Source organism: Mytilus californianus, unplaced genomic scaffold (assembly GCF_021869535.1).
Source record: "Mytilus californianus isolate M0D057914Y unplaced genomic scaffold, xbMytCali1.0.p SCAF_1, whole genome shotgun sequence".
NCBI lineage: Eukaryota > Metazoa > Mollusca > Bivalvia > Mytilida > Mytilidae > Mytilus > Mytilus californianus.
Genome location: NW_026262581.1, coordinates 64,003,288 through 64,147,466, shown reverse-complemented (window position 1 = coordinate 64,147,466; position 144,179 = coordinate 64,003,288). Strand labels below are relative to the sequence as shown.

General features: G+C 31.4%; 4 protein-coding genes across 11 annotated transcripts; 2 read left to right on the top strand and 2 right to left on the bottom strand.

Moving 5' to 3' along the window:
• Nucleotides 1-7,804: 7,804 nt before the first annotated feature.
• LOC127706051 (DEP domain-containing protein 1B-like) lies at nucleotides 7,805-31,573 on the bottom strand. Of its 2 annotated transcripts, none has more exons than XM_052210463.1 (12): nucleotides 31,430-31,573; nucleotides 29,756-29,913; nucleotides 28,498-28,608; nucleotides 27,832-28,056; nucleotides 25,432-25,562; nucleotides 23,731-23,778; nucleotides 22,454-22,594; nucleotides 20,535-21,683; nucleotides 19,889-20,055; nucleotides 18,939-19,115; nucleotides 13,092-13,265; nucleotides 7,805-9,988 (listed from the first exon to the last, which is right to left on the bottom strand). In XM_052210463.1, exons 1-12 carry the CDS (start codon nucleotides 31,496-31,498, stop codon nucleotides 9,845-9,847), a joined length of 2,694 nt encoding a protein of 897 aa, XP_052066423.1. In that variant the 5' UTR covers nucleotides 31,499-31,573; the 3' UTR covers nucleotides 7,805-9,844. The 2 variants fall into 2 exon arrangements, with proteins under 2 accessions (XP_052066423.1, XP_052066431.1); XM_052210471.1 differs by having other exon boundaries at nucleotides 13,092-13,217.
• A 91-nt stretch (nucleotides 31,574-31,664) lies between these two features.
• Nucleotides 31,665-67,636, top strand: LOC127706094 (oxysterol-binding protein-related protein 9-like). 6 transcript variants are annotated; one of them, XM_052210568.1, is made up of 21 exons: nucleotides 31,665-31,804; nucleotides 36,702-36,752; nucleotides 38,335-38,413; nucleotides 41,237-41,313; nucleotides 42,268-42,363; nucleotides 42,926-43,003; nucleotides 44,087-44,137; nucleotides 45,053-45,137; nucleotides 49,082-49,147; nucleotides 52,553-52,664; nucleotides 53,339-53,427; nucleotides 54,164-54,193; nucleotides 55,103-55,265; nucleotides 56,303-56,471; nucleotides 56,975-57,056; nucleotides 58,118-58,292; nucleotides 59,061-59,157; nucleotides 61,338-61,460; nucleotides 62,507-62,598; nucleotides 65,183-65,318; nucleotides 65,942-67,636. In XM_052210568.1, exons 1-21 carry the CDS (start codon nucleotides 31,688-31,690, stop codon nucleotides 66,023-66,025), a joined length of 2,052 nt encoding a protein of 683 aa, XP_052066528.1. In that variant the 5' UTR covers nucleotides 31,665-31,687; the 3' UTR covers nucleotides 66,026-67,636. The 6 variants fall into 6 exon arrangements, with proteins under 6 accessions (XP_052066528.1, XP_052066520.1, XP_052066513.1 ...); XM_052210560.1 differs by having other exon boundaries at nucleotides 45,053-45,149; XM_052210553.1 differs by having other exon boundaries at nucleotides 45,053-45,149; nucleotides 49,064-49,147.
• Nucleotides 67,637-72,198: 4,562 nt separating this feature from the next.
• On the bottom strand, nucleotides 72,199-113,261 carry LOC127706006 (receptor-type tyrosine-protein phosphatase kappa-like). 2 transcript variants are annotated; one of them, XR_007984151.1, is made up of 27 exons: nucleotides 113,190-113,261; nucleotides 109,934-110,074; nucleotides 107,170-107,430; nucleotides 103,006-103,137; nucleotides 102,419-102,553; nucleotides 101,711-101,848; nucleotides 100,771-100,908; nucleotides 99,445-99,579; nucleotides 98,454-98,562; nucleotides 97,704-97,828; nucleotides 96,943-97,109; nucleotides 96,334-96,421; nucleotides 95,221-95,297; nucleotides 94,794-94,830; nucleotides 94,412-94,509; nucleotides 93,785-93,904; nucleotides 92,655-92,803; nucleotides 88,267-88,402; nucleotides 83,917-84,066; nucleotides 83,038-83,137; nucleotides 81,779-81,852; nucleotides 81,221-81,355; nucleotides 80,229-80,363; nucleotides 79,258-79,403; nucleotides 78,487-78,622; nucleotides 76,385-77,124; nucleotides 72,199-76,217 (listed from the first exon to the last, which is right to left on the bottom strand). XR_007984151.1 is itself a non-coding variant. In XM_052210405.1 (26 exons), the coding sequence occupies exons 1-26, from the start codon at nucleotides 113,245-113,247 to the stop codon at nucleotides 77,065-77,067; spliced, it is 3,180 nt and encodes a 1,059-aa protein (XP_052066365.1). In that variant the 5' UTR covers nucleotides 113,248-113,261; the 3' UTR covers nucleotides 72,199-77,064. The 2 variants fall into 2 exon arrangements, 1 of the variants encoding a protein (XP_052066365.1); XM_052210405.1 differs by having other exon boundaries at nucleotides 72,199-77,124.
• Nucleotides 113,262-118,228: 4,967 nt separating this feature from the next.
• On the top strand, nucleotides 118,229-134,596 carry LOC127706268 (inactive pancreatic lipase-related protein 1-like). Its single transcript, XM_052210773.1, has 8 exons — nucleotides 118,229-118,371; nucleotides 122,094-122,452; nucleotides 122,722-123,070; nucleotides 124,844-124,969; nucleotides 126,381-126,629; nucleotides 127,567-127,681; nucleotides 130,768-130,944; nucleotides 134,276-134,596. The coding sequence occupies exons 1-8, from the start codon at nucleotides 118,326-118,328 to the stop codon at nucleotides 134,352-134,354; spliced, it is 1,500 nt and encodes a 499-aa protein (XP_052066733.1). The 5' UTR covers nucleotides 118,229-118,325; the 3' UTR covers nucleotides 134,355-134,596.
• Nucleotides 134,597-144,179: the final 9,583 nt, after the last annotated feature.

Below are 144,179 nucleotides of genomic sequence, written 5' to 3'. Positions count from 1 at the left end.
ACACTGAGAACTGGGACTATTATACTAGTATAATAGTCCAAGCTGAGAATTAAAAATTACACACTGAAATAAAAAAAAAAACACTGATCGAGATCTGGAACTATTATAATAACTATAAAAGTCCAAGCTCAGATTAAACATCATACACGGAGACAAAGACATCTAATATATATAGAACCAATGTCAACATATATTTTATATCAATAGATATAAGAAGATTTGGTATGAGTGCCAATGAGACTACTCTCCATCCAAGTCACAATTTGTAAAAGTAAACCATTATAGGTCAAAGTACGGCCTTCAACACGGAGCCTTAATTAGCTGGCTATTTTATATCATCGGTCGATTTTGTTAATTTATGTTGAGTTCAAAAGAAATCTTTAAAAGCAATCAAAAATTTGTCAGTGAATTGTTTATGAAATCATCTTTCTAGATGTGTCACTCGGTGTTGTCTGTGAAATAAGAGAAGTAAGATCAAAAGGGAAAATATTACTTGATTGAGTTGTTAAGTGGTCTTCTTCCGAACACGAAAGAAAGCAACATTGATAATTTTTTATGTTCTCGCCAGCCAAAGTAAGAAAAAATATGATTACAATTGATTTAACACGATCCACAAAATTCGTATTAATTCGAAAATTAGGATAAAATTGCGAGATGACCTATACCTTTGGTGCAAAAAACTCATCGAAGATACCAGAGTTATAATTTTATACGCAGTACGCGCGTTGCGTTTACATAAGACTCTTAAGTGGGTCTCGAAATTAAAACAGTTGAGAGCCAAATCAAATACGAAATAGTAGAGCTTTAAAAACCCAAATTTCCGAAATGTTTTGCCAAATACGGCTAAGGAAAATTGACGCTTAGATAAAAAATAAAAAACATGGATTGGGGATATTGTTACAAGGTAACAATATGATGGCGAATGTTACCCCATCTTTAATGGGCTAGACTGTTAAGGTTTTTTATATTATAAAATATATGTGTTAATACATATGATCTATTGTTATAAATTAACTGTTTACAAAACTTTACATTTTTGAAATACTAATTAAGGCTTTTCTACCTTAGGAATAGATTACCTTAGCTGTATTTGGCAAAACTTTTAGGAATTTTGGTCCTCAATGCTCATCAACTTCGTACTTTAATTGGCCTTTTTAACTTTTTTTTATTCGAGCGTCATTGATGAGTCTTTTGTAGACGAAACGCGCGTCTGGCGCAAATACAAAATATCAATCCTGGTATCTATGATAAGTTTATTGATTTAGTTTTCCTGTTTATCTTTTTATTGTTTCTTCGTCATTTTGATAATAAATGAAAGTTTTCAATTCATACAGATGTTAATTTGTCATTCCTACATCTCATCAAATTGAGCAACCATGTGTTGGCAAATTGATATTGTTGTTTTAATATGAATTAATAATAAAGTGTGATATTAACGGTCAAATGTAAAAACAAAATATTAGTTGTAGTTTTAAAGAGTCCCTAGACTATCGGCTTTATGACCCATTTTACACTATAAAGCAAATGTAGCAAAATGAAATGAATTTCAAAACCCAAATCTCCGGATATTAGTATTTAATTAATATTAAAAGTACAGAGGATGGGCTATATAAATATGATAAATTAATGATATAGTAATGCAGTATTAGTTCTTCCAACGTATCATGTTAATATGAAGTGGCAGTTTAATCATGAAATGTTTGATTGCTTATGAAATCATGTACTTCACGCCTCAGTTTCACGCATACGCAATTTTTTACATATTGACTTTAACGAGTTCTTTTAAAAGAGGGGCGAAAGATATCAGAGGGACATTCAAACTCATAAATCGAAAATAAACTGACAACGCCATGGCTAAAAAACTTGTCACGAGTTGGTTGACCGTTACGGAATATCCGTTTCACAGATGATAGCAGATATGTTCCTAATGTCGTAACTACAATCCCGTCCCCTTTTCCCGAATGTGACCTACCAAATTAGACTTATTACCGGGTTTGTACTAACATGAGCAACACGACGGGTGCCACATGTGGAACAGGGTCTGCTTACCATTCTGGAGCACCTGAGATCACCCCCCGTTTTTGGTGGGGTTCGTGTTGCTCATCTTTAATTTTCTATGTTGTGTTTTGTGTGCTGTTGTTTGTGTGTTTGTATTTTTCTTTTTTGGCCATGAACTTGTCAGTTTATTTTCGACTTATGAGTTTGAATGTCCCTTTGGTATCTTTCGCCCCTCTTTTATCGTACTTACCATCTAAAAGTTATTTCCTTCAGCAATAGTATAGAAGCATGACTTCTCAATCCTTTACACTAGTATTTCTGATTCTAAGCGAAAATTGATTGAAAAATTAGTACATTTTTTTTCATAAAAAAATGACCAAAGTAGATAAAAATATATTGTTTTAGGATGGGGCAAAGTAGACTAAAAACACTTTGATTCAAACAAAACGTTCTCTGAAATTGACATCATCGTGATGCTTGAATTTGTAATTGACACAACATATTCGTTACGTTTTCAAGACGTGTTTCGACAGACAATCGGCATACCTATGATAGGAGCTAGCTGTGCTTATCTTATTCCTTTATTCTTATGAATATTACAAATGTGGAATGCTTGCAAATGAGAAAAATATCCCCAGAGACCAAATGGCGTAGATGTTTGCAACTTTATGTCATAGTAGGGCCTTCTATAACAATGAGCAAAACCCATACCGCATATCAAGCTATATAAGGTCTAGATATGACAAATTGTAAAACAATTCAAACAAGAATAAACCAACTATTTCATACAAATACTTGCATTTAATTTCCCGTTATGCTATAAAGATGATGTCCTTTCACGGAAAACATAGTTTGATGACTATGTTGATTGCATCTAATCAAATGAATTGGAAATAAAGCATACCACAGAGACAAATTTTCCCATTTCTCCCAGGTGATACAATATTCCAGGGCTTGTAATTCATGATTTCCTTGATATAGGATGAAGAGGTTGAAACAAGGGTCTAAATGTTAATGTTGTAATTCTTTCAAATGTTTTACGGACTTTATAATTTCTATGACCATATTATTGAATGTGTTACAGATAACCAAGGACATGTCCCATTTTTTGTAGCCACAATCCCGAACTTTTTCTCCGAAAGGATATTTCCGATGGCGAAATCGCGTGTTTACTTGTCATAAGCAGCACGATGCGTGCTTCTAGAAGAACAGGAAAAGATTACCTTTCCAGAGGACCTGAGTTCTACCCATTTTTTTTGTGAGGTAACCGTTTGTGATGCTCGATCTTTAGTTTTCTGTTTAGTGTATTGTAGACTCTTGTTTGTCTTTTCGTCGTATTCCATGTTGGTTATGTTGTGTTTTTATTGGCATTATGTTTTTTGAATGCACACTTGGTATCCCACATTATAGTAAAATATAAGTAAAATTGACTACTTACACTCTCTTAAATTAACCTTACACCTACCGGTTATTATATGATTGTAGGTCACATATAACCCGAGAGATGAACTTCGTATTATTTTTTGTAGTTGTGTTATATCGTCTCATTGACGTATACCGCACACCTCCTTTTATTTAAAGAAATGGTAAAACACTATACAAGTCAATGGAGAGTAGGATATGGGTCAGGGTAACCTTTTTGTTGGAGACAGCTTTGTAAAGGTAAATACTTGCACTAAAATTACATGATTGTAGATTACTAGTATCTTAAATCTGAACTTAACAAATGGTAAAAATTTAATTACTCAATGAAGCGTAATATATAATTCAAACTGACCTACTTATTATTACTCCCCAAGATGCATCTTTAAACCAAGTTGAATGAGTGTAGGTCATTAAGTTAGTATCTTAAATCTGAATTCAGACATACAACTTAATAAAAGTCTATGAAGATCAAAATATAGGTTAGACCGTTAGAGTGACATACTTATTGTTGGAGGTTATACTCTCAAAGATGCATCTTTACGCCAAATTATATGATTGTAAGACAAGTAAATATTTGACATCTCAGCTCAGATATAAACCTTAATCGAAGTCCATGAAGAGTAAATTATAGCTAAGAGTGACCTATTTATTTTTGGAGGCTGCTATAATCTCAAAGATGCATTCGCCCCTCTTTTACACCAAATTACATAATGGTAAGACAAGAAAAATTTGAGATCAGCTCAGGCATAACTTACAGTCAATGAAGTGTATAGTATACAAGTAGGTCAGTCATTTTTAACTTGTCATACTTTCCTAGATGCATTCTTCAATCAAGCTATATAATTATAGGTCAAATAGAATTTGAGAACAAAAATTTGCTGTAAGAAGTTTAAAGACTTATTCAAGCCATTAGACAATAAATCAAAATATAATTTTATATGTTTGATGTGTCTGAACCCCTAATCTGATTTAAACTCCATCAGGAATGTTTAAACCTCAAAATTTTAAAGCCAAGCATGTATAAGTTCTTAATAATGTGATGAGCTATATGACCAAAAAGGACCTATAAAAAAGTCAAATCCATCAATGGTCAATTTTGCTGAGGGAATTCGCACTTTAATTCCTTAATAATTTCTGCATTTGTCAATGGATCATTCAAGAGAGGTATGTTATGAATCATGTCAGGCCCAAGTCTGACGGTATCGACTGTGAAAGTCATATGTCCTTCATCTTATGGTAAATGGTCTAACATCTCTCTAAGATGCAACTGCCCACTAAATTATATTGTATGGTTATCTGTTTCTGAGAAATAGCTACAAACATGCACACCAACCTACAGGTTCTCCAACTGTCCCCAACAAAAACAAACATGTTGATGCAACCTAAAAATGCTTAGACAGTAGAGTGGGAGTCAGTAATGAAAGTTACAACAAACCTGACAACAGTTTTCCTCAAAATGAGATTAAAAGCTAGGTTGCAACCAAAAAAAGTATCATCTTTTAAAGAGAAATTTTAGAATGTAATCATAATTTGTACTAATTCTGTTAAATGTTAAATATACTTGACTATGTTTTCATATCTTAATCAACAACAACAAAATAGTTTTACTGTAGTATCTACAATTTAATTTGCTCTTTTTGGTCTACATTGTAATACATTAGCAGATTCTATTAACAATCAAATGCATAGTTGTTTGTATGGTTATGAATGCAATATTTCAATAGTCTATTTGCCAATTACAATTAAGATTATGGATTCTATTATTACATATTTTTGAAACAAGTTGTTTCCATTTGCCAATCGTAGACTGGTTCTAAATAAGAATAAAATGTTAACACAGAGATAAGTCTCGCCTTTTTGTTATTTTGATAATGCAAATGTTGAAATTAAAATAGCAATACTATAACATGTAAGTTATGCAAATATTCAAAGTCAATGAAGCATGACTGAAGGTAATGGGCTAAATAATCTCAACGAATAATAATGAACCCACAGTAAGTTGAAAGTGATATATAGGCATTTCAACCAATTTTCATTGAAAAATAAAACTGTTGATGCAGAGATATGTCTTGCCTTTATATATTTTGATGTTATACATTCAGAAATTATTGCAGTGTTTTTGTTAAGGCGAAACATATGACAATATCAGGATCACAATAATAAAAACTCACATTCATGATTTCAGTAATGTTTTTGTTAACAAAATAATTGCAATAGCATTAATTGTATCTGGCATAGAAGCCTACTGAATATACTGGTTGAATCAAAATTGACAATCATTATAATAATAAGAGTGATGTTGTGTTTAGCTTTGACAATTCAAAAATTAGTTGCCAAGGTTGTGGACTTAGTATACAACCCGAAATAATATTTACTGCTTATTCTTTAAAATGAAGAATGATAAATTAAAATCATACTAGATGTGAAAACAATATACCAAAAAAAAAAAGAAGATAAATTTCATTCATTAAGGAATAAACAGCAAGCATTTGTATCTTGAATTCCTATTACTTTCTCCCTAGGTTACCAATAGAATATTTTGATATAACACAACAACAAAAAAAAATGGTTTGATCTTTTACATGGGAAGAGTTTTATGGAATTTATTATAAAGACAAGTATATATGTAGGGAGAAACATAAGAAATTATAAATTCAAAAATAGATTATGTTATTTATTGATGCAAATTGCATTCCCATCCATTTGCATGAAATGTTAATAACAGTTTTGAAGAAAGAAAACAGAAAATGATTTGATTTTGATTTTTGATTTTAGGTGTTTTAACGCCACTTTTAAGCACCGCTTTTGGGCTATTTTGTGGCGGCCAGTTGTTATTGGTGGAGGAAGCCGGAGTGTCCCAAAAAAAACCATGACCTTTGATAGGAAAACTGACAATCCTAGTCAATAAAGATTGGAGTCGAGTGCACCCGCATGAGTGGGGTTTGAACTCACAACCTCAGTGTTGACTGGCTAGTGATTACAGTAGTAACTACTTAGACCACTCGGCCACCAAGGCCCCCAACAGAAAATGAAAATTGGTAAACATATTTATCCAGAAATAACTTGTTACTCAATGGCATGTACACAATTGTATAATTGGGCATTTAGTTTTTTTATGTACGGTTAAAAATAAATATTATACCAATTCAAAGACAAAACAAGAATATTTGTCCATAAGACACAAAGCTCTGCTCACACTAGAACATTTCTATGTTCTGTGAACCATAAAATCAGGGGCAAAACCCTAATTTGGCATACATTTTAAAAAGTTCATATCATAATGAAATTGTGTACTGTGTTTCATGTGGATTTGACCCTAATTTCCTGGTTAACTACCTCAAACCTAAACTTTTATCTGATACAGGACCGATGAAACGACTGACCAGAAAACATAATACTATCGTAGGTAGGGCATAATAATTGTTCAGTTAAATTAATTAACAACACTCTAAATGGAGTAGAGAATTCATACAGAATAAAAAAGGAAACATTTAAAAAAATACTCACTTAATTTTCAAAGGTAGGATATCTAAATCCAAATATTAAAATTAAGATGTTTATAGACCTGACAAATAAAGTAGTATATATATATAAGATATAAAGCATAAATATATGTATTGATATAAATGTTACCCACAAAAAAAAAGACATATAATTTGTTTTAAAGAGATATGTTACAATAAATAAAACACTAACACAAATTTACAATAACTACAATTCCGTGAATGCTGTTAATCATCACATATACACTTTAAATGCAACATGTTAAAAAATCACATTAAATGATTTAACTATAAGTAACTCCTTTTACAAAAATGTTCTATTACCCAGAGCTCCATATAAGAATTCACAAATTGGGGTTTTTACACACCATTTTTTTATGTAATTGGGTGATAAAGTTTTTTAATTGCATTATCAATTCCAATTCACCCCTCAAGCAAATATCAAATTGGGGTTTTCACCACCAAGCTCCTTAATGTATTTGGTTTTTTCATCAACACAATATTGAATATTTAGGCATGTTATAATCACATTATATCAACCCCAGATGTGTTTCCATCTTAAATGTGTTTCTTTCTTTGTATATGTGCTTAGCTGTTTTTTATATGGTTTATTCACTGACGAGCAATTGTACGTTTAATTTGTGTCCCGTTTTAAACTTTCTGTCAGTTTTGTATTTTCTCAAAACTTATGTAAACTGCAGCTGGTGTCACTAGTTGGACAGTAACTAATTGCCTTTCTAGATCCCATATGATCACCCTACAGTTTATAGTTGGGGTAGGTGTTGCTAAGTGTTTAGATTTTTATGTAATATATGTGAAATTTAGGTGCTGTAAGAAAGTTTTGCCAGTCCTTTCACCTATTTGCCAGATCTACTTTTTAATAAAAATAAAAAGTTGTTCCCAGATTTAAGATATACCCCAAAACCTTGAGATTTATAGGGTGGTTTAATGATGGAGACCACATTCAACTTAAATTTACAAATAATTCTGCAACATCAAGTAAATAAATGACAAAGTTATACTGCACTTGCCAATAAGACAACTATCTTTAGCATCCAGAACAATTAGACCAAAACAAAGAAAGTGTCAAGCTGCATAATTTGACGTAAAAAACGGATATGTGTATTCATTCATCAACTAAAATGAAAAAAATAATATATAAACTGTTTTTGTTTAATTCAATTTACATAAATCTGGGTTAAGTTGTCCCTTATCAGAACTTTTGGTTTCCGATGCTTTCCAACTACATTTCATGTCATAATTGATTTGGCCTTTTATTTTTTCCAACTGATTTCATTTTTGACGAAACCCCATGTTTATCGTTCTATAGCAATGTTCTCGTTAAGGTATGCAAACACGCTCGTCATTCAATGGACGCTTCCTAAAATCACTAGCTGAGTCTTGTTATCATCATAACTTTCCCTCAGCTATCAAAAAGAAGCCGAAAACATGCTTCTATTCAATATTTTTATCGGACATTTACTTTCGTTTTAATTCATTGTATGTTATGATAAATCCCGAGCAATTCGAAAAAATATGACAGCATGTCACACGCTAATTGGATAAACTCCAAGAAGATCGAAATGTTTTCATAAACACGTGTACCTTTTGAGCAACGGAAAATTCCAACAGGGACCCATTACAGCTACTTGATGCAGGGCTCTATTTTAAGAACGAAAGGACATTTCCAATTATAAATATTATAAAAATAGATTTACGCGATGACTGTAATCAGATAAGGGTAAATAACGCAAACGATAGCGAATAAAAGCGTTAAGAACTCATGGTTTTGGCATATAATTGGGTTTTCCTTTGAATTAATTGGGTTATTGAACCCCGCAATGGGCAGCTTATCTGGAGCTCTGATTACCTTATGAAAAACTTTAATTTTAAGAAAATGTCAAAAGTTAGATGCAAACTACAAAGGGAGACAACCAATTATCTGAATATCCAAATGAGGGACAGAGTATATTCATTTTCAAGGTTTGAATATTTTTACAGAAAACGATAACTTAACAATTCTAAAGACAAAATTTTGGGAACTTGTTTATTGGATAAGATGTCTTTGACAATTTGTACAACAAACACAACTATTTCCCTCTCTTTATAATAATAAGAAGATGTGGAATGATTGCCAATGAAACAACTCTGAACCAGAGACCAAATGATGTAGAAAGTTAGCATCTATAAGTCACTGTACGGCCTTCATCAATGAGCAAACCCTATACCACATAACAAGCTATAAAAGGCCCCAAAATGAAAAATGTAAAACAATTCAAATGAGAAAACTAACAACCTGATAGTTTTTGGTATTAAATTTTATAATTTTAAAGCATTATGGTCCAATTGAGAATGACAAAACAAACAGAATGTATTATTATTTGTTAAATGGAAAATGGATAATTATAACATGATTATCAAAAGTAAAGATTAACTGTTATAAAAAAATAAATTAATGCAATAAATATAATATGATCAATATCAAATTAACTTAAGCTTAAATTTTGATTATTGCTGGTAAAATTTAACTACAACAGAGGAATCACATTGATCAATTAAGGTGGTTAACATAGGTGAAGGGAGTAACTCTTCTTATAACAATAAATAAATGTTACTGCACCAGAGTAAATAACACTTTTCATTTCATTTCTGTTTCACTTGAATGCTTAATGAGCACTGATGAAACTGACTATAACAAACACATTATTAATTTACAGAGCTATCCCCTTAATCTCATAATATTGTCAGTTGATAAGGATATACAGTAATAATGCACAGATTCAATTCTGCATTGATAGTACCTGATTCATTACACTTATGTCAATTTAAAAATATTTTTGAAAACCCTGATTAAGGACTTCACATTTAAAACTAGCACCATATGTTTTAAGACAGCAGTTCCTGATCATTTACAAGGATTAAATTCTAAGTCCTCTAAGTTTTGTCATTAATGGTCTGATCAGCAGAGGTTGTTTTATCTTTGGCTTATCTTCTTTGACGTCTTTCTTCAGTTCAATTGTGGCAAACTTCTTGGCAAAAATATCAGGGTATGTCTTTTCAAACTGAAATTAAATTACAAGGTGGAGTGAAATTTATTACCTTGATATCTGTTTTCATGTTTATTTTGGTGAATTCCCTTTTGATTAATTTAAATTGAACATATATACTATATCTTAAAATTCTTCAGTATCTTTCAATTCTTGCTAAATTAAGAAAATAATTTTAAAAAATGCACCCCTGGTTGTAGTAAGCATACCCCCATTTGTAATTCAAAGTATCAAAAAAAAGTAAAATAACAAAAATATCAAACTCCAAGGATATTCAAAACGGAAAGCCCTTTATCAAATGGCAAAATCAAAAGATCAAACACTAACGAATGGAAAACAACTGTCATATGCCTTGTCATGACTTGGTACAGATAACTGGGTATCTGAGAGATCTCAAAAGTGCTAACACTTGACAATACAGCACTGCAAAGCTGCAGAGTATATAAAGTCATTCTGTTTCATACTTTCAGAGAAAAGTTTGATGAAAAATATAAGTTCAGTCAACATATTGAAAAATTCAAAAAGTACATGTATTGATCTGAAAACAGCTTACACTTTACAACTCATAACTGCCAAGCTGCTGATGAAATATTAACAACATGATTAAGTTATTCTGTTCAGTTATACCTGAGAAATGTGCAATCAAATTTTTTTAGATAATTAATATCATATTGAAAAATTTTAGGTATCCCCAAGCAGGAAGTATGTGTTTGACAGACCATAATAGTGCTCATATATTACAACTCATCACTATCAAGAACAACTATGAAGACATTCTGTTCAGTTATTCCTGAGAAAAATGTGCCAGAAATAATAATTGGAGGAACAGACGGAGGAACTCTAAGAGTTGGGGTACAAAATAATAATAATAAAAAATAATTGAAGATTGTTGACCTTTAATTTGATCATTTACAGAATTATGTACTGTTGTACATTGAAAAAAATTTAGGCTTTCCAAAATCAATATTTATTCTTTAATAAAAAGATTCATTCATGATCACACGTGCTTCCCGTGACACTATCACGACAATGCATAAAAAAACAAACCAAAAGCTTGATATAAGTCGTAATTTCAGTTGTAGCATATAAATATAATTATAAGAATTGAATGCTGCTTTTTCACAATTTCATAGGGTTGTAAAAGCGTTGATCTGTTTATATTACAATCTTCTTTGTACCTCTTATAATTTCATTAATTAACTGAGATTAAATATACTAGAAGGAGAATTTAGTGTTCGAAAACTTATTTAGCCCCAATTTATATTCATGTGCCAGTTCAAACCCAGGACCCTTATCAGTGGTTGTTTTTAGTTATATATTAACATAATATCTATGATTCTTTAAGACATTTGGAGTTGATGGCACAGATATTCTAGGTTAGGGTCAATTTAGAGCTTGATAATTGTATAGATACTTGTCTTATGTTAAAGACCATATTCATGTACTGATTGACCTCTGGGTTGTTATATTTGTGACATTGGGTCTGTCTCATTGACCTAAACCCAGATCTCCTCTTAATCCTAAAAATCTCTGCCATTAGTATAAGTATTTCACTGATGAACAGATCCCAAAATATCAATGGTTAAAACCATTAGACATAAATCAACTAAATGTAACAACAGCAGCACATTGACAGAGAGCGGAAGCAAGATCTTTAGTTATTGCCATTGCAATAAAACATGCTATTCTTTTTTCAGTCTTGTCTTACATGGCAGATGAAAATTGACCTATTAAGATTACTGTAAATTCAGAAATTATTGCTAGGTTTTTATTAATGCGAATAATGCAACTGGGTGAGTATCACAATAATAAGAACTTCCATTCTGATATCTGATGCATATATATGTATGCAGATTTTTCTGAAATCGAAACAATTAATCACATATTAATGTAATTCCTGAATTTACAGTACTTGGCTTTGATAATTGACTTATTACTTGACTTTGATATTTTACTTACTAAGCTTACTTGGCTTTGATAATTGACTTATTAGGTGAACTAAGTTTTGATAATTGACTTATTAATTGAACTTGGCTTTGATAATTGACTTATTAGGTGAACTAAGTTTTGATAATTGACTTATTAATTGAAATTGGCTTTGATAATTGACTTTAATAGTAAGTGAACTTGGCTTTGATAATTGACTTAGTAAGTGAACATGGCTTTGAAAATTGACTTATTACTTGACTTTGATATTTAACTCATTGTGGAGCCTGCGACTTTTGTTGCAAAAGCAAGACATAGTGATCCTACATTCCGTCGGCGGCAGCATCCACAAATATTCCCTCTGTGGTTAAAGTTTTTGAAATTTAAATAACTTTCTTAAACTATCCTGGATTTCTACCAAACTTGGACAGAAGCTTGTTTATGATCATAAGATAGTGTCCAGAGGTAAATTTTGTTAAAAAAAAAATCTGTTGTTTTTCCGTTTTCTACTTATAAATGGACTTAGTTTTTCTGCCATTTAACATTACATTCACTCTGTGGTTAAAGTTTTTAAAATTTTAATAACTTTCTTAAACTATCCTGGATTTCTACCAAACTTGGACAGAAGCTTGTTTATGATCAAAAGCTAGTATCTAGAAGGAAATTTTGTAAAAATATATTTCCTGTTTTTCCGTATATTACTTATAAATCGACTTAGTTTTTCTTTCAGTTAACATTACATACAGTCTGTAGTATAAAGTTTTTAAAACATTTTTACCAAACTTGGACAGAAGCTTCTTACAATCAAAAGATAGTATTCTATAGGAAAATTTTTAATAATTTTTTCCCCATTTTTGTTGAGCCTGTAACTAGCAGCAAAAGTAGGCAAGACACTGGGTTCCGTGGAACCCTTACAAATTTTTTTATACTTGGCTTTAATAATTGACTTATTAATATAACTTGGCTTTGATAATTGACTTATTAAGTTTACTTAACTTTCAGGACAAACACATAGAGATCCCAATCATCTTCCTGTCTTATTATAATCTCACCATTCTAAACTATAGTGCTTTAAAAATACTTACTGAATCTTCTTTTTTTTTAAATGTATTTGAAATACAGTATACTTTTCAAGAAACATGTATTTATATTAATAATATATTCTATCTTTTGATTGAAAGTTTTTTTTCACCTTTTTCAGTCTTTGCTTCCTCCTGGCAGCAGACATTGTTCTGTCATTGATAATTTCCTCTAATAATTCTTCTAAAGCCTTCTGGGAACTGCTCATTCTTTGTACTTCATAATCTTCTTTGCTCACCTGTTTGCAATAATTGAATGACGAAAATACGTCACGTGAGTACACAATCTGAAAATTAAGTGACTACAGTTGAAGGAAGCAAAGAAGCTGTGAAAACATGCATGCCACTTAAAGCAAGTCTCTTACTTATTCAGGTCCTCAAAAAAAAAATCAAGAAAAACAACATATTTTAATAAATACCATCCAATCAAAACTTTAAAAGTTTACATCCAAAGAGCAGCTCTATATACTAAAATACTGAACATCATATTTCCAAGAAATTTCTATTTGAAAAATACATGATAATCACCCCAACACACATCAATCCAATCAGTTAAAAATTGTTATATCAGAATGTTTTTTTCTTCTACCAACTGATTTCCATACAAAAAACTAGTTCTGCTGCTGGTAAATAAACTAGAGGCTCTAAAGAGCCTGTGTCGCTCACCTTGGTATATGTGCATATTAAACAAAGGACAAAGATGGATTCATGACAAAATTGTGTTTTGGTGATGGTGATGTGTTTGTAGATCTTACTTTACTGAATATTCTTGCTGCTTACAATTATCTCTATCTATAATGAACTTGGCCCAGTAGTTACAGTGGAAAATATTTTGTAAAAATTTACAAAAATTTACAAAATTTATGAAAAAATTGTAAAAAATTGACTATAAAGGGCAATAACTCCTTAAGGGGTCAATTGACCATTTTGGTCATGTTGACTTATTTGTAGATCTTACTTTGCTGTCGTTATTGCTGTTTACAGTTTATCTCTATCTATAATAATATTCAAGATAATAACCAAAAGCTGCAAAATTTTCTTAAAATTACCAATTCAGGGGCAGCAACCCAACAACGTGTTGCCTGATTGGTCTGAAAATTTCAGGGCAGATAGATCTTGACCTGATAATCAGTTTTACCCTATGTCAGATTTACTCTAAATGCTTTGGTTTCAGAGATATAAGCCAAAATCTACATTTTACCCCTATGTTCTATTTTTAGCCATGTCGGCCATCTTGGTTCACGGGCGGGGTCATTGGACACATTTTTAAAACTATATACCCTAATGATGATTGTGTAAAAGTTTGGTTAAATTTGTCTTAGTAGTTTCAGAGGAGAAGATTTTTGTAAGAGATTACAAAAATTTACGAAAAATGGTTAAAAATTGACTATAAAGGGCAATAACTCCTTAAGGGGTCAACTGACCATTTTGGTCAAGTTGACTTAATTGTAGATCTTACTTTGCTGAACATTATTGCTGTTTACAGTTTATCTCTATCTATAATAATATTCAAGATAATAACCAAAAACGACAAAATTTCATTAAAATTACCAATTCAGGGGGCAGCAACCAAACAACGATTTGCCTGATTGGTCTGAAAATTTCAGGGCAGATAGATCTTGACCTGATAAACAATTTTACCACATGTCAGATTTGCTCTAAATGCTTTGGTTTCAGAGATATGAGCCAAAAACTGCATTTTACCCTATGTACTATTTTTTAGCCATGTCGGCCATCTTGGTTCACGGGCGGGGTCATCGGACACATTTTTAAAACTATATACCCTAATGATGATTGTGGACAAGTTTGGTTAAATTTGTCTTAGTAGTTTCAGAGGAGAAGATTTTTGTAAAAGATTACAAAAATTTATGAAAAATGGTTAAAAATTGATTATAAAGGGCAATAACTCCTTAAGGGGTCAACTGACCATTTTGGTCATGTTGACTTAATTGTAGATCTTACTCTGCTGAACATTATTGCTGTTTACAGTTTATCTCTATCTATAATAATATTCAAGATAATAACCAAAAACGGCAAAATTTCCTTAAAATTACCAATTCAGGGGCAGCAACCCAACAACGGGTTGTCAGATTCATCTGAAAATTTCAGGGCAGATAGATCTTGACCTGATAAACAATTTTACCCCATGTCAGATTTGCTCTAAATGCTTTGGTTTCAGAGATATAAGCCAAAATCTACATTTTACCCCTATGTTCTATTTTTAGCCATGGCGGCCATCTTGGTTGGTTGACCGGATCACCGGACACATTTTTTAAACTAGATACCCCAATGATGATTGTGTTTAAGTTTGGGTGCATTTGGCCCAGTAGTTTCAGAGGAGAAGATTTTTGTAAAAGTTTACGGACGACGGACGACGGACGACGGACAACGGACGCAAAGTGATGAGAAAAGCTCACTTGACCTTTCAAGTCAGGTGAGCTAAAAATAGGTCGGAAGGTAAATTAAAAAAAATAATTGCTCAAAAATCTTTACCATTGCACAGGATAAAATAATTGATGAAAATGCACCGAGTAACTAAAAGCAATGCAAAATAGAAAAACATAAACAACAAGTGGCATAATAAACCCAATATAATATTAAATCAAGTGAAAATTTGGCACTACAAACAGATGCTCCCCCGAACCCCAAATTAATTCATAGCTTTGACCCTTTGACTCGAAAATCCATAGGCTTCTTCCCTTCCCCTACATATTTCATCAGTATAAGTTCATCTAATCAAGCAAGAGAAACTCCAGATACCATCGAGAAACTATTGTTAATTTTTCCTTCTATTTTTAGTAACAGTGACCTTATATGAAAAATGAATACGGACTTTAAACCCAATTCAAATCAATGAAGTTTAAAATATGTCAGAGTGACTACTTTTTTAATACAGGAGATTGATTAATCCTAAGTTACTTAGTAAGTTTGCATCTAGTTGTGAAATAGAAGGTCACTTGTAAGAATAAACCAAAATTCAAACTTAATTGAAATCAATGAAATGAAATAAATGTGGGTCAGACTGACCTACTTTTTATGGTTGGTCGGCTGTCATACATTCCTACTTTTAATGGGAGGCAATCACACTGCCATACTTTTAATGGTACACTGTCATAATTACCATGGTGCATCCTTACAGGTTACAATCAACCATTAAATATTATGGGCGCAGCCATTTTATGAAGATAACATGGTATTCAGAATTAAGAGTATGGCTAATCCTGATTGGTCGATATGTGCACCCGTTATTTTTTATTATTAGAGACTTCTTGCACTCTGCATTATACCAAAGGCAAAATAATATATTTTCCTTAGCCCTAACGAATCTGAGATGTCTTTTCTATGCTAGGATGAGACACATGTTTTTAAGTCCAGAATTGATAGGCAAGGGAGATAAGTACAATTTACGTTAAGAAAAGCCACGGGAACCTATATGTTTTGGACCAAAAAATACTGTCCGACTAATTTTTCTTTAATTGTAGGAAGGTTTCGTTAAAAAAATCAACTTTTTAAAGTCTGTATCTCGAAAAAGGCTATCATTGTTGCCTATGGGGAAATTAATTGTTTTTTGCAATCTACACAAAGTTACATGTATATAACTTAAGGTCAACTTGTATTGGAATGATCAGATTTCAACCAAAGTCAATGCGCATATAATATATGTCAATGAACCTATTTTTTAGGAAGCTGCAATACTTCCTAGGATGCAATTTATATGATTGCAGGTCTAAAAACTGATATGTGATCTAAAATTGAATAAATTTTCAAAAGCTTAATCAAAGCACTGAACCATGAAATATAAGTCATGTGACTTTCATCTTATGGCACATAGTTGTGACTGCACACCAAATTATATTGCTGTCTTGAGTATCATTCTATGAGAAAATGTTGGTGTTTTACCTATGTACATTGCAGGTACTTCCATAATCCCCCATTATTTGAAGCAAACTAAAAATGCTAAGCAAACCAAAATTGACTGATTCTTAAACCAGCAAGTCAGTTTATTGTCTTTTCAAATCGTATAACGATCTCTACAAGAAGTTCTACAGAATTTTTTATAAACTGATTATTGACAAGAATAGAGAGTTTGACTTTTCACCAATATAAGAGACTTGCTTTAAATTTCACCCAGAATCAGATAAATAATATGTTTCTTATACTTTACAAATGACTTTTAAACTATTGAACACACATTATAATTCAGAGATAATCTTGTTAATTTAAGGCTTGTCAAATAATAAAAGCACCACAAATTAGATAAATTAATAATTAGACAAAATATTTTCTAATGTTATCAAAAACATTTGTAGTTCTATTTATATATCTCATTCTGGATTTTTTCGTGGCATGCTCAAATGATAAATTCATAACAATTTTCTGAAATTCCTAAAAAAAATAACAACTGAAAATAAAATAAAAATATTCATTTACTAAGTGAACATTTCATTGTCTATTTGCAGTGAATAAACAAGCTTAAGCAGAAAAAAACATTGCCAAAACTAAGATCATCTGAGCATGCTTAGAAAAGAAGCGAAATTGCAAAATTGTGAACCTTTAAACATGCTTCTAGCAAAAAGCAAAACAAATTTAAGGAAAAAATAACATACAGGAAAAAAGAAGAATACTATGCTAATCATGCAAGGCTATACAAATTTCAACACTAAGACTAACAAAGTAGATTAATATATAAGCATTTTACAATATATATAAACAATATTTATTATTGTATAGTAACATAACCCAGTCTATTGCTATTAGACACAAGCATATTTTCATCATATATTGCAATACTGTTTTAAAATCATGACATCATATCAAGTACTTAACTTTATGCCATTCAAAGGTAAAAATTATGCTACTTACCTCATTGTTACATTTCAGTGTGAATCTTATAGAAGTTTAATACAGAAACTAGTAGCCTTATTAAGTTAAGAAAAATACCAGTGACATAAGCCTCAGACAAATTTTAGAAAAGAAATCTACACTAAGTGGTTGTGTGCAATCCTTTTTTAACTTTCCTAAAAACAATTATGTAAAAACATGCAACGTAAATTTTCCTGACATTTATGGCATCCTGTTTTAATAACAGATCTGACTCAGTACGGTAAAATTAATATTTACTTTGATACACTTCAAACTTACTTTACATAATGACTTTTTTCGTAAAAAGAAAATTTATAAAATATGAATCTTCGAAAAAGAACATTTCTTTCCCATGCTTCTCCTTCAACATAGTGAGGTTCAAGGGTTTTTGTTTGTTGTGTATTTAACTATTCAAAGCTTGCATTTTTTTTCAAGCCATGAAAAATTGAACTATATATTGAACTTTATTACATCTTTTCCTGTCACATAATGGGTATTATCTAGTAAATTCTGCAGTCAGAGAAAAAATAAAGTATCATTTTTCATGTTTTTCATTAATGAAAAATTTAATTAAAACTAAAATTAAAGAAATTCCCTGTGAATTATACAAAAGGAAAATTTACATGTACCTAAATTGGACAAAAACAGAATTTTTATGTACATTGGACAAAAGTAGAATTCAAATGTACATTGGACAAAAGGAGAATATATATGTAAATTGCACAAAAGGAGAATGTATATGTAAATTGACAAAAGGAGAAATCTGAATTTATGTGTACATTTGAGAAATCTGAATTTATGTGTACATTTGAGAAATCTGAATTTATGTGTACATTGGAGAAATTCAAAATCTGTCTGAAGCACTATGGTATTTTGAAAATTCTGAGAAAAAATATCAAGGAAATTTAATTCAACAGACATAATTCATGCAGTAAATTTGAGAGATGCTTTGAACTATCTTATTCACAAGACTTTATTTTTATCTAATACCAAGTGTATAGAAAGCATTATATAAAGTACATTGGTGTATTGACCGTGCTATATAACATTTGCAGATTATATGAGCTAGACATGTTGATAACAAATGAAGGCCTTACCTGTGTTTTTGTCATATTAGCTAATTTTTCTTCCACTGCTGATTTTAAATCTTTTGGCACTAACATAATGTCTACACCATGGTCTATCAAGAATGAGACAATTCTCATCACCAACAAGTCTTCCATGTCAGCCTCGTCCTGACAACTCAAAATTGATCGGTAAAATGTTTCTAGTAACTACAAGTACAATTAAAGGAATATGTAATGAATTGATTTTTAATTTCAAAATACTGTTAAATCATTTTCACAAGAAAAATAACCAAAATACAAATCATCACAAATATATAAACCTGGGAAATTCTCTTATATGAATGCAACAAAAAAGTCAGTAAATCGCAATAAAAATCGCTCTTTTGAATTGCTTAACATTTCATGATGCCTGAGACTTTTACAGCTCACTTAATGGTATGAGTTTTGCTCATTGTTAAAGGCAGTACAGTAGTCTGTTGTTGTAAACATCCTCATCCTTAGGTATCTGAAGGACACTTGTCACATTGGTATTCATACCACATTTCCTTTTCTATATTACTGTATAGAAAACATGAACTAAAAATCTAAACACTGTAATTATCTGATTAAGTTGTAAGATGATGATGATGGATGGCTGTTAATCGTCCAGCAGCAAATTTGTAAGAACAAGACATCTTAAAAGCATACAGCTTGCCAATTCAAAATGTAAAATCTAGAATTTAATTCATCATTTTTATTATATTCAACACATATCAGGCAGTCGCATTACTTATATAAGAAATCAATTTTTTCATAATTTTAGAAATTACAATTTTTAAATATTTGAAATAATCTCCCCTTCCTTTTTTTTTAAACAATCTTTAATCATTTTTATAATCCATGTACAGAAGGGCAAACAATTTATTTGTGAACTCCATAAAATTTGAAAAAAAGGTTTTTGACCAGTCCTTCCTATAGTTTATCATTAACAGTAAATTTACCAAGGTTCTTGTATTCTGTTCACTGTCTAACTGTAGTTTTGTATTATTAAACATCTTGTTCATCAGCTTCAGTAGTAGATGTAATTTTCTTCTATTTGGTGGCGGTACCAACAAGAAAACTAACTGTAAGGATTTTTTTATTCTCTCTATGATGTTCTCTACTTGACCTGAAAATTAAACTATAGTATACTAATTCTATCTATACATAAACAAAACTTCATTTCCCATATAAAGGATAAACCTTAAAAATATGTCTAACACAAGTTTGTAAACTCTACATATATAAGGTCTATTTTTTTGCTTTATAATATACGATCAACTACAAAATATCTTTTGAAAATTTAATTTATTTTTTGTGTGTGAAAATATGTCTAACAAAAGTTTGTAAACTTTACATAAGGCCTATTTTTTGTTTTATAATATATGATCAACTACAAAATATCTTTTGAAAATTCAATTTATTTCTTAACCAATTTATAAAAGATGTCAAGCTGAAAATGAAGCCTTGTAAAAATTCTAACTGTATTGATTTCAGCAACGTCTCTACCGGTATATGCTTTATTTTCATTTCCTAATTTCTTATATATATTTACTACAGATATCTGACTAAATTTTTCTGTAATAATCATGACAGTACAGTATATACCTGCATCACTACAAAATCGTCTGAGATTTGTTTTAGATTCACCATGCATCAAATCAGACAAACTCAAACTACGTCCAGTTAAAGATTCTCTGCTTGCCATCCGATTTAATTTGTCTGTACAACTGTTCAATGAACATTGACTTTGTAAATCTGACTGACTATTCCGACACTTATTGAGAGCTCCTTGACTGGGTCTTCTATCTAATGTCTGACTACCCACATTATCTAGAGACCGCCGACTTTTTGTTCTACCCAATGTTTGAGTATATGCCTGATGATTTAAACCATGCTGACATTCTTCATCCTCAAAAGACAATGCTCTCAGCATATGTAAAGCCTGACTTGAAATAGATCGGTTCAATAATTTACGTGATGCTCCATCAATGACTGGCTTGTAACCATCAGGAAACAGTGAATGATAGGCCGGTGGACTGATATATTCAGGTGCTGGACGATTAACCTCGGACTGACTAGATGAGTCACTGTAACTCCTTCTTGCAGGAAGATAATGCTTATTTTTTGTATATTGGTTTGTTTTATTACTTTCAGGCCTATTATTACAGTGTGCTGGATTGTTTTCTGAACAGCTTTGCCTTCTATTTTTATCTATAGCATTTCTACATGGCTCAGATTTTTTCTTGCGCATAGATCTCACATGTGCAAAGTTTATATCATAAGAATCATAACAATGTTCTGAATTTGATACATAACGTGGAACCTGCTGTGAAGTTTTAAAATGAGTTTCTATTGGTGTTCTTGACAATTCTTCTGGTCCATTGGTATACCCATATTCAGTCTGAACATCACCTTTATTCAAGTAAACTCTAGTTACTGTTCTATTTTCTGGTCCAAATGCTGTTTCATATTTTGCAGCTACTGGTACACTGAGGCTGGATGTACTTTTTCTTCGCTTTTCTTCAAAAACATGATCAGGATAAATGGGTGATAGCTCTAGTACAGATGTACTTGATACTCTAGGTAAACTATTACCAGACTTGACATCAGGAGTACTTCCAACACTTGTTAAATTCATTAATAGATTTTCAACAGATTCAAATGAAGATATACTTCTATGTGTAGGTGAATACATCTCATCAGGAATGTCTGATTCATTATCACAGTCTTCTTGTATTAATCCTTCTGCAGTGACTGAAATTATAGAAAATATACACTTTACCATCAAAATTAAAATAACGCTTATTTTTATGTGTCCAAAGTGCATTTCTGGATCTACCTTCATCAGGCAAGCTCAAAGCCATAAAATTGAAAGTTGATTGGAAAAAATAGAACCACACTAATTATAAGCTATACGATCAAATGATGAAATAACTTGATGACCAAAATGAATGCTCTTAAAACTTAAATTGCAGTAATTTAGTGTTTGCTGAAATTTTTCCTAAGCCATTGTACAAAATAGATACAGTTATGTTTAGATTGGGATATATAGAAAAATAGACCTCTTGTACTCCCATCCCTCCAAACATTTATTCATATTATCATTATTGAACAAAAATTTTAAAAAAAATACATATCTAGCATTTTTTAAGAAGCATGCGGTATAAATAAACAAAATACTGCCTTGGATGAGGATGGCTATTGTTCTACAAAAAAATCTCTCTTCTTTAATAGGTAATTCATAATACTGTAAATTCAGAAATTATTGCGTGCATTTATTATTGCGATTTTGTTATTTTAGACTAAAATGTAATTTTAATTTTTGGGATATTGAGAAAAATCCTGTTTAATTCATATAATAGATTTCAAAATGCGATTTTAAATTATTGCGATTATAAGCCTGTCGCATTTTTCGCAATAATAAGAACATCGCAATAATTTCTGAATTTACAGTATCAACATCATCCAAGATCAGTATGTTTACAGTTTTAGCATCAAATCCTAGATAAAAACTTCTATCTTACCAAATACATTGAGTATTACTTCATACATCTCGTAAGTCAACAGTGGTTCTGAAAGTCCACAGAAATAATCTCTAACAACACGAAATACATCTTTCTCAAATCCTGGGTAACTTGGTAAGTTATCATCTACTTTCTCAGGCCCTGAAACATATATGTAAGAGTTACTAACTCGTAATTCAAAGTATCTGAAAACAAATAGTGGGGGGTGTTATAAAAATATGATTTCTCGGATAACATAACTTTAAACCACAAAATTGAAAAATTAGTGTAAAAACATCTAACTAAATATTTTGCAAAAATAACATGTACCGTATAAAAAAGATAATTTTTTGGCTCAAAACCAAGAGAAAACATAGATGATTTAAGGTTATCCATGTTGACTAAAGGTCAAGTTTCAGACATGTCCCAATTGGTAAGAATACTGTTCTTTTTTCTGTTTTATGACCTGTCAGAAAAATGTACATATTGTATGAACTAAAAGGACATCTTTAAATCTATGAGCATGATGAGTGTCAAATCCCTCTGATGTAGACAGACAGTAAAGCAGAGGTTTCTGGCTAATTGTGCATTAAATATTTAACAAACAAAAATGATTTGCATATAATATACATTTAGAATTCAATAGATTCATGATCGTCGACATTGTTTTGACAAGAATCTAAACCGGAAGTTGATGTTGAAAAATGTATGTGATGTGTAGATCAATATTTTTGTTGACTGATAACTATTTTCAAAATTAAACGAATTTCATCCTAAAATATAATAATTCTGTTCAAACTAATTTATAAATATGTAATAGTCACAGATTTTTAAAAAATTTTACAAGTATTTGAAAAGCGTGAATATTTCCACGTGTTGAACATCATGTACATATCAATTGAAACAAAGAAGTAAATTTTGTTTGAGAATTTGAAATGAAATGATATAATATTTCATAACTGTTGCTACTATGCATAAAATAGATCGTAGAACAGTGTAGATATAAAATTTTACTGTTAAAAATAATTTCACTGGTCTTCAAAAGTTTTATTTCGTCATATTATATTTAGACACAAAAAATTACATGCATCCTGGACTCATCAAAATCTATTGGGACTCACCATTTCTAAAAGTGATGAGTCCCAGGAAAAATTCCTAGTGAGAACCCTGATTTTCCAGAATCCATGAATATTTACTTAATGGAAAATAAGATACCATATAAACTATTGATAAAGATTGTGCAACACACAAAAATAGAGTCAATACATTGTAATCATTGTTTATAATGATATACTTACAGTGAGCTAGACATTTCATTGCAGACAAGGCCCAATGTGGAAGCTGATCTACAATTTAAACAACAAAATTACAGACATGGTCATATAAATAAAAGAATTTCTTCCTAGGTTTTGCTTCACTGGATGTGCACCCTTTGAAATTTGGCAATAAACAAAGGGATGATAATTATTTGTAAAATAAACAAGAGTGCACACGCTTAAATGTCTCGCCTTCTTTACTTATCATTGATATTATGTTGATAGTCCTAAATATAAAGCTTTATTACAACTGTCACATAAACTTAACATTAACCAAGTAAACTAAACATTGACCAATGAACCATGAAAATGAGGTCAAGGTCAGATGAACCATGCTAGGCAGGCATGTACAGCTAACAATTCTTCCATACAACAAATATAGTTGACCTATAGTTTAAGAAAAACAGACCAAAACACAAAAACTTAACACTGAGCAATGAACCTTAAAAATGAGGTCAAGGTCAAATAAAACCTGCGTGACTGACATATAGATCATAAAATATTTCCATACACCAAATATAGTTGAACTATTGCATATAGTATCAGAAAAAAAGACCAAAACTCAAAAACTAAACTTTGACCACTGAACCATGAAAATGAGGTCAAGGTCAGGTGACACCTGCCAGCTAGACATGTACACCTTACAATCATTCCATACACCAAATATAATAGACCTATTGCATACAGTATAAGAAAAAACAGACCAAAACACAAAAACTTAACTATAACCACTGAACCATGAAAATGAGGTCAAAGTCAGATAACACCTGCCAGTTGGACATGTACACCTTAAAGTCCTTCCATACACCGAATATACTAGACCTATTGCTTATAGTATCTGAGATATGGACTTGACCACGAAAACTTAACCTTGTTCACTGATCCATGAAATGAGGTCGAGGTCAAGTGAAAACTGTCTGATGGGCATGAGGACCTTGCAAGGTATGCACATACCAAATATAGTTATCCTATTACTTATGATAAGAGAGAATTTACCATTACAAAAAATCTTAACTTTTTTTTCAAGTAGTCACTGAACCATGAAAATGAGGTCAAGGACATTGGACTTGTGACTGATGGAAACTTCGTAACATGAGGCATCCATATACAAAGTATGAAACATCCAGATCTTCCACCTTCTAAAATATAAAGCTTTTAAGAAATTAGCTAACGCCGCCAGATCACTATCCCTATGTCGAGCTTTCTGTGACAAAAGTCGCAGGCTCGACAAAAAAAATCTCATACAAATGACATAGTTAGAATGACTATATTTTCTAATATCTATTTTCTGAAATTTGTTACGTGGCTCACAAACCAATCTGTCCATCCACCTATTGTAATTATATATTTCAAAATTAATGAAGCATTCTTAGCATTGTGAGTCTGAATTCTATATCTGCACACTTCAATGACATTCTGACAATGTAAAGTACAGGCTTACATTACTTTAAAGAAAAACTTGTATGGCTATAAAACCCCATGAACTGCATGAGAGCTAATTTATCCTGTTGTAAATTCTTAATGAAATGTGAAATTTCATTTCCTGCATCATATTGAGGTCATTAATACAATACTTGTTTAAAATTGCAGCATATAAATGATATCCTGGAACATAAAATTAGTAAATATACATAAATGTAGAAAATATGTACTGTGTGTATATGTAATTGTAAAAAATCTCACCTTTAGGTTCAATATTAGTGACAATTCCACTTTTGTTGATGTATAAACAGTTGTGCATCACATGTTTGCCATTGACAAAATTACTGTCTAAAATTTCTGACATTTCTTCTATCCCCAGAACTTCCTGTAACCTGTAAAGTTATAGATAAAGTTTAGAAGTAAGGGCTATTGCAGGGGAAAATGTACGAGAGGGTTGGACATCACATGATGTTTTTCTGTGGGTAACACGGTCGAAAGCAAATACAATTCTGTTACAAATGAAAAAAAACAATTATGGGTGATGGATATAATAAAAAAAAGTTCACTTCCTTTTTTTTCACGGGACAGATGTAAATGAAATTAGAGGTAACAGGGTATCTTCTAATAGTTACACAAGGAAAGTGATATTGAAATATAAAAGAAACTATCAATGTTTTTGAACATTCACACCCATCTCTGTTTTTTATGAATTGTAGAAATTTCAGGATAAACTCACAGAAAATCAAAACTGATGTTTGAAGTGAAACATAGTCAATTGTGGAAATCAAGGGGGACAAACCATAATGTTCATTTTCATAACACCAAAAAATTACTGGTATTAAAAGGTGACCATGACAATTTTAATTTTAGTTGTTCCTCTTCTGGCCATTCTATATGCAATTCCTATATCCTTGCAACCTAATGGAAATCTAAAATAATACCCAAGATTTGATAAACTGTTGACACAGAGGTGTGTCTCGCTTGTTAACAGAAAATTCAGGAAAAAGACAATCTGATGGATATCAACATTGATAATTAATTTGAAGTCGCTGGACCATGACCTAGGGGGTCAGGGCCTCTATAAACCTTATAGAAAACATTGTTAATCTATCACAAATAGTTCCTATCAAACTAACTTGAGCAGAAAACTTAACATTGAAAATTGCTCATGAATTCAAAGTCACTGGACCATGTCCTGAGGAGCAGGACCTTGAAATAGTGGACAAACTGATATATAAAATAAGGAGATGTGGTATAATTGCCAATGAGACAACTATCCACCAAAGTTCAAATGAAGTAGATGTAAGCAATTATAGGAATGTACTTGTAGTATTAAATGCAACTTTATAGAAATTATCATTGATCTATCACAAGTAGTTCCTATCATACTGACTTAGCAGAAAACTTAACATTAAAAACTGTTTATCACAGAGATATGTCTCGCCTTTTTGTAATATTGATAATACAAATGTTGAAATTAAAATAGAAATACTTTAACATGTAAGTTATGCAAATATTCAAAGTCGATGAACCATGACTGAAGGTACATGCCTAACAATCTCCATGGAATGAGATGTGCCAATGCTAATACAACTGCATACCAAATACCATTGACTTATTATAAGTCGTTCCCTTTAAACAAACCTAAACACAAACATTAACTTGTAAACTATGTAAAAGTTTCTAAGTCAATGAACCATGATCAGGGGTGGGGCTATATAATCTCCATGGAAATGATACTTGCAAATGCCAATAAATTTGCATACCAAATATCATTGATTTAACATTAGCAGTTCATCTTAAACTGATCTAATCACAAACTAATACATGTAAACTAAGCAAAAGCTTCAAAGTAAATAGACCATGACTGAGGGGGTGGGGCCAAACATTCTCCATGGAAATGAAATGTGCTAATGTTTATACAACTGAACACCAATTAACATTGGCCTACCACTAATGGTTCCCCTTGAACTGACCTAATCACAAACTAATACATGCTAACTTAGCAAACTTTTCAAAGTCTATAGACCATGACTAAGGGGGCGGAGCCAAATAATCTCCATGGAAATGAGATATGCCAATGCTTATACAACTGCATACCAAATATCATTGACCTACCACTAGTGGTTCCCCATAAATTGACCTAATCACAAACTAATACATGTAAACTATGAAAAGTTTCAAAGTCAATAGACTTTGACTGAGGGGGTGGGGCCAAATAATCTCCATGGTAATGAGATGTGCCAATGCTAATACAACTGCAAATCAAATATCATTGACCTTCCACTAGTGGTTCACCATGAACTAGACCTTATCACAAACTAATACATTGTTGACGCTGCCGCCGGAAACAGCATACCTATGTCTCGCTTTTTGACTCCGTCAAGGCGAGACAAAAATTGCTAATCAATTCAAAATCATTTGACCATGACATTATATGTCACATAGGGGGCACTGCATCGTAATAGTCATCAAACTTATATATGTACTGATAGTAATGCAACATTACAAGAAATATCATTGATCTACCACAACCAGTTCCTATCAAACGAGACAAAAACTGTTTACATGTACATCATGTACATGGTCTACTGAATTCTTTGTTCTATTAATAGGAATGATAAGACATGTAATTATTGAATTCTGTGAATGTTAGACTACCTGTCAAGAGTCATATTTTTCCATGCATCTTCAACATCAGCAGCATTCAGTTGTTTGGCTACAAGATGGCATTCTGGTAGTACTTTAATTGGTGACATCTGTGCTGGTTTTTCATGATCAAGGTCCAGGGTTATTGGACCTTGGTCTTTATTGATCAAATCATGCCTGTTTGTGAGTGGTGTGCGAGCATGAACATTTTGTCGATGTGGTGATGCATGCACAAATCTACAAAACCAGATTCTAACATTAAAACATGCAAAGTCTTAAAAATAAAAGAAAACATATAATCATAACATTCTCAAGATATTTACCCATATCTTTTCATTTTCTCACATCAATTTCATTTGCTGAGCAGCATTAATTAAATATTTTTCACTATTAAAATGGTAGACTGCTTGGAAATAAAATCTGAAGTTAAAACTGTTATATGTATTTCTCAAACTACTCTAAAACACAAGAATACACATGTACAGAGAAGGGAATAATACATGTACATGGTTAATCTTATAATGCAAAATTTTATAACACAACTTATGAAATTTTATGAATTATTTGGCCAATGCTAATCATCGCTCCAAAACTATTTCATGAAAAATAAACTTCTTTTTATATTAACTCAGGACTTTTGCAAAAAAAAAACCTGGTAAACAACATAAGTCTGTTAACCTAAAGAGTCTGTTATTGTCGCAAACATCTGCTCTGTTGTGTTTTCCTCCTCTTATATCTTCAACAACTCTGGCTCTGTGTAGTTTCTGCAGTAACTGTATGGTCTGTGATCTAAAAACAACCCGTTCACAGATATATAATATATAATTATCCTATTCAATAACATGATTAACATGATTAATGCAATGTTGATTTTCATGATACTTATATACAGACATTATGTATTTAATTATGTAATTATTTGCTTATTTATTTCCCGAAGTAAGACAAGGATGGAACCCATTATATTCTGGTTGCCAGTTGGGATTCTATGAAATCGCTTTTATAACCCCAAAAAAGATGTTTGATATAAACATCTTAATTGCCCCTAGTCTACACAAATTGTTAAATTTAAATTAAGAAGAATTTGCCAGATTTATTGTTGATAACAAATTCCTTCTTGGACTCAATTTTAAGATGTTACACAGACAAGAACTGACAAAATTCCTGATTTTAAACTCAATTTGGATCCAGGATGTGCTCTTTGATTTCCTTCATCAGTGGAATAACAAAAGTTTCAGAAGAATGCACATTAACCCAAATGATTCAATGTTAGTATTTCAAACAACAAAACTAGATATGTCCAGGTGATACAAATGACCCTTCCTCTAAATTGATAAACCTACCATTTCTATCAATTCATAATTTCATATGAAGGGACCAATTTAATGCATTTTATAAATTAAAACAAACTTAACACATTAAATGTGAATCAAAAGTTAAGGAAAGAATTTATGCTTAAAATCTGTCACCATGGTGATAGATCAACCGGGTGGATGCATATGAGGCTCTGGATAAGCTTCATGAATAGAGAATAATGAACAAAAAGTGTAGAATAAAGGACAAAAAAATAAAGCATAGAGAAAAAGAAGGTAAAAAAATTAACAATAGAGAATAGTGAGGTGCTTAAATAAAAAGGATAGAGAATAATGGTGTAAAAAAAATAAAGACATGAAGGACCCCCAACCAGAGTGTTAAAGAGTAATACTATGAACTGTCACTAGACCATCTGTGACATAATACATAACACCATGATCATGATGATGTTTTGACAGTTCTTTGATCTGAAGTGTGCCATTTATAGTCAAATTACCTAGATTGGCTGGTAACAATCTGTTAATTGATTGTCCTATTACACTATAGGTACAAGACCAATTATCTGACACACATATTTAATTACCATAACAAGCAAATTCACAGTTCAGGTGTAAATACTCACCTGGTTACATCTGCCCCAAAATTTTTATTAGATTTTAGATAATCATGTAGCCAATCAACTGCCTCAGAAGATGAAAAGCAATTATCATAGGTCTTCATATATCTTCTGTGTCTTCCCAGAGGCATCCCATTTCTAAAGGTCAAAATTACTTCATTCCACTAAAAAGAAACATTAAGTGTTTAAATTACAAAAGAATATTACATTTAATTTGAACATAATGGGCACTTAAGTTTTTAAAATACATATTCAAAAAACAGGTTCTACAACTAACATGATTCAGGTAATTTACCTTTAAGGAAAAAATTCTTAAAATTAAACATGTTAAATAAAATGAAATAACTAAGATTTCTACCAAATGCAAATTCAAATAAAAAAATGGAATATATATGCAATAAACACAAACACCTGCTAAATATAGTTCCATTGTAGTGATGAAAACCAAGGTTGGTAAAATAAATAAGACAAAATTAAGAACCCCCCCCCCAAAAAAAACCTATGAAAATTAATGATTATACAAAAATATTTAAACTCTCAGGAGTGTAATCTAGGGTATGGAAAAGGATCCCAGTTTCTCCACCTGTAGTAGTAGACTTCCCTGCAAGGGGAACCTGCCTGGCTGTGTGTGGGCTTGTATAAACGAACATTGCAGTCAAATCTAGCCTGAATGACATCAAATATATCTGCCAGTGAAGGCAGTGGCACACTCTTATCACTTAAAAAAACCCAAACTCTTGCATTTTAACAATATTCTAAAGGGTCTCTAGTTTATGCAAGTCAAAGCAGTTATTTTTGTATGAAATCAATACATGTAGTTCAAGTGAAGCGATTCCATAAAGGAATTAAGGTCTGTTAGTAAGTCTACATGTATTTAGCTATAATGTACATGGATCTGTAATCTGTATAATAAGTACTGCCAGCCAAGACACACCTCCAAAATCTGGAGGGTGATATCCACCACCACATGCGAATTCATACAAATCATCAAAATGTTTTTTCACACTATTAAAAGTTCTATATCAACCATAATATCGTTGATAATTAAAATAAATATAAACAAGTTGTCAATTTCTAAAAACGTATCACCAGGGTCGTTTAAAATCTAAAACTAAATCATTTTATAATGATATAGAGACTGTCATATGCTGAGTCACGCCCACCCGTATCAATATTATAGTTTTCTTCTCCTTTTCTGTTGTTTTCTATTATTATAGCTCAGTAGTCTATAACTGGTTGTACGGAGTATATGAATCATGTATGTCCTTCAAAGGGGGTCTGATCCCAGACCCATTTATTGTTTTGTCAGATTACTGTATCCCGCTTATCATTGTAATAATAGCGCGTGTCCCGATCGACTTCGTTTCCCATTTTCATGCACAAAAATTTGACATCAACGTGTCACACTTACAAAAAATTAGCCAGTCCAGCGTCACAGTGTAAATTACAAATGACCGGAAATGTAATGGCTAATGCAAATATAAAACCAGCTACATGACAGTATTACATTCAAATCATAAAACAGGAAATAGAAGAATGGAAGAAAACTATATTAAAGCTTTATCATCATGAGTTTATAGTGGTGCTAAATCTAATGACATTTATGCAACAAAAAATTACACAGGACACCAATCCCCCCCTTTTTTCAAGTGTGATTTTAAATTATAGTCGTAAACTTACTAATTTCGTTGCTCTGTAAGGTCCTGTGTATGGAACTGATCTATCGGTAGGACTACTTCTTGAATCCATGTTACTGTGCGATCGTTCATAGTATCATCGCGTAAAATAAATAGAACAAGCACCTGTCAACAACAACATTTTAAAATCGCCACACAAATCTGATTGGTTAGATTCCGGACTCTACAATTTTCCTATGCATAAATGTGAAAAAGTCAAAGAGCTTCGAAAAGAAACACTTCCCACTTCCGGTCTAGAAAAATGGCTGGAAGTGGAGTAATCGAGGGTCCCTTAAGCAAATGGACAAATGTGATGAAAGGATGGCAGTATCGATGGTTTGTTTTGGACGAAGCTTCAGGTCTTCTATCATATTATACTGTAAGCTTAATCTGAAATCTGCAGAAATCATTTCGTAAATCTTCCATAGCAACTAGACAGTTAAATAACTTAAAAGTTAACTGGAGTTTTGTTGCTTTTTCCCAATTTCTAGTTTTCTGTGTAATAATTTCTTTGAGTACTAGGGCTGCTCTAGACGGTTTTCTTTGTGAGTAAAGTTATATCCTGCAATATTCTTCATTAGCTCTATTTTATAATACCTTAGTTAAAAATGCTTCAATCTTTTTTGCTCTTTCTTCATCAAAATAAGGCAGTGTCTGCGCGTCCCCGCATGTGGGTACGAATAGCCAAATTGCCGTTCGTAGGCTACGCGTACCATGGCATCGGATCGGGAATGAAACGTGAAATATATACGGAAATTATCGCAATTAGTGAATAAATTGATTAAAACTACTTAGAAGTTTCATAAATATTTATATATAGATAAGTGAACAGTTTTTCTCAGTTAATAAATATTCTTAAGACGGAAGAGAGTGATATACGTGTGGGGAAGACATTTCAAAGTAATCATGATAAGAACAATTTGTTCAAAACTATCAGTCGATTAATTTTATACAATTGTATAAAAGAAACTCGGAGTCAATTGCAGCCGCAGAGAAAAGAAGAACTGGAAACACAAAAATAAAAGAGGAATTAGAGTTTAACAGAATAAATTGTTCCTATATTCACGGAGGCAAAAAATTCTAAACAAGTTCGACAGGAAAAAGGCTGAATACATTATTTCTGATAAAACAAAGGCCGATGCCAATAATCTTTCTAGAAGCTTCGTTAATAAATAACAAAATATTTGACGAAAATGTAAACCTTCAGCGCATCAAAAAATATTTTACCTCTGAAGCGTGGAAGCAACTTAAAATTCGGATCAACTAAAGAAGAGAATCATGCGAATGGACATGTTTCAAATGTCAAAAAAACCTACACGATCAGGACTCTTTGGCCTGTGATTGTTGTTTGGACTGTCAACATTTGAAATATGTGCCAAAACAATCCTATTGAATATTTAAAATTTGTTCCAAATCTTAATTTACTTGCATGAATCTTTTAAAATTGGTTTAATTAGACGCCTTTATAACTTGCTTCTTTAATTTTTATATAGACACCCAAGCTTTAATTTTAGTCGTTAAAGATATTTTAAAATTTCAGTTTCTGTTTTACATTTTACTCAAAGATTAATTTTAAATCTCATATAGGTATTTTTCAAATTCAGTAAAATTCAAGTCTTTAAATTTGAAATTTACATTTTATAATGTTTACAGGTAGTCCTATAATATATGCCTTCGCATTATATATTCACTATTTAAAGTTTTCATGCTGATACTTTCATTTTTTTTAATGCGGGTGGCACATTGATAATAATAATTAAAAAAGGAAAAATAGCAAAATAAGTAAAAAGAAAACAGAAATAGAAAATTGAACTCGGGGGCATTATTTTCATTTTCAATCAGTGTGCATTTAATTTGCAATGTTTATTATGTATTATTAACTAATAAATACAATTTGAAAATATTATTTTTCATACTCTTCGCTCGTTCTACACGAAATCCCCATGCATATTATCGATAATTTCTGTATATATTTCACGTTTCATTCCCGATTCGATTGCATTTTATTATAAAACCGGATGTGGGTACGCGTAGCCTACGAATGGCAATTTGAATATTCGTACCCGCATGCGGGTACGCGCAGACTGCCTAAAAATAAATGCTTGTCGTTTGTTGGTGTGGTCCATAAGTGTTTCTCGTTTTTTATATAGATTAGACCATTGGTTTTCCTGTTTGAATTGTTTTACACTAGTCTTTTTGGGGCCCTTTATAGCTTGTTGTTCGGTGTGAGCCAAGGCTCTCGGTCTGTGTTGAAGGCCGTACTTTGACCTATAATTGTTTACTTTTTACATCGGATGACAGTGAGGGTATTCCAGTGTATTGTTGCCATAGACATTTCTACCCACGTGATATTCGTTTTTATCTGATAACCAAACGCAAAATAACATTCCTTATCGCTTGTTATATATCAATTTCATCAATAAATATTCATGAAAATAATTTTTAAGAACATAGATAAATGATATGAAAATGTTTTGTCGTGAGAAATATATATATCAATAACAAATCAAGAATACAGAAAATTTGTGTTAACGCATGCGGAAGAATATCTCAAGTAAGTTTTGCGGGAAAATATGAATGCCTACTCAACATGCTCAAATCCAATCTGTTAGAAAAATCAAATTATTACAGATGAGTGTCCACCATGTACTTGCACTGCACTATTATCAGAATAGTAGAATAGAATGATATAGAAATGGTTGAAAATTATATATACATGTAACTGTTATGTACAAATATTAATATAATATATAACAACAAACGGTGAAACCAGAATACATGTATACTGATTTGTATCACTACAATATAATAGTTATTATGGTGAGGTTGAATTCCATCATTTATTTATCATCAACGCACGAACTCGTCTTAGAAAAAAATATATCTATGTACCTTAACCTCACTTTCAGGTATAGAGATGTGATTTTTATACGACCGCAAACAAATTTTGAGGTTGTATATTGGTATATGACGTTGGCATCGTCGTCGTCGTCCGAAGACACATTAGTTTTCGCACTCTATCTTTAGTTTAAGTGAATGGATCTCTATGAAATTTTACCATAAGGTTCAATACCACAAAAGGAAGGTGGGGATTGATTTTGGGGGTTATGGTACCAACAGTTAAGGGATTAGGGGCCAGAAAGGGGCCAAAAATAAGCATTTTTGTAACTTCCAGACATAACTTGTGTGTTAGTGTATGGATCTCTCTGACATTGTACCACAAGGTTCCATATCACAAAGGGAATGCTAGGATTGATTTTGGGGGTAATTGCCTCTAAATTTTAGGAATTAGGGGCCAAAAAGGGGCTAAAAAACAAGCATTTTTCTAGTTTCATGACAATAACTTGTGTGTAAGTGTATGGATCTCTCTGACATTGTACCACAAGGTACCATATCACAAAGGGAATGCTGGGATTGATTTTGGGGGTAATTGCCTCTAAATTTTAGGAATTAGGGGCCAAAAAGGGGCAGAAAACAAGCATTTTTCTAGTTTCATGACAACAACTTGTGTGTAAGTGTATGGATCTTTATGAAATTGTACTACAAGGTTCCATATCACAAAGGGAAAGCTGGAATTGAGTTTGGGGGTGATTGCCCAAAACATTTAGGAATAAGGGGCCAAAAATAAGCATTTTTCTAGTTTCCAGACAATAACTTGTGTTCAAGTGTATGTATCTCTCTGAAATTGTACTGCAAGGTACCATACCACAAAGGGAAGGCTGGGATTGATTTTGGGGGTAATTGCCTCCAAATTTTAGGAATTAGGGGCCATAAAAGGGCAAAAAAACAAGCATTTTTCTAGTTTCAGGACAATAACTTGTGTGTAAGTGTATGGATCTTTATGAAATTGCACTGCAAGGTTCCATATCACAAAGGGAAAGCTGGGTTTGAGTTTGGGGGTAATTGCCTTAAACGTTTAGGAATTTGGGGCAAAAAAGGGGCCAAAAAAACAAGCATTTTTCTAGTTTCCAGACAATAACTTGTGTTCAAGTGTATGGATCGCTCTGAAATTGTACTGCAAGGTACCATACCACAAAGGGAAGGCTGGGATTGAGTTTGGGGGTGATGAATCATAAGGGGGTTCAAAAAATTGGGGGGATTTTTTTTTTCATTTTTTTTTCTTCTTTTTTTCTTTAAAATTTTCCATTTTAAATTGGTTATTTCTGATTTTTATATAAAAGCAAATAATAATGATATGGTTTGAATAGGTAAATTAAAAATTTTTAAGTTCTTAGACCACATTCATTCTGTGTCAGAAACCTATGCTGTGTCAAATATTTAATTACAATCCAAATTCAATGCTGTATCAAGCTTGAATGTTGTGTCTATACTTGCCCCAACTGTTCAGGGTTCGACCTCTGCGGTCGTATCAAGCTGCGCCCCAGCGGAGCATTTTATTTTTTTCTGAGACAAGTGCTTGTGACCATCCACAAGAACTTGCGGTCATCCGATGTTCAGTAATTCAGTACTTTGATTACACATTGTGACTTAGATGGATAGTTGTCTCATTGGCACTCATACCACATCTTCTTATTTATATCAACCTTTTTTACATGCTTTAAAGCATACCTATCATCTCACATATTAGTCACTTGCTGCATGATACTGATTGTTTATTAATAGGTTAACTAAGTACCAAAACCTGAAAGTAAATAGGCCCTTTCCTGGTTGTTGCAGCCATGTTGAATAGGGGCAGATTTTCATAATGGGGTGAAAATGCTTTGAAAAACATGGGATAACATGAAACAGAACAGTTACTTTGAAAAATGCATAGGTTTTCCTGTACTTTCTTACTATTTCCCCCTCATTTAAAAAAAAATCGGCCCTATTCAATATGGCTGCAATAACCATGAAGTGACTTATTAGCAGCTTTAGTTTTCCATAAAAAAATCACAGAATGAAAGTTTTTTAATCTTTTATACATGTACGTTAAGTATTCCAAAGAAATGTAAAAAGCGTGGAGAAAGGACTTAAAGTTCTGTATATATGCATGCATTGGTTCAATAGTTTCTTTAACATCATAATAACCAGAAACTCATTTCATATGACTTTAAATTTTCTTATAAAGGTTTGAATAATCATATCCCACCTTTTACTTCTACAAAGATTTTACTTTTTTCAAGTAATATTTTATTACAACCCCCTCAAATTCTTGAGCTTTAGTAAACAATATATGACTTAAACAATTTTTTAAATTCTGTCTTGTAGTTGCATGCTTAATTCATCATGTTCAAAATGATGTTCATTTTGTAATTTACATGTACATCTATTTACAGTCAAAAGAGAAAATGATGAGAGGCTCGAGAAGAGGATGCGTAAGACTAAAGGTAAGTTAACAGGTGCTTCTGTATTAGTTAGTAAACTCACTTTAGTAAATTTTGTTTTTGAGGGCATACAAATAAAATCATGTATCTTTGTTGGTCAGTTTCAACAATTTATGATGAAGTAAGAAGGTTGTTTTGTGTCATTTTAATTTCTGATTTTGGTCAGTTTCAACATTTTATGATGAATTCAGGAGGTTGTCTTTTTTTTTTTATCATTTTAATTTCTGATTTTATGACTATTTTAGTTTTAAAAAATGTGTAGCATTAAAACTTCATTTAAACCTTACTTAATTGATTCCACTAGGAGACAGATTTCTTGTAGAAGGGTCTGAGAAAATATAAAAAGTTTAATTTGGCCTAATGTTTTTAAAGTTTCTGGATTTCAACCATCAAAGGTGGTAGATTACAACACCTTCAAAAGGAGAAGCCATAGTTTCAAATAATTTCCCTTTAATTTGAAATCACCCTTGCACATAAAAGATAGTCAGACTACATCATGTACATGTAGCTAAATATTTTCCATAAAAGGGAGGCAGAGAGATAATTGAGTTTTTTTTTAACATTTTTACATGTTCATGTAGTTACACTCTATAAGAAGGACTTTTATTTGCAGTACATGCTCATTCATTGTTGTATATGGTAGATATCTCATTGGCAATCATACCACATCTCATTATTTCTACATACAGTAAATGAAATAATCACTAGATTTTCATCTAAGACAAATCATCGGTATTCTGTTCAACCATATTGCATATTTTAGAAAAAATTAAAACATATATATTTCATATATTTTGTGTTATAAGTAAACCCACAAAACGGGATGAAATGTAGTGTTGGTACATGTAGAAGGAAATGATGGGGAATGACTAGTGCCACTTGATGATAGAAGATTACTAGCACACTTCAATCTTACACATACAACTTCCTTAGTCATGGAATTTTTGTTTATAAATATGTATTACAATATTTATTTATTAAGACTTTTGTCCTAAAAAGAAAATATTTTATCACAGCCATACATTTTTTGAAATGTACATCTAATAAATATAACATTGTTTAAAATTACATGTATATGTATGATATACATGATATATATCTAAACAGATACATAAATGAAGTAAAAAGGAAAAGACATGTCTATTTATTATTTTTCATTTTTTGATTGTTTTGAATGCATTGTAAACTTCTCAACAAAATACAAATTTCTTTTAGGCTTATATGAACAATTTGTGCAAAACACATAAAAAAATACTCAGTCAACAAAAAAAAGTTCCTAAGAAAATAAATTGATCGTAAATGAAACCTCAGTATTAGAATATTAAAAGAATGTGTCTGTATGATATGTGTTACTTACTTTCTTATGCCCTTAGCCTCTCCAGGGAGCATAGGCCATTGACGAGCTTCCTCCATCTAACTTGATTTAGCGCTAGTTTTTCTAGTGTTCCAGTTGTATCCCTGCTGCTTCTTTCAAATCTGTGTCCCTGCACCAGGTGTTTCTTGTGTGATATGTGTGCAAACTTGTAATTGTAACTAGTCATTTACTGTTTTTCACAATTAACCAGTTTGATGTTTCTATTTTAAGGGTGCTATCATTGGTATAGATGATGAAGACGATAGTACATTTACACTATCTGTGGATCAAAAAACATTTCACTTTCAAGGTAAGTGACATCCATGTATATTGTCACTGTCTCTGACAGATATTATATATGACTTAATATTAGAGTAATAAGTTTGGCACAGAAAGTGGTGATTCAAATATACAGACTTAGAATACATATGGAATTTCATTGGCTTCCTCTAGTCTGTAACCATTATGTTATAGATAATGTACATTTTAAGGTTTTTCTTGTTGTTTAACACACCCAGGGGTGTCCAAATTTTTTCAAATGAAAGACAGAACGTATGGAGGTCTTTATTTGTGCAATCCTGACAGCCCAATGTGTATCATACCATAAGAAAAACCTTAAAATATGCATTATCTGACTTAAATCTATGGTGGGTTTCAGATCTATGGCAGATTCCTAATCTATGGTAAATATGACGTCATGCCATCCCAATCAATGGCAGATTATTTAGAGACCTAATCTATGGCAATTTTTTAGTTTCCTAATCTATGGCTTTTTTTAGTTTCATAATCTATGCGGATTTCTAGTTTTCAAATCTATAACATAATTTTCTACAAACGGCGAACCAGTCAGTACATATCTGACCAATTATTTCAAAGCTGCCTTAAACAAGTCGAAATGTTCAAAGGTAGCGAAAAGGCTGTTTTTAATTTAACGGCAGTATAAGAAAAATGGATTATAGGAGTACGACTAGGAAGCATATCCATAACCATTTGTGAAATGAACACAGACTTTTGGGGTGAAATGATGTGCCCGGAAGAATAAGCATTCCCTACTCTGTGCATGGTATCTGTTTAACCCTTCATTTAACCAAGTCCCTTGACAACCCAAAACGCAGTTTCACTTTTTACCTAAAATTTATTTGAGCGTTAATAAATCTTTTTTAACTGATGATGATTTAAGTCAAAGTCCTGTAATGAACAATAACTTGCCTCAAACATGTGGCTTTCTTAAACAAATGCTTATTTCTCCAACACTACAGTTATTCAACTTAAATATAGCTGAAAATAATGTAAATAGTTATTAGAAATCTATTACAGATTTTTTTTTAGCTACCAAATCTCAATAAAGCTTATTTGAAACAAAAGTACAGGTAGTCACTGTTATATAGCTGAAAAAATGCTATTGGTTATGTTACATGTAAAAGAAAATTAGAGACCATAGGGATAAAAAAATAACAAGAAAACAGCTTATCACAAAGAAAAATTATGAAAGAAAAACAAAAAGCAAACCAAAATACACAGTAAAACTCATGCAATTGAGGAAGAGGGCAAAACCAGAAAAACAAGAACAAGAAAACAAGGAGCGGAAACAAACATGAAACATAAACATTGAAGAAAACACCCAAAACATATTCATTTGTGTGAAATTGCCTGCACCAGCCATTTTCCTGCTACGAATGACTGGGTTTGTTTGCTAGTATTCTTATTTCGGCCGAATCCGATGATTACATCTCATTTACAGGGATTTCCGATAAAGTAAACTAGAATTCTGAAATATAATTTAATTTATGGATTAGGGTCCTTGAAAACTGGCCTTTTCTTTTCCTTCTATATAACAAAACCGTCATTGTTAACGGCGGCTTGGACGTTACATGACGTTATTTAATTGTGACAGAAAAATACGTAATATCAAAATCTGCCATAGATTTGGAGAAAACAAAAAACTGCCATAGATTTATGATTTGTTTGACGTTTGTGACGTCATATTTACCATAGATTAGGAATTTGCCATAGATCTGAAACCCACCATAGATTTGAGTCCTACATATATCTTCAAAAATTATTATTTTCTGTAAACTTGGCATTGTCCCTGTTTTTTCTTCTTCAAAAGAATGACCTATCATTCTGAAAAAAATGACTCCATATAGGTATATAAGGTAATTATAAACCTTGAGTAAAATGATAAAAGAAGGCCATTTTGATCTACTCATGTTTTCTTTTTACTGTGTATGTTCTTTATTTTGTGGTATTATAATATCCATGGTTTTTGAAAACTAAAATTTTTTATGTCAAAAGAAATTTGTATTTTCTATTTTAATATTACGTACAAATGAATCAATTTACTTAATGAGTATATTTTTTAAAACATTTAAAAGTCAAATGTAGATGATAATACACGGTAGTGATGTTCTGATGATCAAATATAATTGTAAATATGTTGGTTGAGGCATTTCAAAGTTATAAACCAATGAGCGGACAAAAAAAAGTTTGGACTATTGCTATGAGCCTTATATTACAATGCTTGATTGGTCAGTTATTCATCTTACAATTGTTTTACAACACTTTATTGGTCAATTATTCCACTTACAATTGTATTTCAAAGCTTGATTGGTCAGTTATTCCACTTACAATTGTATAAAAAAGCTTGATTTGTCAGTTATTCATTTGACAACTGGTTTACAATGCTTCATTGGTCAATTATTCCACTTACAATTGTATTACAAAGCTTGATTAGTCAGTTATTCCAATTACAATTGTATAACAAAGTGTCAGTTATTCTACTTACAATTATATAACAAAGTGTCAGTTATTCTACTTACAATTGTATTACAAAGCTTGATTGGTCAGTTATTCCACTTACAATTGTATAACAAAGCTTGATTTGTCAGTTATTCTACTTCCTATTGTATTATAAAGCTTAATTGGTCAGTTATTCCTCTTAAATTGTGTTACAAAGCTTGATTGGTCAGTTATTCCACTTACAGTTATATTAAGACCTCTTAGTATTTTATTACTGATATGCCCCCTTGGTATCTTAACCTTTTAATTGTGTGTTTAAACAATGAAATATCAAAGCATTTAAACTCCTACTGAAAAAAAATCTCTCTTAATAGTTTATCATAATTATTTGCAGCAAGAGATGGTGATGAAAGAGAAAAATGGATACAGGGATTAGAGAATGCAATACTGAGACACTCAGCTGATCATCAGGTTATTTTTAAACACATTACCATGATTACCTTACAGATGTTATATATGTCTTAATACAAGCCTGTGTAATAGTAGATGCTGCCCCTCATTTTTTGTGAAAAGACAGCCACATATTGTATTTGTTTCAAAGCTCCACTATGGGTAAAAATTATAAATTCTCTAATTGAGTAACAAAAATGTCAATAGTTTTAAACTGTAATATGGTAAAATATGTGCATAAGAAAGGACTTCATCACAACAGCCTTTCACACCTAAAAAAGATAAAAGGTGACAAATTAGAAAAAGAGCAGTAGTTAAACAAGTACAGAAAACAAAAACACTGTCTAAAATGAAATACATGATTTGGATCAATAGATATAAGAAGATGTGGTATGAGTACCAATGAGACAACTCTCCATCCAAGTTTGTAAAAAAGTAAACCATTATAGATCAGTACGGCCTTCAACACGAACCTTGGCTCACACAAACAGCAAGCTATAAAGGGCCCCAAAAATGTTCACTAGCACCACATATGATCAGATCAACAGGATATGTAGAACTGGTTTAAGGGCCCCAAATATGTTCACTAGCACCACATATGATCAGATCAACAGGATATGTAGAACTGGTTTTAAGGGCCCCAAATATGTTCACTAGCACCACATATGATCAGATCAACAGGATATGTAGAACTGGTTTTTCTTCACACAAGTTTGAGTTGTCTCTATATGATTGTTTCACTTTCAACCCCCTTGGGTCATTCTATTGAATCAAAATTTCATCACTGTCTCGTCGGTTTAGAAACAACAAGACTCGACTGCAATTTTTTCTTGAAAATTATTATTTTAGAAAATTATAGGACTAATAATTTGGTACAACTTAAACCATGTTTGTTTGTTTTATTAATTGTTATCAACCATGTTCTTTTTAAGTTAGATATTTATGATTGTAATTGTAAATGGTTTAATTTCTCAGGTAATGGGACTTAAGCCAGTTCCGACAGAAGCAGAATTTGAATTCAAACTTGCAGAAACAGATGCTTATTTACAGTTAATGATAGAACAAGTTAAGGTAAATAACAAAATAATGTGTCATATATATATGGTGAATGTACCTCAGTTGACTTCATTTGCTTGACAATTTTAAGTACAAGATAAGAGAACGCCCCTTTACTGCTACTTCCATATCTTGGAAGTTCATACAAAGGTTTTCTGTGATGAATGTTTCATTTGAAATGTAGCTTGAATGGTTATTCTTGCTATTCATCTATTGTCGTCACTCAGATTCTCTTTGTCAATTATTTCCCAACATATCACACAATCTTAACATTTTGACTATCACATGTCTCATTGAGGTATCTGTAAGAATACTTGGCAGTTAAAAATAGGCAGGAATTCAGCAATAAACAAGGTAAACTGCAATGATAGAATATGTGTAATGGCCTTAATGAATTCTGTAGACTCTCAAAAGCAATTTTATTCTGATTGCCATATTGTGTAGGTATTATATAAAAATGACAAAAATCATTATGTTAAAATAAAAAAGATTACTTTACTGCTGCTTTTTAGCATGTGTTATTTAAGGTAGACTTGCTATCTTTAAGTGAAATATATTTTTGGTGTTAATTTTTTAGTCTTTGGAGACAAGAATAGATGCATGTGAAGATGAATCAACACGAGAGAGATATAATGTCATAAAAGTCACAGCAGAGGTTAGTAACTAGTAAACAATGTCATCAAAGTCACAGCACAGGTTAGTTACTGGTAAACAATGTCATCAAAGTCACAGCAGAGGTTAGTAACTAGTTAACAATGTCATCAAAGTCACAGCAGAGGTTAGTTACTTGTAAACAATGTCATCAAAGTCACAGCAGATGTAAGTAACTAGTAAACAGTGTCATCAAAGTAACAGCACAGGTTAGTTACTGGTAAACAATGTCATCAAAGTCACAGCAGAGGTAAGTAACTAGTTAACAATGTCATCAAAGTCACAGCAGAGGTTAGTTACTAGTAAACAATGTCAAAGTCACAGAAGAGTGTAGTAGCTAGTTGAATATGAGACAGATACAGTGTCATCAAAGTCATTACTTCATTGATTTATATTAAGTCTATTCTTAAAAAGTTAGTGCCAACAATCCTATAACTATGCCATCAACGAGAGAGAACAACCTCGTTTCTCGAAAGTAGGTTAGTTTGTCCTATATTTTATGCTCAATTGTTAAGGGTTAATTTTTAAAACATCAAAATTTATTTATCAGATACTTCATCATAAGTTTTCGTTTTACTTAGCAAGGTTTAATAAACCAATTTTGGGAAGAATAGAATTTGGAACCATCTATAAATTGCCAATGTTTTATAGTTCTTAAATGTAATACTAAGGTTTTGTTGTGAGTGTATCTGTGTATGGTTGGTGTTGAAGATTTACTTGTTTATAAGTGTACTTTAGTCACATCATAAGCAGTTGGAACTCAATATTACATAAGTTAAAGAACTTGCCCTAGGACATCATAGTGGAACCTGTATTTAGTTAAGAGATAAGGGATAAACATCAATGGACCAGCAACACAACAATATACAAGCTAAAGAGGACATCCTTTGGGGGAACATGGCCTTCAATGATAGACTAGCTGTCCTCCCTCCCAGTATAATTCATTGTTTAAATGATTGTTTTATATATTTTTTTGTTGTAAGGAGGAGGGACACATTTTGGTTGACAATTTTAATTATGATATTTATTCATTTTATGATTACCTTCTTTTTGATTATTTATAAACTGTATTTTTTTTCTATTTAAGGCCATGATAGAAGCTATAAAGCATGCCATAGTAATGTTACAGATATCTAAGGTAATTTTATATGCTATAGTTAGATTACATATATTTAAGGAATGACTGTAATATTTTTTCTGTCTATGAAGAAATAACATCAAAAATGTGGTGCACACTGAATAACCCGCGTAGCAGGTTATTTTAAAGTGTGCACCACATTTTTTATGTTATTTCGAATAGACAGAAAAAATATTACAGTCATTTCTTATAATATAATTCTAAATTCCATTTTAAACCTGAGTAAACCATGAAAAAACGTTGATGACGTCACGGTCACATGACAAAATCATGTCTATGAGCTGATAAACAAAACAACGTCAGCCAATCAGAAGATGCGTTACATCCAAAATTAAATTATCTAAGGTTATACTTTCATATATCCATAGTCATGTTACAGAAATCAAAATTCAAGTTTTTGTTAAAAAGTCGGTATTGTTGATATACAAATATTAAAAAAATATTAATTAATTTTTATGCCCCACCTATGATAGTAGAGGGGCATTATGTTTTTCGGTCTGTGCGTCCGTTCGTCTGTCTGTCCCGCTTCAGGTTAAAGTTTTTGATCAAGGTAGTTTTTGATAAAGTTGAAGTCCAATCAACCTGAAACGTAGTACACATGTTCCCTATGATATGATCTCACTAATTTTAATGCCAAATTAGAGTTTTGACCCCAATTTCACAGTCTTCTGAACATAGAAAATGATAGTGGGAGTGGGGCATCCGTGTACTATGGACACATTCTTGTTTTACTTTGATATTTATTTGAATTATCATAAGATGATAAAAAAAAATTCTATAGATTTGCGAGTTTCAAAAAAAAAAAAAAAGAACAGTGTTGTTCTCAATTTAACATACATTGTAAACATTCATAATTATAATTTTTTCATGCTTTTAGAAAAGTTTTAGAGATGCTGATTTATATATGTATTACAGGAAAGCTTAAAAGGTCCTGTTATGAATGGATCCATGCATGAAAGTATACTTACAAATGATGCTGACTATGATTATTTTGGAACAGGTAAAACAGCAGGTGTGTAGTAAATTATAATCATTTCTTTTCTCACATTACTACATAATGTTTGATCAACTTTACTATGATTAGAACAAGGGGTTTTTAAAAAGATTTAGAAGCATTTTGAGTTCTTCAGTTGAATAATTCAGAAAAAGGAATAACCCAAATTATTGGACAGCAAGACAGATCACACGAACAACCATCATCTGACTGAAATATTCTGTATTTGCTTTTGAACTTTATTTATAAAACAGTTTTAATATTCAGCTTTGAGCTTTCCTGATGAAGGTCAATCCAGAAAAGCACTTCCGGCGCATGAAATTTATAACATGTTGTTTTCATTTTTGTCAAGCCTTAGACTTAAGTCGAAAAAGCGAGACATAGCGATCCTACATTCCGTCGTCATCGGCAGCGTCCACAAATATTCACTCTGTGGTTAAAGTTTTTGAAATTTTAATAACTTTCTTAAACTATCCTGGATTTCTACCAAACTTGGACAGAAGCTTGTTTATGATCATAAGATAGTATCCAGAAGTAAATTTTGTAAAAATAAAATTCCCATTTTTTCCGTATTTTACTTATAAATGGACTTAGTTTTTCTGCCTGGAAATATTACATTCACTCTGTGGTTAAAGTTTTTAAAATTTTAATAACTTTCTTAAACTATCCTGGGTTTGTACCAAACTTAGACAGAAGCTTGTTTATGATCATAAGATAGTATCCAGAAGTAAATTTTGTAAAAAAATAAATCCATTTTTTCCGTATTTTACTTTTAAATGGACTTAGATTTTCTGCCAGGAAACAACGCATTCACTCTGTGGTTAAAGTTTTTAAAATTTTAATAACTTTCTTATACTATTTTGGATTTGTACCAAACTTGGACAGAAGCTTGTTTATGATCAAATGCTAGTATCTAGAAGGAAATTTTGTTTTCTTCCAGTTAACATTACATTCAGTCTGCAGTTAAAGTTTTTAAACATTTATTAGATTCATAAACTATCCTGGATTTTTACCAAACTTGGACAGAAGCTTCTTTCAATCAAAAGATAGTATCAAGAGGAATATTTTTATTGATTTACTTCCTCATTTTTGTTGAGCCTGCGATTAACAGAAAAAGTAGGCGAGACACTGGGTTCCGTGGAACCCTTACGAATTTTTTAAGTACAAAGAGGAAAAGTTCAACTATTTTGAAAAATAAAACAAAAAATTTGGGCATAACAATAATCTTCTGCTTTGTTGGTAGGAATGATTCTGCCAAAGCAAATTTGTGCCTATTAGAATCAGTTGAAATTTGATCATTGCCTCTGACATTAGGAAATGTTGTAATACTGAAATTTTTCTTGTGTAACTAATGGCTTAATGAAGCCATTTACTTGTTATTTCAGCCACTTTGTATTTTTGCTTTGTTAGATATTGCTTGAATCATTAAGTCATTTGTTAATCGCGGAAGTTGTTCAATTTATTCTTGTGTAGGTCATTTAAGCTTTATACCCTTTGCTGAACATTTTCTGAGAAAAACAAAAAGAAAAGTGAATAACTAAGATCAGACTTTTTAGGGGGGAATTAGTCTAATCCTAGCTCACCCATAAAACCACTTTCTGAGCCGAGGGTACAGACAGGTCAGAAAATACAATGATTGAGTATCATCAAATCATTTACTTGTCATCTTTCAAACAAAAGAAAGGCCTAAAATTGAAATGACTGTGACAATGCTGACAGTAAAAAGAAAAAGAAAGATATTGGCTTTCATCAGGTGAAAAAAAAGTTCATTTAAAGAAAAAACAGACTATCCAAAAGAATGACAGTTTATTTTTAAAGAATCAGAATTTATTGTAATGTGAGAAATTATTGTAAAACAGCACCTGTAGAACATGTAGAAGACAATCAGAGAAATTCAGAAGAACTACAGTCAAACCTGCAATAAAAGTCACTTCTATTCCGTGAAAACCTATCTTGTCAGGTCACCCTCTTCTTCCTGTAGTAATACTTATCATTGTTGAACCTCAATTCAAAGGTCACTTCTCTTATAAGGTCAATTCTCTCTATTCCCAAGGGTGACCTTTATGTACAGGTTTGACTATAATATTGAGATGAATTTCTTTGATTGTCAGTACATTTCTAATAACTGTTGAGTGGGAATTTTTATACGCCCGTTTACGGGACGTATTATGGTATACCGTTGTCCGTCTGTCCGTCCGTCCGTCTGTCCGTCCGTCCGTCGTCAACATGTCGGACATTACTTCAAAAACGCTTTAACCAGTATGCATGAAACTTTGGTGAATTGTTTATATCTATTGACGTAAGCTCCCTTTCGTTTTTTACCAATTTCAGATTTACCATTTCCAAGTTTTGGGGTTTTATTCATTAAAAAAGGGGGGATTTTCCAGTTTTCGGACAATAACTCAAAAACAATTCCACCAATTTGCATGAAACTTTTTGTAAATTGTTCATATCTTTTGACGTGAGCTCCCTTTCGTTTTTTATAAATTTCGGATTTACCGTTTCCGAGTTTTGGAGTTTTATTCTTTAAAAAAAGGGGGGATTTTCCAGTTTTCTGACAATAACTCAAAAAATATTTCACCAATTTACATGAAACTTTTGTGAATTGTTCATATCTATTGATGTGAGCTCCCTTTTGTTTTTTTATAAATTTTGGATTTACCGTTTCCGAGTTTTAGGGTTTTATTCATTAAAAAAGGGGGGATTTTCCAGTTTTCAGACAATAACTTAAAAACAATTTCACCAATTTGCCAAAAACTTTGGTGAATTGTTTATTTCTATTGACATGAGCTCCCTTTTGATTTTTATAAATTTCAGACTATTAAGTTTCCGATTTATGGGGTTTTATTCATTACAAAAAGGGGATTTTCCAGTTTTCGTCAATAACTCAAAAATGCTTTCAGCATTTTTTATGAAACTTTGGTAAATTGTTTATATCTATTTTTGTAAGCTCCCTTTTGATTACTATGAATTTTCGATTTTACATTTCCGAGTTATAAGATTTTATTTGTTTATAGTCTGACAACAGATTTACTAAGTATTGCGCATTGCACAACAGCAAGAAATCTTTCATATAACCAATTTCAAGTTCTTTGACTACATTTATTCAGAAACCTATAATATATCAAATATTTAATTACAATCCAAATCAGACCTGTATCAAGCTTGAATATTGTGTCCTTTTTTGCCCCAACTGTTCAGGGTTGGACCTCTGCGGGCGTATCCAGCTGCGCTCAGCGAAGCAGTTTTATTCACTTATATTGAGATAAAGAGAAATCATGAAAATATTCATTTAATATTTTTTTATTTTAACGGAAGATGAAAATCAGGGACAAGAAAATTGTGATAATAAAACTTCACTAACAGGTTTGAGTGTTGAATTTTTAAATTTGAACTGTGAAAATAAATCACTATACAGTATTGTCCATCCTGTCAAAAACTAACATGATATAATAACAATATAGTATTCACATGTATAATTCATCTTTTTTTATTTATTTTTTTACATTGGTGTAACAAATATTGAATATTTTATAGTGAATTAATGTTTTGTTTGGTCACTTGTTATTTTTTTTTTTATTTTTCAATTCTTTGATCAGTCATTCTATAGTTATTTATAAAGTTTTATAAAGCATGGACTTTGGTATTTCTTGATTTAGATCACTAGATTTCTATCACCAGCCATTTGAAATTTTTAAGACTCGCTGCGTTTTATTGATTCAAACTAAAATGCTATTAATAGATAGGTTATGATTATATTTCTTAAATTAATTAAAAATATTTGACGTTTAATCTTGCTATGGAGAGCACATTTCGGTTTGATGATTGAACATCTATATAGATTAAATTTGAATATTGGCTTTATTCAAGTAAAAAGAAGAGCGAGAAATAGAAAAATTTGAAATGGCTAAAAATTATATTTTTTTTCATAGGGCACATTATTTCTTCAGGTTCTTCAAACTTCAGACACAATAGAGTTATTGGTATTAAGCCTTCAGTGCAGACTTTGTCTCCTGGTAGGTCAAAGCTGTTGTCATTAACCTTGGGATATGTATGCTTCTCATGTGGATATTTCTGCAGGATTTCACAATAATAATTTCCAACAACTGGTTGATTTTTTCTCTTAAACCTTGTCACTATCAAAGTTTTTCATCAAAATCTTGGTCAAAAAGGGACATTCAATCTGCTACTTGGTAAAGTTGAACTACTGATCAAAATAAAGTCTATAAATTTATCTATCATTTTATTTCTCCACAGGAATTTTCTTATACTCTTAATGGAGCTCATCCTTCTTGTCCGCCAATTTTGACAAGTAATTTTGTTTTGTTACCAAAATGCATCATTCCTTACTGGCACTATGATTGGCTAATTCCTGTCAAAAGTCCTTGTTTCAAGAAAAAGATGACTAGATTTTATTCCATCTAAGTCCGTCAGAGTTAGTTTGTCAAAGTATTCTTTGACGTTTGTCACTATCAAAAATCCTGCAAACACTTGGACCAAGTTTTATTGGTCAAAGAAAACTTTGATAGTGACAACAGGCCTTTATTTTTGTATGGTAACAACCAGTACTAGTTCATGTTTGAAAAAAATTTAATGCTTTTTTTTAGGTTGAGAAAATTAACTGTTTTCTTTAAAAAACAAAAGTCAATGGAAATCCCATAGCAGAAATTTCCATGATTGTAGTATCGTGTAGATGCATGAATGCATACATTTTTTTAATTTTTATACTATCACATATAGCAAGTCTTGTTTAGATTTTTATACTTAAATATATTTTAAAGCAAGATAGAATTGCATGTTTGGATGTATTTTAAGCTATAATAAAAAGTAGAATCTTTGAACTTACATACTTGAAATTCAAAAATACTGTGGATTCATTTATTTTCATGGGTACCAATTTTCGTGGATTAAGGAAAAATTGTTTTTATGTGGATATTTGATCTAGTGGTTTTACAAGTGTCTGCATATAAGCCTAATAGAAATTTTGTACCTTGTTGAACATTAAAATTCGTGGTTCACCTGTACTCACGAAATCCACTTAAATTTGTATCTCACAAATAATAATGAATCCACATTTATAAGCAATGTATTATAAATATAACATGTGTAAAGCCATTATTCAGTTATATATCCTTTGTCTGTGACACTTTTGTGTACTGTTTGATAAGTCATGAAAGTAGCAATAAATCTATTAAAGCCAGTTATAAAATGATTATAAGTCTTGAAGTATAATAATAGATTTACACAAAATCATATATGAACTAATCTTTTTACACAATGCATGTTTTGTCAATTTAAAAGATTTTTCTACCAAAAACTTTATCTATGCTAACACAATTCATTTCATTTAAAAAAAAAAAGTACATATAGAAAATTTACAGATGAATGAAACAGTGACGTCCAACCCTAAAAAAAACTATTTATCTAAATGCTCCTTGGAAAATATATCTTATGTACCAAAATATGTCCAATATTTAATGAGGTCTATAAAAGCAAATATCAGCAGATAATGTTGTCAGTAATGCATGTTGATTTAAGTGTATGACGGCTGATTTGATCATACAGTTTAATGATGAATTTTCATGAATAATGAAAAATGAAAAAAGGAGTAAGAAATCTCTGACAATTTTCTACTAGTGTAACAAATTTAAAACATTATATTGGAAAAAGGGTCTGGACATTTAGCTTATGCTTTATATTTTCTCATACTGAAACTTATATTCAATTAGAGTAGGGTTGTATTTAAAGGTTAAACAAAATCAGAAATCATTGAATAAACTTTTAGGTTTTAATGCATCTGTGGGAAATTAATTGTTGCATGAAGGTTATCTCAGAGTATACAAAACATAGTATAGCCACATTATTTCCAGTCAAAACATAGTATAGCCACATTATTTCCAGTCAAAACATAGTATAGCCACATTATTTCCAGTCAAAACATAGTATAGCCACATTATTTCCAGTCAAATCATAGTATAGCCACATTATTTCCAGTCAAAACATAGTATAGCCATATTATTTACAGTCAAAATATAGAACTATATGCTACATTACATGTACAGCTTGTTATGTTGCACCTTTTTACTGCTTCAACTTGATATAGCTTGGCCTAGTAATGTAACAATTTCAGTTCAAACATTATCTTAAGCTGAATGCTGGTAATACTATGGATTTAATTGTTGCATGACAAAGAACAACACACATTCTTTAAGTGATAGAAAAACAAAGGATATGGGGTATCCATCCATGACACAAAATCAGTACATGCACACAGCAAAACACACAAAAAGCAAAGGCACAGCGCTTTTATTGCTGTTCTTTATCTAAAAGTCACTGAATTCATTTAAAAAAAGGAGATGTGGTATGATTGCTCATGAGACAACTATAGGTAACTGTACGGCCTTCAACAATGAGCAAAACCCAAACCGTATAGTCTGTTATAAAAGGCCCTGGCAAGGCAAAATGTGAAACATTTCATATGGAAAACCATAAATGAAAAAAAAAGAAATATGACTGTCAGCAACCAACAAAAACTACTGAATTACAGACTCCTGACTTGGGACAGGCACATAAAGAATTTAAATGTGTGTGAGCACTCAACACTTTCTAACCTGGGACAGTGGTTTACATGTATATTTGTTACTATTTGAGATGAGAATTCCTTTGTTATTGACATTTTAACACTTACACTTTTTTAAATTTGTCAAATGAACTTCAAATAACTAATCTAGCCTAGAAAATATTCATTGTCAGTTGATTTCTCAAAAATCTCCACTTATAGACATCTTTTGAATCAGTCCCAAGGAAATTTGCTTTGAGTTTTGTTTAGAATTTTCTACAGACTCATGAAAATAAATACTGTAAATTCAGAAATTATTACATACATTTATCATCGCGATTTTTGTAGAATGAACCAATATGTAAGTTTAATTATTGCAATTTTAGGAAAAGGTACATACAGATATATGTATCAAATACATGTATCAGAATGCAAGTTCTTTTTATTGCGATACTCAAGGAGTCGCTTTATTCACATTAATAAAAACCCTGCAATCATTTCTGAATTTACAGTATCATGAATGGAAATTAAACATATAACAGCTATTGTATATTGATTTTATTTATGCTCATGTTGATTGCTAGTGGGTGATTGTTGCATGATCCTTTAATGTTTTTGTTTTTTGTATTGTTCAATAGACTTCTTTTTGAAAATTTTAAAGATTCAGGTGAATATGTTTTTCAAATGTATTTCTATAGAGAGTGCTAGTTTCAAATTTAATCATACACATTATTAAAATTGTTATATTTTTAATTTTAATTTTCATATCCACAAAGAAAAGATTTATTTTTGCACAACTTTTTGTGTTTTAAAAAAAACAATTTCACATTAGATGTACTTAGATAAATATGTTTAATTACAGAGGAGGAAACTTTACCTCCAACGGACACAGTACCTGAGAGATCTTACTCCAGTAGTGAGGATGAAGATTTTTATGATGCTGAAGACTTTAAGTCAGCTTCGTCTACACCTCAGTAAGTTTAGGTTTTAAAATATTGGGGAAATAATGATGTCTATGATGCAAACAAAATAGTGGAATATTAGGAAATAATCTATCAAATGTTTATATCGTCGTTCAAACTATAAAATATTCAGTGTAAACCTCTGAGCAACTTTGATGATAGTTATTTGGAAGATATGAAGATATGCAGTGGATTATATACCAAGTTAAAAAAAATAAACCTCTGTAGTACATGATATGGACAGTATACCACTGGATTTTCCATGTACTTCTACATTTTTTCTGTTAAATACATGTAAGCCTTGATGGTAAATTTAGGTAGGTGGCAGATAAAAAACCATAACAATATCTATATAAAAATAATGAGATGCTGTATGATTGCCAATGAGACAACTATCCACCAAAGTTCAAATGAAGTGGATGTAAGCAATTATAGGCAACCATACAGGCTTCAACAATGAGAAAAAAGCCCATACCATATAGTTGGCTAAAAAAGGCCCCAACATGAAAAATATGAAACAATTCAATTGAGAAAACTAATGGCCTAATTTATAACAACAATTTACGAAAAACAAATATGACAGATGATTTTTAGCTTAAATTAGTAAGTTCATGAAAGAAAACAAATAATGTGTGAGATCATTGTATCTTATCTTTGACGTAACATTACACTATTATTATCTTTAGAAAAGGAAACACACCAGACTCCTCCCCCAGTACAGAAGAACTAATAGTACAGCCACAAGTCATAGCTTCTGATGATGATTATTATGATGGTAAGGTCTTTATAATCATGTACCAAATATTTCTTTTCTTATCTCTCCTTGTATTGATGTGCTGTAAACTGATTTATATTTTGGTGATTAAAGACAGTTTCAAAGGACAAATATAGTTTGCAAGGATTTATGTTCATGTTTTTCTTCTTTCCCTGACTTCAATCTTCCTTAAAAATCAACTTTACTTGAGGGAATATTTTTTTGATTACGAGTAATAGAGAGAAAACTGCCTTAAGAGGTCTCTAAACACAATAGCTCCAATGGAGCTTTCGTTAGTTTAAGCCATATTATGTGTATCAGTAAAAAAAATATATGAAAAATAAAACGTAGGTAATGTCAAAACACATAATTAACAGCTTCTGGTGATGATTTATATAGCCTGACATGTTACGGTTCTTCATGGACCTTCTTCAGCTTTTCTTGATTTTATCTGAATTGTGAAATTTAAATTTTTTAAAATAAACCGCTTTCCAAAGTTGCTCACTTAACAGTATGAACCAGATCATTCAGCACCATTATTGTTACCTAAATGTAATGAACTAACTGATATCTCAATTTTGCCGTTAAGCATGAGGGGTAAAACCTTTCATTTGACTAAAATCTTTACAACGGGAAAGGTTATTTGTACTTTTGAATTTGAAAAGATGACAGTAAAGGGAAAACTATATTTAACTAATGGTACATAACAAAGTTTTATTTAAGTAATTATTTTGTTCTTTTATTTTTTGTTTTGCAGAATTGTATGATGAGTTAGACAAAGAAAATTGTAAGTAAAACACACATAACCTTGGTTCAGCTATTTTTAGAACATGGCAGTATTGGTACATGTAGTTTACTTTTGTAATTAATAATAAGATTTGACATCTGTAAAGAAATCAAATATTCATAATATTTATTAAATCGTAATCTGTAATGGAAAATATTTACTGCATTCCATCACTATAATGTAAATGTCAGATGTAGATGTAGAAATTTTACTGAAATATACTACATCTATGTCTTTTACCAGCTACTGTTTTCACCAAAAAAATCTTACGATTAAAATTTATCGTAAGTTATATTGATTGATTAATTGATTGTGTTCAATGCCACTTTTGGCCGTCTTGGCTATATCAGTTTTTATTGGTGGAGGAAGCCTGAGTACCTAGAGAGAACCACAATCTTTGGCAGGAAAACTGGAAACCCTATTCAGTTACAATCAGAGTTGAACTCACAACCTTAATGTTGACAGGCAAGTCATAACTGTAGAATACTAAGACCACTCTGTCACCAAGACCCAAGTTGTACTAAAATGTTTATGTACTGTGGATTCATAATTAATCGTGGGATACCAATTTTCGTTGATTTTGTGGTTTTAGATGAACCAGCTAAATTTTCAACAAAGTACAAATTTTGTATAGGATTGTTTGCAAACTTTGGCAAAACCATGAAATCAAATATCCACGAAAATACAATTTTCTTTAATCAACTAAAATTTTCGTATACCCACAAAAATAAATGAAACCACAGTATTACAAATATTTTTACTCTTAAAAAATTTTGTAAAAAGATTTGCTAGTCTTTTTAGTAATCATATAGTCAAATAGGGTATTGCCCATTAAGACTTATATTTGGTGTCCGTTAAAAATTTGTTAGAAGTAAATTGTGGCATGTACATTATCTTTTTTTTTTCCAGTGGGATCTTTAGAAAAACATGGTAGTGTAATCGCCCATTTATTATCACAAGTAAGGATAGGAATGGATTTAACCAAAGTTGTTTTACCAACATTTATACTGGAGCGGCGATCACTGTTAGAAATGTATGCAGATTTTTTTGCACATCCTGATTTATTTTTAAAGTAAGTTTAATTTTATTTGAATAAGCTCTCTTTTCTCAGAATTGTTTGTGATATTTTGAAAATATTCAAACATTGAGTGTAACAGATTAAAATAACATTTTAAAAATGTAAAATACATGCATATTAAGTGCATTGGAAAACTTAAATAAAAATGACATATGTGTGCTTCTCAATAATGTATTTTTGTGATCTCTTAAACTGAGTTTTACTGTGCGTACTGTTGTAGGTTTGTTTTTTCTACATTGGCTAGAGGTATAGGGGGAGGGTTGAGATCTCAAAAAACATGTTTAACCCCGCCGCATTTTTGCGCCTGTCCCAAGTCAGGAGCCTCTGGCCTTTGTTAGTCTTGTATCATTTTTAATTTTAGTTTCTTGTGTATAATTTGGAGTTTAGTATGACGTCCATTATCACTGAACTAGTATACATATTTGTTTAGGGGCCAGCTGAAGGACGCCTCCGGGTGCGGGAGTTTCTCGCTGCATTGAAGACCCATTGGTGGCCTTCGGCTGTTGTCTGCTCTATGGTCAGGTTGTTGTCTCTTTGACACATTCCCCATTTCCATTCTCAATTTTATTACCTGAAGATATAGTCAGATTTTTGTCACAAGGATCTTTATTCAATTTTATAATGCAATACATTCTATACATTTAATTCTGATATGCCACCAAATTTGCATATTCAATTTCATCACATTCAAAATGACAACTTAATTTCACTTCAACAATATAAGTTCATCCTTAATGTCGAAGAAGGAATTATTTGAAATTTACAAAAAGTAGCAACTTGCTTATGATTTATAAAACTTGACAATATCTCAAAGCTTTTGATTTGGTTGATTCACTGCAATAGATTGCCACCAAACCTTAATAGAAACAATCAAAATATACATTAGGTTTAAAATACCAAAATTTTAAGTAAGAGAAATAACATGTTTAATCAAGCCATGTGGTTTTGTTTCTCTTCAATCTCTAATATTAATAAATTGACATTTAATCAGATAGTTATCTTTTACTGACGTCTGGTATTTTTTTGTTTAGAATTCCTGAATTAACGACTCCCAGAGAGAGAATGATACAGTTAGTCAGATGGTATTTGTCAGCATTCCATGCTGGAAGAAATAGTGAAATTGCCAAAAAACCATACAATCCTATATTAGGAGAGACTTTTACGTGTTTTTGGAAAATGCCCGGTGCTGAAAATAGCAATGTAAGTAAAGGAATTTATAAGTTATTATTCAATTATTTTTTACTGTATTCTAGTTTCTTATTAAATGATTATTTGGTAAAAAGATGTATTCCGTCAACAACATAGTCCATGTGTTCTGATGTGGTATATAACTGCCATCAATCAATCAGTCAATTTCCTGTTTTTAGTACTTGAGTAAAGGTTGCAAAAATATCTAACTAAATAGTTCTTTTAACTGGAAAAGATTTATCTGCATTCTCAAACTGAGTTAGCTTTGTATTAAAACAAATTGACTAAAAAATATTCAAATGAATAGAATGATCCAGACCTAAATGAGAAAAGAAATACTTGTCAACCAAATAGGATTTTTTTTTTTCGATATGGTTCTTCCAAACTTTGCTGAATAAGAAAAAAAATGAATATTTAGCCAAGAAATTTTGTTATTTTTATTAATATTAGAATTAATATTAATTTGCTATTTATAATCAAATTATTTTAATGTCTTTCGACATGTGTAATTTCAGGAACAAACAGATGGACCTGTACCATGGGCAAGTAAAGATAATTTAGCATTCATTGCAGAACAAGTTTCTCATCATCCACCAAGTAAGTGTACAATAAAGAATCATCACGATGATATTCTGTGGATTCATTTATTTTCGTGGATACCAATTTTCGTGGATTAAAAAATATTGTATTTTCCTGGTTATTTGAATTAGTGGTTTTGCCAAAGTTTACATATAAGTCTATAAAATATTTTGTTCTTAGCTGAATATTCAAATTCCTTGTTTAATCAATGAAAATTGTAATTCCATGAGTAAAAATTGATCCACATTAGTACTGCCATTCTGCATATATTTTGAGCGCTACATGTCTTCCTTAGTTTCATTGTATTGTTGCAACTTCTATTGAAAGGTTAACATTGACCTTTTAATTCAATAAAGTGTTTAATTTAGTGGTGAATTTTCGCATATTTTGCAACATTCATTAATGATCTTTGGTCTTTAAAATGAGAGAGTTTTACGGCTACAATATCATTGAAGGATGATAGCAGGGAGATGAGATGTATTGGAGAAACTTCCTCAAGTTTAAAAGACCGTTTTTTCCTGTTCCTACTCCACTCAACTGAAAAAAACCTTCTCAGTCAAGTAGCTTGAGATAGAAAATTATCACACAGAAATATCATAGTAGCTTGAGATGGAAATTTTCAAACAGAAAGATCAAATAAAAATTTAAGAAAATAGTGACAACATTTGTTGATATTTCATGGTTTCAGACATGCTAACAGGAGTCTCAACATCTGTATTCAAAAGCACTGACCATTTTCATTTTCAGTTGTTCTGCCTTTTAAGAAAAATGTTAGTTACATGTATGTATTGCAAATTAAATCAAAAGCATATAATGGTTTCAAAAGTATTTATAGTTGTAAGATAAAAGTGTTGTTTTCTTCTTGCTTTTGGAAAACACAAACAAAATTGAAAAAATATTTTCCCCTATAAATGAGAACATATGCCCTCATATATACGCAATGTATATTTACTTTATTTGGCAGCCCTTATATTATTTAATGTAGACCAATATTAACTACTTTTTTTTTTAAATTCCTTTTTCTTTCTTGCATGATAAAAGAAAGTAAATATTTTTTTGCAATCTTTCTTTTCCTTTAGTTTCAGCTTTTTATGCAGAACATTTTAATAAAAAGATATCATTAGATGGTTATATATGGACTAAATCTAAGTTCCTGGGATTATCTATTGGTGTACATATGATTGGACAAGGTGTCATATCTGTCATTGATTACGATGAAGAATATACTATAACATTCCCTAATGGTTATGGAAGGTATGTACAACCTAATTATAATGTGCCTTTTTTGTGACCGTTGTTAAATAAAACTTTTCTGACTACCAGGCAGATTTCTTTTTATATTCCCTCCATATATCCAACTTACTTGTGAAGAACCATAAACAAGGGATCCTGTCTATTAAATAATGTATGTCAAAATCTATTTTGTTATATCCAGAGGCTGATTTAGGGGGCCTTATGGAGCAATATATATGGTTAATGCATAGAATTTTTACAAGCTTCATACTAGTAATCTAAATGACTCAATGATAGTTTTATCGTTACATGTCAGTTTACATTGCCTCAACTTTTGTAGATATATTTCACGTACCATGTGTCTTAGTTACCAATAAAGTTACTATTTTTTTTAAAAGTAAATATGTAGTATGTGGCTGCGTTTTAAACTAAAAAGAAATACAAAGTAGTGTTGTTTGTTTCATAACAAACAAAATGATACAATATTATGCACAAAAAAGTCTTGGTTAAAATTTCTGAAAGTTTTCTGCTGATGAAATAAACAAGTGTTAATGACATGGAGGGGTTAAAAGTACTATACAAATCATTACTCCTGATTGTTGTTAGTACAACATTTTTTGAGAAAAATAATCTATTCAAGAATTGTGAGACATACATTTCATTCAAGTATATTTATAGAACTTAGTAAATCTGCATCTTTTAATGAACATCATTGTATTATACTTAAAAGTTCTTTACTAATAGTTATAACAGAAGTTAGGGTTATTTTGATGTGTTTTGTTCATTTAGGTCAATATTAACAGTACCGTGGATAGAGTTAGGTGGTAAATGTACTTTAAGTTGTGCTAAAACAGGATATAATGCTACAGTAGAATTTCACACAAAGGTAAATATTATTATCACATTCAAATTAAATACTATGTAGATAGTTATAAGAGTAATCATTAAATGGTGTACATGGTTGTATTGTTGTCTGTCTGTATGGTTCATATACAGTAAACACCTATGTATATTAGCAGTCAGTTAACCAATAAACATAGATCTAAAAAATGTAGTATAACCCTACCATGTGGTCATGTTGCTGTCCCTAGTCAGGAGTTTTGTCAGTGGTTGTCCTTTGTTATATTTGAATGTTTAATGGGTAAGAAGATAAACCATGTAATATCACATATGTCATAATTTAAGATCACCTGACAGAATTATGAAGAAGCAGCAGTACAAATAATTTAACATTGTGAGAGTATCCTTCTTTGTTAATGTATTGTAATTATACCCCCGATTTAAAAAAGGGGGGTATACTATTTTACCTCTGTCTGTTCATCCGTCAGTCAGTCTGTCCGTCCCAAGATATATTTTTCGTCGCATCTTTCTCAGGAACTACATCATAATAATAATAATAATAATAATAATAATAATAATAATAAATTCTTTATTTAAAGAGGGTAAACACAGTTAGTTACAATTACTAATCTTCCCTGAGGCCCTCATATACAATACATGTAAAAAATAATAATAAAAGTCAAAAAAGCAAACATACAACATATTAACACAATCGTATAATCATGATAGTTCAATATACATGTACCATAATTAGAACATATAAAACAGTTACAGATTGCATGTAGTGAATAGATATTATATACAAATCAAAATCATACATTCTAAAAAAAAGAGTAATAGTTGCAATCATTTCAAGACTGAATATTGGGACTGTCTCAAGTATTGTTTTATAATTTGTTTAAAAGAAAAAGTGTTTTGCACTTTACGCATTTCATATGGTAGTCCGTTCCATAAAACTGATCCAGAATAAGCAAAAGATTTTTTAAACAGTTCAGTTTTTGGCTTAGGAACTATCAAATTACCTTGAGTGACACCCCTTAAAGCATAAGGATTATTAACAGATATAAGTTGAAACTTTTGAAGTAGGTACTGTGGTGCTTCTTTCCGCATGCATTTATGTAGCAGTAAATATTTGTGGTATTTGATTCTGTTTTCAACTGTCATCCATCCAAGTTCTTTAAATAAGGGGGCTGATGGGGATAAAGGGTCTGCATCAAGAATTAATCTTGCTGCTCTTTTTTGAAGTTTTAATATTCTTACCATCCCTTCATTTTTACATTCTCCCCAAACAATACAGCAGTAATCGATGAGCGGCAGAATATACCCATTATAGTATGCTTTCCTGGCATTAATATCTAAAAATTTCTTTAATTTAGAAAGAAGGTATATTCTTGATGAAATGCTAGCACAAATTTGATCAATTTGATTTGTCCAGCTAAGTGTGCTGTCAATTTTAACACCTAATAATTTTTCACATGATGAATTTTGTAGTGTTTCTGAATTTATTAGTAAATTTGGTTGAAAAGATTGAGTTGATAACTTCTGACTTGTTCCAGTAACCAAACATTTTGTTTTTTTGGTATTGATGAACTCTGCATAAATCTTCTTGTACATCATCATGTAAATTTTCTATGTTTTTCCCGGATTTATGGAGAGTAGTATCATCAGCATACAAGTCTGTTTTACAAGGATTTATGAAATTTGGTTTCAGGGTTTATATAAGTCAGCTATACTGTGTGATGTGTTTTCAGATTCATCATTCAACAATTTCCTGTTTACCCAACACTTGTATCATTTTACACATGATAGCCAAGTTGAAGATTTTCGTCACATTTTTCTCAGGAACAACAATACAAGGATTTCTCAAATTTGGTTTCAGGCTTTATATAAGTCAGCTTCACCGTGTGATGTGTTTTCAGATTCATGACTCAACAACTTCCTGTTTACCGAAATATTTGGTCGGGGGGTAACATCAGTGAGCATTAGCTCACACTTTCACTTGTTTGTACAACTTATTTATATGACAAGAAATAACAATTAATTAGACAGCTTCACAAAATCCTGATTCTTTTGAATGTATTACGCAAAAACTACAATCTCGAAAAAAAAATTCAAAACACATATCATCTATCCATATTTGTATGCTTCTGCCTATGGCAAAGAAAATTTCTAGCAACAATTTCCAGTTAAATTAGTTATTCATATTGAACATTTATATATATTTAGCCTTTTTATGGAGGAAAAAAGCACAAAGTTACAGCAGAGATATTTGAACCTAATGAGAAGAAACCTATTGTCAGTATAGATGGTGAATGGAATGGTATTATGTATGCTAAATATAACACTGGTGTAAGTAGTATCATTATTTCTTGGTTTTTCTCTCTGTTGAAACGAAGAAACAAGTACATATTTTACATATTGATAAACTTAAATATTTTCAAAACTTTTAAATTCATACTGTAGGTCGTTTAGGTATTTGTCCAAGATGAAGTATTAGTAGAGAAAATTTGATATTAGACTGAATAATTCTAAAAAGTGAAATTATCTATTCTACTATTAATTATCCCTTACCATGCGGGGGCCGTAATATTACGGCCGTACCCAGACCACCGTTATTTGACACCCATACATTTGGAGGTCAATGTAATGCCATTTAATTCGAAGTGTATGCATGTTTTCTCAATCTTACACCATTAATTGTCATCTTTCTCACTTTTAATGTTCATTTTGAGCTCAAATACGAACTTGGAAAATTGAAATCGGACAAAATTGGGTTTTTTGGAGGGGTGGACTTACCTTCCAGGTCTGAAACACGAAGTTATGAGGCCTGAAACTTGGACAAATAGTGTAAATCCCAAGGCATATAACTACTGATCGTGTTTATTATCAAAATAGACCTAGACAACGACTACTTCCGGTTGCAGGTCAAGTTAAAGTAAAAAATCAAAAAAAATCGGAAATTTTTAGAATTTTGGTGCAAATGACCTTCTTTAAACTGGTGAACCCAGATCAGTTTCACTCCGACCTAACAGCTGTTGTGATTAATGTGTTCACTGGGGTCCATTCTACATGCAAACTACAGTTGGATGCATCTATTAGCATCCCTCGGACTTCCAGGTCGAGAAAAAGAACGTAAAAATGTCAAAATTGACGCTTTTTGCACATGAGGACCACATTTGGGGCACCCCGACCACCCCACCCCACCCCGTGATCACCTATCTTAGATTTAATGCAATCAATATGCATCAGCATCAGGGTACAGCTCATTTGCATATAATTTGCATATTTTTGCAAATAATCGATATTAGACAATTTCTGAAAACAATTCAGCATGGTAAGGGTTAACAGCGAAAGCCCTTGAGTAGTTATTACATGCTATGTTATTTTATCTACAGATGAATGAAGTATTTGTAGATACAAAGAAAATGCCTATTATGAAGAAGTTAGTAAAACCAACTGACCAACAGACAGAATTTGAGTCTAGAAGGTAAGTAATTTGAACAATAGTAATAGGGTATAAACTTACACACTTTTAAAGAGTCATATATATACTGAGAGCATATTATGTGAAAAATAATTCATTGAAAAAAAAACATACATTATTTAAACTCCTGTGGAAATTATGAACTACTTATGAGTTGTTTGATAGCTTCTGATTTGATATATAGTAAATCAGCTTCGATTTCCTGTATAATACAAGAAAAACTGAGAAAACAGTTTTGCCTATATTTTACATTAATGTCCGTGTCCAATGTAGCTTTTATTTAGCGATGCCCAATGACAGAAACTCTTAAACTTTATAGGTAAAAGAATAATTTAATGATGATTTTTATGTACCCGCCGTAGCGAAGGGGGCATTAAGTTTTACCCTTGTCTGTCTGTACGTACGTACGTCCCAAAATTGGTTTCTGTTCTTTAACTTTAGTTTGCCTCAACCAAATTTTATGAAACTTATACACAATGCTTATTACCACAAAACACAGATCAAGTTTGAATTTTGGTGGCTTGACTTTTACCGTTCTAGAGTTATGCCCCTGTACAAATGGAAAAATTCCTGAATTTTTCGTTTCTGTTCTCTAACTTTAGTTTGCCTCAACCAAATGTTATGAAACTTATACAAAATGCTTATTACCACAAAACACAGATCAAGTTTCAATTTTGGTGGCGTGAATTTTACCGTTCTAGAGTTATGCCCCTTTACAAATGGAAAAATTCCTGAATTTTTCGTTTCCGTTCTCTAACTTTAGTTTGCCTCAACCAAATGTTATGAAACTTATACACAATGCTTATTACCACAAAACTCAGATCATGTACAAATTTTGCAAGCGGGGGCATCATCTGTGTCCTATGAACACATTCCCCATTTTTTTATGCCCCCGCCGTACCGGAGGGGGCATTAAGTTTTACCCTTGTCCGTCTGTACGTACGTCCCGAAATTGGTTTCCGTTCTCTAACTTGAGTTTGCCTCAACCAAATGTTATGAAACTTATACACAATGCTTATTACCACAAAACACAGATCAAGTTTGAATTTTGGTGGCGTCACTTTAACCGATCTAGAGTTATGCCCCTTTATAAAAGGAAATATTGCAAAATCTTTAGTTTCCGTTCTCTAACTTAAGTTTGCCTCAACCAAATGTTATGAAACTTATACACAATGCTTATTACCACAAAACACAGATCAAGTTTGAATTTTGGTGGTGTCACTTTAACCGATATAGAGTTATGCCCCTTTATAAAAGGAAAAATTGCAAAATTTTTATTTTCTTCTAAATATCAAGTTTATATAATATATTTTTAAAATTGGAGTTATCTTCCTTTGACCATGATTATAGTTGAATCAACTACAATCAATGCTTTATACAATACAATGTTTAATTTTGACTACCACTGATAAAACACAGATCAAGTTGAATTTGGGTAGTGTCACTTTAACCATTATTGAGTTATGCCCCTTTATAAATAGAAAGATTGCAAAATTTTTTAGTTTCCATTCTGTAACTGAACTTTTCCCCAGCCAAACATTGTGAAACCTATACACAATATTCATTCCAACAAAACTCAGTAAAGATCAAGTACATTTTTTTTTGTTTCAGTTCTCTAACTTGAGTTTGCCTCAACCAAATGTTATGAAACTTATACACAATGTTAATTACTACATAATACAGATTAAGTACGAAATTAGGTGGCAACACTTTTACCATTCTAGAGTTATGTCCCATTATAAACATAAAAATTGCTGAATTTTTTAGTTTGTCTCAACCAAATGTTGTAAAACTTATACACAACCGTTCTAGAGTTATGCGTCATTACAAATAGAAAAATTGCTGAATTTTTAGTTTCTGTTCTCTACTTAAGTTAGCCTCAACCAAATGTTATGAGACTTACACACAATGCTTATTACCACAAAACTCAGATCAAGTTCAAATTTGGGTAGTGTCACTTTTACCGTTCTTCAGTTATGTCCCTTTATAACTATATGATATGCAAGCGGGGGCATCATCTGTGTCCACATGTGGACACTATCCACATTTTTTTTTTTAAATAAGTTTATTTTCTAAAAAATATTTATGTTACTCCATTCTTATGCATATAATATTTTAACATGGACAATATTCAATGCTTTTATCTTTATTTTTACCGAGGGGAAATAATTATGTATTACAATCACAGAAAAATCTCTACAACCAAAATAGTAGGTCACCTAAACAGGATGAAGGTTTTACCTGTACTGTGATACTACAAATTATAACAATTAGCTTTATAAAAAAGTTGTGGGACAAACCACAAGGTGGACTGATTACCTTATTTTATGTCAATTAAATCACATGATAATAAGTACTGTAAATTCAGAATTTTTGCAATGTTTTTCTTAATGCTAAAATTATGAAGGGATAGGTATCACAAAAATAAAAACTCACATTTTAAATTTTGATTGGACCAATTGTATGCTGCATTTTTTGGGAATCATAATAATTAATCTCACATTTTTGTCCATTGGTCATCAATCCCAATAATAAATGCAACTCACAAATGTCAGAATTTACAGTATACATATAATTCATATCTCAGATTGTGGAAGGAAGTGACGTACAACCTGAAGAATAAATTTATAGAAGAAGCAACAAATCACAAACAGAGACTGGAGCAAAGACAGAGGAATGAAGCAAAAGAGAGAAAAGAGAAAGGACTGAAAGTTGAAACCAAGGTATAGTTATAATTTATTCAATATTTATAAATATAAAAAAAATGTAGGTATGCATCTATGAGACAGCAACCCAACAATCTATGAGACAGCAACCCAACAACTTAAAAAAAAAAAGAAGTCTGGAGGTTAGCAAAATAAAATTACTCTAGATCACCTCAAGTTTAAAAAACCTTGCTGTCATATAAATTTCGAGCAGGATTATCGTACTAAGACTCAGAAATCAACCAATCAAAATACTGGATTTGGTGTTATAAACCAAAATTTTGTACTCCAAGTACTGAGTAAAGTTTTATGACCAAGAGACCTGAGATCAAGCATTATTTTGTTGACACAAAAATTTAGGATAAATGAAGGCTTTATAAAGTGAATGATTCAAGTGAAATAGTGAACTACAATTTTTATTTCTTTTTTAAATGATGTATGAAAATTGAAAAAAACTGAATTTAAAATAGATGCTTTACAATAGCTTTAACAAAATGTTGTAAATAGGTGATTTACTGAAGGACTGTCCTCAGTTGTTTCGCACATGAACTGATAACTGCTTATATATTGTCAATTTAAACTTACTGTTAATGCCTAGATTATTTTGCCTTTAAAAGCATATTTTGAATATTTAATTTCAGTGTTTTCATGAGGAAGGAGAACATTGGGTGTATGACAGACCCTTATTAAAACGAGTAAGGAATTCACCAAGTTCTACATTGTGACAGATCTGAAGTTATTGATGGGTTAAATAAAGCTAAAACTATACCAGGATCCAGCAGTTGCTAAAAAATTTAGTGCAATTTTGTTATATTTTAGTTAAAAATTGATAAGCTTAATAAATAAGATTTCATTGTTTCTTTTTATATTTTGAAGAATAAAAGCAAGTGTTTTTGCTTAATCTATCAATGAATATATTGCAATAACTTTATAGAAAATACGTATTATAGTTCAGCTTTGATATACATGTAGTACTAAGAAAGGTAATAGAACACTTGTTACACATTTTATCATATATTTTTAATTGAAAGTTATTTAAATGAATTTTTACATTTTGCAAATATAGAGCTTCATACATATAGCTGTCTTTATGACTTTAAAAGATTTATTAATGATTGCTTTATGACGCATCAGTGCAACAAGGCTTTATCATGACAAGGACTTTAAAAGATGAGAGAATACTAAGTAAATGATGTCATACTCACAACAATTTTTTTATATGAAATGTGTTATAATGTGTAAGCCAAAGGTGAAGATTTAATGTAATTCTCATTACACTGCATGTGTATTGGAAAGTGATAATTTCCATCCTATATTATACATTTAACCACCTGCTCAAGTATATACATTCTTACATTCCACTTACGATTAAATTTCGATTTCTAATCAGGGATCATGTATCGAAAATATTTTAATTTTGCATTGAGGAAGTCACTAATGGCATTAATTAGTTGTGGTTATTTATGCTTTGCTGAAATATGACACTTCAAAACATCTTTTTCTTGACTTGGATGCATTGATCATGAATTCAAGTCAAGTTATATGTCTACATCTAGTAATTGATATTTTCCACTGGATTGTATTTAAGTTTATGTACATTGCATGTAGATTTTTTGTTAAAATTTAGACTTGAAAATTATCAAAATTTTCAAAATCTCCATATATATTGATCTTAAACTTTTAACTCTGAAAAAGATCTTTCTTGTCTATGAGTGTTCTAATTTTTTTTTAAATTAAGTAATTTCTAAAACTGTCTTAAAACAAATGTTCTCAGCCAACTATAAACATTATCACAATGTATTCCTATTTTTTTTAACTGTTTTGAACTGAAAGTTAAAACATGAGATTTAAGTCTAAATATGTAAAATACACACTCATTCTTATCTTCAACTTTCTTGAAAAAAGCACTTTCATTTATTAAAATAAAAGTTGGTGTAAATTGCACAGAAATCTGGTAACCTTACATGAAATTGATTATTTATGAATTGTAAGAAATATAAAGTTTGCATGAGAAAACAATAAAGTTTTTAGATGAAAACAAAATATTTATACTCATAACTCACTGAATTGGGCATTTCACAGATTTACTCATATTTCAAATTTTTTCTCGATTTTACAGTAGTATATAAATGTGATTAAAATAATAGTGTTATTTTTAATTTGAAGTGGTGCAGAATTCCTGTCTGTGTCAAGAAGAATCTATTGAAATGTGTTTAAATATGTCATATCACGTCAATTTATTATTGGTTGCCAGATAGGCACAAATGTAGAGAATTATGATTTGAAGAATATCTTTAATACAAACTGTGATACAAGTAATAAAACCTATAATGCCATTGTTATTTTTATTTGAAAATGCCAGTGAATTATATAGTATTGCGTCTTCTATCTCAAAATTTGAACCTCTGTTTTATCAATCTCATTTTGGTATAGATATCCGAATTGTGTACATGTAGTATGAGTATACGTATATATTGTCAGCATGATTTTTATCAGTTATGGATGTATACCTGAATTTACCACAAAATCAACTGTTTTCTCTGTATGTCATGTTATATAAAGGGAATGTGTCTAACAGACAGGATACTTGAAAGGCAAGTCATCAAAAACAATGCCTAAAGATCTAGAATTTGCAATGATATACTTTTGTCTTGTCCTTTCATGAATGTATTAGTGTTAAAATCCAGTGGCAAATATTACATGCATCTGGAGAAGATGTTAATATGATATGTGCATAAGCCTTGCTTTATACAAAACTGACCAACTGAGCCATATATTCAATATGCTAGTTATAGCAACTCTGAACCAACCAAGTATCTGTTCTTACTCTTACATGCCACCTTTTAGCAAAGAAGCAAAACAATAAAATATCTAACTTGACCACTATTTTATGATCCATGACATTTGTGTTCAAGGTTTGGCCAAGTGGTACTTAAATTATCACCTGGTAACCAAAGAAAATCCAAAGTTTTGAAAAGGAAATCTCACAATATGTGGTCTGAAATCTGGGTTCAGTTAGTTCAAATTTGCTTGGATTTATGATATTTTTTCACTATTTAAAAGTCAAATCATTAAAACATAATTGTAAGTTAATATTTGTTTCTTTTATTTTTGTAATGATATCTACTACAAACCATAACTAGTTTGACCACAGTGAATAAGATTATTAAATCGTCTGCTATAAATTCTTCGAGCCTGTGCATTTGTTTTGTTTACATTTATCAGCTGCTGTTTATATACAACTTGTACCTCCTACATTACCTTATCAGTCAAATCTTAATTGGGCATGTCTTCCTGATCAGGCTGATCGGATGTTGCAGGTTTTCGGGCTTAACTTTTGAATGGTAAATGTCGGAACCATTTAAATCAAGCTTCACCTGTATTTTTTAATGCCCATGACTTTGTGTTAAAAGTTAACAAGATTGCATCAAGTAGTATTATCATTTGTTACCATCTCGATACTTTTAATGTAATTAAGGGGCATAACTCATGAAAGATAAATATCAACCCTTCAAAATTGAACATGACTTGTATTTTGTGGTACATGACATTGTTTAAATTTCAAAAGATTTCGTTAAGCCATACTTAAATTATCATCCAGAAACCATATGAACAGACATATGCATAACGATCTGTCTCCCTCACCCCTCTTTGAGGAGGGGTATCATTATCATGTGAATGTCTCAATTCACCAAATCTAAAGCCCAAGTTAACCAATTATCAAAGTGACATAAATTGGACCATGTGCTGTTTATTGCTGTCTTTGTTTGTATATCTTGTTTTTTTTCTGAGGAATTGGTGGTTGGTGTGGTCTGGGTGTAGTGAGCAGGGGAGTGTTTTATTGGTCTCTTCTGTATATCTCCTAAGTGTACATGAAGTTCATGTCCATCCTGTTACCGCTAGTTAAATCAGCCGTTAAATTGTTCTTCCTATGAATATTGAAATAGTCAGTGTTGATTTCAAAAGCGCAAAGTAACCTAAACATTAAAACACGGCACATTTCTGGTATAACAGTGTTGAGAAAAGAAATTTCAAGACATCTAGTGAAAAAAAATAGTGGGTACTTTTTTTTCATGTCTATGCTGTTACCAACATATTGATTAATTACACCAATAGTATACTTGTAAAAAGTGCAATAACGTGTTGGAAACCAAAATCACAACAGAAAAACATTATCACTTCATCAAAGGGAGTAGTTATTACACAACAGCATTCAAAAATTAGGAAATTTGTCTATCCTGTTATGTCTATCCTGTTACTATGGTTGCTATGGTTACAGTAACAGGATAGACAATAGTAGACAGAAACGTCTTTAAAAAGTTTATAATAATATATAATTGCACACAATATGACATTTTTCGTTGTTTGAACTCATCTAAAGGTTATAACGTCTTAATCTTCGCAATTTAGCGTTTGCTGGTGCAATACTGATATCGGTAACAGGATAGACAAAAAAGTAACAGGATAGAACTTTAGATAGTGACATATCATTAACGTATGTTCCTGTTACCAATAAAATAAAGACAAAAGTAAATTAACATGCAAGGGATTTACTTTATGTTGGGTTTATTTGAAAGAGAGAAAAAATGCCGAACATTATGAATTGCTATCTAAGACTTGCATTACTGGTGGTTATTTTTATAACCTTTGAAAACCAATTTTTCAGTACAACATGAAAAATTGGCAAATAATCTATTATTTTACAGAATGAATATATATAGAAGTTTTTACTCTTTTAAACCATCTTATTGGCTACGAAAAACAAGCTTAAAATTTTATCGAAACCTTTTCTAAATAACCCGAAATTTCTTTTGAACATGGTAACAGGAGAGACAAAATATTGCACCACCTATCAAAAAATGTTTCAATATATTCTTGTATGACATTATCAAGATTGCATCTTTTTATATGTTGTTCTATTGGTACTGTTTGTTTTGATTTGCTTATGACGAGGGTTGTTTGAATAAGTAACTTTAAATCAATTTTGCAATTTCAAATTTTACATTTTTTGAAAATGACCCATAAAGGGATATAACTGAAAAACAGTAATAGTGACGCTAACACAATTTGTATTTTTCTGAGTTTTGTGGTAATAACAATTGTGTATTAGTTTCATAACATTTGGTTAATGCAAACTGAAGTTAGAGAACGGAAATGAAAAATTCAGCAATTTTTCCATTTGTAAAGCAGCATAACTCTAGAACAATAAGAGTGACACCCCAAAAAAACAAACTTGATCTGTATTTTGTAGTAATAAGCATTGTGTATAAGTTTCATAACATTTGGTAGAGGCAAACTTAAGTTAGAGAACGGAAACGATAAATTAAGCAATTTTTCCATTTGTAAAGGGCATAACTCTCGAACAGTTTAAAGTGACACCACCAATATTCAATCTTGATCTGTATTTTGTAGTAATAAGCATTGTGTATAAGTTTCATAGCATTTGGTTGAGGCAAATTTAAGTAAGAGAAAGGAAACAAAAAATTCAGCAATTTTTCCATTTGTAAAGGGGCATAACTCTAGAACAATAAACGTGACACCCCCAAAATTCAAACTTGATCTGTATTTTGTGGTAATAAGCATTGTGTTTAAGTTTCATAGCATTTGGTTGAGGCAAACTTAAGTTAGAGAACGGAAACATAAAAAATTCAGCAATTTTTCCATTTGTAAAGGAGCATAACTCTAAAACGGTTAAAGTGACACCACCAAAATTCAAACTTGATCTGTATTTTGTGGTTTTAAGCATTGTGTATAAGTTTCATAGCATTTGGTTGAGGCAAACTTAAGTTAGAGAACGGAAACGAAAAATTCTGCAATTTTTCCATGTGTAAAGCGGCATAACTCTAGAACAATAAGAGTGACACCCCAAAAAAACAAACTTGATCTGTGTATTTTGTAGTAATAAGCATTGTGTATAAGTTTCATAGCATTTGGTTGAGGCAAATTTAAGTAAGAGAAAGGAAACAAAAAATTCAGCAATTTTTCCATTTGTAAAGGGGCATAACTCTAGAATAATAAACGTTACACCCCCAAAATTCAAACTTGATCTGTATTTTGTGGTAATAAGCATTGTGTTTAAGTTTCATAGCATTTGGTTGAGGCAAACTTAAGTTAGAGAACGGAAACGATAAATTAAGCAATTTTTCCATTTGTAAAGGGCTTAACTATAAAACGGTTTAAAGTGACACCACCAATATTCAATCTTGATCTGTATTTTGTGATTATAAGCATTGTGTATAAGTTTCATAGCATTTGGTTGAGGCAAACTTAAGTTACAGAACGGAAACAAAAAAATCAGCAATTTTTCCATTTGTAAAGGGGCATAACTCTAGAACGATTAAAGTGACACCACCAAAATTCACACTTGATCTGTATTTTGTGGTAATTAGCATTGTGTATAAGTTTCATAACATTTGGTTGACGCAATCTAAAGTTAGAGAACGGAAACCAACTTTTAGATGTACGGACGGACAGATAAGGGTAAAACTTAATGCCCCCTCTGCTAAGGCGGGGGCATATAAACAGAAATGTACCTCTTCTGGCTCACTACCGAAGAATAAAAAAAACAGGCGACAGTATTTTTGGAATTTCCTGTCAATCCATTTTATGTATTATCAAAGGGAGATAACTCTAAAATCACAAACCATTACTGGAGTCACTTCAGCATAAAATGCAGTTCAATGTGATCCAAATGCATTTTTACTGTATGACATTAAATAGGATACTAGAAGCTAAATATCATTGATATATATTTAGTTCAAGTGATCTCTCAGGAATTGACCTAAACACACAACTTTACTAAATCAGGTGGACATAAGACTAACACTATATGCCTCTTTTACTTCAATGGCTGGGATAATATTCCTTGCCTTCAACTATAAATAAATAAAGACTTAAACACAACTGTACATATTTTTATAATAATTTCATAGATGAAATGAGCAAACATAACACTATTAATAACAAGCAATAAACTAACAAAGGTCAAAAGTTAGGACAACCTACAATACAACTAGTAGCCTAATTTTTACAGTAAATATGGTTAACATATATAAACTTGATATTTTGGAATGGATTACAGATTATATATGATGCAACTCAGAGGATTTACAAACAACGAATATTCAATGAATTTAGTAATGGCATTGTTTTAAATGACCCTTTAAATTAAGGTCAAGACTAGGTAACTAAAAGCATCTTATATGTAAATTTATAAAAAAATTGCCCATTAGAAATGCCTTTTGTAAATCATGGATACTTGTGTTTACTGTAACCTAATCATCCTTGGAATGTTGATGGAACCTGTCTACCATTAGTATAAATCATATTAGGAAACTGCATTTATATGGGATTTGCAAATACAAAATTCTAATTAACAACAATTAATTAAAAGATCTGATTTAGGTTAAACTATCAATTGTACAATAAAGTTAATTTCTTGGTTTATCTAAAACAATTTTTGGATTAAGGGTCTGGAGTCTCTTATAGATCCCAGATATCAGACTGAAAGTTACATTTTGAATATCCAAACATTTTATAATAAAAAGTAGAGTTACTTTCACCTGAGCTTTACAATTATAAAACACAACCAATTTATGTCAAAAATTCAAAAAAATTGTAAAATGGTAAATATATATAAATCTTTTATTTTACTTTTATATGTGTTAGTTTGCAAAACAATCTTTAAAAATAAAAAAATAACACAATTGTGTTAACTGCTGGGTGGATGAATGTAGATATCTTTTACAAGAAACATAATATTTTCATCAAGAAATACATAATGAATAGAAATACTATTATTTCTTAAATACTGACTAAAAGTAGCCATGAGTATGACAATCTCTCTAAAAATACTGTAGCTGATTAAACTAACGTTGAAAAGTGTATATGTTAATAATAAATTCCTAAGTACACAAATTATCTAAGAATCAGATAGTCTGATATGTTGTTTTCAACATTTCAGTAGTAAAATATAAGTTGAAATATAATGCCTTTAAAAGGATTGACACTGCTTTAAGCTATTACTGATGCATGAAAACAATTAAACATTTAATGCAATGAACAACTTATGGAATGATAAAATATTTGAAATGTTCACAACAAAATATCACAATTCTATCACAACCACAAGTATATATACTGACATGTTTCCAAGGGAACACATTTTGTTGATATATAATAAAATAGCACATTTGCCCTGCTTGAATATACTGATTATATCATATAAGTGTAAGGATGCTTAAAATTTCATTTTTTATATGAAATTCCCACAGGATGAGACAAAATATTCAATAAATGGTTCTTAGTGGGTTGACAAGGATGCAAAGCCAAAAAATTTTAACTGCTATTGGGGAAAACAGGGTTATGTTGGGTAGGTTCATAAATTTTACCTTGTAAGAGGTTACATACAGACCCCTTAAAAAAAGTTTACGTAAGGGTTCCTAACATTTTTAAAACAGAGTCATCTATATTATATCTGTATTATTAATCAGTCGAACCTGTTTTAAAGATCAACTCTATTAAGCTTAAACCTGTCTTGTCAGGTCACCCTTTTTTTGTCCAAAAGTAGCAATACCTATGCATTTTGAACCTCAATTAAAAGGTCACCTCTCACATAAGGTCTATTTCTCCAGACAGCAACCCTTCAAACAGGTTTGACTGTATCTAAATGCATTACATCGGATTACACTTAGATACAACTGGACTTCTATGGACATGACCTAAACCTTGTGTTTAATCTTAAATATGTATGATTTCAAATAAGCCTCCCCAAGAACTATGATATAGCAATATAACTGTAGATATACAAGGTCACTGTACAAAATGAAATATTATTATCATACAAATATTTTATATGTACAATTGTTAAGAAATACTAAACTGTAATACTGATTTATCAGTAGAAAGAACACTGGCAAAATCACTAAGATCTGTGTGTTTAAAGATAGCATAAAAAAAAATTTGAACCCTACTTATGTTACACAGTATCAGTTTGGAATGAAAAGTCAACAAGATAAGTTCAGAGTATGAAAAACAGTAAACTATTTACTTTCTTTACAATGCTTTCTTGGTTAAAAAAAAAAAAAGGATGTTTCAACTCACCATTTTCAACCTTTCCTTAACATATTGTATCCTTCTGGTTTTTTCCTAGTCTACACATGTATTTTTGACATGCAGCACCTATATTTCTTACTAATCTTACAAAAATTACATCTCAAAAATCCTGTCAAATATTTTGATTGATTCATTGATTGATATTTCGAATATATCTTTCATACAGTTTCGCATTCATTTCTTTCTATATATTTCATATGAACAATCTTGGAACATCATTTCCCTGGTAGAAATTCTTATTCTTTCAATTGCCTTGTATCCAAGAAAATGCACAACAAACCTAAATTCATTTTCCCATATTTTTGGAGTTCTACACATTATATACTTCAATTATGAAAAAAACAATTCTTTGCATTTCAAGAGGGAACATCTTTATAACTTGATTTATGTCTCATTTAGATAAAATTTGTCCAGGTAATTAATACTTATGATTGTACATTTGGATCTTAATGTAGAAAAAAACCCAATAGAATAAAGTTGTGCCACATATCTTTTTTAAGGAAGATAACTTTTACACCTTTTTTTTATTGAAATTTTGTTTCATTAGTTCTGCATGTTTTATGTACCCCTAGTTTCAAAAAAGATTTCCAAGAAGAAAGTAATACATCAAAACAAAAGAATCACAATAAAATTTATATCAATTATTATTTTTTACAATGTGAGAAAATTTCACCCTGCTTTGTAAGATCTAACCTACTTGCAACTTTTAAACACACTATTTATATAACTTTATTTAACTTAATTAAACCAGATCTTAGCTCCCTGTGGTATGCTTTTGTATAAAATATTATGTCCAAAATGTAAAACTGAGTATGCTACTTATATGAACACTTCTGAATAAAAAATATTCATCATAAACAATGGAATGGCATAAAAAGCACATATAAAGCACATGTAAAGCACATATAGATATATATGAATTATTAATTAACAAGGAATGTCAAAAAGTGATGTTATATTATTTAGATTTTATATAAATCATAAATGCATATAAATTGCAAAGATGTTTGGTATATAAGTTTTACTACATATAACACTAAATGTACAGACAAAAAAAAAATTGAGATGGTTTGTAAATGACTCAAAAGTGATTTGTATGTATGTATTTCAATAAACTATTAACACAGAGATATGTGTTGCCTTTTTGTTATTTTGATAATGCAAATGTTGAAATAAAAATAGCAATACTTTAACATGTAAGTTATGCAAATATTCAAAGTCATTGAACCATGACTGAAGGTCCATGGAAATGAGATGTGCCAATGCTAATACAACTGCATACCAAATACAATTGACTTATCATAAGTCGTTCCCTTTAAACAAACCTAAACACAAACATTAACATGTAAACTATGTAAAAGTTTCAAAGTCAATGAACCATGATGAGGGGGTGGGGCTATATAATCTCCATGGAAACGAGACTTGCAAATGCCAATTAATTTGCATACCAAATATCACTGACTTAACATTAGCGGTTCATCTTAAACTGATCTAATCTTAAACTAATACATGTAAACAAAGCAAAAAGTTCAAAGTCAATAGACTATGACTGAGGGGGCAGGGCCAAATATTCTCCATGGAAATGAGATGTGCTAATGCTTATACAACTGCAATGTGCATACCAATTAACATTGGCCTACCACTAATGGTTCCCCTTGAACTGACTGAATCACAAACTAATACATGTAAACTAAGCAAAAGTTTCAAAGTCAATAGACCATGACTGAGGGGGTGGAGCCAAATAATCTCCATGGACATGAGATATGCCAATGCTTATACAACTGCATACCAAATATCATTGACCTACCACTAGTGGTTCCCCATAAACTGACCTAATCACAAACTAATACATGTAAACTAAGCAAAAGTTTCATAGTCAATAGACCATGACTGAGGGGGCAGGGCCAAATAATCTCCATGGAAATGAGCTGTGCCAATGCTAATACAACTGCATACCAAATATCATTGACCTACCAACAGTGGTTCACCATAAACTAGACCTAATCACAAACTTATACATTGTTGACAACACCGCCGACGCCGGAAACATCATACCTATGTCTTGCTTTACTGTAACTCGGGAACTGGTCTGCTTATTTTATATAAATGTCTTTCTTAATTGACAGATCAAATTTTTCACATCACAGACCAATTCCGATTACAAACAAGATTCAAACTGAAATTTAAAAATTAAAAATATCAACAAGATTATATAGATCTCAAAATATCAAATTTTGACAGATAAATCTACATGAAAAGTTATTGGATAAATATCTCAATCTATACATCATCCGTCAAATGGAATTCTTAAGTAGAATTACTGCACTAGAAAAAATTTAAAAGTCATAAACATGACATAAAACATACTTATATATATATATATATATGTATATAGTAAACTCCTCTCATGCTACTTTACATGTTATCTCCAGTCCTGTGCTATAGACACTTCAAAATACACAACCATATTCACGAGAAAGACTTGATCACTGAATGCTGATAACAATAACCTTTCTGTACACGTATAATTTGATTATAATATATGTACACAAAATCAACAACCATACAAAAATAGAAGATTCTTTGGCAACACAGAACCTGATTTTGATTACAGAGTTTCTGTCTTTGGTTTTACATCAGATCTAGGGTACTATTGTGGTGGTGGTCGTAAATTACATTCTGCCATTTTGTAACAATACTGATATTGCTCCTACAAAATAAAACAATTTTATTATGAAGTATTGCTTGAACACTAACATGCATAACTTAAGTAAATGAACAAAAAACTAAGACCTAACACTGGTGCAATTAAAGAACCTTTATTGAGTCAGTTCACACACCCCTCGCCCCAATATAAATTAGGATTTTAGACAGTATTATGTTCTTAATCAAATCAATTTTTAGTAAGTATGACCATGACTTTAGACCAATTGACTAAGACTTCCTCTTCTGTGAACATGTATCAAAGTCAAATTGCAATCCAATATAACACATCCTTAAAAAACTTTCCTAATACAGTGTCATTTTTACTTTGAAATTAACCTTATAAATAGTTACATGAAGATTGATCGAGATCTCATTATATGTGACCATATATACAAGTAAGTTTGCATACCTATATGTAGTATTTGATTTTGCATTCAATAACCACTTTACAGCTTTAATTGTTTTCTATTTTTAAAAACTATGACCTTTTCCTTAGACATTTTGATCTAAACAGACATATTTATCTTACTCTCATTAAATGTGACGATGTATACCAGTAAAGTTGCAATCCTATTTGTAGTAATTGATTTAGCATCTGATAAACACTTTTTTAACACATATTCTCTCTTCTTCTAGTTACTATGACCTTGAACTTAGACACAGTGACCTCAAAATCAGTAGGGAGATGCCTCTCATTATGTGTGACCATATATGTGGGTAAAATCGCAATCCCATATTTAGTTTAGATTTGAAAACTTTTTTCGTAACAAATTTCTGTCTATTTTTTGGAAGAACAATCTTTGGTATAGTGACCTCATCCTCTCTTCATATGTGACAATATATATCCAAGGTTGGTAACAATCCCATATGTAGTGTACGGGGTATTTATTTTAGCATTGAGAAACCACTTTTTGTACAAATTTTGGTATATATAAGAAACTATGAGCTTGACCTTTGACAATATTGACCTCAAAACCAATAGGGAGCTTCCTCTCATTATATGTGATTATTTTAAGTTGCAATCAGATCACATGGTATAGCATGCTCACATGAAATTTGAAACCCAACTTTAGGAAGCTCAGATTTGTAGTTTCTTTGAAAAATGCAACAAAAATTTTATTAGACAGATGAGATGACAGACTGAGTGACAGGTAGGGGACTAATAAAATCATAGAATTGGTTATCCTGCTATTTGACATAGGTTACTTCACAAAAGCATTTAAAGAGGAAACTGTTGTAAAATATTCCTACATCTCCCCCACTCATCCCTCTTCCAATTTTATAAAGAACAGTGATATGTCTGATGTTAAATAAATACCAACATTCAAATAGTATATTTTCATATAATGTTTAAGTATAACTTTACCTTATCCTCAATGAACTGGGGTCTATTATTTCGTATTGTTTTAACAGTTTGGAATACATCAATTTCTTGGTCTAGTTCTTTACGTTCTAATATTAAACTAATGGCACAATATAATCCACTTCTACTAGCACCATTCCTAGATAAAATTCAAAACGTGGTTAAGAATGAATCCTAAAAAACTTCAAACATATGATTCTTGTTATTAACTTAGGAATATCATGCATAACTTTATAAATCTGAATGATTAATTGAACTATAGATCTCATGAAATAAAAAAAAATATGTTAAAAAATTGTGAACTTGAGGTGTGTAGTTCAAGAATGACTGATGAGTTGTTATTTTCTTCAACATTACAATTATCATCATTTATATTGATGTGGATTAAATCATAACATGTATTTAACTATTCACTAAAGTAATCAAAATGTTCCACACCCACATTACTCTGTTGCATATTTTGCAATGATGACGATGATGGTCACAACATCAAAAATTTGGTTGTTTAATATTAATTAAACAAACACAAAACATATGAACACATCACAGAGTACATAATTATATACATGTACAGGAACTGAAAAAAAAGTAATGAGATTCCATCAACAACCTCTTTATAAAGGGCACCTGTCTATAAAGGGCACTTCCTGCTTTCCCTCGAGTGCCCTTTATAGACAGGTTTTACTATAAATAAAGGTAGTTATGTAAAGTCAATTCATAAATTTTTGTGAAATTAAGAGAAAAATGAAAATGTGTCCTTATACCATTACTTACATGCAGTGAACAGTGATTGGTCCTTTTCCACTCTGCTTTGTCCAATGGTCTACTTCTCTTAATAAATCTGCTAATGCTTGGGCAGATGATGGAATATTTTTCTCTCCCCAGTTGAATTCAAACTGTTTTACAGCACGATCCTCATTCTATAAAATGTAATTTTATTTATACATACATAACAAGAGTGCACATGCCGATAATGTCTTGCACTATTGCATTCTTTACTGATCAGGACTTAATTTATATTTTAAGTCTTTAAGATAAAAGTTTACTACAAGTATCACATCAACTTAAGGGCTTTTGATACAGTAGCAGTGGCAGATAATAGTGCTTCCAAACATAACATGTACTTTTAGCAACATTACTGATGATAAGCATACAAAATTCATGAAAAATATAAAAGTAATCAAATTTGAAAGGAGTTACCAAGGAAAACGAACTCGCTGTTTATTGAAGAAAAAAAAAAGACTTTTTTCTTTTTTATCCAAAATAAGTTCCAATTTATGATGGTAATTTGTATAAGGGATTAGCATCCATATGTCTCATATTACAGGATAGTTGTGGCAGGTAAGTATATATCACTACATATAGCATAATCTTAAGCAGAAAATAATTGACAGATACTAGCAAACTTCAGAAGGTCACTCTTGGCCTTGCAGCATGTTTAAGAAAACTATAAAAATAAGATACGGTATGACTGCCAATGAGATTACTATCCACCAACATGAGATGGATGTAAGCAAGTAATCTTTTTATACTGTCGTTTATTGTTACATTTTGAATTTTTCATCCCATTTCCACTTTATACAGAATAAATGAAATGTTCAATATTTGTTTTTGCCCTTTCGTATTGTGGGCTATAAAAGGATTGTGTAGCGATTTTACCTTTATTTTGTTACTCAATTTAAATATCCTTTCTGTTATTGTTTTGTTTGATTCACTAGAAGATAGTAGTTGTGTAATGATTTTACCTTGATTTTGTTACTCAATTTAAATATCCTTTCAGTTATTGTTTTGTTTGATTCACTAGAAGACAGTAGTTCTATACTGAGTGGATCATAAGACACTGAATATCCATATTCTTCTGGCCAGTATAAGGCACATGTCTACAATATCATAAAAAATATTCAGAATTTATTTTCAGTAATTATAAATCATATCTTAAAATTTATGTCAAATTTCAAAGAAGCCAAACAATCAAGATGAATTATTCAGCATTTCAATTAACAGAAGTAAATTTTATATGGTATAACTATACCTGGGCAAAAACATTGATTTAACCTGAAAAAAAGAGGAATTATTTGTTTTATACAAACATTAACATAATGTGAAATAAACTAGAACTGTCTAAGAAGCAAGACAAATTCAACTCCCTTTCTTTATCAATTAGCACTCAATATCAATTTTTTGAATATAATTTACAGTAAAAAAAAAACCAACAAGTGAAACTGCTAGCTACTGCTCACTGATGATACCCCCGCCCAAATATTTCAGTAAACAGGAAGTTGTTGAGTGATGAATCTGAAAACGCATCACACGGTATAGCGTACATATAAACCCTGAAACCAAATTTCAAAAATCCTTGTATTGTAGTTCCTGAGAAAAATGTGACGAAAATTTTCAATTTGGCTATCATGTGTAAAATGATACAAGTGTTCGGTAAACAGGAAGTTGTTGAGTGATGAATCTGAAAACGCATCACACAGTAAAGCTGACTTATATAAACCCTGAAACCAAATTTCAGAAATCTTTGTAATGTAGTTCCTGATAAAGATGCCAGGAAAATATGCATGGGACGGACGGACGGACTGACTGACGGATGGACGGACAGACAGAGGTAAAACAGTGTACCTCTACTTTTTTAAAGCGGGCGTATAATTACAAAGTAATATGAACATAAATCATCTGTATTAGTGCTGCATGTAGAATATTTTTTTTAACTCTGGGAAACCATTTAACAAACCTTGTCGTTTCTATCAAATTCATTCAACATGATGACAGTGTTAGAGTTATAATCATATAACATTCTCCAGAAATCTGCTACTGTCTTAGGCAACGGCATCTGTGTCACTATAAATCTATCTCTATGTGTGTAACCCTGAAAAATTCAAATATTTTATAAATTTACAAAAAGTATTCCCTCATTAAAGACTGTTTTGAAATATCCAGCCACCTGAACTATTTGCTAAACCTATTTAATTCTGATTTATACATTCTGACAATCAATTCAAATTTTATTAATTTTCTTATAATCTACAGTAATTGGTAAATATGCTAAGCTCTGTCCTCTATTCTACAGAATTTGAAATGTTAATCATCTTATGCACATGCTACAATGAATGATATGTATATAGAATAATGGCATTTTTGTTTTTGGTACTGTCTTTATCAGCAAGAATATCATGCAAACCTGCAAGATATCTGACAATATTTTACTTTTCTTATCATCCATAAAAATTATGACAGTTGTAGAAATTCAGTGCTCACAAGACACAAAGATTATAACAGTAGAGTTACTTACAGGTAAGAATACTGCATTAATGTAATCATTGGATCCTTCTACCTGTGTATATAGGTGTGGCCTGTATCTGTTAGCTGTAAATGTAAAATGTAATCATTAGACCCTTCTACCTGTGTATATAGGTGTGGCCTGTATCTGTTAGCTGTAAATGTAAAATGTAATCATTAGACCCTTCTACCTGTGTATATAGGTGTGGCCTGTATCTGTTAGCTGTAAATGTAAAATGTAATCATTAGATCCTTCTACTTGTGTATATAGTTGTGGCCAGAAAAATGTATGTTAGCTGTAAATGTACATTGTAATCATTAGGTATATAGGTGTTGCCTGTATCTGTTAGCTGTAAATGTACATTGTAATCATTAGGTATATAGGTGTGGCCTGTATCTGTTAGCTGTAAATGTAAAATGTAATCATTAGGTATATAGGTGTGGCCTGTATCTGTTAGCTGTAAATGTACATTGTAATCATTAGGTATATAGGTGTGGCCTGTATCTGTTAGCTGTAAATGTAAAATGTAATCATTAGGTATATAGGTGTGGCCTGTATCTGTTAGCTGTAAAGGTACATTGTAATCATTAGGTATATAGGTGTGGCCTGTATCTGTTAGCTGTAAAGGTACATTGTAATCATTAGGTATATAGGTGTGGCCTGTATCTGTTAGCTATAAATGTACATTGTAATCATTAGGTATATGGGTGTGGCCTGTATCTGTTAGCTGTAAATGTAAAATGTAATCATTAGGTATATAGGTGTGGCCTGTATCTGTAAGCTTTAAATGTTAACTGAAAAAAGTTTTGAAGCCTTAAGTAGGAAGCAGAAAAATATTGCTACTTTATTTTTATGCTACTGATAAAGGATATACATTTGCTATTTAATTTTTTTATTTTTAATGAAAAGAAAATATTGTTTTAAATTTATTCAGATCAAACCAACAACTTCCCACATCTGAAACAAACTGTTTTTAATGTACTAGCTAACAAGGCAATAGTCCACATGACGACACATCAGCACACAGGTCTTAAAATTCTGATTTTTTTTTAAAAAAAGCAGCAGTCTGCTCTCCTAACCAAAGATAAAACTAATAACCTCCTGAACTTTGAACATTAACTTTAATCAATTTAAATCTTTCCACATTGGATTGCAAAGAAGGACTTTCTTAACCACTTAACTAAACGACTTATATGATCATAATGAGGGTAAATCCAGAAAAGTACTTCTTACCCACAAAATTTACAAAGCGTTATTTACATATTACTTACCTGGAAGTACATTCTTTACTCTGTTTTTATCAATGTTTTCTGGATCTAAAGCAGCTTTGAACTCTGTATTTTCTATATTTGGTAACAACTTCTGAGCAACCTTCACAATGATTGAAAACATTATATTATTTAAAGAAGATAGAATAGTTAAAATACAGAATACTTATATTTGCTATAATTGCTTTTATCTTAATCATTTGAACTCTTGTGGATAGTTGTCTCATTTAGCAACCATACCACATCTCCTTATTTTTATATCATAGTCGTGAAACATTTTATCAAACTGCCTTGTTTACTATTGATAGAATAGAATACAAACCTGTTTTTTTATGAAGAATTTACAATTTTGATTTGCCTGATATAAAAGAGGTGAAGCAGGGTTATCACTACGGCAACTCCATGATTCCTGGACTGATGAAAATCTGACAGAATTGATCATTTTCAAATCTTGTGAGTCCAAAAATGCACCAAGATTTTAAAATGCAGTATCAACTGAACGCAAACATCATCACTTTAGAACAAAAGTTAAAAAATAATCTAAATTTCATGTCATTTCCTTTCTCTATTCTGACATGGGGACTGAAATAATAAATCATAAAGCAATAAAATGTCATCTTCTCACTGTTGGACTCACCATGGCCAAAAATGTCCCTGGACTCGCCTTAAAAAATTATTAGGGAGAACCCTGGTGTTTAAACAAGAAAAAACAACAACCCAAAAACATAAAAGACATAAAGACCATTTTTTATCCACACTTTTAAGTTAAACATTGAGTATGGGTTACATTCAAACAGAAACAAAGAAAAGCATAACATAAAACAGGAACTTGAAAAACAAATAAATTGTTGTTATGAATATGTTAATACATCTTTGATATACCTCAAACTGTTTATCAAATGCTGACACCTCAAATCCAGCCTTTGGAATACACATTTCTTGGTATCGAGATTCAAATTCCCCAACGGGCATTGTTGTTTCTCCTGCTAATACTGCTTCTAATAAGGCATCATATAAAAACATATATTGTTCCTGAAGTAAACAGACAAAGAGTTATACATAAAATCATAAAAACAACTGTTTACCTCTGACAGGTCTTAAACCTATTTAAATGGAATAATAAAATAAAGTAATTTACATTGACAACTGGAATACTGAAAATTAGTGATAAATAATATTTGTTTCTTCATCTTACATGTGTATCTGCATGCAGAGAAAAATGGTCTATAGAAAAGTAGAAATCATCATTATCAAGAGGGATTTTCCTTACATCAATCCCAAGAATATTGTAAAATTTCACAAAAAGGGCCAGGGCAAAGTTATACCATAACACAACACTAAAATTGGTAACATAATGGTACACTAATCAATATAAGCCATTTAAATTTGTTAGCCATCAATGTTCTTGGAGGATATTAAAACAATGACTAAGTATTCTCTTAAATTTGGTATTTTGTAATTTCAATATTGAATTTCAAAGAACAGCATTTTTCATCAATAAATAAAATGCTTCGCTGGGGCGCAGCTTGATACGACCGCAGAGGTCGAACCCTGAACAGTTGGGGCAAGTATGGACACAACATTCAAGCTTGATACAGCTCTGAATTTGGATTGTTATTAAATATTTGACACAGCATAGGTTTCTGACACAGAAAGAATGTGGTCTAAGAACTTGAATTTTTTTAATTTACCTATTATGGCCCATAATCAAAAATCTAAACACATGTTTAGATTCAGCATATCAAAGAACCCCAAGAATTCAATTTTTGCTAAAATCAAACTAAGTTTAATTTTGGACCCTTTGGACCTTAATGTAGACCAATTTAAAAAACGGGACTTAAAGTTAAAAATCTAAATACACGGTTAGATTTGGAATATCAAAGAACCCCAATAATTCAATTTTTGATGAAATCAAACAAAGTTTAATTTTGGACCCTTTTGACCTCAATATGAACAAATTTGATAGGGGGGCCCACAAATAAAAATTCTAAATGCATGGTTAGATTCAGCCTATCAAAGAACCCCTTTTTATCAATTTTTGTTGAAATCAAAAAAAGTTTAATTTTGGACCCCAACTTGCACCAACTTGAAAACTGGGCCCATAATCAAAAATCTAAACACATGTTTAGATTCAGCATATCAAAGAACCCCAAGAATTCAATTTTTGCTAAAATCAAACTAAGTTTAATTTTGGACCCTTTGGACCTTAATGTAGACCAATTTAAAAAACGGGACTTAAAGTTAAAAATCTAAATACACGGTTAGATTTGGAATATCAAAGAACCCCAATAATTCAATTTTTGATGAAATCAAACAAAGTTTAATTTTGGACCCTTTTGACCTCAATATGAACAAATTTGATAGGGGGGCCCACAAATAAAAATTCTAAATGCATGGTTAGATTCAGCCTATCAAAGAACCCCTTTTTATCAATTTTTGTTGAAATCAAAAAAAGTTTAATTTTGGACCCCAACTTGCACCAACTTGAAAACTGGGCCCATAATCAAAAATCTAAACACATGTTTAGATTCAGCATATCAAAGAACCCCAAGAATTCAATTTTTGCTAAAATCAAACTAAGTTTAATTTTGGACCCTTTGGACCTTAATGTAGACCAATTTAAAAAACGGGACTTAAAGTTAAAAATCTAAATACACGGTTAGATTTGGAATATCAAAGAACCCCAATAATTCAATTTTTGATGAAATCAAACAAAGTTTAATTTTGGACCCTTTTGACCTCAATATGAACAAATTTGATAGGGGGGCCCACAAATAAAAATTCTAAATGCATGGTTAGATTCAGCCTATCAAAGAACCCCTTTTTATCAATTTTTGTTGAAATCAAAAAAAGTTTAATTTTGGACCCCAACTTGCACCAACTTGAAAACTGGGCCCATAATAAAAAATCTAAACACATGTTTAGATTCAGCATATCAAAGAACCCCAAGAATTCAATTTTTGTTAAAATCAAACTAAGTTTAATTTTGGACCCTTTGGACCTCAATGAAGACCAATTTAAAAAACGGGACCCAAATTAAAAATCTTAAAACACGGTTAGATTTGGCATATCAAAGAACCCCAATAATTCAATTTTCGATGAAATCAAACAAAGTTTAATTTTGGACCCTTTTGACCTCAATATGAACCAATTTGATAGCAGGGCCTACAAATAAAAAATCTAAATACATGGTTAGATTCAGCATATCAAAGAACCTCATATATTCAATTTTTGTTGAAATCAAACAAAGTTTAATTTTGGACCCCAATTTGGACCAACTTGAAAACTGGGCCCATAATCAAAAATCTAAATACATGTTTAGATTAAGCATATCAAAGAACCCCATATATTCAATTTTTGTTGAAATCAAACAAAGTTTAAATACTGGACCCTATCTTGGACCAACTTGAAAACTGGGCCCATAATCAAAAATCTAAACACATGTTTAGATTCAGCAAATCAAAGAACCCCAAGAATTCAATTTTTGTTAAAATCAAACTAAGTTTAAATTTGGACCCTTTGGACCTCAATGTAGACCAATTTAAAAAACAGAACCCAAAATTAAAAACCTAAATACACGGTTAGATTTGGAATATCAAAGAACCCCAATAATTCAATTTTAGATGAAATCAAACAAAGTTTAATTTTGGACCCTTTTGACCTCAATATGAACCAATTAGATAACGGGGTCCACAAATAAAAAATCTAAATACATGGTTAGATTCAGCATATCAAAGAACCCCATATATTCAATTTTTGTTGAAATCAAACAAAGTTTAATTTTGGACCCCAATTTGGACCAACTTGAAAACTGGGCCAAAAATCAAAAATCTAAATACATGTTTAGATTCAGCATATCAAAGAACCTCATATATTCAATTTTTGCTAAAATCAAACAAAGTTTAATTTTGGACCCTTTGGACATTAATGTAGACCAATTTGAAAACTGGACCCAAAATTAAAAATCTAAATACACTGTTAGATTCGGCATAACAAATAAATAAATGTGATCAAAGATTTTACAAATCTAATGCGCCATACTGTGCAATTAAAGATTACTTCTTGAAATTTTTCAATATTTGAAATTTGAAAAAAAAATAATATTTGAAGAATAATTCTTTTTAATTTCTGAAATCTGAAATGAGAAAAAATTGGCCCCCCACAATTTCTTTTTATTCCCCCCCCCCTTTTTCCCCCAAAAAAATTCTTTCCCTCAAGATATGGTCATAATCTCAATTCAAATTTCCAATGGAGTTGGCAACCATAATTACCCATTTAAATTTACCATAGTGCTAACTTAATCTATTTTATAATAGAATTAATAAAAATATAGTGTCAAATCTTTCATATGGATTTTTTTGTAAAAAAAAAAGATGAAAACATTTGCAGATATTTTTACCGGTCTTCCTTTATAAATATGCATTTCTTTAAACATAATTTAAAAGCAGTGTAAGGGAAGTAACCAAAACGTTGTATTTGGATTACCTCCCTTACACTGTTTTAGATTATCTTTATTGTTCATTAACCATTACTTTATACATAATTTAAAAGCAGTGTAAGGGAGATAATTTCAATGATGTATTTGATTTATCTCCCTTACACTGCTTTAAATTATGTTTTGTACTAAAGTATTTGTCCATTAACCAGGACAACCTTGTTTTTCCCCCTTTTTTGCCCCTAATTCCTAAACGGTTTGAGCCATAACCCCCCAAAGCAAATCCTAACCATCCCTTTGTGGTATGGAAACTTGTAGTATAATTTCAGAGAGATCCATACACTGTTCCACAGTTATTGTCTGGAAACTAGAAAATGCTCATTTTTGGCCCCTTTTTGGCCCCTAATTCCTTAACTGTTGGTACCATAACCCCCAAAATCAATCCCAACCTTCCTTTTGTGGTATTTAACCTTATGGTCAAATTTCAAAAAGATCCATTCACTTAAAATAAAGTTAGAGTGCGAAAACCAATATGTATTCGGACGACAACGCTGGACGACGACGACGACGCCGGACGACGACGACGCCGGACGACGACGACGACGACGACGACGCCAACGTCATACCAATATACGACCACAAAATTTTTTTGCGGTCGTATAAAAATTACATAAAACTCCATAAGGTCATTTTTCCTGCCCTTGTATGAAAAATACTTACAGTTCAAAGGAGGTTTGCTTAGGACCAATGGAGGGATGGACAAACAATGTGATTACAATATAAAAAGTGGCACATACCCAAGTTTGTATCATATTGGTTCTATTTGCTCTCATGAGCTGTGCACATTTCAGTACATCTACAAATCCTTCTGCTTTGGCTTGCTCATTTGTATAATCTAAACCTATATAAGTACCAGATCTTCCTATACCAGCACTAGAAACAAAAGACATATAATTATTTCTACGATATGATTATTTTTACTAAATCTTATTCAATCATTTATATGTGAAACATTTAAAATAGTCCATTGTTGACATTGGACTTTATCAAAAGACAAAAAATTATTCAATCAAACTCAATCTTTCTAATAATTGGTGCCTGCCTGTGATAAATATGATAAACAGCCCTGATCAAAATATTTTGCTTCATATATAAAGCACAATATGTACCCTTAAATAATAGAACTTTTTTTATAATGGATAATGAATTATATTTTCATTTCTTTCCAGACATTGCCACAAAGGTGAACAATTAAGGAATAACAGCACTGTAGTTGGAGTTTCCACCATTAATTGGGGAGTTGACGGTCACTAACGCATTTTACTGGCAACACATATTTTCAATCATATACCGGTAGTATTAATAAAACATTTGTGAATTTCAGCAATTCAAAATGGCAGACTAAGGCATGTTAATTGTGGATTTAAAGGTCAATTATAACCAATGAAATAAAATGCTCCGCTGGGGCGCAGCTTAAAACGACCGCAGAGGTCGAACCCTGAACAGTTGGGGCAAGTATGGACACAACATTCAAGCTTGATACAGCACTGAATTTGGATTGGAATTAAATATTTGACACAGCATAGGTTTCTGACACAGAATGAATGAGGTCTAAGAACTTAAAAATTTTTAATTTACCTATTCAAACCATATCATTATTATTTGCTTTTATATATAAATCAGAAATAACCAATTTAAAATGGAAACCTCCCCCCCCCCCCCAAATTTTTTGAACCCTCTTATGATTCATCACCCCAAACTCAATCCCAGCCTTCCCTTTGTGGTATGGTACCATGTAGTACAATTTCAGAGAGATCCATACACTTGAACACAAGTTATTGTCTGGAAACTAGAAAAATGCTTGTTTTTTGGCCCCTTTTTGGCCCCAAATTCCTAAACGTTTATGGCAATAGACCAGTTTCACATAAGCGACTTATCAACGCTGATCTCGAAATCTTATGTGCGTTTGCGTTTAAATCCCGCGATAATTAACGATATCATACGTGACAGGGGGCTACATCAAATTGACTCTGATATTTAGCAACACAATGATAAATCAACCGATTATACACATCTCTCTCTCTCGTGGTGTATGCAGGAGATTATTTAAAAAATTTTACGATATATTAATAATCATTCATTTTATATATTCAGAATAAATAGTTTGACCGTTTATACAGAGAATAACATAAATTTAAAATTAAAAAATGTGGTATGATTGCAAACGAGACAACTATCCACCAGCGCCAAATGAAAGATGAAAGCAACCATATGTCAGCATACAGCCCTCGACAATGAGAGAATCTATACCGAATAGTAAGCTCTAAAAGGTCACGACACAAAACAATTCATACCAGAAAATAAGTCATCCTGTTGCTGTAAAGAGTTCATAACAGTTGTGTTTTTTGAGATTTAAAAGTATAAATCTTGTTATTGCTTTCTTTTGCTTACTGCGCTATGTACATAGCCTGTATGTCAGTTTGATTTTTCGTGAAAAGAGAAACCGGCACTACTAAATAATTGAAATTTCCACTACTGGTAGTTTGGAAGTATAAACGAAAATTGATAGAATTTTTCCTTATATCCTTTATCAAAGATGTCGTATATATTGTGATATGTTAAAAATATGAAAAACACAATGATAGTTCACCGAGTTTGTTTTCAAGCTGCAGGCTGTGAAAACATGAAACATTTTGTATGGATTATACCGAGAAAATCTTTAAGATATCATTATATGAATATTTAAAGATAAAATGAATGATAGAATTTCAAAATAAAATGTGAGAAGATAGCTCTTATAAAATGCTTTCAGAATAACAACAGAAAAAAATGAGTCACTATGCGTTTTATCCTGTTTAGCATACATGGCAATCCCAATATAACATAAAATAGAACACTTTCCTGTTAACTGTAATAGATATTATGTAGTAGACAGAGTCCTGGCTCCGTATTGAAGACCGTACTTTGACCTATAATTGTTAACTTTTTATAAATTGTGACTTGGATTGAGAGTTGTCTCATTGGCACTCATACCACATCTTCTTATTTGTATGTACATTTGTTTCAAATATTTCTGCGTCAGTGATGTTTTAAACGGTCATGATAATGAAGTGTGATATAAGGCAGTTTTAAAAAACGTATCAGAAATACAGGTTTATCTTCAATTTTCAATCATCACACTATAATACAATGCATTCAATTGCATTTATTTTTTGTTCCGTGTTGAAGACCGTAATTTGACCTATGGTTTACTTTTACAAATTGTGATTTGGATGGAGAGTTGTCTCATTGGCACTCAAACATTTTTGTACCACATCTTCTTATATTTATTCAATGCCATTTTAATTTCTAAGCTATGTTCACGATCGACCTCGTCTATGCAGAGGTCAGTGCGAGCGGCCAGAGTAATGTTCTACATATTTTCAACTTTATCAGTTTTCATGCCATTAAAAGTAATTGAATATCCTGTATTTAACACGCTTTGACATAAAATAAGATCAAACTGCTGAATGACCCTCCACTAAATTATTAAAATATTCCCAGTGGCATTAACCTTACTGGCCATGATACCTCAGTGTAGATTAGGTACCAGGGTTAACATTTTAAACATCTGTTTTAGAGGGATGGGCATTTGATTTTGAGGGGGTCGGGGTGATTTTAGAAAACTAATATTCTAGAAGGAGTTAATTAAAAATAATTATGACCAAGGCAGGATGGAAAAGAATAATCTGCAACACAAAATGAAGGAAATAAATTGTGTACAAAAGTTGAATAAACTAATCAAATGGTCGCCCTTTTGCAGTAACTGTATGTCTTTTGTGTTGGGATGCCAAAAACGTTAATGTTATTTACAAATGTGCCAAAAGCTGCAAATCTATTTTAGACAGAAGGAGACGTTTTTTATATCGATAATTTTTAGACTGTAAAGTTTTCGTAATTTGTTTTAGAAATTTACAAAGTCCTTTATTGTTTGATGAAATTTTACTTTGTGTCTCTCATAATTCTTTTAAGAATGGCATTAATATCTATTTATGTTTTTATGATATATGTAAATATTTTATTGTTTATATTAATGGTGAGACGTTAATAAACTATCTATCTATCTATCTATAGAAAAGGGTACATTTTTATCAATTGTCACCTGGTGAGATAGTACAAGGTAAAACGAGGATTCCACATGGCTAAGGTGTTAATTAATTTATGACCTAATACTATGTATATGAAGTGAGCCCCGCTTATTTATCTAATTTATTCTTCCCGTTAAGTGATTGACCTCAGCGTGAATTCGTGACAATTAAAGGTACAATTAAAGCCAGGCAGCATATCAGATCGTATATTAACAACAACACAGCAGTAGTCCATTTTAAATCTTATAATGTGTCATTGTTAATAAAGTTGTCTCGTCAATATAATTTTTTATATTTTGATTCAAATGATGCTCATGTTGCTTGGACATGTAAACGCAAACACGTAATCAGATGAATGTTTTTTCCAAATCTGCATGGTCACTGCTTATCAACCGTTAGCCCCCAGTTGATGAACTCTCGGTAATTATCGCGTGATTTCATAGTTTGGCTAATTAGATTAGACATGCGCAGTTAAATGTGAAACTGGTGTATTACCCCCAAACTCAATTCCAGCTTTCCCTTTGTGATATGGAACCTTGCAGTACAATTTCATAAAGATCCATACACTTACACACAAGTTATTGTCATGAAACTAGAAAACTGCTTGTTTTTTGCCCCTTTTTGACCCCTTATTCCTAAAATTTGGAGGCAATTACCCCCAAAATCAATCCCAGCATTCCCTTTATATTCCCTTTGTGATATGGAACCTTGTGGTACAATGTCAGAGAGATCCATACACTAACACACAAGTTATGTCTGGAAGTTACAAAAATGCTTATTTTTGGCCCCTAATTCCTTAACTGTTGGTACCATAACCCCCAAAATCAATCCCCACCTTCCTTTTGTGGTATTGAACCTGATGGTAAAATTTCATAGAGATCCATTCACTTAAACTAAAGTTAGAGTGCGAAAACCAATGAGTCTTCGGACGACAACGACTACGCCAACGTTATACCAATATACGACCGCAAAATTTTTTTTCGGTCGTATAAAAAGTTGTTATATAAAGATTGTATTAGAATAACAGATGCTGTAATTATCAGTCTACATATACCTACCTACAGTGAACAACAACAGGTGCTGTACTATCTTTGTTGTAAGCATCAACTTTATGTTTAAAACATAACAATGGCGTAGATGACGTCAGTGTACCATGATCAGACCAGCTGGTGAAATGGAATTGTTTAATGTCTCTACTCTGTCCATTCTGTTATCATAAAAGCATGTACATTGTCAATATAAACAAATTATTAGTTTTTCTATCATTTCACATAGTACACTGATGAAATTCTTAGTGCATGTAAATCTATCCCATTCAGTATTGATTATACTTCGTGTGTAATCCAAGGCATTCAATAAATTTTGTACAATATAATCTATTACATTTTCTGACTTTCTAATCACAAATAGATGAGTGGAATCTCAATGTAAGCCTTTTTCTATTTCTTTTAATTGAATTAATTTTTTATAAGATTTGTGTTTTGTTGCGATATAGCTTTTATGTGCTGATGCGGCGTAAAGCAACCACTAATCAATCATCAAGATTGTATTACTTTTGCCAAAGGGCCATGTTGAAAAATAAAAACAATTAAATGGCCTTTTCCTTATAGTTATACAAGACATCCTTATTTGTTATCAAGGATAAAAGTAAAGAACCACTTATTCAGGGCCCAGTAAGTAAGAACATACAAGAAAGGAGTACATGATTAAAACAGAAAGTAGTTCCTACACACTGCTCTAACTTTTAAAATATGTCAAATATTTGTGTAATTTTGGTAACATGTATCGAATGAAAGCTTTAATAAGGACTGTAGAACTCTTGTGGAATGTTTATTTTGAATAATACAACAATGTAAAATAAAAACTGAAATAGAAAGGCATATTTTCCTGTTTCTCAGATGTTTTTGCAGGAACCAGTGGATTCTTAAATCCTAATTTAGACATACTGATTTGTTAAATTATTATTCATATCATAAGGTTTTGTTTTGACATAAACTATCTGTTTCTTTATATCAACATAAAAGATATAAATGCTTGAAATAGCAAAATTTAACATAGAAAGCAATGCAACAATGAGTTAGTGGTTTTCAGATTGACTTGCCCATGTCAAATTAGTTAATAGTTGGGCAGAGGCTTCAGTCAGAACCTGCTGTTAAATTATCTAATACAGTTCAATTGATGTACTTACACATGATATTTTAAATGTCCTAATAGTAAAATCTGTGTATACTGTTGTTTGTATAATTTCTACTGAGACATTTCCATAACTTGTTGATCCCTCATCTGGCCAATACAGTTCACATTTTGTCTGCAAGTAAATATGTCATAGGAAAATGTCAATAAAGGCAGAAATTCTCTCTTAAAAGACAAAAATACACACAAAATGCTGATACATATTATCGACTCCATGCATTAAGTGTTTATTTTAGACTTTTTGTAATTTGCATATATGTTTTAGTATGTTATTAATCAAATGTGAGAATTGAAGTCAAATCGGTAAACATGAATTTGACAGCTAATGCCCCTTTAAACAGGTATAATGAGTTAGAGGATACTACTACCTTTTCAAAGAATAAAACCAGTAAATATCTTCTATTTTAAGATGATGTATAAAAGTATTTGTCAAAAAGGCTCTGTCTATAAACAATTTCTACTTTTAGAATCTTCAAAAGTAATTATTTCTAGTCTTTTAAAAGATGATAAATTTCTGACTCACCTTTGTTTTGATATCAATTGTATATTTTTCTCCCCCCAAAAATAACAAAACTGATTCTCTAATTTATTCCATAGTGTATAGAAGAGTTGTTTTACAAACCTTGCATGCTTCCATTAAATTGGTCAGCATAACAATTTTACAGCACTGTTTTTGCCAAATCATTCTCCAAAAATCTCTGAACATAACTTTCATTGGGCCTTTAATTGAAGACAACATTTCAATATAAATAGAGACTCCAAACTCAATAATATTCATATTAAATCATACTTTATCAAAAAGTAAACAGGATATGCTTTTATAATAAGCTTAAATATAACATGCCATTACAAAATAATAGTATTTTATTTTCTGAAAAGAATTTTGAATTTTTTTTCTCAATTGTAACTTGCTATTATCTCAAGACTTATTCCAGATAAAGTTGCAACTGGTCAATTAAATGAAAAAAGGTCAAGTTTCATCCAATCTTTAATAATAGACTTACCTTGAGAAGCTATGTAGGCATTCTTTCTCTTATATCCCTATAAAAAAGTTCTCATTTATTAAACAATTATAATACATACATATATCTACATAACAAAGAGAAGCTCACATACATTTTCTAGAAATGGATCAAAGACTCAAATGGCTGGTTTATGCAGAACTTTTCTTAAACAATAAAAAACAGTCTATACTGAACATTTTTAAAATATATAGAAATATAAAATGTAAAAATGGAGAAAAATCTGTAAACAAGTCCATAATGGAAGTAGCACAACCTCAATAACTTTCCAAAAGATCTGGGTTACAAAAACAATTTCCTACTAATTCCTATCTCTACTTTCATTTAGATTAATATATATATATTAGAAAAAATAAGACTGATGAGGTCCTTAAAATACAGTACATAAGAGATAAAATTTAAAACTCACATCCAAATAATTAGCATTAATATAGTCTGAATTGGGTTCTGATGATATTGGTGTTAACACAACTCTGGAATGGTCATCTGAAGTAAAATAAACAGTCTGTTCATGTTTATGTATTGTCTTTAAAACATCACTTGTTTACTACACATAACAGTGTACTTCATATGCAACTTTTCTTCTAATAAATGTAAGTCAAAATTACATACAAAAAAATACATATTAAAAAAATACATGATCATAAAAAACAATTACTTGTAACCATCCATCAACAGAAAATTCTTTACATTAGAAATAAGAGTTCTTATTTTCATTTTTTCAAAACATAACAAAAATCCAATTTTGATTATTTATTTTAGTGCCATGACAAGGAAACATTCTTTTATTGATAAACATGACTATACTCTGAAGACAACAACTTGATTTCTTTAAATTTTAATCACATTTATTTATAGACCAGAAAAGCCAAAGTGTTGACAATAATGTTTATATTAGTAGATTTCTATTTGTGACTGATAATGTGAATAATTTTCTAAGTGACAGTTTTCAGTGCCTTAGGATCACAATTTTAAATAAAGTTAATTTTGTCAGCAAACATATATTTATCTATATATCCTATTTCAACTTACATGGAACGATATTTTCAATCAACAGCCTATTGTACTTATCTTTGTTTATTGTGGAGTCCCTATTATTTGCAGGATACCAATTTTTTGTGGATTTCGTGGGTACAAGTAATGTAAATGTTCAACAATATACATATTTTCTATAGGCTTGAACGTAGACTTTAGTTAACCACGAAATCAAATCCCTATGAAATAACAACTTTTCCATAATCCATTAAAATTGCTACCCACAAAAAAAAATGAATCCGCAGTATCTTAGATCATCTTACATGAAATATGTGTTTATATTAGATTATCTTACATGCAATATGTGTTTATCTTAGACTATCTTGCAAGCAATATGTGTTTATCTTAGATTATCTTACAAGCAATATGTGTTTATCTTAGATTATCTTACATGCAATATGTGTTTATCTTAGATTATCTTACATGCAATATGTGTTTATCTTAGATTATCTAACAAGCAATATGTGTTTATCTTAGATTATCTTACATGCAATAATATTTCCATATCTGTTCTTTGGTCTGTTTTCTGGTTTCCTGGCAGCTTCATACAAGGCTAACACTCCTAAAGGTAATTCCTGAAAAATACAAGATATTTAGGGCTGTCCCAGAAATTTACCTAACAGTAAAAAGAGGGGATGTGAGACACTACAATATTTTTGTGGTGGGATGCAATTGGTGTGAAGTATTAAAAGATTATTGATCAATTAATTTAAAATTTCTGCATATGTACTATATAACACTTCCCCATATAAACAGTAATTTCCAAAAACAGCTGAGATCTTTTAAAACATACTACGCTTTTCAACATGGTAAACTATGGTTTTCAACATTTTTCATGCATATTGATAGAAATGAAATGCAAAACAAAGGACAAAATCATGTATTGTTTTAGTCTAAAATAGAGCATGCAAGAATGTCAAAATAAAATCATTTTTGGATTTAGTATATTCAATTGTGTCGAAATTTCAAAGTGATCTACAAAAACAAAATTAATAATTTATATAAATTTACTTCAACTTAAAAACTTACAGCAGACCATTACAGTGATAAGAACTGATGTTAAAAGGGACTTATGAACTTTAAAAATTAAAATTACCCCAAACTCCTTTTTAAATTCTGTACAATCATTCATCTTATTTTTCCTGATGTACTCTAACAAATCTTGAACCTGAATAGGACAACTCTGTTTCTTTGTGTTGACATTTGCATATATAGGTTCTTTACTTATGTCATAACCATTATCCAGGCTTTCAGATGGGTCCTCTGTAAAAATATCAACACTTAAAAAACAACATTTTAAAAATAAATCCTCAGAATTATTTCTGTTGAATCATATCTTTTTCAGTGGTGTTCTATTGTCTGAGAAGACAATTTTTATATTGAGAAAAAAAAATTTCAAAATTCTAAATAGAATTAACTTCAGCATCATAAAAGGTAACTTTTATAATTATTCAAATTCTTAAATTTTTTTCTTTCCAATTACAGTAGCCCACTCATAAAAGAACTAATGAAGAAATATAGATTCCACCACTGCATCAAGTGTGTTAAGATATTTCTCCCCTCGAGACAGTTAAATTTTAATATTCAAAGCATAAGGCGAGAAATATTGTAAAACATGAGTTATAGTGGTGGAATCTGTTTCTCTAATGATTTTTAGATGATATCTAAACAAAGTTTATCCTTCCTTTTCAAAGATTTGCAGAAAGTTGTGTTCTTTATATGTGACTTCATCAGACATTGTTGCCTTTTTTCATGACGTCATAATAGGAAATTCAGAAGAAATCAAGAAAATAAAGAAGTAGGTGATGTTTCATTTAATCATACTTTAAACTAAAATGTCATTTATAATGTACTTACCTTTATCCTGAATTAGTTGATCTGTTTCCCTTGTACGTAGGACTTCCTCCTTCTCCTGGGCGATTGTATCATTGGAAGCTTTTGTTTCATTTAACTGTAGTGTGTGTCTGAATTTCCCTCTCCTCCTTAAAGTATTCATATAAATCTATGTTTAAATCATTAAGTATTCTAACAAGTTCTTATCCTTGAAGTAAAACATTTTTGGTAGGACCCATTTGATAATTACACAGTGACTTTTGTATGATTTCACTCACATAAGGACTGAATACCGTTACTTAAAACTGTTAAATGTTACCAATATATATGTAAAATAAATAATCATACATTTGAATCCTCTAATTCATACTTCTTATTTGTGTTGGCCATACCAATTTAACCAAAAGAAATGAAAATATCATGAAACTGGAAAAAACTATTTTATTTAAAAGCCATTGCAATAATCATTTGGAGAGGTACATAGGTGACTTATCGTGAGGCAAAACTTCTGCACCTACCTGCTGTTGTTCAAGATTTGCCTACTTAACACAACCTACCTAATTAATTACCAGTAAGTGTTTAATTGTTATTGTCCTGATATACATGAAATACTTGCCACTGGACTTTCAGCATACAAAAATTAATCAACCATTATTTAAGACTTTTAAAAGAAAAATTCTGGCATTTCTGTGTAATGAAGAATTAAAAAATAGTTTACAAAATACGGTTAATAACTTAAGCATTTTATCAACATTCTTATTTATTCTTACTTACCATAGTATAAATACAATAATGAATATAACGATGACTATAATTACAACTACAGAAGCAATAGCAGCATGGATTCCTGCACTACTGGTTTCTTCCTGTACAAATATTGCAGCTGTAAAATCAAAAATTTCAATTTATTTAATGCTTTCCATAAAAATTTCCCCTTATTTCAGAAATTAACTGCAGTAATCAACTGAAAATTCATTGTGAAGTAAATTAATTATAACTATCAGGAAGTAAGTCAATGGACAAGCACAAAACAATGGGCAAGCACAAAATTTGTTATTTTTTATATTCATTGAAAAGCAACAGTAATTGTGAAATGTGAAAAAAAACTTTAAAAAAATAGATTTGCTTTATGCTCATTATGCTTCATCACTAAAAAAAAGCAGAGATTCTGTGCACAGTACATTTACCTAATAGCTAGATTATTCATAATTATCGTTTATCTGATCATATGTATCTTAAAGGTCAATAAACCATTACATCAATCGATACAGAGAACAATTTGAACGTCCTTGTCTGAGAAACAATGAATGCAACCAGGACACACAGTTAAACAAAATTTTGCATCCCACATTTAAATCTTGTGTCAGGGGTGCATCTAGGTGTGTGAGTGGATAGCCATGTTTGGTGTCATGAATTATTATACCATATCCAGATTTCATAAAATTTAATTGGGTTTTCAATCAAAAAAATATATCATTTGTTAATTTTTCAAGTAAAATTTGTCCATTACTGAGATACTGTAAATCTTATTTTTTGTGGATACATTTTTTTTTTAGTCTATAAGCCCTTTCCAGCACACCTAAGTTTGTAAATTTACTTTGTTCATGAATTCATATAAAAGATGATAAAAACATTGATATTATCGAAACAATTTATAGCAGTGAAAATAAGTTGCTTGCGAAAATAAGCTGGTTAGTACTTCACACTGATTTTATACTCTTGTAGACACCCCTGTTCTGTGTTTTTTTTTTTAATTAACACTTACATTTACACAGTTCTCCAGTAAATCCATTTTGACATTCTCCTGGACATTGACCTGTAACCTTGTTACATATTCCATCATCCATACAACTTCCACATTCTGATGAACAATTCTGACCAAACCAACCATCCATACAACCTGTAATATATCATATAATGGTTATTATTGTCATCTGGACTGTATATACTACCTTGGAAACTTATATGAGAATCATACTTTTTTCTCTATAAAAATCCTGTACTTGATCTTTATGTGATACATGTATATGTGAATAACTAAATACTCAACAAATTAAATGAAATATGCATGGGATAATAAGAATTTTTTTTTTATTTCATAATAAAACTAATATGCAAAGTTATCGGCAATTTGAACATTATCCCTTTGATTTTATTGCCTAATATTTTTAAGATCATAGACATGACTTGATACTCGAAAATATTAGGCAATAACGTCATGTATAAGTGAAGCAACGTCACAAGCTAAAGTCCATCCGCACCATTTTATCATTCATACAACCTAATAACTATCCCAACGTCTTGTACGTGTAAAAGTAGTTTTACTAACTATTTCATCTACTTGATATTCTCAACCAAAAAAATAGTTGACAAATTGCTGATAAAAAGAATAATGGCATTTTATTTTTTGATACATTGTACTGACATTGATAGAAAATATGCCAAAAAAAATCTTATTATCTTCACAATTAAGGAGTATTCTGATTATCATCCCAAGCTATATAATCAACAATAATTATTCATGAAATGAAATTTTCGTCACATTTTTCTCAGGCGTTACTAATCAAAACACACTGAAATTTGGTATTGAGCATCATATAAGCATTGTATACCTTGCGATATGTGTTCCTCCATTGTTCATCAGCTTGCTGTTTTCCAAATACTTGAGTGTTGGAGAGGGGTGTCATAAGTGATCAACAGATCAAAAAAAATTTTTGGGTTTTTTTTTTTGTAACAATTTTACTATTTTAAGATTGGCCACATTTTCTGACAGTGTTTGTTCTGACTTTTGAGCATAGCTTACGAAGTAAAAATAAAAGCTTGATTCTGATTAACTGAAATTCCTCATCAACCTCAAATCAAATGCTACCTATTTAAAAACTGAAATTTTCAATCTATTTTTTGTAATACCCATGCAATACATGTTTGTATAAAATAATCATGTTACCTGAATTGACAAATCAAATGTTGAATTATGTGATATTATAATAATATGATATCATGTATCTGTCTTTGTTGAGTGTATAAACCTTGTTTCTTTGATTTAATACAGGCTTAAAATCAACTGGCATAAAAGGTAAAATATACATACTTTGAGAACAATTAGGCTTCATCCATCCAGGTTCACATCCTTCCAAACAGGAACCATCATAATGACGACATGGACTTTGATTCTTACAAGCACCACACTTTTCTGAGCATCCTTCGCCAAACCAGAATGCATTACACTCTAAAAAATAATTTTTAAGCATTCTGGAGTGAAGTGTTAACAAACATTTTGGACATTGTTGTTATCAATTTTTTTGGCAACATAAACTATACCCTTTCCAGATTAAAAGGGAAAGGTTGTATGCAAAAAAAAATATTCACATTACCACATGTTTACGTCTCTATCCCAAGTCAAAGGACCTTTTCAGCAGATGTCTCTATTTCTATATTACTGTATATAAGTCCTTTACCAAATTCTGTGTTGATTACACATTTTTATTAGAAACTGTAAGATTCATTCTCAACATTTTTAGAATCTGGGTACTTTAGAGCCTGAATTATTGAATGGACACTTGTCTTCTGTTGAAGACCATATGTTGATGGCTTGTTGCCTTTTGTTTTTTTTTTGTATGGGGATGGAAGGTTGAGTATTAATGACATTTGTTTAACAAAATGTCAACATGCCTGTAAAGTTAACCTCCATATCAGTGGTTTTCATTGTTTAGCAATAATTTTGTTCATTGAGAACATTGATGTCGATGGTAGTCTTTGTTCAATTCATAATTCTATATATGTGGGGAAATGAAGAGCTTGACCTAAGGTCATGTCTAATGTCGAAGACAGACTATATATTGATGGCTGTTTTTATTGATGTTGGATTGCAGCATAAAAACATGTGCATCAAATCTTCTTTTATTCTAATGTTGTACAACTAGAGAAATTGGAAATAAATGTAAAAGTGAAAACTTTCATTACAATGTATACACTGACAACAGTCTATTTATATCTGTATCTGAAGCTTCTTATATGTATACATTACTTACTGTCAACACATAAAGTTCCATTGTATCCATCTATACAACCTTCGGGACATTTACCAGTAAATGTATCACAATCTAGATCACCTCGACACTTCCCACAACTCAATGCACAGTTTTCTCCATATTCTTTACCAGAACAATCTGCAACACAATTGTATCATTTCATTTAAAATTATATATTGAATGATTGTTTTTTTCTTAACATCCAGTGGCAATTATCCATTTAATTTAAAAGCATACATAAATTAAAGAAAAACTCTAAATTGGAAAATTGGAAAAGCAGATTATCTTTATGAAACAAAACATTGAGTGACAATTCCATTAAGATCTAATATGGCTAACTGAGTTATCACATGAGATGCTCCAAATTGTCAATTTTTTTAACAGTCTCATAACTCTGGAACAATAAATCTTAAAACTGTCAAAAAAGTAAGCTTGTTTCAAAAAGTCTTTCACTGTGAAAATTTAGCAATGGAAAATGGTATAAACTTGAGTTATTCCTAAACTAGCACAGACAGATTATTTTTGTTATAACATAAAAATCCTCTTTTTATAAAAAGGTCACATCATGACATTAAATAACTGTACAACACATCTGAGATCTTTTTCTGCATGGCACAGGTCTTGGAATAGCCTTCATCATACAAAGATCTTTTGCCTCTGTTTCCTGGAAAACTTCATCCCTGAGACATTGCCATGTACTGTACTTACTAGTTTTACAAAAGTCTCCTTTCCAGCCAGCATTGCATCCATTCAGACATTTCCCAGTCTCATGATTACACAAATTATCCTTACATTCACCACATGTCTCTTTACAGTTAGGTCCATATTTACTAGCGTTGCATTCTGTAGATTACAAATGGAAAAAACATTTAAAATAGTTATATTGTTGTATTTGCGTATAAAAAATGAAGCATCTGAAAACTGAAAAGTTCAAACTGAATTTGTGAAATTATTAATGCATTGATTAATTTGTTTAGACCTTGTTTAAAAAAAATTCTAAATTAGGAATACTTTTAAATATTAGTTTTCAATGAAAATAACTATACTACAGTACCATAAATATAATAACATTATGTCAATATGTAGACTAAATTAAATTATCTTTCAAGGAAGAAAATACCAATATAACACTCAATATTTTCCTAAGATATGCAAGTGGTTTCATCAAGCTATTATCAGTGTACATAATATGAATAACTTGATTTAAATACAATGTTCAGTTTTAGTAAAGGTATCATTGTTTTGAGTATGATTTTTGTCTTTTCCCTTTAACCTTAGTTATCTTTCCGACTTACTTATCTGACATGCTGTCCCAATCCATCCATCATAACATTGATTACATTTACCAGTTTGTTTGTCACATGGCTTCAGATCCTGACAGTGACATTCTTTCAAACAATTAGGGCTAAATCTCCCATCAGGACAGTCTGAAATACATGTAATAATGTATACAACTTCATAGGTTTGAAGGATATATTACAAGATTGAAAGTAAGATAATTCTATTTTCATGTTGAAAGCAAATATACATGGTTACTAACACTTGTTCATAAATTAAGTGCAAAAAGGCTATGTTTGGTTGATACAAGTTCCAGTTAACTCTTTTACAAGATCATATGCCTCAAATTGTAATGCAAATAGCACTAGAATTCCAGAAAAATAATACATGCCAAATACATTGGATTGCTTTGAACCATTTCAAAATATAGCAAAAAAACATTTATCCTTAGACCAAGCACTTAAAATCAAAAGAATTTATATCTCTACACTAAATCAGGGTGAAAGGGTATAACATGTTCAATATGATGTGCCAAAATTCTTTTTTATGTGTGGCTTAACAACAACAATAAATTGCTTTGCCGAGCGCAGCTGGACACGACCGCAGAGGTCCAACCCTGAACAGTTGGGGCAAAAATGGACACAATATTCGCGCTTGATAAAGGTCTGAATTTGGATTGTAATTCAACATTTGACACATAATAGGTTTCTGACACAGAATAACTGTAGTCAAAGAACTTAGAATTGGTTATATGATTTGAATTTATATTCAATTTTTTGCTTTCGTGCAATACACTATGCTGTTGCGAATTGACCTCCCCACCCTCCCAAAAAATGGTCCGGAAACAAAATGTCTTCGGACGACAACGACGACGTGATACCAATTTACGACTGCAAAAATTTTTGCGGACGTATAAAAACTATACATAATAAAATTACATAAATTCTACTTTATGACTATTTTCTTTGATAAATGATACATAAAAAGGAAAACAGGAATTACTACTAATATTGGGCAGTATAAAATACTACATCAACACAGAACTAAGAGTTAACCCTTCCGGAAAAATTACAACTTACAAACAAAAACATATGGTACAAGTATTGATTGATTGATTGTTGCTGGCTTAATGTCAGGGTTTAAGCTAGGATTCTGAGGGCTTTAGTTACATTTGTTTTGTACAAAACCAACCTTTATTTGGGCTGAGGCAGTTATGAATGAGCTTCAATACATGCAAAGAACATGTTTACTGTGTTCTTACATTTTCGTTTTCAGCATTTCAGTAGTATACAAATAAATATATAACAATCAAGATTAAAACAAAACAACTGTTATATTTATAAAGATACTTATCATATACTTATAGAAAATAATTGTATAATTGTACCCCATGATAAAACTTATTTGTACATATAATTATTCATTAAATTTGAAGAATTGCCTTAGCCTTAGCCATGTGATATGACTTTTGTTATCAACTGCTTCCGGTAATTATCGCATGCTTTTCTGTAACGTTATCGCATGACAGTTTGACGTCATTCGGCAAATTCCGGAAAATGTACCTAAAAATTGATTTTTAAGTAAAACATAACAAAGTTGGAGAAAAAGAAAATATTAATAATCTAGAAAATATATTATTAAAAAATACAAAACAAATATTACAACAAATGCATTGTTTCAAAGTTTTAATAATAGTTTTGTCTGTATGTCTTCTGCTGAAGTATATGATAAAAAGAACATAACATGTCGTTTTTCATATCAGACCCCTTATCAGCCCATGGTCAGAATCATCCCTCGAGCCTGTTGGCTCTCGTGCTGATAACATGACCTAGGGCTGATAAGGGGTCTGATATGAAAAAGGCCATGTTATAATCTATATATATCACATTAAAAAGGATACTTTTTGACATCTAAAATAGTTACTATTGACTTGTTAACATTAAATATCTACTTATCATGCTTATTGCCTGAAAATAGAGCTGCTAAGCATCTTTGATCTGTCAAAGACAACTCACTATAGAATGCATTATTCTCTATTCTTAGTTTATTTTGCCAGTTATTCTCTATTCTTAATAAGAATAGGGAATAACTGGAAAAATAAATTAAGAACAGAGAAAAATGGCCTAAAAATAAAGAAAGTAAAAAGAAAACCCCATACAAAGACCTTCCTATTTAATTTATGCACCATGACTCAAAAGACATAAACCTATAATAAATGACCTAAAGACAGAACTTGAGTTGGTCTATCAGTAAAGAAAAGTATAAAATTGAGTGATCTTTCTTGACACAAAATTATCATATTCTGAGGTGCTCCTACCGGCAAAGGATTATACACAGAAGATGTAAATATAAATCATGATAAATTGGCATCGATTTTAAATCAAAACTAGACAGAAACACGTCTGATTTTAACATTTTTACAGGATATCAAGATAATGGATGTTTCCTAATGGGTTTATTACAGTTTTCATCTTTCAGTTTATTATGTTTATATCATGAACCTACAGTAAACGTTGCAAATAGTGATTGTATCATAAAATTGATTAAAATCAAAAATGCTGACTTACCGATTTATTAATTTACTAATTAATTTTGAGGATCATAATGACCCATTGGATAAGCAGATTACCTGAAACAACAAATTATGACACCTGTTGTGACCGTTTATCTTGAGGTCATAAACTTGTCATTAATATGTGATCAGGTAAAATTGTATAGATTTTCATTTTTTACTTTGGAAATTTTAGTTGAGAAATTGATCAGAAAAACTTTTGTCATTTTGTAAATAGTTTCGTAAATAAAATGCTCCGCTGGGCACAGCTTGATACGACCGCAGAGGTCGAACCCTGAACAGTTGGGGCAAGTATGGACACAACATTAAAGCTTGATACAGCACTGAATTTGGATTGTGATTATATATTTGACACAGCATAGGTTTCTGACACAGAATGAATGTGGTCTAAGAACTTAAAAAAATTTAATTTACCTATTCAAACCATATCATTATTATTTGCTTTTATATATAAATCAGAAATAACCAATTTAAAATGGAAAATTTTAAAGAAAAAAAATGAAAAAAAAATCCCTCTCCACAATTTTTTGAACCCCCATAAGATTCATCACCCACAAACTCAATCCCAGCCTTCCCTTTGTGGTATGGTACCTTGCAGTACAATTTCAGAGAGATCCATACACTTGAACACAAGTTATTGTCTGGAAACTAGAAAAATGCTTGTTTTAGGCCCCTTTTTGGCCCCTAATTCCTAAACGTTTAGGGCAATTACCCCCATACTGAAACCCAGCTTTCCCTTTGTGATATGGAACCTTGTAGTACAATTTCATAAAGATCCATACACTAACACACAAGTTATTGTCCTGAAACTAGAAAAATGCTTGTTTTTTGCCCCCTAATTCCTAAAATTTTGAGGCAATTACCCCCAAAATCAATCCCAGCCTTCCCTTTGTGGTATGGTACCTTGCAGTACAATTTCAGAAAGATCCATACAATTGAACACAAGTTATTGTCTGGAAACTAGAAAAATGCTTATTTTTGGCCCCTTTTTCCTAAACGTTTTGGACAATTACCCCCAAACTCAATTCTGGCTTTCCCTTTGTGATATGGAAACTTGTAGTACAATTTCATAAAGATAAACACACACTTACACACAAGTTATTGTCATGAAACTAGAAAAATGCTTGTTTTTTGCCCCTTTTTTGACCATAATTCCTAAAATTTTGAGGCAATTCCCCCCAAAATCAATCCCAGCCTTCCCTTTGTGATATGGAACCTTGTGGTACAATGTCAGAGAGATCCATATACTAACACACAAGTTATGTCTTGAAGTTACAAAAATGCTTATTTTTTACCCCTTTTTGACCCCTAATTCCTTAACTGTTGGTACCATAACCCCCAACATCAATCCCAACCTTCCTTTTGTGGTATTGAACCTTATGGTAAAATTTCATAGAGATCCATAAATTTACACTAAAGTTAGAGTGCGAAAACCAATGTGTCTTCAGACGACAACGACGCCAACGTCATACCAATATACGACCACAAAATTTTTTTGCAGTCGTATAATGACAAGAGATGGCAAAATGATTGCTTCATACCTAGTGGCAAATCAAAAATTAGAAATAGCATTTCAGTAAAGGAATCTAGGATTTACATCAAATATTACCTCCTTCTGATAAATAACACTTTTCTGACGTTAATGAATTAACATTCGTAAAGCACCATGGTGATGTTGCGTTTTTTGAACTGATATCTGGGTTACGACACACAGCTCCAGGGATAAATCTGTCTGCAAACTGAAGGCCTGTATAGTTAAAAAACTTCTTGAATATAATTGTAGTCCATGGCTGACATGGTTTTCCTGATTCTGTCCTGTTCATACTTCCAGTGTATAATTTACCAAGGGGATCATATATGAAAGGATTAACTGAAAGAAAAGAGAAAATATGAACATAAGAATAAATTATCAGTATATGCATGTTGAAAATGTTAAATTTATCCTTTTTTTTTTAACCTTGCACGGTTAAACTTCAAACCACTTCTATATATTTCGTAATATTGTTCATGCCATAAATTATAGATGCAAACCTTAATTGTACAATTGTCAGTGTTGTGCCAATTGAAATCATATCATTTGCACACATGCTAAAATGTGTTACCTGCTTGACTGATTTTCCCATTTTCTCAATAACTATTAAAAACTAAACTCAATTGTAACTACTTGTTATAACTGTCTTCAAATCATATATGGTGTATGACATGATTAAGGCAATTGCAAGGGTTATTTAATTTGTTGAATTTATAATGGGAAATTTAGAGTTGGTCAATCTGAAAAACAAAGGAAAACAAATTTTATCCAGGCTTACACTACTTCAGAATCACAGAGAGAAGTCACTTAATAAAGAAGTGCTTGTCAGCTTGCAACGTTATACATTTATATCTTGCCATTTGTTTCCTACTTAATATCTAATTTTTTTCGTACTGTACAAATCCTGAGATACTATTACAGTTGTCTCAGTTAATTTCTTAAAGTGTCTCTAAGAAAATTTAAGAACCATAATACGTCCCGTAAACGGGCGTATAAAAATGAAACTGAACAGTTATACAATTATAAGATAATGATATTCATTGCTTCTCATTAAAGAATGTATAATAAATAGTACACAAATGTAGAATAAACAAACTTAATTAACTTGAACCAATAAATTACAACAATAGAAAAACAAAGGATATGGGGAATCCATCCATGACACAAAATCAGTACATGCACAGCAAAAACACGCAAAAAGCAAAGGAACAGCGCTTTTATTGCGGTTCTTCATCTGCAAGTTTAAGTCGGCCACCTAGCACCAGTTTGAGAGAAATTCTTAATAAAATAATTCCGATAGACTTTCTAAAATGTAACACCACCAAATTGGACCCAGTCAAAAAGAACATACTGGAAAGTAGTACATATTAAAAACAAAATCATTATGCATATTTCTATTTTTGGATTATTATTCTCCTGTCAGCTGAGCTATGCATGCGTCTGTTGTTATTTTCATAGTTATTTACCTAAGATTATTGATAGTCTGATTCAAGTCATTGTTGGTCCTCCTTCTGTCTGGATCTAAAATTGCAATGGCTGACGGAGAATTTACAAACAAATAATCTTTGACAAGCAAATGGGAAAAAAATAAGACGGTAAGAATGCAATAAATGGATCCACCATTTACTACAGACCATTTAATCATGTTTTATTAAAGAAACACATTAAATTTTATTTATTTTGCCGAAAAATCTAAATCAGTTAATTCACGCTTGTCATGCTTGAATGAATGAATGAATGAATGAATCTTTATTTCCTCCATGTATATGAAGATTTTGTATACAAAAAGAAAACAAGTAATTATTTACACAATCAACAAAATATCATACATTTCAGTTAATTCACGCTTGTCATGCTTGTATAATAATGGCCAGCTGAAGTGAAAGAAGTATGGTAAAAGTTGCCCTTTTGAAATAATATATAACATCAGTCTACAAAGTCAATGCTTTCATTTCATTTCTTTAGAAATGAATTGTCTATCTCTTTGAATTGCTTTACTCATAACTGATTGATAATATGATTGATTGTTGGTTGCTTAACATCCAGTGGCAAATATTTCATGCATGTCCAGGACAAGAACAAAATAACAATTAATCAGGGCTCACGCTACAAGGCGACTGGGGCAAAGAAGTCCCTTTCCTGTTTGTCAATTCGCTTTGCCTGACCATAAAAAACGATATCTAGTTGCCGGGGTGTTCACAATAGTTGTTTTTGTAATTGGGTGTTCACAATAGTTGTTTTTGTAATAGCCAATTTTCCATTTTTACCAAGTCGATGAACAATGATGAAGCAGCAAATTTTCCTTTGTAAGTAAAGAAATTCAAAGACATAAACGATGTATTTCTTTAGAAAAGAGGTTATAGCATTGACTTTACAGATTGGTTGTATATTATTTCAAACAAACAGCTTTTTAAGAAGTATTTTCTTTCTTTCACTACCGGTGTTTGTTACTCGAGAGCGTAAATCAAGACATTCTGTTTTTCAGCAAACAAGCTTGCTACTTAAATATTAGAAAGTGATGAAAATTGCCGTAAGCATGTTTAGTTAATGTTTCATCCATTTAAAAGCTTCAAATTCTTTTCCCAATCGCCTGTCAAACATTGTTTATTTTCGTATATTTTTCTTCATCCACCATTATAAAAATAGTTGTACAAACCACAGATCAGATGTGGTATTCATGGGAAGCAGATCAGCTATGACCAAAATCAGGTAAAATTGTAGATTTATATACGATTATTTTGTTACATATTGACGAAATTTATTAGAAAAACTTTCTAATTGTGAAAATGATGAAAATGATGAGCGCTGGCAAAATCAATGCAATGTGGACCATGCTACTTACATAAAAGACAATGTGGACCATAGAATTTTTGGTTACAACCATCTGGACAATTTCCGTTTATAGGGTTACATGTTACATCGTTTTTACATCCACACTGGAACTGGCATTTAAAGCCAAATTTCCCAGGGGGACAGCTAGCATCTGAAATAAAAACAGTTTAAGTTGTTTAATTGTTCATGTCACTTCAATATTCACTACAATACTAGAACCTTTATTTCAACAAAACTTTCAATAAGGACAGCATGTTGATAATGGTTTCATTTACAGTACACACTTGTACGTGCATCTGATATATTAACGTAAAAGAATTGTTTCTCATTTTGTTATGTCTGGGCCTTATAACTATGCAGTATTGTTTTGCTCATTGTTGAAGACTGTAAAGTGAAATATAGACATGATAGATGCTTAAAATGCCTTAAATCCACATTTGGACTCTGTTGAATAGTTGTCTCATTGGCAACCATACCACATCTTCTAATTTATTATGTACAATGGCATTAAAAAGCAAATATAGAAGATACTGCAAAATAAACATGAATAACATTGTCTATTGAATGCAGTGACTACATGAAAATACATGTAATTTGTTTTGAGGAAATGAATTTGCCTAGCATTAGCATTATGACAACAAAATTTTATAAATACATTGTAACTCACTGTGACCACTGAAGCATAAAAATAAAAGCAAATTTTTGCTTTGACATTAGCCAATAATGTATAATTTTGTTTAGCAAAAGTAGATAAAGTTTAAAGAACAGGCACCTTGAATTCCTCCATTACTACATACACACAAAAATCATAATTTTTGCAATTTTTATTTTCAGTGTAAGACTGTTCCAACAAAAACTGTCAATTTTTTTATTCAGATTTCTCAAACATAAATTTCAAAATAATGTGTGTAAAACAAATGTTGAAAATCACAAATTCAACAGACTGTCAGGTACAAACAAATCATTTAACAAATTAGAACAGAGTTGTTTGACATTTGAGGTCTGTACAAACAAAATTGCACATAATCACTTAACAGCAGTATATTATCCATTGATAAATGATGAGCCACACAACCTTTAAAATGTCATTCAATCATTTCCCAAATCCTAGTGTATCAATAATGAATTACAAAAAAAACCAGAACAGTTATTTCTGAAGGTCTTTAAATCCTACTGTATATACTTTCCAATAAATATTCATCCTTTACTTCACTAAAAAGTGTTATACCGAGAAATAAACTTTGAGAATGACATTATTACATTCATAGTTAATTTAATTGTATACAATTTTAACCCCGCCGCATTTTTGCGCCTGTCCCAAGTCAGGAGCCTCTGGCCTTTGTTAGTCTTGTATCATTTTTAATTTTAGTTTCCTGTGTATAATTTGGAGTTTAGTATGACGTCCATTATCACTGAACTAGTATACATATTTGTTTAGGGGTCAGCTGAAGGACGCCTCCGGGTGCGGGAGTTTCTCGCTGCATTGAAGACCCATTGGTGGCCTTCGGCTGTTGTCTGCTCTATGGTCGGGTTGTTGTCTCTTTGACACATTCCCCATTTCCATTCTCAATTTTATTTTAATTTGTATTTGATGACCTACTGTTACTACATGAAGTTCAAGATGAAAGATTGGTTCAATTAATTTTAATTGGAACTGACCAAAGAGGTTTTAACAATTATAATGATAATTTACAGTACAATGAAATTACAAATTGGTTAGCAACTGAAAGGGTTGAATTTTAAATTGTATACAATATTCTACATTTCATAAATCATATTACATTTCACATTCTTGCTAGTCAATCATTAATTTAAAAAATCTTTGGCAAAAAGACTTGGGACAAACAGAGATTGAAGCCAAACAACTGGATACGAAAAGAAATCAGAGTGAAACCCAGATTCCGTAAAAATTTAAGTTCATGTTACGCTTCTCCTTTAAACACATATTAAAAATAAGTTCAGAAAGTCTGACACCATATATTCAATTTGAAAATCAAATTATAGAGTTTTCTGAAATTTCAACTGTTGAATGCTTAAAATATTGTCAATTGTACATTTTATAATACTGTAACACTCTAATTGTATATTTGAACCAACACCTGAAGTGGTGATTGTGTGGTACACATGTAGGGTAAATAGTGGGTGGATACCTAAAGGTACTGTATTCCCAGTTGTCTATTACCCATGCATTCAAGGTTAGAAATAAAACAACATTAAACATGTTAAAGACAACACCAACAAATTACTGCAAAGTTATTTAGGTTTACATGTTTCAATAATAAGCATGGCATCTTCAGGACAAGTAATAGTAAAAAATTAAGTGTAAACACTGATGTACAAAATATGCGGTTATGCAGTTCGCAGGAAGTGATGTCACAATGAAGTAATAGTTAAATAAATTGAATGATTGTTGGTCACTTAACATCCAGTGGCAAATATTTCATGCATGTTCAGGACAAGACTAGACAATAGATTTCATCAGGGATGAAGGTAGGGTGAATTTGGCCTTGCAACAGGCCCCCCAAGAGTTGTTGCAAGGGTTCTTAACGTGCAGAGAGCGTAGCACTCTCTTTACACTAAGCATTGGATTTAAAGTTCCAATTCTGACCAGGCATAATTCCCCAGTCACCCTTGGGGGAAAGTGGTGTAAATAAATAAAATTATTTACAAAACAGTAATGTATATTTTTCTGTAAAATATTTTGAAAAATACACCAATGGTACCAGCGGGGTTCAAAACCTCAACCTCGTGATCTAAAGCAACATTAAATCAACTGAATCAAAGAAGATCTTCCCCGACTAAATCAGTTACAGGTAATTGTTTTGTGGTTATATCATAATGATTTATCCGATTTATCTATAACACTGAGGGCTTGTTTCCCTGGTATTTTAAGTACAATGTAGCATTTGTCTGTGACATATTTAATTAATTAAAATTTAGTGCCATAAAGTGCTTTTTAATATGGATATCTTTTAAGACACAATAACTTGGATGATTTGAAATATAAATATTCTGATGGTGAGACAATCACCAATACATCTTATTTCCTAAAGAAAAATGGTATACAATTAATTCTACATCTTGTGCATATTTGTTTTGAAACTGAAAGTGGTCTATAATTTTTGGAAAAAAAATAATGACTCACTAACTGTACCTTTTGACTTTGTATAAATTACCTCGTACAACAAAAGCAGTCTAATTAATACTATACCCAATATTCAACCTTATATAATATACAAATCAACCAGCAAATGAAGTATTTTTACCTGATAAAACAAAAAATAAGCATAAAATCACAAGTAAAAGTTTTGCATCGCCGGCCATTGTTTTCAATAATAAAAGGGACATAACTCAAATTCACCTATACTAATCGGGTCACGCTAGACTTGAACTCAGACCCGAAAAGACTAAATATACATTTTTCTATTTTTCATCAGGCCTCTTGAAATTTTTATTTTATTACAGAAACCTTACAGTTCACAATAAAATGAAATGGCTGAATGTAACGGAAACTTTTTTAGTTGCTTAATTAAAATTTTACTTTTCATTTTTTCAAATCATATTTCTCAGATTGTAATTCCTTAAAACAGGAACATATATATTGAAGTTATACTGTTCCCAGCTTAAAAGCAGAGAAATAATACATTTATATGTTCAAAAATCTATTTAAATGAAGAAATAAAAAAATATACGCGAAAATGACATTTTTTTTTAATTTCACGGTTAGTTTTCTTTTTTCTTTGAAATATAGGACATGAGCTAACGAAAAGAGTGACCTTTATTATTATTCTATTGGTGATTGGATATTATAACCTCGTACTGAAGGTGTGCCTATATTGGTAGAATATATACAGATACAGATACAGATTACCATAAAGACATTTTTCAATGGTCACTTTTTTTTGGTGTAAAGTGTAAGCTTTCTCCTTATTACGTAAAGAAGTTCTAAAACTGTTTCAGGGTCAGTTATCAGACCAATCCATTCATGTCCTATGCAAGTCATTAAAAAATAAACTTTAAAATAAAAAATAAGCTTAGTTTTCCCTATAGGAACTTATATTTTTTCATGCCGTCTAGTCAGGCCTATCACTTTCCCGCTTTATTCCGGTTCTTGTTCTGTTTAGGCCTGAATACAATTGACCTTCGAGGAAAAATACAAATCCTTTTCTTTAACCGACACATTTTGAAGGAAATCCATTGAATAAATATGTTATATAAATGTCATATAAATCAATTATGTGACCTTTATATTTTCAGGTCTATTTGAATTTTTGAAAAGTAGATCGGGTGTCTTTTTCTGAGCATTCCTTCTGGGCATGATTCCAAAATACTTTTTGGGTTTAAAAATAGTTTACCAAGTATCATTTAATATACAAGAAAAACAGCTAAAACTTTAAAGATTAAACTATCAAAAAATTAAGTGTCATTAATTAAGTGTATTTAAAATTTTCAGAAAAAAATCCTTTTAAAATCAAGGGTAGATAATTATATAGATTAGAATTTTATAGGACAATATGTGTTTTTTTTTTGTTTTTTTTTTGTATTTTTCAAGAAAATAAGGCCCGCGTGACCCCCTATTTTTATTTGATATATAGGAAGTAGTTATGAAAAGCAATTTCCTCGTTGAATTTTAACCAGTCATCAATAAGGAAAAAATAAGTTTCCCCTATATAACCCATATGAAATAACTGTGATTTCGTTAATTTGAATGTATTTTAACGACAAAAAAAAGTCCGTGACCCTCAATTTTTATATTGAAATTTGAAAGTACATTGACCCAGAAGTTAAAGAAAAATCTATCGTTTACACCCCAGCTACCTTAACGAGGTATTCAGAAGATTATTAACCATAGTTATTTGGTGTATGGGCAAACAAGACGTATTCTAACATTTAATACATCAAATCAGAGACATACAATACTATATGTCTCTGATCAAATTAAAGCTTTGAGTAATACACTAGTCTTCCTGTGCCTAAATCCGGCAATGGACATTGGAGCGAAATAGCAGGACATTTGAGCGATCAAAAAAGGACGTTTGAGCGCCAATGTATAGGACATTTGAGCGCCGAAATTTTAGGATATCTGAGAGCTGAAATGAACAATAATCATAGAACATTTGAGCGAAAAAAAATAAGAATGATGAAGGAGTACCTCTTCCGTTCGCCAGCGGGGTTTATAACGCACAAAGTTTAAACTATCTTTTTCTTGTAAAAAAAAACCAGAGCACTGTCATAAAACTTAAAACTCGACAATGGCATTATTTACAAAACAGTTCGGGCTTGAAATTTATATTCTAGGCCTCTGACACAGAAATCCCTCGTTATTCTGTTCCTTCTTGTCTGTTCGGCTCTGAGGTGCTGTCGCATACAAGATTCTTTTTTTTTTCCTTATTCGTCTCGGTCAAAAGTATATCCATTTTAACATGTATATGTATTAGTATTAAAACCTCAAGTGCCAAGGGACAAAGAAATTTAGAACAAAGAAAGTCTGCATAGCCAATGAATTATAATAGAATTGATTAGTAAGTAGAGATACTACAATTAATAAGCCAGAACCGGTCGAATTACTCGGGTGTAAAATCAAATGAAATATATTTATTTTAAAAAGTTACTTTTTTTCTTACTTTTTAAAAATATTTTCTTAATTCATATAAAAGTATCACACGACATTTCGCTCAAACGACCTATTTGAAAATCCAGGTAAGGCTAATATTCCGGCGCTAAAATGTCCTATGATGTCGGCACTCAAATGACCATGTGTGCATTTTTTATTTTCGCTCAAATGTCCTATGCCCGTCTAAATCAGCTTATTTTAACAGCTCTTCATTTACCATGTCTTTGTGATGTCAAATGTGTTTGACGTGACTCCTACCAAAAATTATCTTGAATGTCATATATAATGTGTGAAGTGACGTTGATAAGTTGGCACATATCTATTAAAACGGAAGTTATACCAACTGCTCTTGAAGGTTAACATATTTTGCTGTACAATTCTCTCAATTTGCTCCGATGTATTCCAATCGTACACAGCTACTTTTGTACATGTATTTTTTTTCGTCATTTATAAACTTTGAAGTACTGAAAATGTACCGTGAGGATAAGTAATCAACTACTGCATTAAGTACACCAACATTTTTGTATTATTCAGTACCATAATTTCACAATAATGGGTTTGACCTCAAAGTTTTAAGTACAAGTTATGTACTTTTATGTGTAACACTATTAATACACAAATTGAATACGTATTAAGCAAAATTGCACTTTCATTGAAATATTTTATCAAATTATTCGAAAGAAGTACCCTATATTTAAAGTATCCACACACATGAACTACATAATTGATCATGATCGTAATATGTAAAAGATATACACCTTATTTCTATTTCACAATCGTTCCCGCAAAACGGTTGACACCATAAGAGAAAATGTTTGACACAGCAAAGCAAAAGTCATTGTTGCATGACATGTATAGTTCAAGTGCTATTCCCATATAGCGATAAGTTCTTTACCCTAATATAGCGATAACGATCGTTAAACTTTCAAACGGTGATTTGAATAAATTCAAGAACTGGATAAAATATTGGTCTGGCAGCTAATGCCAATGTTTAATGTCGCCCGCAAAACCATTTAATTCTGTTCATTTTTCTTGGTTTTAATGTTGCAAACCCTTTAACTTTTGCTTTTGTGTTTTATCCATGCATGCCTTAATATGTGTGTTAAAGCTGTTTGATGGAACTTTTGTGTTTTATGTATGCATAATATGAACTCTTGCTTTTTATATTTAATTGTATCTGTGCATGTCTTGATATGTATGTATTGTTGGATGTGCTTTTGTTTTGTCGGTTTTAAAAGCTCTTCAGAGAGAGCTTATGATTGTAATTGTCAAGCATATACCAACTTCAAATAAAGCTTTAAGTCTTATGTTTTTGTAATGATATCGTTTACGATTGAATATAAAGCAGAAGAAGAACGATATGTGTGACAGTGCAGTGCTATTTCAAGGAAGACTACTGTATATGTACAGACGAACCGACTGTGCTATGTATAGACCATACGCAGTTGATGTAGGTGTAACGGTAGATACTTATTTGTTTTGTGTTCTGGCGCCATTTGTTGTCTATTGACGGGTTAAGATCATGCATACAAAGTAGACCATATTGTTTCTGAGGTGTCCGTAGTTCTAGCTTGATTGGATTATATATGGAATCCAGATTAGCTTTAGACTTATCGTTCAGTATTTAAAGAGAACAAACAGCAGTTCACAAAGCACTACACAGAAAATCTAAAGATTAAACAACACGAACCCCAGCAAATATCGTAACTGGTCTCCTAATAAGTCAGCAGTTCCTGCTCCACTAGCGACAGCCGCTGTAGTGCTCATGGTAAAATCTGGAAAGTTATATAGTTAGCAACATTTGTTTTAAAGATTCCACATGTAGGCCTTGATTCCTTAAAGATTAACGACCAATATCACAAAGACCATTTTGGGAACAGTCAATTGTAATTCAAGTCCAAAAAATAAGGTTTTTTTTTCTAGATGTTATGTATTCGATAATATTCCAAAACGACCTTTTCCTTTACAATGTTGAAACAAATAATAGTATTCACTTGATCATGCTAAGAAACATCAATTTACTTCAAACGTTGAGAAAGATATAATTTTGATTTTTTGGAGTATTTTCGTAAATATTTCTTTTGAAACTAAAAATTCAAAGGACTGTGTAAATTAAGGAGATGCGGTATGATTGTCAATGAGACAACTATACACCAGAGACCAAAATGTGAAACAATTAAAAAATAAAAAAAATCAATGGCCCAAACTTTAGTCAAATAATGAATTTCTTCTTTTTCTAACATGCTTATTGAATATGATATGTTAGAGGTTTTTGATATTTTCAAACCAGGGATAATCTATAAATCTGCTGTAATGTCCCAACTGGATTATATGTATATATTAAGAACCCAGACAAAATTTTGAACACAGTGCAAATACCATATATATAAATATTGCATTAACTGGGGTTTACGACCAAAAAAAAATAGATCAAACTTACCTACTTAACCTTGTACACATCATACTCCCTCATTGAGAATAAAAGTAGAATATCTAAAAAAAAGTTGTACATTAACATTTTTTAACAAAAAACAGGGAAATCTGGTAAAGCAATTAATCTTGTATGGTGCATGTTTTACATTAGCGTACACGTCATGACGTTGTCCGGTAGTTTAAAGTATGTAACCGTGGAAGCTATCTCACTTGGCTATCTTTGATTACTTCTCGAAAATAAATATCTGATAATTAGATTCCTACTGCTCACTATTTATCAAATTTTACATGCCAGATTCTTCTCTTGGCAAATAAACAAATTTTTGTACTAAACATACGCCCTGCCAGAAGAAAAATGAACAGTAAACTATTTGGATTTTTATTGTTTGGATTTTTTGCAGGTAAGTTAATAAATATTTGTTAATGATTGTTAGAATATGAGTTTAGTGATGGGAGTATCATCAATAACGATTAATAAAAAATAACGATAACACGAACGATATATGACGCTAAAGATTGATCGATTGTTTTTTTACTTAAGTCCAGTGGCAAATATTTCATACATTTCAATGACGACAACAAAGCAAACTATAGATCTGATCAATTCTATTAGGTATGTGTACAGAGGGTCTATCGGTATGTGAACTACCACTAAACAAAAACAGGGCATGGTTAGTAGGGACAGATATTTTGTCTGCAATATACCACACACGGAAAAGGTGTTCTTTTAATGCAGAGAGCGTGAAACTTCCCATTCCAACCTGACGTGCCTGTGTATTTATACATCCAGTACAACTGAAGGTACCAGCATGTGTTTTACTGGCAGACTGAAGTAGTCTCTGCAAACAAACAAACCGAAACAAAAAAAACAAATAAAACAACTAAAACCCGAGTATGAACAATAATATAAAAAAACAAGTAGAAGATACCAAAGCATTTTAGTACAAAGGGAAGAAATACGAAATTCATAAAGCAATACACAGAAAAGAAACGAGACATATTCAAGCGATACGACATAAAGCTATAAGCAAAAATCTACACATAAATGAACAACGAACCCTTAAACTAAAGCTGCCTGCAACTCTAACCCTTACAAAAAGAAAACGTATCCAGCTTCGCAAGCTGATTTGGGAATTTTAGATCCATATGACGATAACAGTAGTAAGATGGTGCGTTTTAATGCTTGAAGGTAAAAGCATACCAACCCTAATATTGAAATGAGACTTTTAATTAATTGTTGTTAGAAAAAATTGCATACTAGAAGCATGACAAGGGCTCACTAGGGTATAATGATATCGTCACCGGGACTTATTTTTTCCTGCAAAATAAAACCCTTGTTAGGGAAGGATGTCAATTTGGCTGTGTAGGATGTATAAATACGCAGCCACGAACAGTTAGAATAGCGACGTTAAATCCAATGCCTCGCGCTCCACATTCTCTGCTTTTCTGTACAAGCAGGAATTTAATAATAATAAAAAAAAGTGATATTTCACACTCAGTTCTATACGATAATATCAATTATAAAGTTAACAAGTTTGGGAACTGTCATTTAAATCTTCTTTTTTATGACTGAATAGGCTTATTACTAAAGGTAATAATTAAATGTATCAATATAAGTACTTTATGCATTACACGTGTCAAATGTACTTTAAACTACAGTCACATATATTACAGTGTATGACTGCAAGAACTCCTATCAACAGGTTAGGTGTCCAGATCCTTTGGTATTGTATTGTGAATCAATAAATATCATGTTCTTGTAAAATTTTGCAACGAAAAAAACACATTACCAAACATATTATATTAGTATCTGAACGGCAATGCGAAGCTTTACTTCGAATAGAATTTTAGTTTAGAATGTCATTCTTATTCATTTTCTGGATAAGAAAAAACCAAACTTAAAATTAGCCAAAATCTATCAAAATGACAGCTTTGAGCAATCATTAGGCAATTTAAAGTGCATCATATGTTCAATTCCCTCGATCTTAATATATTTATATAAATAAGAATAAAAGTTTTTACATTTCTGTATTTTCTAGCGCTTTCATCCATCTTGGGACTTGCCAAGACTATGTTGTTGTCATGAACGTCGTTCATATAGAATAAGCATACATTGTCTCAAAATATAAATTTTATTAATAGGATATAACTATTTGTACTCGGGTCAAAACAGGACAGAAATGCTCGGCTTCGTCATCAACGTCATAAATAAGGCGATATATACGGTCAGTGACCGTATATATCACAAATGATTATACGGTCAATGCAATTTGACTGCGCAAATAGCACAGCTGCAGTATAAATGACAACAACATAGTCTTGGACGTTGTTCATGACAACAACATGGTCTTGACAACTCCCCGATGGATTAAAGCCGGCTAGACAATAAAGACATGTAAAAACTTTTCTTGCTATTTTAAAATAGTCTGTCAGATTTTTTTAAAACACAAAGTGTATATACTTGAGTTGCTTACACAACATATGGCAATGACTTTAATCTTCAACAGCGTTTGATGACTATGCTCCCCCGAAAGCTGCCTTGTTCTGTTTGTATCCCGTGTAAAGAAATTTTCCATTTATTTAACGCCGGTATTCGTTCCTAAATTAAAAGGTCTTATATGATTATATATAAATCAGTTTTTAATTTACTATCAGAAACTTTATCTAGCTTACCCGCCCCCTCCCCACATTCACTCTATACCTCTTAAAGTTGCATAAACAAAAGAAGCACTTCTAACATTTGTACAATCAGATCAAAGTACTTTCAATAGTTGAACACTTATTTGTTTTGTTGTGTCAAATATTCGAAACAAACATACCACACTTCAACATCATAATAAACATATAAAATACAGGAAAAGTTAAAGTTAAAGACAACAGTGACTATCTGAAAAAAAAACAATTGTGTATTTTTTTTCTAGTGATAATCTACTGAAAATATTTATTAAACAAACAAAAATTGTTAATTCTCTGCAGATATTAGGCGTGATACTAGTAATTAACATTTTATGTTATCAGTACAAACGTACGGAGATTACGACTGCTTATCTTTGATTCAATCAACTTCTGTTAAAAGGAATTGGTCTGCATACTTTCTAAAAGCTAATCTTTTAACTTTATTTGAATAAAAGATGTGGGATAAAAGCCATCAATAACGTAATTCAACAACACAACAAAAATAGAAAAGCTATCTAGTGGTCATCATACGATCTTCAACAATGGACAAGAGTCTTTACCTTATATCAAGCTCTCAGTCGTTCCGAAGGAGCCGTGGTGGCCGAGTGGTCTAAGTAGTTCAACTACTTTACCAATAGCCTGTCAACACTGAGATTGTGAGCTCGAACCCCGCGCGTGGCATGTGCGCTCCGCTCCAATCTTAATTGACAAAGATTGCACGTTTTCCTACCGAAGGTCGGTGGTTCTCTTCGGCTTCCTCCACCAACAAAAACTGGCCACCACGAAATAGCCAAAAGTGTTCAAAGTGTTGTTAAAACATAAAAAATTAACCAATCATCAATCAATCGTTCCGTGTCTAGACAAATTGAGAATAAATTTAACAGAGACTACTAAAGACCTATCAATAAAACCAACGTGTATCCTTAATTATATTTTACAGGTTTAGGACTTCGACATTATGTGACGTTAGATGACAAATATGTCCCCGGATCTTTTTGTTGTTCAAATAACTAGTAGGTTACTGTGAACACCAATTTCGCAGTCTATTTTCACAACAAAGGTGAGAAAATTGTGAAAATTGATCAATACCGGTGAACGGGTATCACAAGGCAGACGAGCTAATGGAGAAGCGCCATAGTCCACATGCGGATTAAAGCTATTTGTAATATTTTGTGGACAGTAATGTGTTGTAATTTTAGTCACCGATTTACTATTCCTAAATGCACCTTAGTATCTTCCCGTGGCATGTTTAACTGCGTGTTCTATATTTATGCGTTATCATGTTTGGATACGGAACAAGCTATACATTTTGGTTTTGGTTCAAATAAAGTTAATTTGTCTTACATATACGAAATTTTATATGAACTGTTTGAGGTAAAAGCATGTAAAGCTGGATGACATAATTCATAATACTAAAATGTACCTTGTTTCTATTATGAATTTGTAGATGTTTTATCAGAACTACACTCACCGATATGGTTTCCTCCTCCGTTCATAAAACCACTACCAAAGAGGACAAAAAGAAGTGCGCAGTGTTACAATGATCTTGGTTGCTTTACCAACACTTATCCTTACAACAACACAGGAGATGCACTGCCACTGAACCCACGATTCATAAGAACAAGATTTTTACTATATACCAGTATAAATGATAGATTTCCGAGAATCATTAGCAGAGCTGCGTCGGATCAACTAAGCAGAAGTAGATACAACAGCAATTTACCTACAAAGTTTATCATCCATGGGTTTGAGCAATATGGAATGGTTAGTTGGACAAAACAAATGGCCAGACAGTTTATTCTGAAGGTAATATTGACGTATAAATTGTAAAAGTAATATCCGGATGGGCTTTGCTCATTGTTGAAGGTCGTACGGTGACCTATAGTTATGAACTTCTATGTCATTTAGTCTCTGATGGATAGTTGTCTCATTGGCAATTATACCACATCTTCTTGTTTATATATGACGTTTTTTCTTCTTGATTCAGAGTTTTTACTTGTGTTTTAATCCAGAGCAGATTATTGGTGATCATATAAAGGAAGTGCAAAATGTACATTTTATTCTTTTCTGTATAGGAACCAACAAATGTGGTGGTAGTAGACTGGGGACACGGATCAGGGTGGCCATACACACAAGCAGTAGCCAATACCAGAGTTGTCGGTGCTGAAGTTGCAAAGATGATCGAGTTCCTAATTGAAGAAACGGGTGGTGATGTATCCAAATTTCATTTAATTGGCCATAGTTTAGGAGCACACGTGGCTGGGTATGCCGGGGAGCTTGTAACAGGTCTTGGAAGGATAACAGGATTGGACCCAGCTGAACCTAATTTTAAGGGTACTGATGTTAGAGTTCGGCTTGATCCCGGAGATGCAAACTTTGTCGACGTTGTGCATACGGACGGTTCACCTTTTGATGAAATATCAGGTAGAAAGGGCTATTTATTAATCATACAATAATACATAACAACTTGCTCATCATCACCGTGATCTCGTAAGACATCGGAAACGCTTGAATTTTGAATTAAGTTCTAAAGCTATCAGATCTTTATGTAGCATGAACATTTCAATTTCCCTATTACCTTCGTATTCTATGACAATCAAAAGTTCTAGGTGTTATTCTGAACGCTTTCAATCTTGTAATCCACACTATTTAAAAAAATAATTTTGCTCCTTAGTTGAGTTATTGTCGTTAGTTACTTACTATTAACATCTTGCATTCGCTGCATTTTGGGCATGGATAAAAAACAACATACATTTCGAATAAATAACATATTTGACATAATTTTTTTCAATCGAATGATTGTCGGAAATCCTTTTCAATGTCAGAATAATTAAAAATAATTTAACAATAAATGTCTTTGGTAATTCCAACACCGGGTTGGTTGTCTAAAGGGCTAAAAGTAATTTTCAAATATTTTACGACAGAAAAACGGGGTCGGGTAACTTCTAATGACTTATTCGCAACACTAGAATATCAGTCATGTTATTTAGAAAACTCACATACAAAATTCTCCGTGACACTTGTACTTGTTTCTGTTTAAAAAAAGAAAGACACCGTTTACTTTATTTATGTTAATATGCCGTGTAATCCCACCGGAGACGGACACTGGAATGGAAAAGATTTTACTATGACCTTAATCTACGATTATTTATACATAGTTTTATATTTACCTATCATACGTATCTAAGGTACAGGGTTGGTTTTTTAAAAGACAAATTCATGTACTTCATTAACAGAACTGAACGATGAACTAGAGTTTGCGTACATAATATAGAGAAGAACTGGATATGCATTCATACAAACGAAGTTCATAGCATCAATTATTAAACTTTAATTGTTGTATGTTAATCGTCTGTAGTTCCACGTCCCTTTTCATTCCATTACATTGGAAAAGCGTAAAGTCATTTTATTTGATCTTTGAGGCTGTACATCTGTACAACATTAACTTAAGGTGGTACCCAACACCTTGACTAATATTAATTTGGCTCGTTTAATTTTCATAAAATTTTGACAAAATGTTTACTTTGACCCTTTGACAAAAATATAAAAATTTCAAAAAATTTGAACCAACCACTTTATCAGAAAAATTTCATTGGTTATATAGCAGTTTGACAAACACTAATTTTGATCATTGAGAAGCTTAATATTCCTTAACAATACAACGTAATTAAAACGTTTAGCTGATTTTTACAGAGTTATCTCCCTGTAGTGTTAGGTACCACCTTAAACCCCGGTAAAGTATGATGTCGTACTCTGTACTCATATAAAATGTCTGTTTAAAGTGTTCTTATACTGTAGGGGTCTTTTGGGTTTTTGTGTGCGTAGTTTGGTGCGGTACAAATTGAAATTTATTGCTTATTCTTCGTTAGTTCATATCAGATTATACTCGCGTTTGTGTGTACTGTTCTTCTTTCATAAAGCCTGCACTTGTTATTGAAAGAAAACTGCAGTTGGTCTTTTAACATTTTGTTTGCATATTTTGTTGTAAAATTAGAGAGTATAAAATCAAACATTATCTGATTTCAATTCGTAAATTGTTTTCAACAGACAACTATTTCATAGAATTTTCGAAGGAATAATTAATAATCTCAGATATTTTATTATTATTTGGAACTTCGGAATTTGGCATCTATCGTAATTCACAATTGTAATCTATTTCAACAACATTTCTTGTATTAATGGTGTATTTACTTTAAGGTTATGGGTTGATAGATCCAGTTGGCCATATTGATTTTTACCCTAATGGAGGCAAGAACCAACCAGGTTGTACCAGAGAGAGTTGGATAAACTTGTTCAGTCAGTCTTATCGCCGTGGAATAGCTGGTACTACTTTTTTTGTTTGTTTTTATACAATAGAGCACTGGTAACATTACTCATCTTCATTAGCTCTCCGCCAATCTGATACTATTTCACAGGACTGTCATCTGATAATAAAATATCTGTCAAAAAGAAGAGCCGCGGTATATCTATAAGATCTACAACAAAAGAAACATACTTTTGTTGCTGTACGCACTTGATATGATCTACAACAAAAGAAATATGCTTTTGTTTGCTGGTCGTTAACGCAAGGTCACCACGAGGCCTGCAACATGGAGCAAAAGACCAAACCTCACTACAAGATATAGACGGTCTCTATCATCGATTTGACTGGAACTTTTTGCTACAATGAGGTATGTGTGGATTGATTAATGCAGATGCTGGTGATATCAACAAATTATAGACTATAACGGAAAATGGAATTCAGACACATACAGCGAAATATACCCGACAATTATGGTCATAGTATAAACAAATAAAGAACAATTGTTTGATAGACACTGAGATTACAATCACCAAAGACCAAAGGACATAGGTGTAAACGAATATAGGTCACCATATGTCATTCAACAATGAGCAAAACCCATACCGTATAGTCGGTATAATAGTTCTATTTTTTGTTGTCTAAGTTGTGAGACCTAAATAAAGACATTGTCATTTTGTTACAATATATTATAATGATTATTCTGAGTACTCTCGTTATATAAGGAGGGGATACGTCCGCTCAGAATTTGTCGGATTAGGATAATAATACGCTCAACTTCCACAGTCTTTGTGTTAGCTGGTAAAAGTACAATGACACTGTGACATATACTGTGTTTGGAGAAAACTGAGTTCGATGTAAACCGTAGTTTAGTGTGTCGTCCATTTTCATTGAACTAGTACACATTTTTGTTTAGTGGCCAGCTGAAGCCCGCCTCTGGGTGCGGGATTTTCTAGCTGTGTTGAAGACCCATTGGTGGCCTTCGGCTGTTTTCTGCTCTTTGGTCGGGTTGTTGTCTTTTTGACACATTCCCCATTTCCATTCTCAATTTTATTAGGTTGGCCCCTCCGTAAAATATTTAGTATGTTTTCGAGTTGAAGGTCACTATATTAGCACATACCGACCCTTAACATTTGCATATTTCGAAATTGATATAAAGAGTTTAAATCTAATCTGGTATCCCTCAAGCATTTGACAATGATAACGAGAGGTATGATATTTTCCTGCTGCAGGGCTAAATACATGTATGTGTTACAAAGAGTAGATTTATACTATCCATATACACAATTGTTCTGGCTGGTTCTTATTTAAAACATCGTACTCGGTCGTCCAAAATATGCATATAATATTAGCCGCTGGATTTTAGGTCGTCATCCATCTGGTGATATTGAATCAACGAACAATTGTTCAGAAACATTATATTTATCGTTACAGGCACAGAAAACAGTATTTCTTGTAGTCACAGCAGATCTATAGCACTGTTTACAGAATCTATCAACGGCGATTGTCGATTTCGGGCTTTTCCGTGTGATAGTTTTAACAGTTTTAAAAACGGACAGTGCATGGCGTGTGTTGACAAACCTTGTCCAACAATGGGAATAAATGCAGATAAATACGAGACTAGCGACAAAAAACCAAGAGGAAAGTTTTATCTTGCAACAGGAGAGTCTAATCCTTACTGTGGTGAGTTTAGAGATATAGAAAATAGTGAAAACAAGTTTGGTTGAAAACTGTATTTTGGTACACAAATGATTGAAAATATATCCCCTCAACTTTAGAAATTTATTAACAATCCATACTATTCAGTATGACTAATAAACAGAGTAAAAAAAAAACGAAATTTCAACTTAACTTGTGAACTTAACCTAATTACAATGCTAGACAACACATTAAGAATACTAGATATGAGCAGCATAACTTTAACGTTGCCAATTCGTTCAAGATGTGATCATCATAAAAGGATTGGTTCCAAGGAACCGCCAACCTGTTGACATGTGAAATATCATTGTTAGGTAAATAGAAAGCCACTCATAATTATGTTAAAAATCGTAGGAGGCATGCATACGAGTCGACTGTTCTTAATGACAACAAGGGAACTTTGGTCTCCATTCGCATACATTTATTGCAAACTAGTATCATTTTTCAAAAAGTCAATTTTCACTAAAACAATATGACAGTTTCATTGTGATATGATTTCTATGTGTATAACACGTGTTCCAGATGATTTCTATGTGTATAACACTTGTTCCAGATGATTTCTATGTGTATAACACGTGTTCCAGATGATTTCTATGTGTATAACACTTGTTCCAGGAATAACCTTCACCAGAAACACAATTTAAGAAAGCAAAAGTGAAAAGTTTGCAAGTATAAATACAAAAAATCCTAAACAGAATAACTGAAACCACTTCCAACTCATAGTCAGTCCTGTTATCATTAAGAACAACCCATCACTTCTACATGTCTCAGATAGTATTTATCTATATTTACTTACAATGATATCTTTCAATATAATATAAGATTCGTAGGTACTGGTACATTTGAATTTTTCAGTATTTATATCTTTTATATTCAATCTGTCACTGTTAATGAATTCATTTGTTTTATATCTACATTTCAGGGTATATGTACGGCATAGCAGTGCATGTAAGTTCTGACATGCAACCGACTGAAGGCATATTAGACCTGGCATTTAAAGGACAGGGTGATCAAACTGCCAATCACACTCTATACAGGTATTTGTTAACTGTAGCTGCTGATATATAAATATATATATATATATAACAAGTCTAAAAGGGTACAACATCACCAAAAAATAATTAAATCATGAACAAATTTTAGATATTTCGGATAACTAATATCCTTCATCAGTAAGATGTAAAATGAATCTTATCTTGACATGTGGTAGTCAAACTGAAATAAAAATCTTGAATGCTATACAAATTATCAATAATCAATACGCTGGTAATTTTTTTCAAATATTGATGCTTGGGAGGAGGAATAAATTTCTTAAAACTGTAAGAGTCTAAAACGGAATCCTGAGTTACTGGAAACATGTGATGGTAGGGAAAATGAGTGACACATTCTATGTATTTTCATTTATGCCCTCTGGGGAAACTGTCCTAAGCTTTCTTATCCAAAATCTTTCCCGAGCAAGTCTGTCGGCCCTTGACCAACCCTCGTTGTGGTCTATGATAGTGATGGTAAGTTTTTTGAGATCAGCTTGGGCGTGCCCAGGTGATCTCAAATGACGACTTACGGGGAGGTCGGGCTTGCAGGTGTAGTCACTTCGATGACCATTCATGCGTTTGTTGAATGACTGTTCTGTCTCGCCAACATACTGCATGCCACATCGACACTGAAGAAGGTATACAACATTCTGGGTTTTGCAAGTTACATTGCAGAATATAGTGTACACAGACCCGGTGGAGTGGCAAGTAAATCAACAGTTGAACAGCTTTTATTAGAGGAGACATCAGCTCTCACAAATAAGTCTTTATAAACGCCTAAAAAGTGTACACAACAACACCAATAACAAAAAAAGGAAATATAAATGTAATTATTTATAAATATTTCGGATAACAGATATCCTTCATCAGTAAATATGATTGTGATGTTGAATGAATCATATATCAGTCTACTTAGATTAAACTATACCAATCTTGAAATTTATACAATAAAAATGTCAAACCGAACATCAGGTAAGACGCTTGCACAATTCTAAATATGTGTTAAACACGACATAGGTTATATGACTAATTACAACAGAGAGTTCAAATATATGCTTTAAATAAAAATAATAATGTGCGATATGAACTAGCACAATTCTAAAGCTTTAACGATGACGACAGTTATGATGTTACAAGAACGATTGCGTCAATAAGAATTCCAAATAAACAGCACTGAACGATCTAAATTTGTAAATATTTCAAATTTGACAACGGTAGAGTAGTTGCAACAGAGTCTGCGTATTTAAACATCGCAAACAAACGGCCGTTAAAATATAATAATAAATTTTGACTATATATATATATACAAGTCTAAACTAAAAACAACGTTCAAACCTATGATTGCGTTGGATAAAAACCGCAATTTTTATACGTTTGCATGCAAAACAAATTTCTTGATAGAGGGGTCTAAATACAGCACAAACAACATTTTCCAAAAGACCAAATGAGTGAAAAGGTATATTTTAACAAAACGCATTTGACTAGCAGGTCGAACAACGGATGTTCTTAAACCCTGCTGACTGCCATGGCGATTGCCAAATAAACGGATCACCAGATGTAAAAATGGATCTTAATTATTAATTTAATACCAAACAGAAAACAATAAACTTGCGGAAAAGATGGTGTACCGCAAACATGAGGTGCAAACATTTGTACACCATATTCGGATTTCGACAAATAATGTCTCTTCAGTGATGTTAGGAATCGAAACGATATTTGGAAGGCCATATAATTTACCTCAATTTGGGATTGACTCTTGAATTTTGAAGAGTCAAAATAGGTTGAACGGATCATATAAACCCGAAGGCAAATATAATACAAGCCCAAACGAAAAAATATAAACAAGTCTAAATTGAAAACAACGTTCAAACCTATGATTGCGTTGGATAAAAACCGCAATTTTTATACGTGTGCATGCAAAACAAATTTCTTGGTAGAGTGGTCTAAATACAGCACAAACAACATTTTCCAAAAGACCAAATGAGTGAAAAAGTATATTTTAATATATATATACCGGTATATAGATCGATGTTCGATGTTCGTTTATTCCGATCTCGTCACAGTTTCAAATAATTTCCCAGTTTGGTCTATATCTGTTCTTTGTGTTATTCTGTGTAAATTTATTTCATGACACATAATACAATCACGACTGAGTTGACTTTAGAAAAAGAACAGATAGCATGCTAAGAAGAAAACTTACAATCCCAAAAGGGGCAACGGAAAAATTTAAACGGACGGATTCTTGGTAAACGACAACGGGAAAAACATTTGAAAACATTGCAGGTCATCGTACAATTCATCAATCCGCAAAACCAATACCGTATAGTAAACTATAAAAGGCCCCGAATGACAAACTGTGAATCAATTAAAAAAAAACACAATTACCTCATTTTTACTACAGCAATAAACGAAAAACAAATATTTAATATATATTTATTTCTCAAGTATGTATATTATTTTTTTTTGTATATATATCTATATAAAATAAGCAGATATGGTATGATTGTCAAAGAGACATCTATCAACCAGAGACCAAATGACTTAGCTTCAAGCAACTATAGGTAACAATGAGCAAAACCTATACCGAATAACAAGCTATAACATGCCCTTGACATGACAAAATGTAAAACAATTCAAACACGAAAACTAGCTACCTGATTCGTGTACAAAACACCAATAGAAAAACAAAGATATAAAACAACAAACGACAAACACTAATTACAGGCTCCTGACTTGGGACAGGGACATACAGAATGTGGCGGGGTTAAACATATTTGAGGACCCCCCCCACCCCCCCACACTTAACCTGGGACAGTGATGTACACAGCAAAAGGGCTTACTATATATACTATTTTAAAATACCATTATATTTCAATTTGCTGATTTGCGATAAATATAACAAGACGGTAAAAGAGAGCAGGGAAAAAAATCAGTTTTTTTTCACATTGAAACCAACACGACCTAATTTATTATTATATAATGAACTTTCAATGTTATTGCAAATGAGCGGTAAAAGAAACAGTCGAAAGTAACAGACAAATTTATTGAAATGGCGGTAGAAACATTACATAGATCTCATAATCACATTTCAGAAAGGAGTATAGAGCAGGACAGGTGTACAGCGAGTTGTTAGTTTCACCAAACCATTTATCTACACTCAGCACTCTTACTGTCGAGTTTCTCGAAAACAGTGAAGTTTGGTCATGGTTATGGACTGGTAGAATTCAGGTTGACAAGATAGAAGTAACAGATGGTCTTACAGACGAAATGTAAGTCTGATGTATACTAACATTATTACTACTGGGGGCAAACGAGTAATACAATCGTTAGTTCATTGGTAGAGTTTCCATGTCTATATCTCGTAACGTGATAAATAGGTATTAGGTGTTTTGTTTGTTCTGTACTTATCTTATCTTATCTCCAGTGGTTTTAGGAATTGGTATTAAATGAACTATTAGACATAACAGAAGAACAATTGAACATTAATATCTTTCATACTATCTAAAGAATAACACATCCATTCATTAATTATATTTTTTGCTACTACAAAAAAAAATCATCATAGATACCAGGATTAAAATTTTGTACGCAAGACGCGCGTTTCGTCTATAAAAGACTCATCAATTTTCATCTGTTGCCTTTCCAAAAGCACTTATTTATCTTCACAACAACCTTTTATTGTTCCATTACTATATTTTGTTGACATTTTAAAGATTTTGGCAATCTTAAAGGACAAATTCCAAAAGTAAACAAGAAATCTCATGCACAATATGAGACTTCGTATCTTTATTAACATTCATCATATTTAAACTCACTATTCTTTATTTATTAGAAAAGGCTTGAACTGTAGATTTATCAATGTTTTTTTTTCAAAAGAGATGGTAGGATATTTATCTCTTGAAACTTCTTCGATCTTTCAATGTTTTGCCAGTTTATATGTATATATATAAATGATAATACAAACCACTACAAACCAGTAAAAGTCTGAAATGGCCTATATCTGTACTCGACTGTACTAATTTTTACTCGACCAGTCTGAATTGGTCTGAATTTTACTCGACATTACTCGACCCCAGTCTTGACATACTCGACCGTACTAATTTGTACTTGACCCTTATCTTTGCAATTGAAAAAAGTCTGAACTATTACTCGACCAGTCTGAAACAGTCTTAACCCATTCTCGACCTGTACTCGACCAATTTTTTCAGTCTAAACCATACTCGACCAAAGGTCTGAACAATACTCGACCAGCCTGAACCATACTTGACCAAAAAACCTATATTGTTTTTTAAATTTTAGCTGTTAAAATCAATTTCTTTTTTTTTGACATGACACCAGCCACAATAAAATAAAGATATATATAAAATATATTTTTACATCCTTACATGATTCTCAGATTTATCAAATAGAGATAGTTAAATTAAATTATCTTATATAATAATTTAATTATATTAATTTTAAAGTTTTAGAGTTTTGTTAAAAAAAGATTTTCTTTTAACTAAAAACCACACCTTTACTGAGGGTAATAAAACCTTATTAAGGTGCTTCTTGTTTGGCATGTGTGTTTTTTTTTTTTAAACTTAATTTTCCTAAATTCCTAAAGAAAAACTATATAGGTTTCATGGTTACATACAATAGTTATATAATTATCTTTTTAATGAGGTAACAACAGCCAAAAAATCACTGAAATTGTTTAACCTTATATTAGAAATACATCTATTCTTATTATAATTTGGGATATATTATATATCAAAAGGGGATACAAAAATTAAAGAAATAGATAAAATTTTTCTTCTGATTAGTGGTAAAGTATAAAGTAATACCTCCTGCTTGGGGCAAACTCATTAAAAAGATCACACCTGGTCAGAGAGTATTAATTTCTAATTAACATTCATTAAAAATTGCAACATCCTGTAAAACTTAAATCGCAAGGCCTTTTGAATTCACTAGATAAGTAATACACGAGTTTAAGAATAAAGGGCTTTCTTTTTACCTGTAAAACACACATATACTGAGGTAAATAAACCTTATTAAAGTGCTTCTTGTATGCCATGTCTTTAATTTCGTCAAAAGTTATTTAAATTTAATTGAAATAAATTTTTTTCTGCAACTTTCGAACACATTTCCTTTTTTAAATGGTTATCAAGGATTGCTATGGAAGTTCTATTATCATGATTATATTAAATTCTTGGTTTTACAAAACAAAGGTGTTATTTTCAAAATTTATTAAGTTGCTTTATATACTATTTTAAATATATTTTAATAAAAAAAATGTTCACTGCATTATTAACTAAACTCAACTGACACCATAAATCTATACAAGGCTTAAGTAAATGGTGAAAATTGTCCAGTAACCATAAAATATATCTGAAACATTCAAAAAAATTTGAATAACATTGAAAATATTAGTCACAATTCAGTTTTGAGATTATTTGATCAGTTTGTTTTATTTTTATTTTAAAGGTGATATATATATGTAAGTGTTGATAAATATGATGTTGAATTTATATTATGTTTATTGTGAAATTTTGGTTTCAATGCCATATTGAATACATTTTAAATTTCAAATTGTTGTTCAAATTTCTAGCCAGGGGAAATAGCTGTAAAAACAGTTCCTAAATTGATGAAATACAACAGATAGATACAAAAATTAGGTCTAGGTTGGTTAAGACTTAGTCGAGTATGGTTCAGACCAGGTCGAGAATAGTTCAGACTAGGTCGAGCATGGTTCAGACTAGGTCGAGCATGGTTCGGACGAAAATAAAATGGTTAAGTACTGGTCGAGTACAAGTTCAGACTGTTAAGTATGGTTCAGACTACAGTCGAGTATAATCAAGTAAATTTCAGACCAATTCAGACTGGTCGAGTAAAAATCAGTACAGTCGAGTACAAATATAGGCCATTTCAGACTTTTACTGGTTTGTAGTGAACGGGTCGCTGTTGTTCAGAAATCTAATTTGTTAATGTCATAAACACTGGTCGAATGTGTAGAAATTCGACGATTTTGTATTTACCAGTTATCTCTGCACATTTTCCTTCAACTGTTTATGAAGATTATTAAATTTAGATTTCATAGTATATAATGACCTATAATGACTCTTCCTTAACCTATCCCTATCATCTTGATGCTTCTCTAGATTCGCCATTTTCGAGTTTACCATTGTCACTTAAAATATCTTAATCCGTCTTGAAATAAGGTTAGTGTGACGTCCATTTTCACTGAACTAGCACACATTTTTGTTTAGGGGCCAGCTGAAGCCAGCCTCCGGGTGCGGGATTTTCTCGCTGTGTTGAAGACCCAATGGTGGCATTCTGCTGTTTTCTGCTCTTTGGTCGGGTTGTTGTCTCTTTGACACATTCCCCATTTCCATTCTCAATTTTATTTTCTTCAAAAATTATTGACCAGATCATTCGTTGCAATATTCATCTAAAATCTTAAAATCAGTAAATTCTAATAAATCTACAGCTTTATTGACAAAATTGTAAATTGTATTATTATTTTCTGTGTAATCTCTCGTACATAATTTCATTTGATACCGGGAAAAAATCTCCTATTATTTATAATAATTGTATACTTATATAGACTTGATTTTTTTTCAGAACAAATTTTTGTGGAAACGATGTGACCATCAGCTCTGGAGGTCGTGTAGTTCTAACTGGTTCATCCTCACCCTGTTAAGATATATTATTGGATTATGTTGAAGGGCAAACATATTTCCATAACTATTTACAATATAGTGACTGCAAACTTATTCAACTATCATGTATGTTCATGTTGCAATTGTGTCTATAATTTATAAGAAGATTTTCAGTTTCACACGAAATTCATAATACATATAGTAAAACATATTTGACATCTGTCATAAATTATAATTGTTTTATATTGTTTCAACAAAACCAAATAAATGTCTGCGAATTGAATCTTGTTTCCTTGATAAATATGAAAACGCAAGGGAAATGTAAACTATATATATTTTGTGTAAATATTTTTTGGAAAATGTTAAGTGCCAATCTGCCTAAGAATCAGGCAGTGGTGAAAACTTGACAAACAAAAACCCACTCAGGTTTACATTGATTTAAGTTCAATATGTATAATGGTGCAGGAATATACCATTCGTTTTCTTTTCCTGCTCTGGTATTACAAGATATAGTTTGGTTGAAATGCACTATATATTACCAATTAAGAGGAGCTAACTCCATAATTTGCTATAATTTTAATCAAAAGTTATCTAGAGATTTCTTAAATTACCAGACACGCAGAAACGAAAGACCAACCATTGCTAAATCAGTACAAGGTTAACTTTAAAATAGGATGGTTAGGTCGGTGGGTTTTTTTCGGTCATGTTTTGAAATTCTCTAAATTGCCTGATTCTTACAAAGACTGACATTTTAAAAAGGGGTTTAGTAGGAAAACACCATGACTCACTGCATTGTGACCTGAGTGTCCAATTGACTACTGCAACAAAAACATTCTAGTATGTATTATACTTTATCTTTCCTCTAGGAGTTCTACACTTTAACTAGACATTAAGTGCTTTGTAATTGGACGATACTTTAAAAAAAAAGAATTGGTGGTTCTAAATGTAATAGATAAAACATATACAAATTTTTCTCTAATCAAAGAAAGATGACTTTTATTCCTGCTATACTTTTATTCCAATGTTTAGATTAGTAAATTAAGGCGACAGTAGTTTACCGATGATCGCGATTAATCGATTAAAGATAGACACATCAAAGTAACAAACAAAAACTGAGGGAATCGCATAAACTCCAAAAGGAGGTCGACAGGGTAAGCGTCTTCTGCTATACATGTATCGCCCGCCAAGCGAATTCACAGTCAACATGTCACAATCGGGAATATGACACAATCGGTATAATTACAGATCAGACGACTTTATTGGTATCTTAAGAAATAAGACGACGAAACATGTCGCTAGTGAGTGTAGACACCGAAACATCGTATAGGTCAACCAATTCGTGATGGTGACTGTACATCCTGTGTAGTCGTTCTAACTCATAATTAACTCTTTTGAAGCAGTTTTTGTGTAAGGAGCACACCCCTGTTAATGTAGTCCGGTCAGTGTGAAAACGAGCGTAACGTATTAACTAAGAGATGTAATCTCTATCCGATGGAGTACAGGATATGTTACTGCTATGAATTCAAAATTGACAAATGGAAATTTGAAATCATTACGTATGTCATAGATTCTAGTTTAAGCAGTCAATCTGTGTCAATATGGATGAAAAGATCAAGATATCAAGCAGACATTCTTCTTACTGTAATATCTGTAATCTGAAGTTCAATGGGATATAGCGATGTAGATTGAGTGAAAAACTAAAATAATAAAACACCAGAGGCGACAGTAGATTACTCATGTTTTAACCATGCAAATCTATTAATAATATACAAATCGAGGTAAAAAAAAATAACATGAGAGAACAGTGCAAGACTGGGCGTGTCGACAGGGTAATGTCATCCTACTATAGACTCATTACCCTCCGCCATTCGTTTTCCAGTAAAAATGTAACAAAAGGGAATATAACACAATCGGTACACTTTACAACCAAAAATTGCATATTGTGATTACCAGATTTCTTCGAATAAAATGTATTTATGGTTTACTGAATACAGCCAGTTCTGGAGTAATCATAATATCAGTCAAAACACAAGTAAGTGTACAATACAAATACAAATACAAAATTTTTATTAACCAATCACAGTGCCCGTATTAGGGCAGAATAATTACATTTTCATTATGACTATAAGACGAAACTCATATACTTCACATGATTTGAATGATTGAGTTGATTAAAACAATGAACATATACACATTTATTAAAGAAATGCTGCATACAATATAAATAATTGGCGAATAAAAACCAGCACTATGGATTTCACTTGGAACACAAAAATTTCATACAATAATAATAAAGGGGGACAGCACTTAAATCAATTATTCATTAGTGCATCTCTTTCTTTGGACAGTTGTTTTAAAAGTTTAAGAATTATATAAATGATATCTGTATCTTCATTGCTTAAAAGCCAAATTAGTTTGTTTTCATCAGAAAGTTTTCTTATATATACACCCTATCCTTTATGGAGAAATAAATATGTGAGATGCATGAAAAAGAATGCATATGTAATATAGGGAATACTGTTTAATATGACAAATTATCATTTATAATTTCCACACTTAACTCAGTAGAGGTGTCAAAAGAGCGATTGATTACTATTAATAGAAAGTAATATACAGACTTCTCGAATCCAATTTCTGACACTCTGTGATGAATCAGAACCTGAAATACTCAATAGGCTGATTGATAGAAATTAATACACAGGATTTCATTGGATTCTATAGTGTGTTCCCTATAATACATATGCATTCTTTTTCATGCATCTCACATATTTATTTCTCCATAAAGGATAGGGTGCCTTGGGTCCCCTATAAATCTTCAAATGATCATTTCAATCTTTTGATATACTAGTATTATACAAACTCTTTTTCTACCAAGTAACCTCTCCAAAAATTTTAAAAAATAAAAAAGGTTTAAATACATTCCTCGGATTTCAAATGTTTGGCATTGAGCGTTCCTGATGAAGGTAAATCCAGAAAAGCGCTTCGGACGCATGAAATTATTAAACGTGTTGTTTTCATTTTTTTTACATCGCTGTGTCGATACTTCTGCTGGTGGACTATCAGTCCCCGGGGTATCATCAGCTCATTAGTCAGTACTTCGGTACTGTCATGATTTATAACAAACTTTTCTAAAATTGTCCGTTTATAAATTTTGAAATTATAAAGAAACTAAGGTTTCAACTCCCTCAGGCAAAGTTCACCTTAGATGAATTTGGCTATTTGTTTTAGGTATTTTTGTTATATAGCTCTTCAACTGTTTCGGTACTTATGCATCCCTCGGATTTCAAATGTTTGGCATTGAGCGTTCCTGATGAAGGTAAATCCAGAAAAGCGCTTCGGACCCATGAAATTATTAAACGTTTTGTTTATTTTTTTTCCATTCGTCACAACTGAGTGCAACTCCATGGATACCATTCAACCTACTATTTTTTTTAGACCTGAAACAAGTCGAAAGCACAATTTGTATAATAAAATTGTAATATTCTACAATCCACAATCCTTATCATCTAGTTTGATAGTTAATTTAATTCAAACATTTCCATTTTCAGTGTAATAGGTCTTCCAGGTAAAAGTTTAATAAATTTCAAAGGAGAGGATCTTTTCAATTTTCTTTGGTTATTCCCTTAATTAAAAATGCTTTATTTGATTATACTGTTTATATATTTCAAATATAATTTAACAATCTGTTGGATTCTTTGTAACTGTAATGAAGAGTTTATTAAAATAAATTCCAAATTATTTCCGTTTTCCGCGAATAAAAATATTGTCAACTATTGTTTTAAAGGTTTTGTTTGGTAAAATTTGAATTCTTTCTAACTTTTTCCTTATTTACATATAAATTATCTTGATTTGACTGTTTGCAACTGACATACTCATTAACAAAGGAGGGACGAAAGATACCAGAGGGACAGTCAAACTCATAGATCGAAAACAAACTGACAACGCCATGGCCAAAAATAAAAAGACAAACAGACAAATAATAGTACAGATGACACAACATAGAAAACTAAAGACTAAGCAACACGAACTATGCCGTTATATAATAACATCTATTGATACATTTTAAACCCTTAAATAATTTCCGGGAAAGTTAAAAGATAATCAAACACTGCCACCATATCGAATTGTTGTATTACAACGGTGTCTTCCTGGAACGCCTACATTTTATACAAAATATATTCCTCGAATGCCTACAAAAAAAATTGAATAAATGTTGTTTTAGTAAATAGATAAAATTGAGAATGGAAACGGGGAATATGTCAAACAGACAACAACTTGACCAAAGAGCAGACAACAGCCGAAGGCAACCAATGGGTCTTCAATGTAGCGAGAAAATCCCGCACCCGAAGGTGGTCCTCAGCTTGCCCCTAAATAAAATTGTGTGCTAGTTCAGTGAAAATGGACGTCACACTAAACTCCAAAAAATATAAATGAACTAAAATTAAAAAAACATACAAGACTAACAAAGGCCAGATCTCCTGACTTGGGACAGGCGCAAAAATGCGGGGGGGGGGGGGGGGGGGGGGGGTTTAAACATGTTTTGTGAGATCTCAACCCCCCCCCCCCCCCCCCCCCCCTATACCTCTAGTCAATGTAGAAAAAAGAAACACATAGCAATACGCACAGTAAAACTCAGTTTAAAAGAAGTCCGAGTCCGATGTCAGAATAGGTAACAAAAGAAACTAAGCAAAATGACAATGATACATAAATGAACAAAGGACTACTAGCAGTTACTGTCATGCCAGCTCCAAACCTCAATTAAACTGATTGAAAGATTAGGTCTTCATCATATGAAAATCAAGTACAATCCCTCCCGTTAGGGGTCCAGTATCATACCATCATAAAATATACGAGAAGAACATAACCCGTATCATGCCAACAACTGGTTTTAGAATAAATGTGTTTATTTCCGATGCAAAGACCCTATGAGTGAATCAATATTAATACCAAAATATGCAATCTTTAATGACTTGACAACAGTATCGTAACTATCATTTCCGAATAAGTCTGTTTAAAGGTTTGGTTAGCTTTTGAGGTGAATGCCGACATTTTTGTGCTTTGTAAAGAATATTACCATAAAATATTGGATGTGAAATACCTGAACGTATAAGATGTCTGCATGTTGATTTATATTTACGATGGATGTCCTTGTACTGATGATAAAATTTAGTAAATGTTTTGACTAGTTTGTGATATCGAAAACCCTGGTGTAATAATTTTTCAGTAATACAGAGATTTCTTTCGTTGAAATCAAATACGTTGTTACATACACGAGCGAATCGAACAAGTTGAGATATATAAACACCATAAGATGTTGTGATAGAACAAAATTAAATAATTAGGAAAAGGGTTACCTTAGTGTAAAGGTAAACATTATTTTTTGCCTTAAAAATATCTTTTTTTCAATAAAAATTTCATTCAAATGAAATGGAATGATGACAAGAAAAATAATATTATGATTTGAAAGTAAAACAATAATAAAAAGAAAAATAGTGTTAAAATTCAGAAATAAAAATAATAAATTGAAACAAATAAATGAAAAAAACAACTGTTTAAAGTACATATTTAAATAAAAATTCGCAAGGGTTCCGCGGAATCAAGTGTCTCGCCTACTTTTGCTGTTGTCTATGTTTTCAGCGTGATAGGGGAATGCACATAATAGATTTACAGTTAATGAAATAAAGTGTTTGAAATGTATGAAAGAAGTTATGCTTGTAAAAAATGAATACAGTATGCAATAAAATCTATAGATTTATAAAAGAGTTGAAACATAAATTTATTGAATGAACAAATGATAAAGATAATTCTTATTTTGCTTGATGATTTATCCCTTAATTCAGACGACGACGGAATATAGGATCGTTATGTCTCGCTTTTGCGATAAAAGTCGCAGGCTCAACAAAAATGGGGAAAAAATTATTTAAAATTTTCCTCTAGATACTATCTTTTGATTGTAAGAAGCTTCTGTCCAAGTTTGGTAAAAATCCAGGATGGTTTATGAATCTAATAAATGTTTTACAAACTTTAACTGCAGACTGTATGTAATGTTAACTGGAAGAAAAACTAAGTCCATTTATAAGTAATATACAGAAAAACAGGAAATAAATTTTTACAAAATTTCCTTCTAGATACTAGCTTTTGATCATAAACAAGCTTCTGTCCAAGTTTGGAACAAATCCAGGATAATTTAAGAAAGTTATTAAAATTTTTAAAACTTTAACCACAGAGTGAATGTAATGTTAACTGGCAGAAAAACTAAGTCCATGTATAAGTAAAATACGGACAAACAGGATTTTGTTTTACAAAATTTACTTCTGGATACTATCTTATGATCTTAAACAAGCTTCTGTCCAAGTTTGGTAGAAATCCAGGAAAAAGCGGTAACCTTCAACCCAAGACTCTGTCATATAATCAGTAAAATTATGTTGTAGCTGGTATGTTGTCAGCTTTACCAATGTCCTCTTAAGTTGTAAGCCAAACATCCTCAACAAGGTAGGGTAGAACGAGAGATAATACTGCGGCTTGTCGTTTAAGTCGAGTGATATCTTCATTTTCTTTATAGTATAACTACAGTCCATATTTCTGTGTCTTTCGCCAAATACACAGGGTAAAGTGGAAGAAGCAGCCTTTCACGGTTATCCCTGGGAACACTTTCCCTGTTGCGTTGTTGGTTTCAGTCTCGTAATCAATAAATACTGTTTCTGGTTGAAGTTGTAACTGATGAAGTTGAGCGATGTAACGTATGTGGTTGAAGAAGCGAGAGTAGATAATCTCGTCTTTTCCTGACAGTAAAATATACACTAGTGGGAACATATAAATTGAAAGAAGAAAGTGCTTGCTTGGACGCAGATTACTGTTCAAATTATGTCATTTGTAAAGCTTCAAGTTGGCTACTGTACAGTGGCATTTATATTTTATTTTTTAGAATTGATTATTTTTTTATATTAAATTTCAGAACAAAGTATTCATTAAAATTAAAAAAATAAATAAGGTGAAAAATAGAAATAAATTTGAAATGTGTCTTTATTTACTTTTTACATTTTTTCCCAGAATGTACCAACAATTTAGAAATTTTGTCGATACTTTGTCAAAATGATGAACATTTTTTTAATATATTTTTTAAACAATTGTCAAATTCAATACATTTTCCTGGTAAATTTATAAAATATCTTTGCACATTTTCTAATGATAGAAATGATAAAGGTAAAACATATGACTATAATTCAGAAATGAACTATAATTGTTAAAACAAAAAAACACCCTTTGTTTTATATAAACCTACCTACACTCCTGGTTTGCCCACTTTTAATTATATCAATTATCTATAAGTAAAGAAAACAAAAAAGACAAAAGGTTTAATGAGCATACAATTGTATAGTCTGTTCCAACTTTATAGGTACAGTATAAAGTTTATCTGTGTTTTTTATATATTAAGGTATTTGTCATTTTGTAGTTCCATTTGTATTTGTATAGAGTATAATATATTAATATTTTTTTTTCTAATTATTTAGTATCAATTCAATTGATTCATTTAACATACAACTAATGACAAAACAATGACATTCATTTGTAAAAGTGTCTTAATAATTCAACAGTTTCTAAATGATTATGATATAAATACACCAATATATGATAAAGTTTTCTTTTATTGCAAACATAATTTAAATAATTTATGAATCAAATTTATACATGCATTGCATAAGGAAATAAATAAAGCACTGTGGTTAAAATAAGTAATATCGGGCACTATATGTAAAATCATGAAAAAACAACATTTTATATATATTTCACAAGTCACAGAGTAGTCTTATGACATTGATGAGTCCTTGTTGGTATCTGTCTTTCAGTAGTTGAAGTCTGGTGTCTATAACCCTGTGTCGTCGTCTTTTAGGTAGGCATGCTCTTCCGGCTACATACTGGATAATGGTACATTCTGCTAGTTCGTGGGTCTTCTTGAGTAACTCGATGGTCTCGTAGATGTTGGGGTGGGCATGTTAGAGTCTCTTCTAAATTTTGTTGGTTGTGTCATCCTTCAAGGTGCTTGGTGGTGTAGGGTCCCTTGGTGAAGTAGTGGTTCCATAAAAAGCGGTATCCTTCAACCCAAAACTCTTTCTCGTAATCAGTAAATGATATTGAAACGAGTATGTTGTCAGCTTCACCAAATTGTCTTCTAAAGTTGTAAGCCAAACATCGTCAACAAGGCTGGGTGGAACGAGAGGTAATACTGCGACTTGTCATATAAGTCGAGTGATGTCTTCATTTTCTTTATAGTATGACTGTAGTCTTCATTTCTATGCCTTTCGCCAAATACACTGGGTAAAGTGGAGGGAGCAGCCTTTCACGGTTACCATTGTCCGTGCTGAGTTGTTGGTTGCATGCATTTACATTTTATTTGTTAAGATTAATTGGGATTTTTTTTTATATTAAATTTCAGAAAAAAAGGTATTTATTAAAATTAAGAAAATAAATAAGGTGAATAAATAAAAAGAAATTTTAAATGACACTTACTTTATCCTTAAGTTTCATTATTTTACTTTTTACATTTTTTTTCAGAATATACTTTACAATTTAAAAATTTTGTCGATAATTTGTCAAAATAATAAACGTTTTTGCATATCTTTTTTTAATAATCGTCAAATTCAATACAATTTCTTGGTAAATTTATAAGATTTGTTTTGCACATTTTCTTTGATTTAATGGTAGAATTTAGTATCTTTCATAAAATTTTACAGGTAAAATAAAGGTAAAAAAATATAACTACAATTAAGAAATAAACTATAATTGTTAAAACAACAAAACACCTTATGTTTTTATAAACATGCAATTAAATGTGGGCAAACCAGGATGACACCAAAATTATCACCTTGGATTTAAATTGGAAGACTCAGCTTACCTGCACAGATTATAATTACTGTTTGTTTGGACTACACTTAATTTTAATGAGACACTATGCCTTGAATGCCTACACTTTTTTACCTGTATTTTGTCGGCAGATCAAAAGGTGTAGGCATTCAAGGAATAAACCATTACAACTATAATGATTTATTTTAAGAACTTACCGATATATTTGTTACATATCTATTTTACGGAAACACGTATTAGGCATAGCGTTTTGTCAAAAATTAATTTGCAGTAAATACTAGTAATAATAAACCACCAAAATCCACTGGAATTATTTGTCACACAAATATCCACAAATAATTTTAATATGGAAATGTTTTCCAGTCTAACCAAAATCAAATTTTATTTAGAAATTAGAGAATTCATATAACTCCCTGACTGGGGCGATACACATCTTGATTTCTTTCTATCAAAATGTAAGAAATATGTTTATTCAAAGAAATCCCCACGCGAAAATTGTTCGAAAAATATGGTAATTAGTGTTGTGACTAAATGTCTTGAAAACGGTCTCCGCCAATGTCGACCCACCTGAATCCAGGCTCTCTATCTTGTGCAGTCCATGGTTCCAAGGGACTATGGTTAATTCCGAATTCCGGTCCTTCAATGGTCTGACTAAATACCCTCTGGCAACTACAAGAATAGGTAGCGCATATATGAAGTTAGGTTTTCTGAACAAATTGTGCGTTAAATAGTCTATGTATTTAAAAATCAATAAAAAAAAGATGTTACTCTTGATAATATTTTTTTTTGGCAGAATTACACGTTATGACTTAACCAAAAGCTGGATTCAGTATTGAGGTATATTACAATCAAAATAAATTTAATAAGGCTTGTTGCGGTAAAACCGATAAATATGAAAAATGATTTTCTTCAATAGAGGTTTTCTTTTTGTAAACGATTCACAAAAAAACATGCCAATCAAAAATATTTAATCAAAAACAATGTAGGTGTTAAAACATTGTTAT

What these genes read in the sequence shown, in the direction of transcription:
- LOC127706006 (XM_052210405.1), bottom strand. Translation starts at nt 113,247, where the DNA reads ATGGCCGGCGATGCAAAACTTTTACTTGTGATTTTATGCTTATTTTTT. An exon ending in TACTGGAGAACTGTGTAAAT is followed by an intron (nt 98,563 to 99,444) that starts GTAAGTGTTAAT and finishes TTGATTTTACAG; the next exon opens with CTGCAATATTTGTACAGGAA. An exon ending in AATTTAAAAAGGAGTTTGGG is followed by an intron (nt 96,422 to 96,942) that starts GTAATTTTAATT and finishes TGTATTTTTCAG; the next exon opens with GAATTACCTTTAGGAGTGTT.
- LOC127706051 (XM_052210463.1), bottom strand. Translation starts at nt 31,498, where the DNA reads ATGGATTCAAGAAGTAGTCCTACCGATAGATCAGTTCCATACACAGGA. An exon ending in TTTGGGGCAGATGTAACCAG is followed by an intron (nt 28,609 to 29,755) that starts GTGAGTATTTAC and finishes GGTTGTTTTTAG; the next exon opens with ATCACAGACCATACAGTTAC. An exon ending in AATGAAATGTCTAGCTCACT is followed by an intron (nt 22,595 to 23,730) that starts GTAAGTATATCA and finishes TATATGTTTCAG; the next exon opens with GGCCTGAGAAAGTAGATGAT.
- LOC127706268 (XM_052210773.1), top strand. Translation starts at nt 118,326, where the DNA reads ATGAACAGTAAACTATTTGGATTTTTATTGTTTGGATTTTTTGCAG. An exon ending in TTATCGCCGTGGAATAGCTG is followed by an intron (nt 124,970 to 126,380) that starts GTACTACTTTTT and finishes TTATCGTTACAG; the next exon opens with GCACAGAAAACAGTATTTCT. An exon ending in AGAGTCTAATCCTTACTGTG is followed by an intron (nt 126,630 to 127,566) that starts GTGAGTTTAGAG and finishes TCTACATTTCAG; the next exon opens with GGTATATGTACGGCATAGCA.
- LOC127706094 (XM_052210553.1), top strand. Translation starts at nt 31,688, where the DNA reads ATGGCTGGAAGTGGAGTAATCGAGGGTCCCTTAAGCAAATGGACAAAT. An exon ending in TAATGTTACAGATATCTAAG is followed by an intron (nt 44,138 to 45,052) that starts GTAATTTTATAT and finishes TATGTATTACAG; the next exon opens with GAAAGCTTAAAAGGTCCTGT. An exon ending in CCGGTGCTGAAAATAGCAAT is followed by an intron (nt 56,472 to 56,974) that starts GTAAGTAAAGGA and finishes GTGTAATTTCAG; the next exon opens with GAACAAACAGATGGACCTGT.